The sequence below is a fragment of the Ammospiza caudacuta genome, chromosome 24, assembly GCF_027887145.1.
Source record: "Ammospiza caudacuta isolate bAmmCau1 chromosome 24, bAmmCau1.pri, whole genome shotgun sequence".
NCBI lineage: Eukaryota > Metazoa > Chordata > Aves > Passeriformes > Passerellidae > Ammospiza > Ammospiza caudacuta.
The window spans coordinates 8,227,794-8,369,950 of NC_080616.1; the positions used below are offsets into that span (position 1 = coordinate 8,227,794).

Here is a 142,157-nt window from a genome sequence, read left to right on the forward strand (position 1 = left end):
GAAAGTTGTTCTCAAATGAAGCTACCTGCAGTTGTGTCCAGTACATTTCGTATCTGTCCTCTGACATTTGTAAAGCAAAGCCCATTGAAAGTACGAAAATAGAAAAGAATTGGGTTGAGAGCTTCTTACAACATAGAACTCCTAAAGAAAACACCATTGCATTGGAATGCCGTACCGGTTTATCAAAAATAGCCCATCACACCGCTCGTAGAGACTCGCTTGGTCCGAGGAGCCCTGGAGCTCCCAGTGGTGGTTGGAGTGGGGAGAGCACTGGGGGCACCTTCCCCCAGCTGAGGCTCTGGAGCAGCACTGGTGAAACCCAGGGAGGGGAGGGACACACGGACACACGCAGAGGGACAGACCTGACTGGGAACAGGAGGGGGGACTGTCACAAGCTCTCTGTCACCTGCTCTTTGTTCCACCTGAAGCGTTTGTGGCACAGGTTCTGCCCCTGGACAGGAGCAGCAGCTCTGGCTCTGTCCAGAATTCCCTGTGGCATTTGGGGTGTCAGGAGCTGAGCTGCACTCGGTGCAAGAGGAGGGCTCGTTGCTCTACAGGATTGCCAGAGAGGTGAAATGACTTCTTCGAGGTCACTTAGTGATGGCTCAGGAGCTCAGGAGCAGGGCCCAGGTGCTGGTGCTCAGCTCCTGATGTTCACTGCCCTCCCTTTGCTCTGGCAGCCTTAGAAAGAGGAAATCACCATGGACAGCGTTTTTGGCAAATACAAAGCCTAAAAACTTGGGCTCTAAACCCATGGATCTGCTGCAGTTGGCTCCAAGTGCTGGAGAAAAACAAGTGTTCTAAACCAAAATATTGAGATGGGCTGGATGGGTGAGTGATGTGGGAAAGGTGTTTTATTCACCCAGCTTTAAAAGCAGAATTAAGTTTGTGGTTCAAAGCTGCTGATGTTCACCAGCTCTCCACGAGTGCTGACTGTAACTCTGCCTTAGTCCAACAGATTAAATATTACAAAGTCCAAGGGATGTAGCAACACAAATTAAATGTTGTTTTTAATTTCCTGGGTTTTCTTTACAATACATGTAAGATGCAACATGTTTGCAACCTCTTTACTTAAAAAGCAAATTCTTGAAGGAAATTTGCATTCTTTAGCTGGTATTAATCTGATTTTCATGCACACACCTTGAGCTGTCTAGACTAGAATGACAAATGCTGGGTTGCAGTACAGGTGCATTAGCAATAGGTTTAGGTTAAACAAGTGGCATTGAATAATTTGGTCTTTCTGGCCAATTAAAGACAGATGCATTTTGGATTATCCATGAGGTTTATTCTGCACTAAAGCCATGTGTTACTTAGGTTGTCCTTGTAAGGAAACTGAAAGCAAAAGGTGGCTTTTAGAAAGAGTTAATAGAAGTCAAAGCCTGTGTGTGAAAGGTATTTTTCATCATTTGCTGCCAGCTGGGTGTGAATCCTGTTAGCAGCTCAATGCCAGGTGAGAGGAGAGGAAATCTATTGATAGCATAGGCAGAAAATCGGTGCAAATAATTTTCCTTCAGAATAAAGCTTTGGAAAGGAAATGCTCAGAAAAGGGAGTTGCTCCTTTGATATTTTTATATTGCTTTAGGAAAATCTGAAAAAACAACGCCCTTCCACTTGCTTTTTGTACAAAGAATCCATTTTTACCTCTTTTAAAGGAGCATCTCTAAAACTGTAAAAAGTCGCGAGGAGTGAGAGGAGGGGAAAGGCTGTGAGCTGCAGTGCCAGCACAGCACTGGGGGTGTTCTGGGGCTCGTGGGGCTGTTCCAGAGCCTGCCCTGTCCCTGCAGGGATGGATCCTTGTGGGGATGGGTCCTTGGGATGGATCCCTGTCCCTGTGGGGATGGATCCTTGTGGGGATGGGTCCCTGTGGGGATGGATCCCTGTCCCTGTGGGGATGGATCCTGTGGGGATGGGTCCTTGGGATGGATCCCTGTCCCTGTGGGGATGGGTCCCTGTGGGGATGGGTCCTTGGGATGGATCCCTGTCCCTGTGGGGATGGATCCCTGTCCTTGCAGGACTGACTCCCTGTCCCTCCAGGGTGAATCCCTGTCCTTCCAGGGGTGGATCCCTGTCCCTGCAGCCCCCAGAGGTGCACAGTTCTCTCCTGGGGTAACCCCAGGTTTTCCACAAGGCAGTTCCAGCTGCTTTTGGACCCTTTATTGGGCGACCTCAGAGGATAAAAAGAGCTAATGCCTTCACTAAATATACTTTTAGCCTGTTCCTCTAGGCTCAGACTTCCTTAAATCTGAGTGTTTGCATCCCCTGAGAGCCTGTGCTGAGGAACTGGCAGCCTGGGCAGCCCTGTTCATGGCAGGGGCAGAGCCGTGGTTCCCAGCGAGGATAACAATTCCTGATTTGTGGAAGAAAACAGAGGCCGTGGCAATCAGAGCCCAAGCAGCCAGCCAGAAACTCCTGGAACTGGTTTTCCTCCTTCTTTTTAACCTTTAAAATTGAGTGTTATACTCCCAAAAGTTTGTCTGACAGTGATTAAAAGCCCCTTTGGGCGAGGGCTGCCACAGGGCTATTTACAGATACAGAGATGTGGAGTGCCAGGTCCAGCACTCCACGCTGAATCAGGAATAAGAAAGGCAGCACCAAGAATCCTTGGGAATCCCTGACTCTTTGTAATTTTTATTCCTGTCCCTGTCAGCACAGGGCATTTCACCCTCACTCTGTGCCAGTGGAGAGGAGGCTGCAAAGGTGGCGAGTGGTGGAGAGGCCTCTGATCTAGGAGGGCAGGGGTGCTCAGATGATGACACTTGATGAAAATAAAGCAAAACCTAAATTAAAACATCGAAAAAAACCTAATTAATGGTAAGATTAACTGCAGTATAACCTCCTACAGGAAGCAGCAAAAGGCAGAGCATTTTAATCTTTTAAAACAGGACTAAACATAGTTTTGGGTAACACATCACAGCCCTGGAATAAATGACTGAAGCTGGTGCAGCGACTGGAGGCTCAGCCATAGCCCTGGGGTTCCTGGGATGTTGGGGGACTCTACGGAGGGTTGGAGGGATTCTCACTGAGCTAATGCAGCAGCCATGGCTCAGGCACAGCAGGAGTGCTGCCAAAGCAGGGTGCAACTCCTATGTGTAATCAGCATTAATTATCTATACATGTATGTGTCTGTAATTAGCTATATGTGTGTGTATATGTGCAGATAAATATTACACCGGGAGAGGATATGACAGATGTTAAAAGAAAACATCATCCCTCTGCTGAGCCAGCCTCAATCACGCTTTGAGCCGTTCCTTCCACTCTGAAATTGGTAAAATCCCTGCTCAGGAGGGGACTGGGACGTTCCCCTGCTCCCTCCATGGTTTTGGGGACAGGGTTGGGAGGTTTGAGCATGAGCAGGGCTCAGCCAGGCTGGGGCAGGGCAGGGAGGGAGGGGATGCTCCTCACTCTGCCCTCCCTGGATCCCCAGGAAAGGGCATTAAGGAGGGCACAGGGGCAGGAAAGAGGGAGCAGTTGTGTTTCAGGCCGTGAATTTCCCTTGAGGAGTCCTCCCTAGGAAGGTGCCAGAGGAGGTGCCAGCGCTGAGCACGGCTCAGGCCCAGCTTGAGGTACCTGGGGTACCACACAGTGTTCTCAGTTTTTGGTTAGCTGTTAGTTCACGATGGGACTTTTCCCAAACCAAGTGTAGGACTGTGAGTAGAAAATGCTGTCTGTACCACACGTTAGCAAATGTTGCCGAGCTCCAGTCCTGCTGCCCCTTCCCAGGCAGGCCCTGTGCTGGCCTGGAGAACTGGAATTGCTGCCCTTGTCTATCCCCAAAATCAATGCAGCCCAGGAGCCATGGATGGGACAACTGGAGCCCTCAGCCTGTGAAAAAGCCAAACACCTCTCTGTCCATGCAAGATATTTGGCTCTGGGGTTAGTTGTTATCAAGTATAAATCCAGACATTATTTGGCTACTATTTACAACGGGTTACATGTCCAGTGCCAGCAAAGGAATTTCTCTATAGGAACCAAATTAAAAAGTAAAAAGCATGGGCATACATTACAAGGAACTTCTGGTAGACTCAGGAACGCTCGATGCAGTTGAGTTCAGTGCTTTCATTCTTTGCCATTTGTGTGCACAGTATTAAAAAAGAATCCTACCTTTTTTTTTTTCCTTTTAAAAATACAGAACTGTAGTCTAGTCACACTCTTACAAGTAAGTGATAACAAAAATAGAAAGCAGATACCCAGGTGGGACTAAAACTCTACTAGAGCCTGTCTTCTTTTTTTTGTTGTTGTTGTTTTTGTTTTTCTCCACAAATATGTTTCCACAGACAATAATTAGCAGACAAACACAGTTTGCAATTGCACTGTATTGACCTGAAAGGCGGGTACAAAATAGTCTAAATTGGGGATGGCATCCAGGGAGGGAGGTGTGTGTGTGTGGGTGTGTGTGTGCAGGGAGCTGGCACACCTGGCAGGGCCGTGCCCTCTGTGGCTCTGCCCACTCACACTCACACACACAGCCCTGCAGGGGGCTGCTGTGACAGGTGGCTTCTTTTCTCTAAATCTTTTCCTATAAAAGAAAAAAAAACCAGTGAAATTTTGGTTGGTTTAAAGGACCTGCTCCATGAAGGAAAAAAAAAAAAGAAAAAAGTCACAAAATCTATATTTTTCACCTTTTCAGTCATTTCCTCGTGAATAAATATTATCCATTAAAAACCTTTAAAAAGGTGCTGCGATACACAGTGTTAGATTCCGTTCTCTGCAGTGGCTCTGCCGCCGGGCCGGCTCCTGCTCCTGCTCCAGCTGTGCGGCGCTGTCGGGCCGTGCGGGGCACAGCTGGCAGGGCTGTGTGGGGCACAGCTGGCAGGGCACAGCTGGCAGGGGCACAGCTGGCAGGGTTGTGTGGGGCACAGCTGGCAGGGGCACAACTGGCTGGGGCACAGCTGGCCAGGCCATGCAGGGCACAGCTGTTGGGCCGTGCAGGGCACAGCTGGCGGGGCACAGCTGGCCGGGCACAGCTGGCCGTGGCAGAGCTGGCCGGGGCACAGCTGGCTGGGGCACAGCTGGCCAGGCCATGCAGGGCACAGCTGGCCGGGCACAGCTGGCTGGGCACAGCTGGCTCTGCCCGCAGCTCTCTGCTCCTGCTGCAGCCCTTCCTCTGTGCCCAGTGCCCAGTTCTGTCTGGTGCCCAGCTCTGCCCAGTGCCTGCTTCTGCCCGGTGCCCAGTCCTTCCCAGTGCCCAGTGCCCGGTCCTGCCCAGTGCCCGGTGCCCAGTCCTGCTCGGTGCGCGGTCCTACCCGGCGCTCAGTGCCCAGCGCTCAGTGCCCAGCGCTCGGTGCCCAGTGCCTGGTCCTGCCCGGCGCTCGGTGCCCGGCGCCCGGTGCCCGGCGGAACGCAGAGCTCGGGGGCTCCGCGGCTGCAGCGCCGGGCCGGGCTCACAAGGCCGAGACCTTGACGACGTTGGGAACGTTCGTGGCGGGCCCGGGGCTGCCCGGGCCGGGCCTGCTCTCGCCCTCGGGCGTCAGCGCGGGCGGCGTGGGGATGCTGATGATGGCCGTGGTGATCTGCCCGGCCTTGCAGTTCGGCCGCAGCCCGTCGTCCGACTTCATGTTGAGGCTGGAGCGGCTGCAAAACAAATTTAGCGCTTGGCTTGGTCCTCAGAATGAGGCACTAGGAAGGATGGGCACGGTCGTGGTTCTTAATCAGGATCTTATTCAGCTGAAATATTCAAAGGCTCCATTTAAACCTCCCCCCTTTCCTGCAAGGCACCATTTATGTCTACACAGATTACGCCGAGCTCTGGTAATGTTCCCCCTGGTTAGGAGACAGCTCCTCACAGGGCAAATTGCTCCGTTTCCATTTCCTTCTTGCATAATTCTAGTTTATTTAAAAGGACATCTAAATACACTGGCCTGGGTAGTGCATCTTTTCAGAGCACAGGTAGTTCTTTCTGAGAAAGATGTTGCCTTTCTTGCATTTCAAATACCTCTTTCATATTCACCGTCCCTTGATCCTTTCTATTTTATTTCTCTCTGCAGTAGTTTCAAGGATGTGACAGCTGGGAGCATTCTTATTAGATCTGCATCAATTGCATCCTATAATTAATTACAGGGGGAAAATGATAGGTTGATTTCTGTGCATCTGCACAGCTGCAGGAGTCTGCTATTAGCAGCCCAACGTGTTCATTTTCCACACAAGGCCTGTCCTTTCAGCATGGAAAGCTCCCAGTCGGGAGCTGCTGCTGTTCCCTTGAGTGACTCACCTGGGGATGGTTTCTGATCCCCCAAACATCCAGGAACAGATCCCACCCCAATGCCCCTAGTGGGCCTGGGTGCTGTGCCAGTGGTAACCAGCACACCCAGCTGGTCACATTCCACACAAAAAATAACTGAAAAGCTTTTTTTTCTCTCTCCATCCTTGCCCAGTTTGGTAAGCAAGTGAAATAAATGTTGACATTTAAAATATCACCAGCATCTGATTTAGCAGCCAGAACAGTTGACATTCCCCTGAATTACTGCTTCAGGTGCTGGTTTAAAATATTGTCATACTGAAACTGGAATAGCTGGAGGCTTGTTTTGTGCTTACTCATTCATAATTCATGCTCTGAAATGCCCTCCTGGCACCAAGTAATCACTTGCTGCCCTGAAGGCAGCTTTGTTTGGGTTTGTATGTCCCTTTGATAGGAGTGGGGAGAAGAGGAATGGGACATTCAAAATCAGCCCTGGTGCACAAAAAACTTAATGGGCTGAGGGGGATTTAGAAAGTAATTTAATATTTGCAGGAATTATATGGTGAATAAATGATTCTTCTTCAGCAATTTATGTATAAAATGAAATTTTAACCATTTTCTATTAAGGGGCACTTCACCTGTGTGCTTTATGGCTTTTTAGGTCACAGCTACTAAGGCACCACTGTGAAATTCCTCTGATTTGCTTCCCAGTGATGTTTGGAGTGGCAATTTTGGGTTTTGGACGGTGGAAATCAGTGGAGTGTCCCGTGGGACCACCTCAGCCCTCCAAGAGCTGTGGCCGACAGAGCTGCTGGCCCGATGATTTTGCCAAGTGTCCTCTGGGGGCAGAGCCTTTGCTGCCATCCACCCTCCAGGCTGCCCTGGGGCCTGGGGCAGCTTTCACCTGCTCCTTCCTTGCCAGGACAGCCGGGAGCCACCTCCCTTGGGTCACCGCTGGGGGGGAGACAAACAGGCTGCCACCAGCCCCTGCCCCTGGCTGGAGAACGGCCCCACAGCTGGGCACAGCTGGGTAGAGTCCTGCCAGCCCTGCAGCTGGGCACAGCTGGGCACAGCTGGGTACGGCCTGTCAGCCCTGCTAGCCCTACAGCTGGGTGCAGCTGGGCATGGTCTTTCCAGCCCCACAGCTGGGCACAGCTGGGCACAGCTGGGTAAAGTCCTGCCAGCCCTGCAGCTGGGCACAGCTGGGTACGGCCTGTCAGCCCTGCTAGCCCTACAGCTGGGTGCAGCTGGGCATGGTCTTTCCAGCCCCACAGCTGGGCACAGCTGGGCACAGCTGGGTAAAGTCCTGCCAGCCCTGCAGCTGGGCACAGCTGGGTACGGCCTGTCAGCCCTGCTAGCCCTACAGCTGGGCGCAGCTGGGCACGGTCTTTCCAGCCCCACAGCTGGGCACAGCTGGGCAAAGTCCTACCAGCCCTGCCAGCCCCACCCTGGGCACACCCCGGGCACAGTTCCATACCTGGCGGTGAGGGAGGGCTGCTCGCTGCCCGGGATGTGGATGGCGCTCGGCTCCTGCATGCTCCGCAGCCGGGCACAGCCGGGCACAGCCGGGCACAGCCGGACACAGCCCTGCCACCCTGCCAGCCCCACCCTGGGCACACCCCTGCCGTCCCCCGGTACCTGGCGGTGAGGGAGGGCTGCTCGCTGCCCGGGATGTGGATGGTGCTCAGCTCCTGCATGCTCCGCAGCCGGGTGGCGGGCACGCTGCAGTTGGGCAGCGCCGCGCTCCGCTTGTGCCGCCGGGAGCAGCAGGACGCGCCCAGCCCCGCCTGGCTGGACACGGACGGGCTGCGGGACGAGGGGTAGTTCTGCAGGGAGCTCTCCATGCAGTTCTGCTCGAACAGCTGCTCGTCGATGAACTCGTGGTTCTGCGGGGAGAGCGGAGCTGTCACTGACGGGCGGCGGCCCTGCCCTGCTCAGGGAGATGCTCAAGGCGCCGCCAGGGCTGCGCTGGGCAGGGCACTCCTGCCAGGGCTGCATTGGGCACTCCCCGAGGAGAGATCTGCCCTGCCCTGCCCTGCCCTGCCCTCTCTGCCAGCGGGGAAATGAGAGGAGCTGTGGCATGAGAAAGGCATGAGGCCATCGCTGCTCACACAGCCTCCGTGGGGTTTGGATTTCTCTTCATCTCTCACTGCATTCCAGAACGGCCTCAAAAAGTCTGGAGTGCCACGTGGTTATGAAAGCCAAAAGGAGCTGATGCTCCTCTTCTTCGTGCCTGGGGGCAGGACTGTATTTTATTTCACCTGGCCAGAGAACTTTATGCTTGCATTGGGTGGTGGGTTCAAAGCATCCCTGCAGCGCATGAGCTGGGGGCAAAAACACTGCAGTGAAGGGAGGGAAGGAAACTCAGGAAGCTGAATCTATAAAGAGCTTTTGTGGTAAGGAACCAGAAATCCTGAAAGAAAGAACTGCCATGTGTGGCTGAGGACACCCAGGTGGAGGGAACAGACCTCGTCCAGTCCCTGTCGGCTGCAGAAACGATGGGAGACAAAAGCAACCATGCTGAGGGCAGCCACCAGATCCCACTGGGACAAGGCACAATCCCACAGGGAACAGGAGCACGGGAAAGCCAAAGGGAGCCACGTGCACAAACCCCAGGACAGGAGCACGAGGAGAAGGAAGCAAACACCGTCCAGAGACACGTCACAGAGACCACAGAGAAAACAGAGTAAATACCTTGATGGTGGAAGTTCGTACAGATAACAGGGGATCATCCACAAGATAGGACAATCCCTACGGGACAACATGCCAACAGAAGATAGAAACACAGTTCATTGTCCATTCCAGCATCCACAAGTTCAGTCCCAGCACTGCATCTCTGGCCTCAGCATTCCTGCTCAGGTTTGAATGGGCAACAGAACCTCCTCTCAGGCCCCTCAGCCAGAACCCTTCTGCCAATTCAGCTTTTGAGGGCTCTGTCCATGGGAACAGAGCAGAACCAGAGCAGCTTTATTGCTGCGGTCCTTTGGGAGCCAAAGGCAAACAAGGTTCCAGCTCTGATGCACAGAGCACAGACTGGGATTGTTCTGCTGTCGTGTCACCAGTGGGGTTTGATCAAGCTCTGTGAAAGCACAGAAGAAGGGTTTGGGTTGAAGGGCTGGGCTCAGGGCACTCAGCACTCGGAGAAAACACAGCATGTGAATGTCCAGAGCTGGAATGGGAGAGAAAAACCTCCCTTTGTTTGAACCAGCTCTGTCTGCTGTGGGAATATGACAGAGTAATCTCTGTGGTGGCAGCTCCAAGCACTCCAGGGTCACTTTGTCATCTGACACAGCAGATCTGGGGCCACTCACAGCCACTCAGCTGGAAGGGTGTGCCAGCAGCAGCCCAGACACCAGGCCAATAAATAATGGACTCTGAGCATCCTCTGCCTGCCTTCAGAAGGGTGAATTGCCCATTGAAACAAGCTTGCAACCATGGTACATTCCTCATTCCATTCCTGCAACTCGCTCACAAAATGACTCTTCAGTGTTTAAAAATGCTTTTACTGCAATTCAAATTTCCTGCTGCACAATGTTCTAATAGATTATGTGGAGTACAGGATCTGCACACAAACCCATTGAACCTTCTGGCCCGATAATTCCAGAGCAGGATCCAAACCTGCTCTCTGATTTGGTGCTGCACTGTGGCAATAACTGGCTGAAAAGCATGAGGGAAAACCCCCTTTGTGCAGATTCTCCTTCTGAGCTTTAATCCAGATTCAAGCATCACTGTTATTGCCATTGTTTGCTGAAAATCTGGAACATTTTCAGTCCCTGCCACTCATTGTCTATTGTGTCTATTGTGGTACCACACCCACTAATTAGGGCACCACAGCACTAATTAGGGCACATTTTGGTTCCTTCAGTGATGCTCACCTGCCCCTGCACAGGTCAGAATTTCAGCTCCTTCTGCTGCAGCCCCTCTGCTCAAAGTGGGGCTGTGAAATGGGGGCACAGTTCTGAAGGGTTTGGGCAGAGAGTTTGAAACTGAAGAGTCAGGTTGTGAAATATCTGCTGGTAATGTAACATTGAAATAAAGCGTGAGCTGTGTAAAACAGATTCAGGAGCCATTGACACAGGAGGAATCAGTTCCTGCCCTTGCCCTGGGACCCTCAGAGCTCCTGTAATTATTCCTCAGCTTCCTCCCATGTCTCTCTGAGGCCCAAGTGCTGCACCAGCCAAACTATGGAAGTGAAGGTGATTTGTCTAAAAGAAACCCTTGCGAGGCAGAAATCAAAAGCACCCTCGGTGATGGATGCAGATAGGAAAAGGCATGAATATTTCAAATGTTAACCTCTCTCCATTCTCCCTAGAATGAATCATGGTACAGATAATGTGTTCCTTTACTGCAGAACCTTTTCTATAAACCTGGAAGCAAAACATCTGTGTCAAACAAATATCTGAAATGTTCCCAAAGACTTCTGCACACACAATTAGTCATTAATGCAAAATAAAACTCTCACTCCCAACACCTTGCAGGATGCAAACAGAACAGTCATGCTGTAAAACTGGCTGTGGGATAAATCAGCTGCAGCCAGAGATGAGCAGAGCTGTGTGCAGCCTTAAACCCTGGCACAGGCTCACCCTCTCTGGGCCATCCCAGGGCTAAATGTTCATTTTCCCAGAATAAATCAGCTGCCCTTAACCAGAGATGAGCAGAGCTGTGTGCAGCCTTAAACCCTGGCACAGGCTCACCCTCTCTGGGCCATCCCAGGGCTAAAGGTTCATTTTCCCAGCCCTGGGCAGTGGGGCCAGGCTGTGCCTGGGGGTCCCAGCAGCACCAGCAGCACCAGCAGCACCAGCAGCGCCTTTCTCGCAGGCAGCAGAGCTGCTCTGGTGCTGCTCAGCCCCACTGAGGGGCGTGGGATGTGTGGAAATGCACCCGGGTCTCTCAGGAGCACTGAAAAAATGAAATTTCTTATTCTGACATCTCCCTGAGCCCTGGCTGACATCCACGTGTGCTCAGAGGCTGGGAAGCTGCTGCTGGCTCTGTGCAGGGAGGGACTGAGGGCAGCAGGTGATCCCATCCCATCTTTGTCCCTCTGCACAGGAATTCCTGCTCTCATTGCACAGACAATGAGGTAAAAGTGCCTTTCACCCACTGCCGACGGTTCTGGGGAGCCCAGGGTGGGTGCCAGCCCCAGGGGATGTGCCAGGGGAGCCCAGGATGGGTGCCAGCCCCAGGGGATGTGCCAGGGGTACCCAGGGTGGATCCCAGCCCCATGGGAATGTGCCAGGGTGGATCCCAGCCCCAGGGGATGTGCCAGGGGTACCCAGGGTGGATCCCAGCCCCACAGGGATGTGCCAGGGATACCCAGGGTGGATCCCAGCCCCAGGGGATGTTCAGGGGTCCCTCGGAGCCCCCGGCGCAGCCCCCCAGCCCTGCAGGGCCGTGCCCTGTGCCGGCACTCACCGTTGTTTTTTCCAGGCAGTGCAGCAGATGGTGGTGTTGGCTCTCGATTAAGGAGGTGCCTTTCGTCATGTGCTGCTCCTCCTCGGTGGATCCCTGAGCAGCCGCGGAAAGAGGAGGGAACAAAACCCCAACAGGTGAAAATCCAGGAGAACAGCCAGAGCCTGCGGGGGCTGGCACGGGGGTGAGGAGGATTCCGGCGCTGCCAGCTCCCAGGATTGCTCAGGGTTTCATTGATGATTTCCCTTGTCCGCAAAGGGAAAGAGGTGCACAAAGCACAGGCAGGGGGTGTGAGGTGTCTGCAGTGCCTAAATCTGAGAGGAAATATCAATGTGCATGGCTTGAGTTGCTGCTCAGGAGAGGAAACGGGGGGCAGAACATCCTGCCAGGACATTGCCTGTGGCCCTCGAGGGGATCCAGTTCAGCCCTGGTGAAAGCATTGCAGTTAAACACAGCCCAGCATTAAACACTGTGGAATACTGTGAAATACCGTGAAATATTGTAAATACTGTTCAATACTGCTCAATACTGTTCAATACTGCTCCATACTGCTCAATACTGCTCAGTACTGTTCAATAGTGATCAATAGTGATCAATACTGCTCAATACTGTTCAATACTGTTCAAAGCTGTTCAATACTGTTCAATGCTGTTCAATACTGCTCAGTACTGCTCAATTCTGTTCAATACTGCTCAGTACTGCTCAATTCTGTTCAATACTGCTAAATACTGTTCAATACTGCTCAATGCTGTTCAATACTGCTCCATACTGTTCAATACTGTTCAATACTGTTCAGTACTGTTCAACAGTGATCAATACTGCTAAATACTGTTCAATACTGCTCAATGATGTTCAATACTCTTCAGTACTGTTCAACAGTGATCAATACTGCTAAATACTGTTCAATACTGCTCCATACTGTTCAATACTGTTCAATACTGTTCAGTACTGTTCAATAGTGATCAATACTGCTAAATACTGTTCAGTACTGTTCAATACTGTTCAATACTCTTCAGTACTGTTCAACAGTGATCAATACTGCTAAATACTGTTCAATACTGCTCAATGCTGTTCAATACTGCTAAATACTGTTCAATACTGCTCAATGCTGTTCAATACTGCTCAGTACTGTTCAATACTGTTCAATACTGATCACTACTGCTCAATGCTGTTCAATACTGTTCAATACTGCTCAATTCTGTTCAATACTGCTCCATACTGTTCAATACTGTTCAATACTGATCACTACTGCTCAGTTCTGTTCAATGCTGCTCAGTGCTGTGCCCACTGCTGCCCTGCCCTGGGTGCCACTCCCAGCTGGTGCTGTGGTCCCCAGGTGCAGGAATAACCGAGTGTGCCAGAGCCAGAGCACAGCTGGAGTGGCACACTGAGGAATCTGCCTTCCTGAACACAGAATTAACAGACTCCTGTGGGAATGCAGCTTAGGCAGGTTATGGATTTTTTGTGCCTGTTGTTTTGGAAGATGAACATTCTCAGATGTATTTTTAGAAGTGGCCTAAAAAAAAAATAAATAAATGAGTTCAGTTTTTCTTATTACCAATGCTACTGATGAGGTAACAGCTCCAGCAGGCCCTGCTGGCCCCTGCTGGGATGTCTGACTGCACTGGAGCCTGCCTGGAACGTTCCCCAGGGAGCTCCTCGGGAGCCCTAAAGCTGAGATGATGCTGCACTAAAGCTCTGGGAGCAGAGGGAGGAAGAGCACATATTGCAAACACTATTCTTCATATGAGGATTTGCCTGAGAGGAAATCAAAATGGGGCCTGAAAGCCAAGAGAGCAGGCCTGAGAGAAGAGAGGGGGAGAGAGGATGAGAGGGTGAGAGAGTAAAAGGGATAAGAGAGTAGAAGGGGTAAGAGAGCGAGGTTCCCGTTCCAAAACAATAAATCATCTTCTGTGTTGAATATTCTAATTCTCACTAACCAATCTAGTACAAAACACAAATCCTGCAGCATTTCCATACAGCCTATAAGAATCATTACATTACCATCCTGTGTTACATTTTAAACCCTAAAAACTCCTCTTTGGGCCCCTTCTGCCAAGCTGTAGGGTCTGCTCTGAGCCTTGGGCCTGTCTGCAAGCAGAGGGTGTTGTTCCATCAAAAGGGGATCACCTTCAGTGGCCACACCATTGTTTTCCTGTTGTTCAGTAACTGAGGGATCTCAAAGCTTGCTTTCATTCCAATCTCACTTATAGTTTCCATATTCCCAAAATCTTTTGCCAGGCAATCATATTGATAAGGCTTTCCTGTTCCATCTCCCCCAACAGGCTCGGGGGTGGCAGTGCCAGGAGGTGGCTGAGGCTCAGGAGATAGCGCCTCTCCCTCCTCATCCTCCTCCTGAGCAGGAGCCCCAGGGCAGCCCGGGTGGGAAATGGCCCCAGATGTGCAGAGCTGCTGGCCAGGGTTGGGCCAGCTCCCTGTTTGGGGTTTTGGGAGCAGGGCTGAGGGAAGGGATCCTCAGAGTGGGCCCTGCACCCTGGGCTGAGCAGGCAAACAGAATCTGGGTCTGCAGCAGAGGAGTTTGGCTGCAGTGAAGAGAGCTGAGCTCCCTGAGCAGGGATGCCAGGTTGGCAAGGCTTTGGTGCCAGCCACCATTCGGTTTGCTCTTGGAAGGCATTCAGGGAAGCTGCAGCACGCTGTGGTGTCAGCTCTGACACCCAAAATTCTTCCTTTTTACCTCAATGTTAGTGCTCACCAGTGGGCCCTGGTGAGCTGGCCCAGGGCTGCACTGGCCCTGCCCAGCCTTATCTGGGGCTTGAGAAAGGCCCCAGAGCTGCCAGCCTGCTGTTCCTGGGCATTCACCTCCTGGCACTGCAGCTCAAAGGGAATTTCAGCTCTACAAGGAGATTAGTGCTAAGAGGATATGTAGGCTGCTTCCATGGGAAGGATCTCACCATCCCTCGAGCACTTCTGACATAAAGCCCACTAAAAAAAACCCTCTAAACGAGAAGAAAACAGTCTGAGCACTTGGTGTCTGGATGGCAAATGCCACAAATCCACACGTTTGTGGAGCACGAGCCTCTGGGAGCTGATCTCCTTCTGCTGCTGTCCTTGGATGGATCCTTTCCTTCCTTTGCCATTCCCTCTGCTGGGGGCTCCGGGCTGGGGACCCCTGGGGACCCCTGGGACCCCCAGCTCCTCAGGGAACTCATCCTGCTCCTGTCCCAGCCCTGCTGCTCCTCCCAAAGCAGGGAGAGGAAATCCAGGATTGGATCCCGAGTGAGGCTGCACAGATGCATCCTGGCTGGCTCTGGGGCTCAGGCATCCTTCATCTCTCTGTGTCTTTGCTCCCCACGTGCACGACAGGCTGATTTATTGGAAATGGAATCCATGAAATGTGCTAATACCTGCTCTGGTGTTGATCAGGCTTAATGTAATCACCTCCTCTCGTGTCTTCTGCTTCTGCTGAGCAATCTGAGCGCTTAAAAACTTTCCTGAGCAGCCAGAGGCCTCTGGAGGCCTTTAAAAATAAACCCAGCACAGGCAGCCCGAGCCAGGAGCCAGGGAACATCTCCCTGTCCGGCTGGGGATGGGCAGAGAGGGCACAGCAGCCTGCTGAGGGAGACATGGAGGGCAGGGGGGTTTATAGTGAGGGCAGGGGTGCTTATAGTGAGGGCAGGGGGGTTTATAGTGAGGGCAGGGGTGTTTCCATAGAGGGCAGGGGTGTTTCTAGTGAGGGCAGTGTGACCCAGCCCAGCCCCAGCAGCTCTGGCACAGAGCAGAGGGAGCTGAGAAAGAACCTGCTCTGCCTGCAGGGCAGCTCCTGTCCTATCTCCCATCCCATCTCCTGTCCCATCTCCCATCCCATCTCCTGTCCCATCTCCCATCCCAGCTCCTGTCCCATCTCCCATCCCATCTCCTGTCCCAGCTCAGCCAGGAGGCTCGGGGAGCCTTTTCTGCCCTGTGGTGCAGCAGCTGGGCTCCAGATGTGCCCGCACCCCGAGTGGGACACTGAGTGTGACCCTGAGTGTGTGACCCTGCGTGCGTGACCCTGCGTGCGTGACCCTGCATGGGAGCCCGTGTGTGTCCCCACGTGTGACCTCTGTGTGTGATGCCAAGGGTGTCCCCCTGCGTGACCCCACGTGCCAAGGGGGACAAGGGGGAGCTGGGAGCCAGGGAGGGACGGGAGCAGGGTCAGGAGCCGGAGCAGCAGCAGCAGCAGGGCCCGGCTGTGGTCACTCACCGGCAGCTCGAGGGCCTCGTTGAGCAGCCCGTTGCGCTTGCTGTGCAGGTAGGCGTTGGAGCTGCCCGTCTTGGCCACGCGGATCCGCGCCAGGCGCGCCTTCTGCGGGGACACAGGGACAGGGACGTGGGGTTAGGGACTCTGGGGTCGGGGACAGTGGGCTTAGGGCTGGAGGACGCTGACGTTGGGGCTTTGCCCGTGCTCTGCACATGAGGTGCCTCCGTTTATCACATTACCCCCCGCCCCAGCCCCTCCAAACCTCTCAGTGTGTCCCAGCCCTGTCCTTGTCCCCTGCTCTGCTGGGGCTGCAGCAGCACAGGGACACAGAGCCCTGCAGCGGCACTGCTGCTCCATCGGCTGTGGCATCTGATAAAATAACTGTCCAAAAATACACACCTCCAGGGGGACAGCACAGGTGATAAAAGCGCTCCAGAAAAATGGCAACAAGAAAAACCAGACCTTACCTCTTCCTTTTAGATAATTCCATTTAGCATTTTCATTTTTTCTTTCAATGGCTGCCTGCTTCTCTGTAGAGTGATTTGCCTTTTTTCTTTTCTACTGTTAATTTATGACTCAAATGCCATTAAAAGTAAATACATTAAATAGCTGCAGCTATTAAAAAATAATTACATTGTGCTGTAGTTTAAAATGCTGCATAATCCCTTAAATAACATGGAGCTCGTGATTTTCCCCTCTAATTAGAGGTGCTAATGGGTAAACGCTGTAGGAAGAGGAAAGCAGGAGGCAAAAATCTGCAGTGGGTCCAGAGAGTGGAGCCATTTCAGAGCTCTGTCCCTGTCCAGGTGTGAGCCACTCTGGCCCTCAGTGCTGGCAATGTCTGCAGTATTTGTTTAACCTCACGCCCCTGTGGTGCCCCTGCAGACAATTCCTCAGGCAGAGACACCCGTGGGTAAAGTTGGCAGCTTTAATTGGGTGACACAGACTCTGACCAGGCTGAGAAATAGGTCTTCTTTTGACCCCCCAAAACGGGGACACCTGAAATTGGCTTTGTTTGCTATACCTCACCTAGATTTCCTTGTCCCATTTTAGTGCTGAGCCTCCTGATCAGTGTGAGATCAGTGAGATCTCTGTGCTGGGCCAAGGAGCTGCCTGGGACAGGGGCAAGGCACAGACTGAGAGCACAATGAGAAATGAACTGGATCTTCACTTTTTGTGAACCTTTCCCAAGCTATGGGCTGCTCCAGGCCCTGGAAAAGGACTGGCCCAAGGACTGGCCTTAGGCTGTGACCTGGCACAGGATCCATGGGGATTGCTGCTGTGGGAGAGAGCTGGGATAGGGGACTGAGCAATATTTCCATTTCCATGGCATTGTCCCTCTCTCCTGATCATTACGTTGCCATTGAATGGGTCCTTCTAAACACAAGCATGTGCCTTTGTGTGTCTGTTCCTTACATGTCACAGGGATCCCTCTCTCCTAATCAGGAGTGGATTTTGCGTGCAGTGCTGGTTTTTCCAGGGCTGCTCTCGTGGTCAGCACCATCAGAAGGTTCCCACTTCTCTCTGTGCCAGATAAAACATCAGCTCCTCTGCTGGAGGAATTGCCAGTGCCCACTCACCTCGCCTGTAGCAGGAAGGTTCATCCTCATCTCCAGTTCAGTCAGTTGGTAACGTGGACTCAGTCTCAGGCTGTTGTAATGAACATTATTCCCTTTGCCTCCAGGCTAGCAGGGGATCAAGTATTAATAGCTGTACTCCATGTGGAGTGGAGACGGTTCTGAGGTCTGCTCTCTTTTCCTTTTGAAACAGGGCCACTTGCTATCTAAATAATTAAGCCCCACAGCTTTTGTAGTTTGGAGCAGACGTTGTTATTTTAAAAATGTCAGTGGGGCAGGACAGAAGTTAATCCTGCTCTCCTGCACAAAGGATGGGCTGGGATTGTCTCAGCGCCCAGCTCCGGTCCCCATCGTGATTAAATTTGGTAGATATCTTGATTAACTCAGCTAGAGAAGTTAATTAAAATTGGTGCCTAAAATTGGTTTGGCCCTCCAGACATTTTCTTCCATTGCACTAGAAACAACTTTGAAACAAGAGCTCAGGTTTTTCTGTGAATGTGCAAATGTGAATTTTCTGCGAGTGTCTCTGCTGGGTGGCACAAGCTCTGCCTGGCTTTGGGTCCCTGTCCTGTGTCTCTGTGGGCTCTGACACTACAGAAGGGTTTCAGATCTTCCAAATTCTGCCAGTTTCTGCCACATGTGGGCAGGTTTTTGTCATCCCTGTCCCGCAGAGCTCCTGGCCCGGGCACTGAGCATGGGCAGGTGCAGGCCTGTGGTTCCCTGCTGCAAACATCATTTGGGGGGGATGGCTGTCTTTGCATCTTCCCCCCAAAAGTGACAGACTAAAGGTCACCAGGGCCGGGCCTGAGCTCACAGTTACTGAAATAACCCCTGCACAGGAGGCTAAAAAAGGAAAAGCAAACGGCACACTGTGTCTGCATGGAGATGGGAGAGGAGTTGCTAGGAAACCACAGGATCTCAAAATGCATATGACCTAATCTGGAAGATAATTTATATGATGAAAATAATAATACTAATGACAGCCACTTACAGGTTAGAATGATTAATTTGGTTATCTGGGAGCCCACGTGTTTCTCAGAGCAGGGTGGGAGGCAGGGCTCAGGAACTTGTGGGCTCTGCTGGTTTTCAGAGATTGGGGCTCAGGATCAGCACGAGGGCAGTGAAGCCCTGCACAGGTGGGGAGGTGCAGCATCCTGGGGCTCTGCACTGGCAGAGGATGGGGAAAAGAGCCTGAGCTCATCCTGTTGCTGTTTGCAGAAGTGCAGGGAGCAGGAGCTGCTGGCTGGGAGAAATGCTTACCAGATGGCAGGCTCAGGAAACAGCTAATTATTATTTATTAATGATTTTCATCCAGTTCTTATGGAGATAACACTCACTCGTGATTTATGTGGCATAAAAAACTATTAAGCTACAAGCCATGACATGATTCCACATCAGCCAGACAACTTCAGCTTTCCAGATCTCCTGTCCTTGAGCAGGCAGGGAGTGCAGGACCCGGAGCAGGAACCCTGCAGCTGTTTTGGCATCATCACTCTCAGGATGGGGCTGGAAAGCACCTCTGGACTCAAATCAGAGCTCACCTGGTCTGACTGTGCAGAGCCACCTCCACCCGTGTCCAGGTGGGTTTGGGTTCCTCCAAACTCTGAACACCTGAGGGTATTTATCCATTAACAAGGGCTCCAAACCCTGCACACCTGAGAGTATTTATACATTAATGAGGTCTCCAAACCTGCACACTTGAGGGTATTTATAGATTAACAAGGTCACCTGATCTACAGCCACCTCCACCCCAAGTTCAGGTGTTTTTGGGTAGCTCCAAACCTGCACACCTGAAGGTATTTATCCATTAACAAGGGCTCCAAACCCTGCACACCTGAAGGTATTTAGCCATTAACGAGGTCTCCACCCATGTCCAGGTGGTTTTTGGGTCTCTCCAAACCTGCACACCTGAAGGTATTTATACATTAATGAGATCTCCAAACCCTGCACACCTGAAGGTATTTAGCCATTAATGAGGTCTCCACCCATGTCCAGGTGGTTTTTGGGTCTCTCCAAACCTGCACACCTGAAGGTATTTATATATTAATGAGATCTCCACCCCATGTCCAGATGTTTTGAGTCTCTCCAGACCTGCACACCTGAAGGTATTTATACATTAATGAGATCTCCAAACCCTGCACACCTGAGGGTATTTAAATATTAATGAGATCTCCACCCATGTCAGGTGTTTTTGGGTCTCTCCAAACCCTGCACACCTGAAGGTATTTATATATTAATGAGATCTCCACCCCATGTCCAGGTGTTTTGAGTCTCTCCAGACCTGCACACCTGAAGGTATTTAAATATTAATGAGATCTCCACCCATGTCAGGTGTTTTGAGTCTCTCCAAACCCTGCACACCTGAGGGTATTTAGCCATTAACGAGGTCTCCACCCATGTCCAGGTGGTTTTTGGGGTCTCTCCAGACCTGCACACCTGAAGGTATTTATAAATTAATGAGGTCCCCAGCCAAGTTCAGGTGTTTTTGATCTCTCCAGACCTGCACACCTGAGGGTGCTCACACATTAATCAGCCCCCTCAGAGCTGTCCCTGTGAGGCCACAGTCCCTCCTCAGCCTCTCCTCAAGTGAGAGGGGCTCTGTCCCGTCTCCCTTTACTGCTAAAACCACACCACAAGGTTTCCTGGCAGAAAGTGCAGCTACTCAAGGTAATTAACCACGTTTTTCACGCTAATTCCTCAATAATTAATAGTTTGGATGTTGTTGGTGATTGGTGCAGTAGGTGAGCAGCACTGGGTGTTTAAGGCTAAGATGAAGCTGCTCTCCAAAGTCACCAGTGGAGTGCTTTGCATCTGGTTTTTGTTCTCAAGGTGAAATATGAAATATTGTTTCTGGTATATGTATTATTTTCTTGCTTTTTTTCTGCACCTGTTGGTTGTTTGGGGTTTGGATTTAAATCCTGGATGGAAAGGACTTGGTTGACTCTGGAAGGTGGAAAGGTGATGAGCAGATTGCAGAGTTAAACAGAGCTCAGACTGCTACAGGATCTAAGAGGAACTTTTCCTTCTCCTTTTCACTTCTCTAAGAAACAGAGTGTGCACATTTGGATTTTAGTTCCTCTCAAACCTTTACATTAAACAGCTTTTGAGCCAAGTTCAACTATTCTGTCACTTTTGCTTTGGGGGAGATGTCATAGAGCTGCATATGGAAATTAGGTAGTGCAGAACTCATTATATTCCTATACAATTTGACAGAAGCACTTGCAGTCAGACCTTGATCTTATTTTGGGCCTCTTCATTACTTTCCAGAGATGAAAGCTCCCCCTCTCCTCCTCTGTGCCTCTCCTTTTAATGCCACCTTACCCTTGGCACCATTAAAGCAACAGAACCTCATTTCCAATGAACTTTATCGTTTAATCTTCTCCAGCGCCGAGGAACATCGTGTCCGGGCTATTTATGGAACAATGCACAGAATCTGCAGTTTAATGGGTCTGGGCCTCTCCCAGCACAGATACCCTGAGTGAGAGGAGATTTCTGAGGGTCACAATGGGCAATGGTGGCAGGGGCTCAGGCAGCCCTGGGGCGCTGCTCCCCTCCTGATGGAAACTCCTTTTTGTGCATTTTGTGCATTCTCACCTTGAGCTCAACCAGCTCTGGCTCAGATTTAGTGAGGCTCTCACTCCTATGGGATATTTGTTTTGGGAATCCTTTATTCCGTTTAGGAATTCTTGATTCTGTTTATTCTGTTCCCTGTGATTTCCAGCCTGTGTTGTGTGTGTGTTCACCCACCCAGCCAGGCTCACAACCTTGATCTGTGTCAGGGCTGATTTAGGGACTGCTTTCCCCACCTAGGACTGATTTAGGGACTGCTTTCCCCACCCAGGACTGGTTTAGGGACTGCTTTCCCCACCCAGCCAGGCCACAGCCACACCTTGATCTGTGTCAGGGCTGATTTAGGGGCTGCTTTCCCCTGGCTGAATTCTGTTTGACACAGTTCCTGCAGCTTGGCTGCACCTCAAAGCTTCCTCTCTGCTGAGGCTCCCACAGCAGCAGCTGAGTGACAAAACCTTCTCTCCCTCCTTGAAATAGAACAAAAGAAATTCCTACACACGTTTTTTATAGTATGAGTGCTGGAACAGGTTTTTAGAGCTTGGGTCAGAATTGCTCCAAGGATGTTAAAGCGGTGCCCAATTGTACTTGGAATAACTGGAATTGTTGTGGGGTGTAAATCAGGGTGTCAGAATTTGTCTAGAAACTTATTATTTTTAAAAAAAATCTCAAGAAAAGTAATGTTTTTCTGCACGATGAATAGGGATGCTGCTGTTCTGCATCAGTCCAAACCAAGGCTCAGTGCCTCAGTGCAAGCCAGGCGTGATGAGCAGCTGTCTGCCTGTGATTTATCTGTCTGTCCTTCCCTATCTGTGTCTCCGGAGCTCCCTTTTATGACACCTTTCACACAGCTCACACCCCCAATTAATAGCTCTGAAGTGTTCAGGGCTGGAGGAATTAGCAGAGTTTGATCTGGTGTCACACGCCAGGTGCTGGCCCTGATGGATGAGCACTAATTAATTAATTAATTAATTAACTAACGGTGTGGAGCCCGTGGCAGCCCAGGGAGGGGGGAATGGCTCAGGTGGTGCTGACACCTGTGGGACAGGGCCCTGCTGGCAGCCTCTGGACACTGAGAATAAACGGGGAGCAGCCTCTGGGTACTGCAAATAAACGGGGAGCAGCCTCTGGGTACTGAGAATAAACGGGGAGCAGCCTCTGGATATTGAAAATAAACGGGGAGCAGCCTCTGGGTACTGAGAATAAACGGGGAGCAGCCTCTGGGTACTGAAAATAAATGGGGAGCAGCCTCTGGACACTGCAAATAAACGGGGAGCAGCTCCTGGATATTGAAAATAAACGGGGAGCAGTTCCTGGATATTGAAAATAAATGGGGAGCAGCCTCTGGACACTGCAAATAAACGGGGAGCAACTCCTGGATATTGAAAATAAACGGGGAGCAGCTTCTGGGTACGTGTGCAAGGATCCCAGCTGGGCACTGGGCCACTGCTGACAGCCTGGAATATTTGGATGTATGGGCTGGCTCTGGAGCTGAACCCATAAACTGGAGCTCACTGATTTATTTCATCTTTTCCTCCCAGAGCAGACAGCTCCTTGTCGCACACAATTTGGGACTCGGGGAATTTGGAATAGCTGAGCTGATGGAAAATGTTATTTTGCTTTCCTCGATGATATGAAAGGAAAGAGGCAGGATTCCTGGTTGGCTAATTTGTGTGTTTGGGTTTTTTTCCCCTGAACTCTATTAAGGGATGTGACAAGCAGAGAAAGAGGTACCTAGCCCAGCAAAAATGAAATATCTTCTAAAAAAATAATAAAAAAGCTTTTTTTCCCCTGTCAAAGACTGTTAAATATCAACAACAACAAAAACATATTCCGCACAGATTCGTTCTGGTTGGAAAAAACATGTTCCTGAAATGTCAGCCAGCTCCAGTTTTAACCTTATTGTTTCTCTCTCCCCCTAAGTTCCAGCCCCATCCCCTGCTGGCACTGAGTCATGTTCTGATGCTGAGCCCTCTTAGACAGCCCCACTCATCTTCCTGGCCACGCTCTCAGCTCAGTAACCCACCTCCAAAACTCAGGGTGTCAGCTGAGACACAGAACATTTCAGAGCTGACTCCCCTGCTCTGCAGCAAATCAATGATCACAATGGCCTGGTTATCGACAGCTGTGTGGGCAGCCTTCCTCACGGTGAGGGGATGACACAAACCCAGATTCAGCCTCTCCCAGCACCACTCCCCTCTCCGAGCCCTGCTGCAGCTCCCGAGGCTCTGGAACAGGCTGTTCCTGCATCCTCCTGAGGAACAAGCAGGCGTTTGTGTCCTGCTCGTCCTTCCTTTTGGCTGGGGCCCCTTGAAGCATCCCCATAGTTACCCCTTCCCTGGCTGCCCGTGAGCCACCATCGCCTGAGGAGATGGGAGAGCCTCCCTCCATGTCCATGGAAGAACTTCCCTCCATCCCCAGGGAAGAACTTTCCTCCATCCCCTTCCTCTCCTCTGTGGAAGAGTTTCCCTCCATCCTCTTCCTCTCTCTCCCATGGAAGAACTTCCCTCCATCCTCTTCTCCTCCCCCATGGAAGAACCTCTCTCCATTCCCTTTCCTCTCCCCCATGGAAGAGCCTCCGTCCCTCCATCCCTTTCTCTCCCCCATGCCCAGCATCCCTCCCTGCTGCTGGAGCTGCTCTGCGATGGATCCTTCCCTCCATGCCCAGACAAGGTGTCCCTCACCTGCCTCACCCTTTTATCCCCTCTGCTCTGCCCAGCCTGGCACTGTTCACCTTTCTGCTCCGTGTGGGAGCAGCTGGACAGAGCTGCTCTGTCCTGGCTGTCCCTGCCTCGCCCCAGCCTGTGCTTGGCTCTCTCCTGGAAGCTCACAGCCCCAGGGTGGAATGGGAACCTGCCTCCAGGCCTGTGCAGTGCACGGCTTGTTCTCAGGGAGCCAAGGGGCACCAGATAATAAATCAGATGAATTGAACGCCCTGCGAGGCTGCAGTCATCAAAAGCACATTTACTGCAGGCTTGAAACCAAGCCCTGTGATTTACCCAGGGCTGGGACTGCTGGCAGCCCCTGTGGCACTGAGGCCATGCCAATCCCCTGGGATTATCAGCTATTCCAGCAGCAAGGCTCATTTAGCAAATCTAACTCTTAGAGATAAATGCACTTCAGGCAGGGCTGGGCTTTTCTTTCCCCCACAGCATCTGAGCATTTCCATTTCCCTGCTGCTGCGGGCTCCCCATTTGGTGAGAGGTGCCCTTTGGACTTGGCTTTGCCCAGGCTGAGATCCAGAATAACCCTGCTCAGTTCTCACCTCGGGGCTCTCCTGTGCCACGCCCAGCCCTGCCTGTCCCAGTCCCTGTGCTGGGGACACCGAGCTGTGCCTGGCACTGTGCTCACCCCTCCTGCAGACCATGATCTGTGTCGGGGGACCGCTCACCCCTCCTGCAGCTTCCAAACTGTGTCTGGGACTGTGCCCACCCCTCCTGCAGACCATGATCTGTGTCTGGGGACCGCTCACCCCTTCTCCAGGCCATGATGTGCTCTCCTCCCCGCTGCTGCCAAAGGAGCAGCATCTCCGCGCTGCCAGCACCTGCCTCTGCCTCTCCTTGCCGGGTGGGCAGGTGGGAGGTGCTGCCCCCACCCAGCTCCTTCTCCTGCAAGCTGAGCACAGAGAGGGGCTCCTCCAGCATCATCTGAATTACAAAGTCATTCTATTGTCAGGCCTTTTAAGTGTCACATTCTCCGTTAGATCCCAGGCTGTGACATTCACTGAGGAGCAGCATCGTTTCAAAGTCAGGGATGTCTATTCTTAGCACATCAGTCAAAAAAAAAAGGGGGGGGGGAAAAGTCGTTGGGGAAGGAAAAAAACACAGCAGTTTTACCAAAATGAGCCTTGTCACAAGTGATCAATCCATCTCCCAGTCACACTGACCTGCTCCTTGCAGCATGCCAGAGGACAGAATTTGATACCACAGCACAATGAATTAAGATTTGCCAGATCTCCTGGTAATTAATTGTCTCACAGCACAGGTTTGGCAAAGAATAATTTATCTTTAAAGAGATTAGATCACTGGTAGCTGGGTTTTGTGTTTTACTGGGTTTTTTCTTTTTAAGGAACATTTCTCCTCAGTTAGTTGAAGAATAGATGCTGATGAGTAACAGCCACCTCCTGGTACTTTATTCACGTTATTTAAATTCCTCTTGCTGCTAGACCAGAGCCTCCTCAGCAGTGGAGAGGCAAAGCTGGGGCTGGGCTGGGCTCTGGGTTTTGGGGTGCAGCCCTGGGAATGTCAATCCAGCCACCCTGATGCTCATACAGGATTTCTGCCTTGGTTATTGGTCACTGGAAAATCTCAGTCTGAGTTCATATAAAAAGTTAATAATGTCTAGAGCCTTGTCTTGAAATCTACCTGTACATCATGAGAGTCATGATTCTCAAACTAAGCAGAACTTTCACAGCATTTATCCTGATACATGTCCAAGATCTGCTCCTCCCTTCAAAGAGAACAAAATCCACTAAATTCCTGGTGTGCTCCCAAATTCTGCTCTAAGGAGCTGCTGCTGATGGGTTCTTCATATTCAGGGAACGAGAGAGCAAAGAGATTTTCCCAAAAAACCTTCTTGCAAAAGCCATGCAAAATTCTTTGTAACTTCAATGAGATGGGGGCAGAGTTTTAACTGTTCCTGAAGGTGGGATTCAGTGCAGTGTGGGATGATGCTGGAACAAGTGTGGTATCAAAGCAGATCCTCAGTGTCCCCCTGCACACCCTGACCAGCTCCAGAGGCACTGTCACTAACGTGCTTCTCTCCCTTTCCTCCTTTTAGTATTCATGCAGTGCTGATCATGTGAAAATTACTCACTCTTCTGACTTGAGAAAAGTTTCTTAACTGAGAAATTCCACCAATATCAAGGGAATTAGAAATTCAAATGGGGAGAAATTATACACTGTGTGTGTCAATACAGCAAAGCTTTATAAAAGCTGCAATCAATCACACTGGCATCAAAGGTGCTGGGACTTTTCCCTGTTACCAAGTGGATCCCAGGCCAAAGGAAAAGCAGAATTGGAGGGAGAAATCTTGGTTTGCTCCTGGAGAAAGGGGCTGCCCTGTGCTGAGGCTGCAGCTCATTCCTGCACCTCCCTGCTGCTCCCCTCTTGTGTTGTGATTGCCAAACGTTGTGGTTTTGTAGGTCTTGTCTCTGAGCTCTCTGCTGTCACTCCCTGGGATGCAAGGAGAAGCAGGCACGGCCCAGATGCTTGCCTGGAGCACAAATAACACTTTTCTCTACTACTGTTCTCCACCAGGTCCCCTGAGTCTCGCATTTCTGGCAGGCAGCATCCCACGGGGAGAAAAAGAACCTCAGGCCTTTGGTTTGCAGTTGTTGTAAAAACCTGATTCTGGCTGTGGTGTAATTTAGCAGATTGAAATAGAGATATAGTAAATCTGTTATGCTCTCTCAGTGACTCAGGGAGCTTCCACTGGCAAGAACTGTTCAGAATTTGGAATATTCAATAATCCCTTCACATTTCCAGGGGCTTCTGTGTATTCCCAGTGTTCAGCCCCAGCTTTGAGGGGTCTGTGTGCTGCTAAGTGCATGTTCCTGGATGGGTGTGTTTGAAACCACAGAGGAGCGAAGCAGCCAGGAGGATAAAGAGCTCCTGGGGATGATTTAAGGGGTTTGTGCACACAGCCATCCATTTGCTGCAGACAGGCTCACCCACCTTCTGCGCCCGGCGCTTGTCAATGCACTGGTTCTGGCCCAGGATGGACAGACAGACAGACAGACAGGGTTCCCTCACTCACCTTCTGTGCCCGGCGCTTGTCAATGCACTGGTTCTGGTGATGCAGGATGGACAGACAGACAGACAGACAGGCTCTCTTACCTTCTGCGCCCGGCGCTTGTCGGCGCGCTGGTTCTGGTGGTAGATGCGGCTGAAGTTGGAGACGATGACGGGCACGGGCAGGGCGATCACCAGCACCCCGCTGAGCGAGCAGATGGAACCAAAGATCTTCCCCGCGATGGTCTTGGGCACCATGTCCCCGTAGCTGCGGGCAAAACACACGGGAGAGCCCTGCTGAGACCCCGAGAGCCCTGAGAGCCTCCTGAGAGCCCTGAGAGCCTCCTGAGAGCCCTGCCAGGGCCTGGGCAGCTCCAGGGTGGCACCGGAGCTCAGAGCCCCGTGCCAGGGACAGCCCCTGAAGCTGCCACCCTGGGCTGGTACTGCCACCACGTCCCCATAGCTGTGGGCACAAACAACAGGAGAACCCTGCTGAGCCCTCCTGAGACCCCTGAGAGTCCTCCTGAGACCCTGAGCCTCAGCAAGGCCTGGGCAGCTCTGGGGTGGCACCGGAGCTCAGAGCCCCATGCCAGGGACAGCCCCTGGAGCTGCCACCCTGCCCCTGGTGCTGCCACCCTGGGCTGGGCACAGCCACTCTGCCCCTGGAGCTGCCACTCTGCCCCTGGTGCTGCCACCCTGGGCTGGGCACAGCCACTCTGCCCCTGGAGCTGCCACTCTGGCACAGCCCCTGCCCTGCCTGGCAGCTCAGCTCAGCGCAGACAGCCCCTCTGCTGGGTGTTGGCACCCTGTGCCCCCCTCCCCATGCAGATGAGCCCCAGCCAAGCCCAAACTCTGCCCCTGCTGGGGAGCAGCTCGTGGGTTTCCATTCCTGGCACCCAGGTGCAAATGAGAGCTGATTTACACCTCCATTCCAAACCCCAGCGGTTTCCCTGCCAGCTGCACAGGCAGAAATCTGGGGCTTGTTCAAAGTCTGCATTCAGTAAAAGGTGAATTCTCAGGGACGTGAGACCAGCTGGAAAATATCCACACAAAGCTCTGCCCTGGGTTGGACCCAACAATCTTCTGCTGTGATTTGTGTTGCATAAAGAGACATGGAGCTGTGCAGGGGAGGCCACAGGGATGCTCTGAGGGCTGGAGCGCCTCTGCTCTGGAGAAAATCTGAAAACTGAAATCTAAACCAACCCCTGGTTGCTATCAGATGGTTTTAGGGATTTCTGTGGTTATCTTTGAGATGTTCTGGTGCTGGGTGCAGCAAATGTTGAAAGGAGAAATTATTTATTTAAATTGAGGCTTTATTTTTACATTTGATGTCAGTCTATGACCAACAAAGAGCTTTGAGGGGAATAGAGTTGAGCTAGGAATAATTTACATCCAGGAGGAAAAACAAACATTTCAAAACAGCTTTCTTCTCAGCTGCACTCCTGTCCCCGTGCAAGAACCTGTTGGAATGGGGGGCTCAGTAAGAGCAGGATTCCTTGCATGTTAAATGCTTCAGCCAAGGTTTATTTATCCCAAACAGAATCCTTCTCCTGCCTTCACCCACACCAAAACCCCTCCGAACACCTCAAATCAATAGATGCCTCTTCATGTCTATTAACTTCTTAGCTGCTGCTCTATGCAAAGATCATTTCAAAGCTCTGCTAAGTGACAAGTTCTTCTGCCTCATTTAACACTGCTCCAAAAACATCTCCCTCCTCTGCTGCTGGCCCTTAACACAATAAGGCTGGAAATTAATCATATGCCTCAAACATGATCTCAGTGACCTGGAGCATGCAGAAAAAGCCCTTCTGTGCATTTGCAGAGAGTACAATAATAAGTGTCTGGCTCACAGTCTGGCTCAGGGAGGTTTGTTCTTACACGCAGACTGAGAGTTACCTCATTATGGGGACTCGAGAGAAGTGCTTAAAACAGCAGCAAAGATCAAACCCAGGCAGCAGGAAGGGTTTGTGGGCAGATGGAGTTTCTCCTGTGACAGGAGGAGCCCTGAGAGCTCTGCAGGGCTGGGCTGGTGGCCCTGGTGGCACTGGCCACACTGGAGCTCTCTGTGGAGGACCCTCCTGCATTCTTGCCCTGGGATCTGCTCTGGGACACCTGGGGACATCACCCCAGTGAGGTGGCACCTGGGGACACGTCCTGTGCCCCACAGAGCTGACCTGAGGTGCAAATGCCAGCCCTGGGCCCTGGGCAGGTCTCAGCTTTGCTTCTCAGGGCCAGAGCCCCAAGCGCATCCCTGGCGCTGCCCGAGAGCCTCCCCTGCCTTTGCCAGGGCTCTGGGCTGCACTTGTTCTGCTGCTCTGTTGGCACCCCCGGCTCCTGCAATATTCATTGCTGAGAGATTATTTCTGTCCTGATGCTGCCACAAGGCACTAATGGCCCTGTGGCATATTTATATCAGCTACAGTGCCAATAAACTCAAATAAACTCAGCTGCTGGATTCCAGTCACTGCTAATTAGGCATTTCAACCCCAAAACTTCTTTTTCCCTGACTGGAATGGGAGAACACAACTTTCCCTTTAATTTATTTAGTAAAAGGCAAATTGTCATCTAAAAAACTTCTAGAGAAAGTGCATTCTAAGCAGTTGATCAATAATCTGATTAGAGCAGCTGGTAGAGGAGCTGGGTGGCGATTAACGTGCAGAGGGTCTGAGGGTGCTGGAGCTGCACAGCACAACAGGAGCTGCCAGCACTGCCAGGAATCCACCTGGATCACAACTGAGCCATTCCCAGCTGCTGGATTCAGCGCAGGGCTCACCTGGGGGAAGGAGGACGGGATGGGATTTAGGGCTGGACAAAGCTGGGGCAGACACAAGGCTCTCCCCTGGGCAGCATTTCTGCCCCACAGCTCTTGGGGAGCTGCTTCATTCTCCACCTTGTGCCCAGCACAGGAGAGGCAGAAGGAGATTTTGCTCCAGCCTGGAAGTGTCTGCTTTAGGACAACAGGGACAGAGTAATATCATTGTGTGCTGCACAATAGACTGTGACTCTGAAAGCCTCTTGCATGAAGAGCTGGAATGAAGCAGGGAATTAGCATGTGGCTCTCCAGGTGCCTAAGAGTCCTTTTTGTGCTCCAAGTGATTCACTGGGCAGTGCTGGGGCCCACACAGAGGAGGGGAAATGGCCAGAATTCAGCTGGAAGGGTCCAGGGGCATTGCCAGACTGAAATATTGCATGGGCAGCCCTGCCCCTCCATGTCACAGGTGCAGGTCCCAGGTAATCCTGCTGATGCTGCTGTGAGCCCCAGAGCAAAGATGACTGTGTCACCCCAATGGTCCAAAGTGTGGAGCAAACTCTGCTCGTCCTGTCCCGGTTTAGAGCAGGGAATCCACAGCTGGGCAGGCCTAGGGGCTGGATCTCTGCTTTAGAGCGGGGATGGGGGCTTGGATCTCTGCTTTAGATCACAGAATTCACAGCTGGGCAGGCCTAGGGGCTGGATCTCTGCTTTGGGGTTTAATTCATCTCTGCTCACCCACCCAGCTGGAATGAGCCCCAGAGCTCACCTGTGCCGCTCTGCCACATTGGGTTGGAAGGGACCTTCTAAAATCCATTTATTCCACATTTCCACTGCCTCAGGCTGCTCAGAGCCCCCTCCCCTCCACCTGGGGTGTCCCCAGGGGTGCCCAGCTGTGTTTTACAGACCCAGGAGCCCAGACTGGTTTGGGCTGGGCCCTGCAAGGCTGAGCTGTGAGAAGAGGCTCGGTGGCTCTGAGGCAGGAGAATCTGCAAACGGGCTGTCAAATGCCAGCCTCGAGCAGCAAATCAGCCGTGCCGGGGAAGCACAGCGCCTATTTCATGCTAGGATTCTTTTACATTAAATATCCTTATTTTCTGCCTTGTTTGGAGCTGGGCACTTCCCCAGCTGGGCATTCAGCTGTGAGATCTGGCATCCTCTCACACTCCTGTTTTCCTTTTCCCTGGCATCACTCACTCGGTGATGTTTTCATGGATGCTCTGGAAATTGTGCTGCAATTGCAGCCCTCAGCCAGGCAGGGAGGGATGGGGCTGGAGATGCTTATCAGCTCCAGCTCCAGCAGCTTATCTCCAGCGCTTGGATTCACTTGGATCCTTAGCAAAGCTGTGGTCAGCAGTTGCTCAGCAGGGATTTTCCAGGCGAAGCTGCCTTTTTGGTATTGTTCTGGTTTATAAATTCGTATTTCTGACTGGGTTTTGTGTGGCGAAGGGACAGAATGAATTCAGAATTGTCCTGCTCTGAGGAGAAGGAGGTTCTGTTTCTCCTGCAGTGAGGAGGAGCATCAGGAAGGGAGGAATCACTCCCTGATGGATTCCCTGAGGGCTGGACCAACCCTCAGCAGAGCCAGATCAGGGGATGAGCTGAGCTTGGAGCCAGTTCCAGGCTGGGCAGAAAAGGGGACCTGGGAGCAACTGGTGGCAGGAATGCTCCTCCAACAGCAGCAGGAATGGGAGTGTTTGTGAGGACTCAGGAACAAACTAAGTAGGTTATTTAATACACACAGGGCGGAGAATACTTCATGTATTACCGCTGGTTCCATTTATTCCTCCCGGCTTGGATCAGCTCCTCAGCCCGTAGGCAGTTAAAGCAGATGGTCTGAATTTGGGTAACATTCAGACCTTGAGTGGAAGCTAAAAATGGAATTTCATTGGCAGGAAAAGTAGGTCAGAAAGCTAAAGCCCCTAGTCCTAAAATGATGAAAGGCTCCTAATCAAGTGTTCCCCATTACCATTCATTAACCAGAGCAGCGGAAGGAATATCACAGAGAAGGGGATGGCAATGGGGTTCATTTCTGTTTTACCCATTCAGCGAGGGCTGATTTGGGGTTCATTTCTGTTTTACCCATTCAGCGAGGGCTGATTTGGGGTTCATTTCTGTTTTACCCATTCAGTGAGGGCTGATTTGGGGTTCATTTCTGTTTTACCCATTCAGTGAGGGCTGATTTGGGGTTCATTTCTGTTTTACCCATTCAGTGAGGGCTGATTTTCCCCTGTGACCCAAAGCGATGCTCTCAGCCTCCCTGCCTTCCACAGCCATCAAACATCAAGAACATGCTTGAAATCTGAGGAACAAGTCCTGAGCATTGCTGTCCACCTGATGCAGGCATCTGGCATGAGAGCACCGAGTGCTGCTCAGTAATGCCCACTTTTTAAAGTGTTTGTTTTAATGGAAAATAAAATGTCCCAGATTAAGGCATTATTTATTTCTGGCTGCACACACTAAAGGCCTTTTAAATTACTTCATTCATTATTAATTCAAGAAGAATCCTCATATTACTCAGAGTGAAAACCTTGCACAATTACCTGCTCAGAGAACCCTTTTTTCTGCATCTCAGCTCTCTGTAAAAGGAACTTTTTGGAGAACACAGAGGCAGGAGAGGGCAGGCAGTACATTGAGCAATTAGGCTGTTCTCCTAATAGCAGGACTGAAGGCTCCCTGCCCTGTCTTAAACCCTTAACTGTGGTGTCAGCTTAAAGGAAATGCTGCCTTTTTGCTTTCATTCCATCCTCATCTTTTTATTTTCTGTCTTTTTAAGCAGCTTGAGTGTCCATGCTGAGCCATGTCACATTCCAAATGATCCACATACTGTGCATTTTAATGAGCTGCTAACACTGATTATACAAAAAGCAATCTCAGAAATATTTACTGAGTCCAAAAAAGAAAAATAAAAGGAAAAAGCCTATGGGGAACTAATTAGCTTTTTAAGAATTGGCCTTTTGAAAGCTTCAGGCTCTGGGAAAGTTGAACTTGGAATTGGTTTCAAAGAAGTTGAAGGAGTGGCTGGAAGAAAGGGAGTGAGTTGTAATGGAGTGTTTGTAACAGGGCATTGCTCATGCCAGGCTCTGCACGGGACAGGACATGCACTGGGGGCTGAACACTGAATAAATAATAGAGACAGGAATTGTGATTGTTATGCAGAGAAAAGCCATGTAATGCCTGGGTCCTTTGTCAGGTTTCTGCAGCCATTCTGGGGTTGATCAGAGGGACAAAATCTCTGTCCCTGAGCAGGTCCCTCCCCCAGGGTTTCTCCAAACATGACCTTGGGAACTCACTGCACTCCAGAAAATGAGAAAATGAGAAAATTCCCGTTGGTTTGGCACACAGCTGGTTCACGTTTCCCTTTCCTGGATGTGAAATGCAATGCAAGGTGTTCATATTCCCTGAGTATTTGCTTCTGTCCCTTCCAAGGTGATCCCAAAAATGCCATTTGTCATCAGATGGTAAGAGATGAAAGGAATGCAGAATTCCCCTGGGCAGGCCTGCACCACAAACTTTTGAAGTGAAAGCAACAAAGGCCAATGGAGAATAGAGGCTGGTTTGTGAATAGTTCAATTTCCTTTGTCTGCATTTGATTAAAACCACCTCAGATTTAACGGGATTTTTCTTTCAAATAGAAAGAAAATCAAGAAGAAAAATAGCCCTGCCTGGAAGTCGCTGTTATTCCCTTCTCCCTCGCAGAGTTTTATCATTCTCAGCAGAACTGAGGCGGGGCTGGGGAGGTTTGCAGTGACGGATGGTGTCACCTCAGCCAGGAGCTGCTTTCTGCTCCTTCCCCTGCGGGATGCAGGATGCAGGATGCAGGATGCGTGCCAGGGTGTGAAATTCCCTCTGGGAGCCTCGGCAGCCCTGCCCTGCTCTCTGGAGTTGGGGTTTTATTGCCAGAGGTTCTCTGGTTTTTGGGGTTTATTGCCAAAGGTTTGTTCTCTGGGTTTTGGGATGTTTATTGCCAAAGGTTCTCTGGTTTTTGGGATGTTTATTGCCAGAGGTTCTCTGGTTTTTGGGAGGTTTATTGCCAAAGGTTTGTTCTCTGGTTTTTGGGGGTTTATTGCCCGAGGTTCTCTGGTTTTTGGGGGTTTATTGGCAGAGGCTCTCTGGTTTTTGGGAGGTTTATTGCCAGAGGTTTGTTCCCTGGTTTTTGGGGTGTTTATTGCCAAAGGTTTGTTCTCTGGTTTTTGGGGGTTTATTGGCAGATGTTCTCTGGTTTTTGGGGGGTTTATTGGCAGAGGTTCTCTGGTTTTTGGGAGGTTTATTGCCAGAGGTTTGTTCCCTGGTTTTTGGGGTTTATTGCCAGAGTTCCTCTGGTTTTTGGGTTTTTTTCGCACACTCCTGTCTGGTTCAGGCTGCAGAGACCCCAGGCAGGCAGCAGCAGCAGCACCCCCGTGTCCAGCACTGCCCCCCAGGTCACATCCACACACTTCCAGCCCTCCAGGGATGGTGACCCCACCCCTGCCCTGTGCCAGCCCCTTTCCTGAAGGAATTGTTCCTGAGATCCAGCCTGGCCTTCCCCTGGCTGAACTCGGGGCTGTTCCTCCTGTCCTGGGGCTTCTCCCTGGGAGAACGGACTGATGGCAACAAAGGGAACAGAGCAGATTCCAACAAAGGGAAACAGCAGATTCCAATAATGGGAAACAGAGCAGATTCCAATAAAGGGAAACAGAGCAGATTCCAACAAAGGGAAACAGCAGATTCCAATAATGTGAAACAGAGCAGATTCCAATAAAGGGAAACAGAGCAGATTCCAATGAATGGGAAACAGAGCAGATTCCAACAAAGGGAACAGAGCAGATTCCAATAAAGGGAAACAGAGCAGATTCCAATGAATGGGAAACAGAGCAGATTCCAACAAAGGGAACAGAGCAGATTCCAACAAAGGGAACAGAGCAGATTCCAAAGAATGGGAAACAGAGCAGATTCCAACAAAGGGAACAGAGCAGATTCCAATAATGGGAACAGAGCAGATTCCGATAAAGGGAACAGAGCAGATTCCAACAAAGGGAACAGAGCAGATTCCCACAAAGGGAAACAGAGCAGATTCCAATAAATGGGAACAGAGCAGATTCCAATAATGGGAAACAGAGCAGATTCCAATAATGGGAAACAGAGCAGATTCCAACAAAGGGAAACAGAGCAGATTCCAATAATGGGAAACAGAGCAGATTCCAATAATGGGAAACAGAGCAGATTCCAATAATGGGAAACAGAGCAGATTCCAACAAAGGGAAACAGAGCAGATTCCAATAATGGGAAACAGGGCAGATTCCAACAAAGGGAAACAGAGCAGATTTCTCACTGCTCTGGTTTAGGACAAGCAGTGGCTGAGCTCTAAGCTGCAGGATTCAGTTCACAGATTTCCTCTGATTTTTGGCACATTTTGTGCCTTTGGCATCCCGGGGGCAGTTAAGCCCCTGCAAGTCTAAACCCTCTTTTATCCAGTGCTAGATCAAAAATGCCTCTAAAAATATCTCCAGTTGAGCAGGTCTGAGGGCAATCACCTCTCCCTCCTTCTGAGGAGGACAGGAGGAGAACAGGAGCAGGATTTGTCCTTCCCCAAACTGAGGAGCTGCTGAAGCCCCAGACAGAACCCCAGAATGGTTTGGGCTGGAAGGGGCCTCAAAAATCATCCCATACAGGGGCTGGGATCCAACACTGGTGCAGCAACAGCTGTTTGTCCCTAGAAGGTTGGATTTTGGGCTCTTTTCCAGTCTTTATGATGCCCTGTGCTTGATTCTGGAGCTGCTGGAGGACCCCGGGCAGTGCATCCCAACTGCTGCTCTGCTGGGAGCGAAGTTTTCTTGCTGCTTTTGTTCTTAAAATGAAATAATTTCCTGTTAAAATGAATGGGTGGGTTCAGGCTTTAATGGAACCAGAGGTTTCCAGTAAAATGAGCCTCATTCCCATCACTGTGCTCAATAATTTTATTTTCTGTAGGAGGTCTGTCCCCTGAAAAGGGAGGCAGAGCTCCCCTGGCCATCAGTGGGAGAGGCAGGTTTGGTGTCCTGGCAGGTTTGGTGTTGTGGAAGGCTTTGGTGATGGGGCAGGTTTGGTATCATGGCAGGAAAATGAGGGTGGAACTGGGGCTGAAACTGGGGCTGACTTACAGAGCTCACATACCCCCAGCCTTGCTGGCACTTCTGAGGATGAGCTGGGAAGGTTTTGTGATTTTTATGTCATTTATTTGGTATAGTCGTTGTGCCTGAAGAGGAAAACAGCCTGATCCTTGTCTCTGCCCGGCCTCAATCTCATCTGCAACACAGAACAGCCAGAGTTCCTTGCCTTGCTGGGGAACAGAGTGCTTAAGCACTAAGCCCTGGTAATCCAGTTTGTTTTCCTCCCCGTAGCTGTAATGTGAAGATATGCACAGCCTGTGCCTGATGTAAGCACTGAGATCATGACAGCCTCCCAAATCCTTTTATTTTAATATTTACTCCATTGATAAACGTCACATTTTTGTCCTTCATCTGTCATTTGAGCAGGAGATTCAGCCCCACTCCTTCCCCTTCCCTCTGCCTGGGCATTTATTGGCACAGGGGCCCTGCAGGGTCACGGGTAAAGGGAGAGGCTCTGAGGGATGGGACTCAGCTCTTTGTGTCACCTTGGGCAGCCCCTTCCTCCTCAGCCTCGCCTGAAGGTGAGAGCAATCCTTTCCTGCCCTATCCCCGAGTCTCCTCCTGCTCTTTGTCCAAGGGACTCTGCTCTTTGCACTGACACTGCCCAGGCACTCTTTCCACAGTCATTATTTACACTTAGATTAAGCATTCATATTATCCAGAACATGGCATTAATAATATCAAAATGCCACTTTACACCACGCTTAAAATCAGAATTTCCTATTGGAAATCAATGAGAACATCTTCCTAAAAACTCAGTGACCCGCCCGTGCCTCCTTGTATAAGAAGTGTCTATATTTATCAGTGCTGATATCAGCTGCTGGGCTACCTGGCTGCCCATGGCTGGCTCAGAATCCTGACATCCTGTGTTTCTCATACATCTGCTCAAGAGATGAGGGTTTTACTCTGCACCAAGGTTTCAGCTCGCTCCTGTTTAAAGCAGAGGCTGCAGATGAGAAGCCCCAGGATTCTCTGGCAGCCCCTGGCCAGGACTCTCAGTCACAGCTGTGCATCCATCTCCTGCATCTGGTTTAGTCTGGAGTGTAATCACTAAAAAATTGCCGGACAACCTCATCACCTGTAAGCATTCTGTTGGGAAAATGTGCAGCACCAGCAAGAATTCAGATTAAAGATGTTAAAAAGAAATGCATCTTTTCATCAGTGCTTTCCTCCTCATTAAACACAAAGTTTGCTCATAAGCATTTCCCAAATAAAAAGGGAGAAATAGGTAAAAGCAAATACTCTGCAATTAAGCTCCCTTGAATTTCCCCAGAAGGTTCACCTGAGCTTAATTTAATATCCCCTCATTCCTCCCGAGCCACCTGTTTGGCTGGGCTGCAGAAAGAGGAGCGAGGAGAGGGGTCTGTCCTGCAGAGCTGGGACAGAGCCCCCAAACCCTGCAGGGCTGCAGAAAATGCAGGAGCAGAGTCCCCCAGCCCTGCAGGAGCTGCAGGTTTCCCTCTGGAACAGGAGCACTGCTGGATCCAGGTGCAGCCCAGGTCTCACCTGAGCGAGCTCCACTGAAGGGCAGGGCTGGGGGCAGCTCGGGCCAAGCTCAAATCTCTCTGAGACTTTTTCCTCTCTTTTCCTTTCCCTTTTTTTCCCCTTTTCCATGCCAGTGTAACGTTCTCTGCCTTCACACTTGCTGGTGTTTGAGCATTAGGTGCGGCTTAACAAAGATCAGGTTTTTAATCGAAGTAAAATGTCAACAGAATTCATTCCCCGGAGGCTGCTCTGAGGTTTCACTTCTCCAGTTCACACAAGGGCAGGAGGAGCTGTTTGGGGAGTGCTTTAATATTCATGAGTGTTGGTTCAGTGCTGTTTCAGACTCCTGTAAGGTGCTCTGGGCAGGTAAATGGACTGGTTTGACTTTCAGTGATTTTTCACACATAACCAACTCCTGGATCAGCAAGGGCTGGCCTTCAGCTGGGCAATTTTCAAAGTGCATTTCTATTCATGAGCTGTCTGGCAGTCACTATTTCACAGCCACAGGAGGTGTTTAGATTTACAAAGGTGTTTAGATTTACAGAGAGGGGATCTGGAGAGGCTCAGGCTCATCCCCCCTGCATCCCCCCTGCATCCCTCCTGCATCCCTCCTGCATCCCTCCTCCATCCCTCCTGCATCCCTCCTCCATCCCTCCTGCATCCCTCCTCCATCCCTCCTCCATCCCTCCTGCATCCCCCCTGCATCCCTCCTGCATCCCTCCTCCATCCCTCCTGCATCCCTCCTGCATCCCCCCTGCATCCCTCCTCCATCCCTCCTCCATCCCTCCTCCATCCCTCCTGCATCCCTCCTGCATCCCTCCTGCATCCCTCCTCCATCCCTCCTGCATCCCTCCTGCATCCCCCCTGCATCCCTCCTGCATCCCTCCTGCATCCCCCCTGCATCCCCCCTGCATCCCCCCTGCATCCCTCCTGCATCCCTCCTGCATCCCCCCTGCATCCCCCCTGCATCCCCCCTGCATCCCTCCTGCATCCCCCCTGCATCCCTCCTGCATCCCCCCTGCATCCCTCCTGCATCCCTCCTGCATCCCCCCTGCATCCCCCCTGCATCCCTCCTGCATCCCTCCTGCATCTCCCCTGCATCCCTCCCGGGCGCTGCCCATGGTGCTGCTTTGGAGTCTGAGTGCCTTGAAAAGAACTCGATGCTTGTGTGGTTTTATGCAAATCTGCTCCGTCTGTCACTGCCTATTGTACGTAGAGGGGCTGGAAAATGCTTTTTTAGCAATGCACGAGGCTATTTCTGCCGAAATAACCACCGTAAGCACTTCCATGACACAGTGTTGTTTTCCATAATCGTAGCACAATTACCCACGGATAGAAATCAAGGATGATTCTTACAGCTGGCCTAGAGACAGAATGGGAAGTTGGTATTTTGGAGTTCTGCAGATTCAGAATACTGAGCTGGGGCAGGGGTGCCAGCTCAGCCAAAGCCCTGGGGAGGGTGGCAAAGCCCAGGGAGGGGCTGGCACCACCCCGGTGCTGCTCCCAGGGACGGGTGGCACCTTCCCCACCTCAGGGAGGGCTCCAGGGCTGGAGATCATGCAGAGACCCCTCTGGGCTGGGCTGGTTGTGAAGCAGGGCTTTAAAACCCTGGCACAGCAGCCATCTCCCCGCTTCACTGTGGTTTGCAAATGGTTATTAATAAAACATAACCCTGCCTATGTCTTGATGCAGAGAGACCTTAGTCCTGCTACAAGCCCTCCTATCTATTATTTATACAAGCATTTAACAGCTCTGACATATTTCAGCAGTAACACCAGGCACTTGTTTGCAAAGCGGAATTAGTAACAAAATATGAGAGACTTCAAAAGGGTTTTTTACATGCATGTGACTGCATGGGAACCGTCCCTGGGTCACAGCAGGAATGATGGGGACTGTGCTGTTTTCCGAGATTTTCAGCAGTTGCAGCTCTCACCTTCCATCTCCAGGTTAGAAGAGACATTTCAGCCAGGGGTGTTTCATATACCTGTGTGTATATATGATATCTCTCTATATATATACCTATATATAATGTCTCTATATATATGGCTGCTAATTTAATTTATACATGCAGCAGGGATTGGGTGAGAAGAGATTAATTGTGCTGCCTTATTAGAATGAGGAAAGCTGATTGCATTTTCCTGCCTGCTCCCACTCCTGATGGATGGATGGATGGATGGATGGATGGATGGATGGATGGACAATGGATGGATGATGGATCAGTGGATGGATGGATCCATGGATGGATGGAACCATGGATGGATAGATGGATGGACAATGGATGGATGATGGATCAGTGGATGGATGGATGGATGGATGGATGGATGGATCCATGGATGGATGGAACCATGGATGGATGGATGGACAATGGATGGATGGATGGATCCATGGATCCATGGATAGATGGAACCATGGATGGATGGATGGATGGACAATGGATGGATGATGGATCAGTGGATGGATGGATGGATGGATGGATGGATGGATGGACAATGGATGGATGATGGATCAGTGGATGGATGGATCCATGGATGGATGGAACCATGGATGGATAGATGGATGGACAATGGATGGATGGATGGATCCATGGATCCATGGATAGATGGAACCATGGATGGATGGATGGATGGACAATGGATGGATGATGGATCAGTGGATGGATGGATGGATGGATGGATGGATGGATGGATGGATGGATGGATGGATCCATGGATCCATGGATCCATGGATGGATGGAACCATGGATGGATGGATGGACAATGGAGATGGATGGATGGGTGGATGCTCCCCCGAGTGGAGGACTCCCAGGCTGCTGCTGAGGGTTCAGAGAGGTTTCAGAGCACTCTCCAAAGCCAGAGAATGGCCACTGCAGTGCCAAAGGCTCCTCTGAGCAGTGCCCCTGAGCTGAGCTGTGGTGACCAGAAAGTCTGGCTGGGCAAGGTCAGGGCTCCAGCAATGCTGCTCCAAAGCAGGGAGGGAGGCACAGAGCTCCGGGCAATCACATCCTGCACTTACACCTCTGTACCCCTGAAAACAACAACAAATCTCCTGTAATCAGTAAAAATAAACAGGAGGACCCCAAGTCCCAAGAATAAAGGGAGGAAGCTCTGCCAAACATTTAGAGAAAAACTCATTGATCCTGCACTACTGAAGTAGAGGGAATTTTATGGTTGACTTTGAGGGAAGCAAAAACAAGTCTTTGAACTGGATTGCTTTTTATTTTCGTAGCACTGTAGAAAATATCTCCAGCTCATATGAAAACAAGTCAGTGTTATCTGCACTTCCAGGGCACTGAAGCTTGGGAGTGTGAGCTTTGGAAATCAAGCAGGAAATGGGTGACAGATCTAAATTTCTCCACCTTCAGTCCACTGAAAGGACCTTGCAGAAACAAAGTGACTTTTCCTTGCATTCTCCAAAGGCGAGAATTCACATGATGAGCCTGAACCTGCTTTTCCAGCTCCTGGCTGGTGGTGTAGGTTAAACACTCACAAGTAGGTTACAAAGGACTCCAGTGCTGAAGAACAAATATTCCTCTGGTGACTTCCTGGTGGCCTAGTTCTGGGCCAGCAAAGTCAGAGGAGACAGAACATTTAAATCCCACTGAACGTGTGCAGGAGGCACTTTCAGGAGAGGTCCAGGGAGATGTGCAAAGGGAAAAGGGTTAGGGTTAGGAAAAGGCACCACTGGCTCTGGGAGCTGCTGCTGGGCTGGTTTGCAGCTCCTGGGGATGCAGCAGGGTCAGGAGGGTCTGTCTGGGGCTGAGATCAGCACATTGCCCTTGGACCACCCCCAGGTGCCTCTTCTCCATCCCCTTCCCCTCTGAAACACGGAATTACTGCTGACCACAGCTCAGCCCAGTCCTTTAATTCATGATGTGTTTGGATGTGATTAGAAACTGCATTCAATTCTCAGCTGGATGAAAAGGGAAGAGCCCTTCAGCTGTCAAATGCTGTCTGTGGTCACTGGGAACAGATCCCAGGTGTTTCACAGGTGCTGCCCTTGGAATACCCTTCCCAGGGACCCACAGCCTGCTCTGTGCAGGGGACAGAGAGGATGCAGGCTCTGGTACTTAAAGGTTTTATGGGACATGAAATAATTTTGCTGGTTAAAAGCTAAACTTTATAGTGTTTCTATTTTTAATTAAATATTAATTGCAGAAGATGGCTCTGGAATTGACTGTTCAGATCATTTAATCCATATAAATGACCTTTAGGTTGAATTTATTCTCTCAAGCTTACACTGCCCTTCAACCCCATCTGGGCACCGACCTCATCTCCAGCTCCTCCACTCTTAATTAGAAAGATGCCAAGCCCACACTCCTCTTTAATGTTTATTAATGCTGCTGTGCTGAGGATGTTGCAGGAGCTGCTGATTGCTGCTGTGAACTGTCCCAGGCAGTGCTCAGTGTGCCAACAGCCCAGTGAGCCCCAGGTGCACTTCAAAGGGGGCAGGAAGGGGAGCAGTTTCTGCTGGAGCTGAGAGCAAACCCACCTCCTATGCTCTCCAGTGGAACAGAAGCATTACTGGAAAAATCTCTTCATTTTTTTTCTTCCCTCTCCCAACCATCTTAATTCAGTTCTTTTGATGCTGATAAGTAGCTTTGTGCAGCATGAAATTTCCTACCAGGATTCTGAGTTGCCTGAGAATTCAGGTATAAAACCAAAGCGCTGGCCAGCAAGGAAATGTGTGTCCGTGTGCTGAGAGCTCTGACAGGATTAGGTTCATCTGCAAATCTCTGTTTGCTGATGTAAGATGTGAGTCTGCTTCTGCCAGTGCACAATACAAGCACCAGGATGGTTAAAGGCTGAAAAGTTCATTAAAAAGGCAAGTTAATGATAAGGGTAAACCAGCCTGCTCTGCCTGCTTGTCTGTGGGACCCTGGGAGCAGAGCCCTGCCCCAGAGGGGAGGGTTCAGTTTGCACTTTAAATTTCTGGAGTTTAAATTCAGTTCAGTTTGCACTTCCAATTTCTGGAGTTCTGGCACACCGGGCTTGTGGTTGCTACTGCTCTGCTGCTGATGTGCACCGAATGATGCGAAAGCAAAGATAAAACCCAAAAATCCACCCCAAAACCCCAAAATCCAGCCCAGAGCCCCAGAGAGCTGCTCCAGAGCACAGGGACTGTGCAGGAGCCCAGAAAGGCTCTGGCTCCCAGCACACCCTGCCCACATCCCTGGGCCAGGGAGCAGCACTCGCTCCTGTGCTGCAGCGCCTGCTGTCATTGCACAGGGCAGGGGGGGAATGCAAAACAAGGGAAAACATTTAAATTATTATTCCTTCCAAATCTGCTTTTGCCCTCTGGGGTGACAGCAACCACCTTGTGTGCTGTTCAGGATAACTGAGGCCTCTCAGGGTGCTGCTCCAGCTGGGGGATTTGACACATGGATCAAGTCCCTTAAGCCTGCTCCTGAGGATTTGGAGATTTTTGTAAAGCTCAAATGCACAAAGCAGCCTCTGAGCTGCGGCTGCTGGATGGATCAATGCAACTGCATTTGACTTTTCAAACAAAAGCTTCCATGTTCCTTCTCTTCCCTCCTCCCCTGCAGTTTCCATTTAATGTTTGTAATGCTGCTGCTGAGCTCACGGTTGTTTTCCAACGAGAGCCCCTTAAAGCAGCCAAAAAACCCCTAAGAATAAAATCCATGAGCTCTTTGAGCACATTTCCTGAACCCCTCCCTTTCCCTGCCCTCCTTACAACAGCAAGGCTAATACAATTCCAATCTGGACATAAAGCAGCCAAGTTCTCCAGCTGGAAAGTTTGAAATGCCTGTGCCAAGGAGCACAGGAGGGCTGTGGCAGCAGCTGGTTCAAGGGGACCCCCAGTTCCACATCAGTTCCCCACCAGTTCCCCACCAGTTTTCCCCCAGTTCCCCCCAGTTCCCCCCAGCTCACCCCCAGTATCCCCAGTGTCCCAGATTCCCAGCCCTGGTGCCATTTGCACACCCGTGGCCAGGGGGAGCTGGCTTTGGTTGCCCCAGCTGCTGCTCCTGGGCCAGACAAAGCCCCAGGGTGTCTGTCTGTCTGTCTGTCTGTCCTGGCACAGGATGGCACTGGGGCACCATGGATCTGCTGTGAGCACCAACACCTTCCCCTCTGGGCACCTGCGGCAGGTGCTGGAGCCTCAGCACAGCCTGACCAGCCCTGCACAGCTCTGCTGGTGCTTTTCTGAATGGACAGCAGAAGTAAATCTGATTATTTCTCAGCCACGCGTTGCCGTCTGTAATTGCCCAGATTTGGACTTTAATTAGTCAGATTGCTGCCTCAGCACAGGGCTGGACAAGGCAAGAACATCACAGAAAATGCTGAATGTCCTCTCTTACCACATCCAGCCACACCTCTGGGTCCTTGTCCTTGTCTCCTGAGAGCTTGTGATTAGGCCCTGGATCTAAACATTGCCATAGGGTCACACCTGATTTGTGGATTATTTGTGTATTCGTGTATTTGTGTTTGCATTCCCTCTGCTCCTGTACCTTGCTGTATTTTTGGTGTTTTTCTGCAAGCTGCTTTTGTACAGCAGGAAAAGAGACCCTGGCAGAGAAACCTGACTGAAATCCATCTGTGCAATTTGCACCTTTACTCAGCTCCTACACCTGTAATGATTTTCACAGGCAGATGAGCTTTGAGCACAGGTGCTTCAGGAGCAGCACTCCAGACCAAGGCCTGCATTACACAAATCCAATTTTAAAATTAAATTTCCGATGCCTAGAGAAAAAGATTGCAGGGAGCTAAAAAAAGCCCAGAATCTGATGGTGAATATGAATACAGAAGCAAGTCACACTGCAATAAACCTGAGGGCAGGAGCAGTCCCTGGAAGGAGGGCTCAGCTTTAACTCTGGCTGCAGGCTGAGCCTGCCCGTGGCAGCCCCTCCAGCCCTCATCCCACTCCTCTGGCTCCCTGGCTGGATCATTTTCCTTGTGCAAAGCAATGCTGGGCTGCTTGATTGAGTATTTCCAGCCACCCAAACCCTGGGCAATGATTTCAATAAATACAAACTGTGGGACTCCTGCCTGGCTCTGCGATGGGGATCTGCTCCGTAATGCAGATGGAAGCAGTGCAGCTGCACCCTGTTAATTGAGTATACACCAAACATATGGCAGCACGCGTCCAGACCAACAGGCACACAGCTCTCTGGGATGCAATTAGCTCTTGTGCATGCACAAAGACTCCAAAAACGCACGAGTGCTGACCTCTGAGGGTGGAACTGCTGGTGTTAAACACTGCACCTCCATGGCAGGAGTGGCTTTGTCATCACTGAAATGCTGCTGAGGTTTGGGTGTTCAAAGAAAGAGAAACACCCAAATTTCTTCTATTTCTGATCTCCTTTGGTGCACAGCTCCTACCCTAGAGCTTTGTCTCTGAGGAACCAGAGCAGTGGCTCAGGGAAAGCAAGAGAGCCCCAGAGGGAATGATCTTCCACTCTCTGCAGTGTGTGCAGCTCTTTGAGAGGAGGAGGAGCAAGGAGCCCTCCAGGACAGCTGGGACCTGTTTCCCACAGATGTTTTGTACCCAATTCCAGAGGATCCTGCCAGGGATCCTGCCTGGGTGTGCAGCAGCTCCCTCCTCTCGCTCAAACTACTCCAAAGGCTCAAGGCTTCACATAAAATGGTTTGTGCCTCATATGGCCTGAAGAGTGGGGAACTTCGCCCTTGGTAGTGAATTGGTGAGGGTTGTTATTTAATATTTGGGCTTGAAGAGCATCAATTCACCCTTGGTACTGAATTGGTGGGGGTTGTTATTTATTAGTTGAGCTTAAACAGTATCAGTCCACCCTTGGTAGTGAATTGGTAAGGGGTTGTTATTTATTGTTTGGGCTCCCATTTCCAGCAGCTGGTGCTGCAGCTGGCTGCACATTTTGCCCCCAGAAAGGGCGACTTCAGGGCAGTGCGTTGATGGGAGTGAGCCCGTGTGAGCGCTGCTCAGTGCAGACACAGAGCCAGGCTCAGATGAGCTCCTGCAGATGAAACCAGCGCCAGCCCTGCCTTGTTCCTCCTGCTCTGGAGATGGATATCACCTCCTAGGACGGGCACTTAACACTGGCTCTCCTTATTGCCGGCCTGCTGCAGCAGCCTATAATTAGTTTTCACACCTTGGCCATGTTTAACTCCCCTCTGTCTCATCTGTTAATCTGCTAACAAGCAGCAAATGTGTTTTCGACTGGGCTCCGAATGGGAGGCCAAGACCTCATAGTTCACCTTCTGAGGGAGCTGCTCGGAGGGCACAGTTCTTAAATAATTTTCAAATATCTTGTATTCATGTAGTTTTTACAGCCTGAACAAAAGTGAGATTGTATATCTTAATATTAATGCAGAAAGTTGTGAACGGACCAAAAGCTAATAGCATAAAATAATCTTTAATTTCCTTTTGGTGCAGGGAAATGATTTAATATGAGCGAGGTACCAGTCTGACAGCCTGGAAAACCAAGCAGTTCCTGTTCTATCAGTGCTGTAGCAGTTTAGGGGGGCTGTTCTAAAAGAGGCCTTTAGTGGGCATTTGGGGAGTGAATTCCCACAGAATTCAGATGAGTGCAGGAGTTGCACTCTGCTAAACACAGGTTTAGGAGATGGCAGCCTGAACACGAATTTTAATTTTAATAGAGCTGAACTTCTCCCTCCCTCCAGTGCCGTGCTGGGAATGTCTGGCTGAAGTTCTGCCTTCATGGGTCACATCTCCCTTGTCTGGACACAAATGAAGAACAGCTCCTTTTTCATTTCCCCCCACATTTGTGCTCACTGTCACAGCAGCGGTTGCCTCTGTGCTGCTGTGTCTGGAATATCAAATCTGAGCTGGTCAGAGCAGGGGTGAGCCCTGTCCTGCTCATCTCCCAGCGCGGCCAGGCTCACACAGGCGTGTGCTGCTCCTGTGTGCCAGCCTGGCTTTATTCATTTGTTTCTTTATTTATCTGTCCATCACTCCCTGCAGTTGTTTGCATAAGAACGGAGATTAAAACTCCTGCAGTAATAGCTGGAGCTGGAATTGGATTCTGAGCCTGGGGCCCTGGCTGATGGGAGCTGGCAGGGGCTCTGCAGAGGGCTCCCCTCTTTGGGGTGATGTCCTGGCCTGCCCCCCCAGATCAGGGCAAGATTGTTCTTCCATTCTCGTGTTCTGCAGCTCTCACTGCCCAAGGCAACCCATGGGAGCCGCCTGTGCCATTTGTCCTAAGTCTCTTTTCCAAAGAGCTGCCGCTGATCGCCGACCTTTTTCATTCCCATTGTTAATCCTCCTCCCTCCTTCAGTGCTCTGGTCATTTACTAATCCCAGCTGCCGTGTGCGTGGATGTGGGGAGATGGAAACCTAATCTCAATGAGGTTTTCATTCTCTGGCTAATGTACTTAGAGAGATTCACGGGATTGAAGCTGTTTTTAGGGTTGGTAGCGCAGCAGATGCCCAAATGGCCACTGCTACCTGGCCTGGGGAAGGGAATCCACACGGCCATGGATTTGGCTGGGCTTTATTCAAATGCAGCCTGGTTTTGTAGTTATAAATTGCACTCTTATCCTTCCTGATGATTTCACTGAGACACAAGTGGTCTGTTAAGAGGTTTGGAGCCTTTCCCAAGCAAGGAGCTTCTTCAGACAGGAGATGGGCTGAGCCAGAGCCCCTCTGTGGAGCAGGGCAGGACCTCGAGCCTCAGGGTGCACCAGGGGAAGTTTGGGTTGGGTTTTAAGGAAAATTTCCTCCCAGAAGGGGCTGTCAGGCATTGGAGCAGCCTGCTCTGGGCAGTGCTGGGGTCCCCATCCCTGGAAGTGTTCAGGAAGGTGTGGATGTGGCACTCGAGGACACAGCTCAGTGGTGGCCGTGGTGGGGCTGGGCAGATGCTGGGACTGGGTGATCTCAAAGCTCTTTTCCAGCCTAACAATTCCACAATTCCTGACTCCCACCAGCAGGATCCTCAGCTGGGGGGATGCAGCATCTCCTGAGGCACTGCTGGGCAGAGCTGGAGCTGCACAGGCTGTCCCTGAGCAGAGCTGGGAGAGGTGGGGAGGATTGACAAGCTGAACGTCACAGGCGAGTTCCCAAACGAATCTGTTGTGATAGGTATTAGTCATAAGGATAAACTGCTAGGAGATTTGCATTTTATTCTCTTTATCCTCCTTCAATCCCAAACAGCCCCTTCTGCCCACCCTAATTTGGAACATTGAAGGGGATTTGCTGCATTTTTTAGTAATTAAAGGTCCTGGAGAACAGCGAGTTCCTCTGAAGGGAGTGATGTGTGTGCACAGCTCCTCGTGCCCACACACTCACAGAGCCATGGGCTCAGTGGGGTGGGAAATGCCTGTAAAACCATGAAATGCAGCCAGCACCCTGCACTGCCCTGCTCACCCTAAACCCTGGCCCCAGGGTGGTGCTGGGTGGCTCTCAGGAATCAGACTGATCCCTGGTTTGTGCTCATTCCCACTGGGAATCCTCACTTTGGTTCTCTGGGTTTCCTCTTCTCCCCTCTGCGTTATTTTGGGGGTTCTCAGCTCCTGGCTGAGCCCCCACCCCACTGCAGCCCTGCAGAGCTGCTCATACACCTCAAACACAGCAGGACTTCCACACCAAGAGCCTGAATTTATCTGAGCTCTGTCATATGCTGCTCTCATTGTGTTTTATGACCTTTAATTAATTAAGCTTCATAAAATTCTAATCATGCTGGAAATATTAATCCTGTTTTAAATTAACTGGCCAGAGAGAGGTGAAGTGTCTGAGCAGGCTGTGGGTACCTGGTTTGAACCCTGACGTCCTCCAGCCTTGATGTGACCCAGCAGGAAGATTCAGCTCCCTCAGGAATTCAGGGGGGCTTTGGCTCTAAAGCTCCTGTGCTGGATTCTTCCTATTGCACGTGGATGTGACCCTGAGCCATCCATGTTTTATCCCACATGGCTCCTGCTTTGGGAGCAGTTTCAGCAGGAGCAGGAGTGAGAATTCCCTCTCCTCCTGCCTGCCAAAAACTTCCACGACTCCTTCATTCCTTCCACACAAGTGCAGAAGGCAGTCCTATTTTATCAATCTTAGCCTGGGATTTCTTGGCATTAACTGAGTGGTTAATTTCTTTGCAAGGAGGGTCTGTGAGGGGTTATTTAAAGCTCTGCTGCACCTCCCTTGTGAGGTGTACCAAATCTCTGTCCTTCCGAGCAGGGAGGCACAATGTGAGTCCTGCCACGTCTCACTGAGCCTGCAGCCAGGCAGGGCTGGGGATTGTTGGGGTGGTGGAAACTCTGCATTTCTGTCTGTGTGTGTGTTTCCATCACTGTGTGACCGCTGCAGTTTGATTTGCCATGAGGGGCACACGGGGCAGCAGTACCTGTGACCAGGGGTGCTGCAGGAATGCAGTTACTCGGCCAGAGATGGATTGCAGAGAATTCACCTCCAGAGCACAGAATCACAGAATTCTGGCTGTTGGAAGGGACTCACACTGCTCTAGCTCCAATCCTGGGCAGGGATGCACTCTCAGAAAGCCCCAGCTCCTCCCTGCTGAGCCAGGCATCAGCACAAAGTGCTGACAGGACAGACTGACACAGCAGCCACCACTTCCTGCAGGAATTCACTGAGAGATGTGAAATCTTTTGGGCTCTCTCCAGCTCCCCCTTCCTCCATCCTTGTCTGTGCCACGGGAGCCTCCAGTGTCTGGCAGTGCTCAAAGCTCAGGGGCAAACATCTCCACAAACAGAGATGCCCGTGTCCCTGCTGCCCTGAGCAGGATTTCTGTGCTGGGGTGACCCTGGAGCTCTCAGTGAGCACAGAGGGCTCTGCCAGGAGCTCCTGAGGGGCCTTGGGGAGTGCTCTGAGCCCCAGGAGCTGCTGGCCCGGCACCCCTCCCTGCAGCCTGGCCCTGGGCATTCCCAGCACGGGACTGGGATCTGCTCCACGCTGTTCATGGAATTAAAGGGGTAAAAGGAGTAACAAGTTCTGCTGAGCTCTGTAATGCTTCTTCTGTGCCAGAACTTCTGAGCTGCGCTGAAACGGGTCATCAAAGGCTCCAGAGAGCAACATGGATGGCATGGGATGGGATGGGATGGGATGGGATGGGATCCATGGGATGGCATGGCATGGGATGGGATGGGATGGCATGGGATCCATGGATGGGATGGGATGGCATGGGATGGGATGGGATGGCATGGCATGGGATGGCATGGGATGGGATGGGATGGGATGGGATGGGATGGGATGGGATCCATGGCATGGCATGGCATGGCATGGCATGGCATGGCATGGGATCCATGGGATGGCATGGCATGGCATGGCATGGCATGGCATGGCATGGGATCCATGGGATGGCATGGCATGGCATGGCATGGCATGGCATGGCATGGCATGGCATGGGATCCATGGGATGGGATGGGATCCATGGGATGGCATGGGATCCATGGATGGGATGGGATGGGATGGGATGGGATAGGATCCATGGATGGGATGGGATGGGATGGGATGGGATCCATGGATGGGATCCATGGGATGGGATGGGATGGGATAATGGGATGGGATCCATGGGATGGGATGGGATGGGGGCAGCAGGGCAGCTCCGGGCTCTGGGGACACCCCTGTCCATTCTGGGCTCTCTGGAGGACTGGGCAGAGTTTGCAGGCTGGAAAGCCAAGGCTGAGCACGTTGGTTTCTCTCTCTGTTTCTCCACATCCACTCCAAAGAGTTTCCTGTCCCCCCCCCACCCCCGATCCACACCCCCAGCAGCAGAGCAGGTACTTGAGAGCAGAGGAGATGAAACATTTCATTATTTATTTCCCTGTGGTGATCTCTGTACACTCGAGTCAGGAGATTTGATTACATTTACATTAGCATGTTAATAATTCATCACATCATCCAGACTCTTAAATCCAGATGCAGGAGGTATTAGCAGTAAAAATACTCTTCATCTGTATTTATTTCTGGACATGTTTGAAACATATTTATTTTTCTTACTGCTTTGGGCTTAAGCAGGAGTCCTGTCACTGTCCCCAAGTACCTGCAGTTTAAGGAACTAGAGCTGGGGATGTGCTCCATGGCATTTTTAAATGAAATTTGCATTTACTGTCTATTCAGAAAGTGTTTCTGCTGTGGCAGGGGGTGGAATGAGATGAGCTTTAAGGTCCCTTCCAACCCAAACTGTTGCTTGATTCTGGATGTAAGCTTGCATACTTTCCTACAGACACAAATACATATATTTATATATATTTCTATGTATGTAGGTATATTGCTTAGGCATCTTTAGACACCCACAAATTTAGATTTTGTTTAGTCAGAAAGCTGCACAGACTGGAAATGGAAGGCTCTGAGCTAAATGATGTCACAGATTTTGGATCACAGTGAACACAGGCACTCACAAAATACAAAATTTTTGAGAAGATCTGGCAAGATCATACTGGATAACCTCAGATTTGGTTTGAAGAAGGAAGATTAACATCCTGATCACAAGGAATAATTGTTACAATATTTCACATTGCACTGGAGCTTATTGCTGAAATCCTCTGTTTGACACTGCTGAATATTCTGCTATTTTATCATTTGCTGACTTGCATAGCAAATGGAGAATTCTGTCAGGAATGAAAAGTAACAGTGCTTTTCTCTTTAAATAAAAAAATAAATACCAGTGGGTTTCTCAGGCTACCTGGGCTGTGCTGCAGTGAGGTTTTCCTTTGGAGCCCAGGGCAGCAGGACCTGGCACAGAACCATCACTGCCCTCCCCTCAACGTCCTGACCTTCCTCCTGATGAGATTCATCTGCTGCCACACAGAAAATGCCCCAAATTCTGCAGCACGAGAGGAAAGTGTGTTAAAGTGAAGGAAGTTGCTGACAAAGTGGGTCATTAATAATGCTGGGAGGCCTCTGTGCCTGGTGCTTGGGATGAATTGTCACTCACAAGTTTGTAATTTCCTGGCTTTTGTCATTTTAAAGCCAATTCTGAACCTGGCTGATTTTGTTTGTTGGCTTTAATTGCCTTCTTTTCTTTTATAAATCTGATCTGATAATGGGAGGTTTGGAGGCAAATTCATTTTGTGGAATAGATTTTCCTCTATCCTCTCCCATGGTGTTTGGATCCTGAGGGAGGGGATTGCACCGAGGTCCCAGGGAGGGTGCAGGAGCTGAGAGGAGAAAGTTCAGCTCTGGGTGGCACAGGGCAGGTTCCTGAACCCGTTCAGCTCTGGGTGGCACAGGGCAGGTTCCTGAACCCGTTCAGCTCTGGGTGGCACGGGGCAGGTTCCTGAATCCTCCCTGCTTCCTGCCAGCCCAGCTGTGGGTGCCACAGCTGGCACAAGGACAGAGCCAGTGCCAAGGGGCAGGGGCTGGCTGTGCACCCAGATCCCTCTGGAATTCTCTCCTGTTCTCTCAGGAAATTCAAACCACCCTGCTGGGCACAGGTGCCACTCTGGATGCCAGCACTGGCCCTGCTGAAGGGGGCACAGAGCAGCCCCAGAGCCCTCTGGCCTCTCTGGTACCTTCTCAGGCCACATCTGCCAAACACCTGACCAAGTTTCTCTCCTTTGAGACAATTGATTAAAAATAGTCTTTCTTTCTAAGCCATCATAACGGCCTTCTTTTTTTTTTTTTGAAATTGTCTTGATAAGGACACAGCGAGTTTGTAATGGAAAAGTTATTTGGGAAAATAAATGAGGTTTCTAATCTTTTCCTTTTTCCTTCAGCACATGTGCTCTCACATCAATGCATAAGTGCCTATTTTAATTTAACACCTGTTTTCTTTGAACCATTATTTTACTTTTCTCCACATTTTAATCCCCCTTGGATAGTAATTCTCATTTTTGGGAGCTGTGAGGTCTCAGAGAAATCTGGTGCTCCAAAGTGTGCTGGGGATGCTCAAGCTCCTGGTTCTTGTCCTTCCCCAGCTCATCTCTGCCTGTGGCTGTTTCTACACGAGTTTAGCAGCACCCAAACCCCTGCAGCAGCGTGTTGGTAGGGCTGTAATTCCAATCATCTCGGGGCTATTTCCCTCCAAGGAGGTTTGTTAGCAAGTGCTCAGTCCTGCTGCAGGAAATGGCTCTCTTAATACCTGGAGTGTGTCTCAGAAATTGTTCTGACATCAGATGTCTTTCAATTACAACTGTTCATCTTTATAAAAACAGTTCATTTTCGTAATTAGGAAATGATAACCACGGCGCTCTAATGAGAATGGCAGTGCTCTGAGACAGCTCAGTGTTTCAGACCCTGGGAAAGGCTGGGAGGCTTCCCGTGGCCAGGCTGTGCCAGCTGCAGTGCCCAGCCTGGCTGTGCCAAGGGACACCAGGAGGGGATCCTGGCTGGGGCTGCTCTGAGGGGCAGCTGAGAGCTGCTCCAGCCTGCCCTGAGCTGAGCTCAGCCCCAGCCTTGCCAAAGCTCACTTCTCCCGGGCCAGCAGGAGCAGGAAAGGGGAATTGGCTCCTGGGGCTCTGTGTCCCTTCCCTGCCCTGGGTGAAACTCCTGCAGCCACTGCAGGATCTTCCCTGCTCCTACAGCCACTGCAGGCACTGTCCCTGCTCCTGCAGCCACTGCAGGCTCTGTCACTACTCCTGCAGCCGCTGTCCCTGGTCCTGCAGCCACTGCAGCCGCTGTCCCTGGTCCTACAGCCACTGCAGGCACTGTCCCTGCTCCTGCAGCCACTGCAGGCTCTGTCACTGCTCCTGCAGCCGCTGTCCCTGGTCCTGCAGCCACTGCAGCCGCTGTCCCTGCTCCTGCAGCCGCTGCAGGCACTGTCACTGCTCCTGCAGCCGCTGTCCCTGGTCCTGCAGCCACTGCAGCCGCTGTCCCTGGTCCTGCAGCCACTGCAGGCACTGTCACTGCTCCTGCAGCCACTGCAGGCACTGTCCCCGGTCCTGGGCAGCGGCAGGAGGAGCTCCGGGGCTCTGTGTGAAGCAGAGGGTGAGGAGTGCCAGGAGTTTCCAGGTGTTCTTCACAGGAGCCCAGGACACTCTGCCAGCCCCCCCTGCCTTCCCTTCCCTGCCCAGAGAAAAGGGATGGCAAAACTCCTTCCCTGCCCACAGCTCCTTCCCCTGCTCAGCTCCTTCCCAGGATGTGATGGTACAAAGCTCACCTTCTGCTTTTTCAAACAAATCCCATTTTTTACTCCAAGGAAAGCCATTTGGAACGCACTTAGCAACCGTCAGAGGCTATTTTTAGCTGCCATCAGGGTGTAATGTACAAAATGTAGTAATCTCATGCTTGGAGCTTTTCCCCTTCTTCCCAGAGCCCTGAATTGCTGGCACTGAGCAGCAGTGGGAGAGCTGGGCTCAGGCTGTGTGCCCTCATCTCACACTGGCACCTGGGGCACTGCAGGGCAGCCCCAGCCTGGGCACTGTGCTGAACAAGGCCAGCCAGGGCAGGATTTTAACCCCTCTCTGACAACAAGCTCTGTGACCAAGGGGGTTTGTGGACAGGGATGCAAAGAGAGGACGGACAGAGAGTGATCCAACACCTCCATGACTTCAGGACTCACCCAGAGGGCCAGGAGAGCTGGGCTGCAGTGTTAACCTCGCTCCTGACATGCCCTCTCCATGTTGTGCAGGTGCTCTGCCTTCCCTCAGGTGCTGGGAATGGGCCCTGGCTGGGGCTGGCAGCTTTGGGAAGCTCGCAGGATGTGGGAGATGTTCCTTTCCTCCATTCCTCTGCCAGAGCTCACTGCAGCACAGCAAGGGAGGGAGGATGACCTCGGGGCTGTAGAGCTGCACTGGGACCCCAGTGCTCCCAAATTCCCCTGGAATTCTGAGTGGGACCGTGGCCCTGTGTGTCCTGGCTCTGCTCAGAGCTCTGGGTGCCAGAAGTGATGGGGCTCCCGTGCTGCCTTCCAGAGCGACCTCCTGGGCCAGATCAGAAATAGATTTTAAATAATTCATTGAATAAAGTCTAGGATTTCTGTAAATGTCTGTCTGATCCTCCTTGCTCTTTATTATTCCTGGCTTTTGTACCAGCCCATAGAGCACAGAGCCTCATCCCTCTTGTCACCACGTCTCCTCTGCCCTCCTTCACCCACTGATCGTGCCACTGCTTTGAACATCACTTTCATTTCTCTCTTTCTCTCTCGAATGAGGGAATGATGTTGGTTTGATAAATTCCTGGCTCTCCCTGTGCGGTGTGGGAGGTCCCCCTGTGTCCCCCCTGCCTGGCCAGGTGTGAGCCAGGTGTGAGCCAGATGTGAGCAGCTGGACCAGAGCTCCTGTGAGCTCCTGCCCCGGGGAGATGCAGAACCAGAACTTTTTCTGTCTTTTTTTAAAGACTGGTACAAGCTCGAAGTGATGTATTTCCATCACAGCTCTCCTGGCTGTATCACTTGTGGGGAAGTGAGGCTGGATTTATTCCAGGCTGAGCAGGAGTGAAATGTGCCTTCCTCCATCCCCAAACCGTGTGAGAGCTCCGCTTTCCCCCCTGGCTGAGCAGCTGCTGGGAGATGCTGTGGTGGATTTGCAGGCCATCAGCCGTTGCCTTTTCCCTTTAATGTGGAGATTTAACCCAAAGAGTTCATGCTTGATCAGCAGTGAAGTCCTGGGGAGGTACTGCCAGAGTGTTTCTTGTCCTGTGGCTTCAAAGCCTTGGTTTTTCTTTTGACAATTACATTTCTTTTGTAGTACAACCCCACTGTTCTGAGAGGATTATGGCAGTCCTGGTGGGTGTGTGTACACAGGGCAGAAAAGCTGCAGTCAAACCCAGAGCTCTTTAAGTAACAAAACAAAAACAGAAGCACAGAAGTGGAATTGCACTGGAGCTCGTTTAAGGCTCCCTGAAATTTCCATTGTGGAAGCGTTTGAATGTTGTAGTTACTGTGGCACATCACATTTTCCTTTATTCCCTGGTGGATGTTTCCCTGAGAATTTGCTTCAGATGCTGAACAATAAAGCCTGTTGCAAATTGCTTTCCAACTGCTAGGTAATTACAGCAGGTTTTATGCTAAATGTAAAGAATGTACTGCTATTTTTTAATAAAGGGAACATCTTTTCTTATCTGATGCCCTAACCCAGTCTCATTTGTCTTACTCTCCAGCTGCAGGGTGGCTCTCCCCAGCTGCTGGCATGGCTGCATTCCCAATCCTGCCCAGGACCTGCTCAGGTCGCAAGTTCAGAGCCCGTGTGTTCAGTAAGTGACTTTAAATATTTGATATACTACACAGAGGCCAGGGAGCGTGTTTCTATCTGTGCTTGTCACCAGATCTGAGTGTTTGGCTCCAGCAGCTCGGAGGATTAGCTCCTGGTTGTGTCGCATTTGTCAGTGTTTGCTAACGAGCAGTGACATTCTCATCCCTGAGCACCAGCCTGGGTAAACACGGAGCTCCTCATCCCTTCCTGGAGGGAGTGCTCCCTCTGTGCCTCTGTGCTGAGCTGGGCTCTGTGTCTGTGAATGGCCCAAAACCTCAATTTCACCTGGAGCTGCTGCTCTGGGCTGTCCTGGGCAGGCTGGCACTCACCTGCACCTGCAGATCTGTGCTCGGAGCTGCTGGAAATGTGCTGCTGAAATGTTATTTTTAGCTATGCCACTCATTGGGATCTAAAAAAGGATTGAGCCCACACATGGAGCAGGTGCATGGAGGGGATGGGAGTGAGGTGCTGATTGAACACACATTGGGAGTGGAGTTACTGTCCCTTAGATCCTGAGCTGATGGGACAGAAAGGGACAGGAGATCTGCCCCAGCACCCAGGAACCTGCATTTCCAACTCACGGGAATCAAGAAACCCTAATGTAAAGGTGTTTCTGTGCATTGCTTTGACATCTGGTGGCTCTGGGGTGTTTGCTGAGCTGCCCAGTGCTTTCTGCTGGTGTTTTCATCACCTGCTGCAAGCACCCTTCCAGTGGCTCCCCTCCAGAAGCAGGATGTGTTTGGGGTTTGCTCAGGAGCTGCTGGCTGTTCCTAGAAGGAGCTGTGTGCTGCTGGAGCACACAGCAGCAGCAGCAGCGGCAGCCCTTGGTGCCAGAACCTGCAATCAAAGCTGTGCTGGGGGAAAATTGCTCTCAGCTCCTTGTGGATATTGTAGTGAGGTTTGAAATGAATCTCTGCTGTTGCTGTTTATGACCTTCTTTATCTATTTCCCATTAACTTTTATTGGGCTGATTGATGGGAGCGCAGGAACAAAGAGGTGCAGGAACAAAGAGATGTGCTAATCGCAAAGGGTGATTAGCACAGAGCTCTCGGGCTCTGCTCATCTGCCTCTCACACCGAGCGGCACCACATCCTCCTCAGGGAGGGGAGGGGGCTCCTCCCGGGGGTCCCTGGGGGTCCCTGTGCTGCCAGCAGGTGTTGTACCTTCAGGGGCTCCCATCGTAGGCAGGAAAGTGTTGATGAATTTGACTCTATGTTTTTAGAAGGTTAATTTATTATTTTATGATCTGTATTATATTAAAGAATGCTATACTGAACTATACTAAAGAATACAGTAAGGACACTTACAGAAGGGTAAAAGATGCTAAAGAAAACTCGTGACTCTCTCCAGAGTCCGACACAGCTTGGCACTGATTGGCCAAGCAGTAAAAGCAATTCCCATGTTGGATAAACAATCTCCAACCACATCCAAAGCAGCAAAACACAGCAGAAGCAGAGATAATAATGTTTTCCTTTTTCTCTGAGGCTTCTCAGCTTCCCAGGAGAAGAATCCTGGGCAAAGGGATTTTCCAGAGAATGTGACAGTGCCAGCAGGGCCTCCAGAGCCTGGGGTGCCAGGGGCAGCCTGGGGTGACAAGTGGCTCTGGGAGCTGCTGCTGGCACCGGCAGGGGTGGGTAATCCATGGGATGGACCACAGGAGAGATGGGATCAGATGGCATCAGGTGGGGAGCGACAAGGGACAGAGCCCTGCCCTGCCCTGCCCTGCCCTGCTCAGGTGGCTTCACACCCACAGCAAAGCCCACATGGCTCCGAGACAGCAAAACCCCATTAGAGCCATCCTGACTTCCAGCAGCACTGCAGAGTGGCTGAAATGTGCAATTCAACATATGGCTAATAAACTACTAATTAAAACAAATAGGAAACAGTCAACTAATCAAATCTTGTTGCCATCTGGCAGAATTCCCTGGCAGGCTGGGAGAGAGGAGTCACCCAGCCCGGGTTCCAGCAGGGACCAGTGACTCAGCAGGGATTAGGGCAGAGCAGGGAACTGGGGATGATTATTCATTAGCTGGGAGCACAAAAACCTCCTCTCCTCTCTTGCTTTGGCTGCTGTGAGGCCTTTTTCCCTTCTTTCCCCATTTTCCCTCGTGTCACTGCTGGGGCAGGGCTGGCAGGTCCCAGCACCCCCTTGGCACTGGGGGCAGCAGGTAAAGCACCAGACACCCTGAGATAAAGGATTTGATACCCTGAGATAAAGCATTGATACCCTGAGATAAAGCATTTGATACCCTGAGATAAAGCATTTGATACCCTGAGATAAAAGCATTGATGCCCTGGGATGTTCTCCTTGACTGCAGCACCCCTGCAGGTGCTCCCACCTGCCCCAGGCTGCTGAGGGGGCTGTTTGAGGTGGATTTTGTCAATGCTGGCAGGGATTGTGGATTCTGGACAGGGATTGTGGACTCTGGACAGAGACTGTGGGCTCTGGGCAGAGTTTGGGCAGTATTGCCCATCCCTGCAGTGCCCGGGCCAGGCTGGGCAGGGCTGGAGCAGCCTGGCACAGTGAGGGCTGTCCCTGCTATGCCAGGGGGGCACTGCAGGGCCTTTGGGGTGCCAGCCAGCCCAGTGTGTGTCCCGCAGGTGTGTGGGCATCAGGGGGTGCTCAGAGGTGTCCCCTTGCCCCAGGGCAGGGCTGGCACCGGGCCCGGGCCCAGAGCGGGGCCCAGCCCAGAGCAAGGCCTGCAGCTCCACGTTGGGTGGGCAGTGCTGTGTGCCGATGGCAGCAGCAGCTGGGTGGAGATAACTCAGAGGCAGGAAAGGCCTGGCAATGATTCAGCAGGAATGAGCTGTGCTGCACACCCGGCCTGGGCACCACCAGGGCTCAGGGAGGCAGAGCTCAGGGGGGGATCAGGCTGTGCCCACCACAGCTGGGCCATTTGTGCCACACCACTGACAGCAGGGCGGCTCCTGAGGTGCCACTGTAAACATGGCACTGTAAGAGTGGCACTGTAACAATGTAAAAATGTCTGTTTAGCACAAAGAGCAGGGATTTATGGCCCTGGGGAAGCAGAGGGGCAGCTCTGATCTCCGGGACAGGGAACCCTGGGGCTGGACCAGGGCAGGGCCAGCTTGGATGTTTCTGGAAAGTTCTTCCCCCAGAGGTGCAGGGCACTGCCCAGGCTCCCAGGGAAGGGGCACAGCCCCAGGAGGTGCCAGAGCAGTCCCAGGGATGCCCAAGTGGATTTTGGGGGGTCTGTGCAGGGCCAGGGCTGCTCTGGGGGTGCCGGGGGTCCCTCCCAGCTCAGCACATTCTGTCATTCTGTGTTTTACACTGTCCCACAGGGACAGGGGCTGGTTAATTGGGCTGCACCTTAGCCCATGGCAGGAATTAAAGCAGGGTGTTTGCCCTCTCTCTGCTGTTTACGGACCCCAGCAGCCCTGGGTGACTCACAGCCCTCGTGAGCCCCTGGCCATGCAGGCTGAGAGCAGAGCCCGGGCTCACGCTCACCTCCTGCCTTGGCACTGGGGCACATTTCCTGCCCATCTGCACCCCGAAAATTGAATTTGGAACCATTAGCAATAGATGAGCCTTAAACTGGTGTGACAAGAGACCACAGGGATGGAAAATCCTCCTGTGAGTCAGGGAAAGTGTGTCCCCTTTCTAAATTTGCGTGTTCCCATGGAGGGGCTCTTTTATTCTCTCATGAATAGACTTTCTAGTTCTTAAATGGAATCATCATTACAAAGAGGCTCTAACTGGATTTTTTCAGACCTTTTGCCCTTGTCTTGGCTCAGCTCTAAGTCGTGTTCCAGGGAATAAGAATGCAGTGTAAAATTCAGTGTTACCAGAGCACAGCCGTGAGCTGCAGCAGGGACATTTTTATGGATATGTGAGGTCAGAGGTGCCCAAAACGTGGCACTGTGGGAAGGCTTCTGCACTGAGACCTCGTTAAGGAGTTTTATTTGGCTGCGTTTTGCAGACAGCCAGTAAGAGATAAAGCCTGATGTTCCTCATAAAGTGACAAAATGATGACAAAATGTAACAGAAGTGACTGAAATGCCACGGGGAGCTGCTGGGCTGGATCCATGCAGGCCCTCATGTGCAGCCATCATCCAGGAAAGCTCTGGAGCTTTCCTGTAAGCCCTGCCCAGGCAGGGCTGCTGTGCTGGGCTGCAGAGCTCAGTGGGTTCCTGCCACTCCTAAATGCTCTCCTCCTGCACCTCGGGCTCTTGAAGCAGAGAAAATCTCTTGGAAACCATGGAAAAGATCCCTGGAAACCTTGTATGGACAAAAGGAATCACCTGAGTGATGATGATTATGGTTGAAGGAGGCTGAGCTCCATAAAGAACATGACTGATTTCCAAAATCAGCAGAGGAATATGAGCTCATGCTGGGTGTGCCAGACCTGCAGCCCCTGGGTGTTTGACTCTGCTGCCAGCCCCAGGGTGAGCACAATTTCCCTTCTGGCCCTGAAAGCTGTTAACAAACACCTGGTCCCCCATGGGCACCCTCTATTTACATAAAAGCTGCATTATTCTGCCTTGCTGCTCCCAATGGGTGCCCAGGCTTTAGCCAGACATCCCAAAAGAATCTATTTCCCCCAGCTGCAAAGCCCAGTGCTGGGCTCTGAGGGATGGAGCATCCCAAAATGAATCCATTTCCTTTAGCCCCAGCTGCAAAGCCCAGTGCTGGGCTCATCTGCCATTGATCAGATTTGGGTTACAGGAACACTGTGCAGTCAGATGGACACAGATAGAGATAAACATCACACACAATCTCCTCCAATGAATGTGAAGCCAGGGAAAGGTAATTCAGTTACATTAAATAAGCCTTATTCCCCAGGAATGGATTTTCTGTGGCTGCACCTTGAGCTTTCCCTGGCATCCCAAGCTTCTCTGCTGTCTCCTCTTCCCAGGCTCAGCCAGAATTTCAGCCAAATGCTGAAATCTGCACCAGATGGTCCCTTTTAGCTGTGACTGCTGGACAGAGTCAGGTCCCCAGTGCCTCCCTCCTCAGTGGGCACACAAGCAGGGAGCCCCAGGAGCTGAGCAGCAGGGCTGTGCTCCAAAGGAGCTGTGCAGCAGGACTGTGCTCCCAAAGGGGCTGCAGGGAGTGCATTCTCCTCCCAGGGGTGTCCTGGCCCTCCGAGGGATGAGACAGCTCATTTCTCACTGAGAGCAGGGCCAGACCAGCCCTGCCACCTGTGACAGGAGGGGCAGAGCCCTGGGGGGCTCCTTGGGGGCTCAGCAATATCCCCTCCCATCATTTACAGGAGCTCACTGCTGGAAAGGGCTGAGCAATGTCAGAGGGGCTGAGGCCCCAGCCCTGGGACCAGGCTGGGCAGGGTTTGGGCAGCCTGGCACAGAGAGAGGGTCCCTGCAGGGTTTGGGCAGCCTGGCACAGAGGGAGGGTCCCTGCAGGGTTTGGGCAGCCTGGCACAGAGAGAGGGTCTCCCTGCTGGTGTCAGAGCCAGCACAGCCCCCAGGGAGAGCAGGATTTGCCTCTTTGCTCCCTTTCCTTGCCCAAACTGCCTGGGAGGGAGCCTGGGGAAGGGGCAGGGACTCTGCCACACCAAACCAGTGAGCTGGCACTGGAACCAGCTGGGAGAAGGGGCACACACAGGGCTCCAGGCTCCCCTGGTGCTCCTCTGCAAGCACCAGCAGCTGCCAGGCTCCAGGGGAAGGTTTGAAGAATGGCACTGAGGTCATTTTCACAGATATTCACAGACTGCTCTTCAATGTTTGATGAACAGCAGGGGCCTCTTGGTGGAAAATGACTGCAGGGTTCTCTGGGGGCTTTAGTTTGCCTTGGTTTGGTTTCTCCCAGACCCATCAGGTGTTTGGAGAGCTGCTCTGCTGGAGCTCCTTCAGCTCCTGGAGGGGCTCTGGGCTCTCCCTGGAGCTGCTCCTGTCCAGGTGAGCCCTCAGCCTGGGCTGGAGGGCCCTGGCAGCAGAAATCTGTGTTCTCCCTCTGGGACAAGCCCTGCTCCTGCCATTTGCTGTTCCCCAGCTGGGACAAGCCCTGCTCCTGCCATTTGCTGTTCTGCACCTGGGACAAGCCCTGCTCCTGCCATTTGCTGTTCCCCAGCTGGGACAAGCCCTGCTCCTGCCATTTGCTGTTCTGCACCTGGGACAAGCCCTGCTCCTGCCATTTGCCATTCCCCAGGTTCCTTTCACTCCACCTGAGTTTTATTCTGGCTGGCAAATGCTGCTCCCCACACAGTGCCACTCACTGCAGAGCCTTCCCTGCTCCCTGCCAGGCTCCAAACTGCCAAACCCTACCTGGCTGTTAGTGAGGGACACAACCACAGGTAAACACAGATTATAGACACAGCTCTCCGTGGAGCAGAGCCAGCCTGGCATCAGATCAGTGCCAGGGCTGACCTGGGCTGCCCCTCAGAGCCTCCTTCATCCCCAGGGCTGCCCAGAGTCCCCAGGGCTGCCCCCTCCCTGCTGGGCTCAGGTGTTACCCCGCAGGAGCCACAGGATTGAGATCTGCAGGGCTGCAGCTGGCCTTGCTATTTGCTATTAAATGATTTTGTTTCCTTGTGTACTCTCCAGTGAAGGTATTTGCTTCTCTCTGGAAAGGCGCAGTATCCTTTTGGCATTTCAGGAAAGGTGGGCAGGATGAATTATTCATTTTAAAAGTGTGTGACATTATGATGGAGCTTCAGCAAAGTACATTTAAACATTACAAAATAGGATGAATCAGTTTAAACTCATCTGAGCTTATCATATATCAGATAAAATGACTGATATAAAGGCTAAAAAGGAAAAAAAAAGCTCTTCTCAAACCATTTCTAAATTAGACTCCAAAACCACACCAAATAGAAAAGGGGGTTTATTTTCAGATCTTTTAATGCCAAGGGATTTAGGGAAAATTGATGAAAACACAGGGTTAAAGCCCTCTTTGCTAAGAAAGTGATGTAACTCTTAGAGCTGTGCTGAGGTTCATCCCTGGGGGCAGGAAAGGGACTGGTGGGTCACTGGGGACCCGGGGGCACAAATTCCCCGGGAGAACTTGTGTAAAGCAGCAAGAAAGGCTCTGGCCAGAGCCTGAAGGGTGACAGGCAGCAGAAAGGCCTCTGGAGGTGCCTCAGGAGCCTCCTCGGGCTCGGGCTCCTTCATTCTGAAGCGGTTTGTTTTGTTCTGGAAACACAAACGGGAATGTTTCTGTGTCCCCCTGCAAAACCTTTCATGTGCATCAAACACGAGCATCCTTTCCCCTGCAAAATGGACTCTTGAAGTGCAAAGGTTGGGAATGGGATGTTTATACTCAGAGTTTAAACAGCCCTCATTATTTTAATGAAAACCGCGTCTTTAAGAGTCACATTCTGGGGGAAAATCCTCTCTAAGCAGCCGTTCAAGCAGAGCTGTTGCTTATCTTTATGCTTTAAAGATTGCTCTTTCGGTGCTGATGGTTGTGCTGCTGCCAGGGCAGCAGGATGCTGGGGCTGTTCTGCGGCTCCCATCTGGCCTGGGCTCACAGGAGTTTCCCTGTGGGGGCTCCCGCTGGGCCCTGCCCGGTGGGGTGGTCTGTATCCCCATTCCTCCCCTTCCTGCGCCTTTCTGTGCCTTGATTTCCCGGGATGCTGACACCCCCAGGCTGCTGCGAGGCTGCTCCATCCTCTCTGCCCCAGCCCGTGTAGGTGAGGAGCAGCTGGAGCTGCCCTGCTGCCCTCCCCAGCCTGCTCCTGCACGCTTCCCTCCCTCCCTCCCTCCCTGCCTGCTGCTTTAGCCTGTCCAAACATTTATTCCGTGCCCACTGTTTTTACTCTTCCAACAAACAAGACCTTTCCAGCTTAAGGCTGACCTTCAGCTCCTTCCCCTGCAGCAGCTCCTGCAGGAATAGCACAGATGCTGTACAAGCTCTCAAACATGTGCTTTTGGTTTCCCAGACAATTAATGATGCTGTTCTGCTTTACCAAAATCCCCGGGAAAACTCCCTTAAAGCTTGTAAATCCAAGATCTGAGTCCTTGTGATCATGAGGATGGGGGCAATGTAAACACAGGCACGGCTCTGAGAGTCTGCCCAGTTCAGCATCCTGTCACTGCCCGTGACAAATGGGAATGGCTCCGAAAAAGAGACCCCAAGCAAGTGGAAAACCTGCCAGCAGGGCCATTTCTCTAGGAACTGGAAAGAATTATAACCTTTTCTAAATTCGTGTTGCCTTACTTTGACAGCAGCTCTGGTTTTGGGAGCAGGGTTGGTTCTCTGAGAACAGGCAGCTGAGCTCCTGCTCCCCGGGAGGGGCTGTGAATCCCCAGGACTGTCCTGTGGGGAGGCTCCCAGGGATCTGTTTGTGGAATTTGTCACTGAAGTTGTCTGTGGGGAGGCTCCCAGGGATCTGTTTGTGGAATTTGTCACTGAAGTTGTCTGTGGGGAGGCTCCCAGGGATCTGTTTGTGGAATTTGTCACTGAAGTTGTCTGTGGGGAGGCTCCCAGGGATCTGTTTGTGGAATTTGTCACTGGGATTGAAGCTCTCAGCCCCTCTCCTCTCGTGTCTTTAAGACCATGGGAATTACAGTTCCTCATCCCTTCCCCAGTCCCTCCAGATGCCCTTCCCAAGCACACAGCAGCCCAGCCAGCTCTGGAATTGGGTAATTGCCTTCTGCCAGGCTCAATTTCCCTGCAGTTCCAGTTGGATGCAGCGTTACTCATGAGGTCCTGGTGGCCTGTGCTGCGTTGCTGTGCAACAACTGCTGCAATTAATCCCCAGGGTCAGAGACTCAGACACTCCTCCTGCATATTTGTAATTTGTAAAGCTGTAATGGGTCTTTTTCAAGGAATATTACTTAATATTTAATAACAGTAATACTAATGGACTGTGCATTTGCTCCAATTAAACACTTGGAAGGGTGGATTGTGTAAACTCTGCCTTCAGCCTCCGGAGTGTGGCACGTTCTCAGAGACTTTGTACTTGAGGACGTGAGCAGGAAAGTAGGGTAATACAATTCCCAAGCAATTACACATTGCATCCACATACTGTAGCTGCTGAAAGCATTTATCATAATTAATGGAACCACACTGATTATCAAAGGGTGTTTGGGTAATGATTGATTTGTCACTTGTAAAGCCGTGCAGGACATCAGAGCACAAATTACACTGATTTACTGGAAGAGTTATAAGCTTTCAAGTGCAGCCATTCCTTGGGGGGAGTCTGGGGCTCTGCTGCTCGCTCCTTGCTCTCTGGGTCCCTTAGAATCATTTCGGTGTGATAGGATGGAATGAGGAGAATTACTGCTCGGAGGAGGGAATGGAGGGACAGAGCTGCCAGGGCTGCTCCAGCTCGGAGCAGGGAACACAGCTCCTGCCTCCTCTCGCCGGGCAAGGAGAAGCTGCAAATCGCACTTGGCTGCAGCAGGAGCCGCAGGGCTTTGGGCCCCGGGCACTTTTCCACCTTCACCTTCCGTTATTGCCGTTGCTATTTGTAGCTGAATTTGCAGGTTTTCCCCAGCCGGTTCTCTCCAGCGTTCCCATCTCTCCCTGTCGGAGGCAAGGATGGCTTTGCACGGCGTTGCCATGGGAACACCTGCCGGGGACGGGATGGAGATGGGGAGAGAGGGCAATGTGGGGGCTGCAAAGGCCCAGGGCAGGAGCACCCCAGCAGGGACCCCAGCAGGGACCCCAGCAGGGACCCCAGGGTTTGGGGTTCATTGCAAAGGCAGAGGGCAGGAGCAGCCCCAGCAGGGACCCCAGGGTTTGGGGTTCATTGCAAAGGCAGAGGGCAGGAACAGCCCCAGGAGGAGCCCCAGCAGGGACCCCAGCAGGGACCCCAGCAGGAACCCCAGGGTTTGGGGTTCATTGGAAAGGCACAGGGCAGCAGGGACCCCAGCAGGGACCCCAGCAGGGACCCCAGGGTTTGGGGTTCATTGCAAAGGCAGAGGGCAGGAGCAGCCCCAGCAGGGACCCCAGCAGGGACCCCAGCAGGGACCCCAGGGTTTGGGAGTTTATTGCGCAGAACTTTATGTCAGAGCCAGGGAGTGGCCACACTGCAGGGAGGGGGAAAAGGACAAATGCTATCCCTGGTAATGTCCCTGCCTCCTCCAGTCACTGGTTTTTTAATGGAAATCTGCTCCCAGCCCACTCCACCCTTGCCCTTTCCTCGGGCACTGGTGTTCTGTGCAGCCAGAGCAGGGCTCGTTCCTTGGGCATGGTCTCGGCCCCATGGGATGTCCAGAGGGGCCAGAGCCAGTGCAGGCGTTCCCCGGGGGTTCTCTGCTCCCAGCCCAGGGCCAGGGGGTGCTTTGGGGTGGAGAATTCACATCAGTTATCACAGTGACTGCACAGGAGGGACATTTTTAATTTGGAGCATGTACACCTGACATTCCTGGGCTCAAAGCCGTGCTCAGCTCCTCCAGCTGACAGCCTGACCCGGGATGGGGTTCCTGACTCCTCAGGACTCGGCTTTCCCAGCGAGCTTTGGCTCCAGCTTTGCCATAACAGCTTTGGATCAGAGCACTCGTTGTGCAGAGTCAGACAGGTACAAAGAGCATCTGTTGTGTTGAGTCATTTGAGTTTGTGCCATGCCTCAGACCACTTGTGGATAAGCTCTCAGCTTTCTGCTGTGCACTCACCACTTTAAACCCAGCCTAATGTCTGCCTCTCTCATTCTGAGCACAGGGAACAACGCTACTGGGCTTGTGCTTCAGCATCAGGGGCTGCACAGGGGCTGGGCAGTGTGAACAGGAGCAGGGCAGAGTTCAGGGGGGAATTTAAGATGAGAAACTCACTGCTCAGTGCTTCTGCAGCCTTGCAGGACTCACAGAGGCCAGTGAAGAGATCAAAAGGCATGGGATAACTGTGAGGGATCTGTCCATGGATGGTGCTTGGCCAGCTCCAGGGATGACTTCAAACAGCTGCAGGGCTTGGATGTTTCAGACCTGTCCTTTTAAGCTCATGCCTGGGTGGTTTTTCTCTTATCACACTCAGAAATTTCAGCCTGCAGTGCTGGGTAGAGGTCTGACCTGCTGTCAGTGCCCAGAGCAGAAGAGAGAATGGAGATTTCCCCAAGGATGGATGAGAGAGCAGCACTGGGGAGGGCAGCACTGACCTGGGAGCCAAAGCCTCTCCCATGCTTTTTTCCTGGCTGTGCTACACAGAACTGACCTGGTGGAATGGAGTTATCCACACCAGTTATCCACCACAGTTATCCACACCAGTTACCCACACCAGTTACCCACACCAGTTACCCACACCAGTTATCCATCACAGTTATCCACACCAGTTATCCACACCAGTTATCCACACCAGTTATCCACCACAGTTACCCACACCAGTTACCCACACCAGTTATCCACACCAGTTACCCACACCAGTTATCCACACCAGTTACCCACACCAGTTACCCACACCAGTTATCCACACCAGTTATCCACACCAGTTATCCACACCAGTTACCCACACCAGTTACCCACACCAGTTATCCACCACAGTTACCCACACCAGTTACCCACACCAGTTACCCACACCAGTTATCCACACCAGTTACCCACACCAGTTATCCACACCAGTTACCCACACCAGTTATCCACACCAGTTATCCACACCAGTTACCCACACCAGTTACCCACACCAGTTATCCACACCAGTTACCCACACCAGTTACCCACACCAGTTACCCACACCAGTTATCCACCACAGTTATCCACACCAGTTACCCACACCAGTTACCCACACCAGTTATCCACACCAGTTACCCACACCAGTTACCCATACCAGTTATCCACACCAGTTATCCACACCAGTTACCCACACCAGTTACCCACACCAGTTATCCACCACAGTTACCCACACCAGTTACCCATACCAGTTACCCACACCAGTTACCCACACCAGTTATCCACCACAGTTACCCACACCAGTTACCCACACCAGTTACCCACACCAGTTACCCACACCAGTTACCCACACCAGTTATCCACCACAGTTACCCACACCAGTTATCCACACCAGTTACCCACACCAGTTACCCACACCAGTTACCCACACCAGTTATCCACCACAGTTACCCACACCAGTTATCCACACCAGTTACCCACACCAGTTACCCACACCAGTTACCCACACCAGTTACCCACACCAGTTATCCACACCAGTTACCCACACCAGTTATCCACACCAGTTATCCACCACAGTTACCCACACCAGTTACCCACACCAGTTATCCACACCAGTTACCCACACCAGTTACCCACACCAGTTACCCACACCAGTTATCCACCACAGTTATCCACACCAGTTACCCACACCAGTTACCCACCACAGTTATCCACACCAGTTACCCACACCAGTTACCCATACCAGTTATCCACACCAGTTATCCACACCAGTTACCCACACCAGTTACCCACACCAGTTATCCACCACAGTTACCCACACCAGTTACCCACACCAGTTACCCACACCAGTTATCCACCACAGTTACCCACACCAGTTATCCACACCAGTTACCCACACCAGTTACCCACACCAGTTATCCACACCAGTTACCCACACCAGTTACCCACACCAGTTATCCACACCAGTTACCCACACCAGTTACCCACACCAGTTACCCACACCAGTTATCCACAAGGAACCAAATCCCTCTGGGAGCTGGGTTTGATCTGACTCTGTCACAAATCATCTGCTGAGTGTTCACAGGAGCCTTGCCAGAGTCTGGAGCTGAATCTGTTTCCTGATTTTCCCTCCCTTTTCTGGGCATCCTTTATCCTGCTTTGATCCCTTTGCTGTTGCATTTTCCCCGTCCCAGGTTTGCCTCTCTGCTCTCAGGGAACCTGAGATCGTGTGTTCAACTCCAGGGCTCAATTTGCCTTTTTTGCCTCCTGCAAAACTTATTAAGCTGCGTTGTATTAAATGGGAGAAACATGCAGTTAAGTCTATGGTTTTCAAAATGCATTAGACTTCTTTTCAAGTATGCAAAGTGTAAATGGATTTTGTGCTTTGGGAACGGAGCAGTGTGTTTACAATTTTGGTTAGATAAAAGGATGTTGAGATGGCCTTTAACATTGATTTCATGTTACGTTTTTCTCAGCTTTAATATAGCCTTAGAGGTTCTTTGAGTGTTTTGATTTACAGAATACATTGGAAAAAATGAGTTTTATTTTATTTATCAGTCAGTAATGGGCTTTTCTCTCTGTTCTTCCCAAGAGCAGTCAGCTCTGCAATAGTAACCTGGCTAATCTCATTAGGTCAGGCTTTCTGCTCTCAGCTTTTCTGGTGCAGGATGGGTGAAACTCTGGGAAATGAACTTCTTGCACTGCTTTGTTACTTTTATCTTGCAAAACCAACTGAAACCAAGCAATTTCGTGAGCCATGACAAATATACAGGAAACCTAAGGCTTTCTGAACCTGAGAGGGAAATACTCTGACTAATGAAGGTTTAAGCACCAGGAGAAGCTGAGCTTTCTCTGGGTTGTTGAGTCACCCTGGAGCAGAGCTGGGCACTTCTGTCCCTTCCAAGCTGCAGCAGCAGAGGCTGCTGGTGTTTGTTCATCTGCAGAGGCACTCTAAGGTTCTGTTTGCTATAAATAATCTGAAATTTGACAACGAAAGTTGCCATGAAAGTGCTCTACATAAGCACGGGACGATGTGTCCAGGGGAGCTGACACAAACACTGCACAAGCTAAAACTCCCCTGGGTGAGCTGGCACTATCTGCGCGCTCCTGCTCCTCAGAGGGGTCTCCAGGGCACAGGGGGCTCCTGCGGGAGGGAGGGGGACACAGAAACAGGCCTGGAGTTTTGACCTTTTCCAGCACCTTCATTATTGAAATCTAAATTTAATTCCAGTTCTGATTGCTCTGAGAGCGATGCCAAGTCCTACATTACCTGACCTACTTCGGAGCAGGATGGAGGAGCAGAGCCACCAGCCTGACCTTCCCTCTGCCTCCTCCCGGCTCAGATGTCACTGTGGGAACCTTGGCATTCATTTGTAATGGGGGAGAGGGGCTGGGTCGGGTGCGGCTTTGCAGGTGACAGGATTGCTGTTTGTGCTGCTCAGGGTTCCTGAAACAGGATTCCTGTTTGTGCTGATCAGCACAGAGATGCGGTGCCCAGGCTGCTGAACTCCTGCCTGCTCTCCCTGCCTGCCATGGAGCTGCTCTTGAAGGATTATTGCTGAAATGCCCTTAACTCCAGAGAATCCCAGGCTGGTTTGGGGCCGGTGGCACCCTAAAGCTCAGCTCACCCATCCCATGGCAGGGACACCTTCACTGTGCCAGGTGCTCTTCAATGTCCCTGCCTTGGGCAGGGATTCGGGGCTGCACTGTGCCAGGCTGCCCACCCTCCCAGGCAGGAATCCCTCCCTGATCTCTGATTTAATCTACACCAATGCAGTGTCTGCCAGGCCTGATGCTGCCTGACAAATGTGTTTGTTTCCTGTGAGGATTCCTCTCGGTCCAAGTCTCAAATCCCACTTTGTGTCTGGAGCACCAGGGGCTGCCTCAGCAGCTGAGTCTGATCACAGAGTGAAACATTAAATCCAAAGCAGCTCTTAGCTCCTGCAGCCAGGAAAATATCCATGTTTTATTCATGCTGAATACTAGTTAACATCCCCAGCTCCCTGGATAGGCCTGGCTCTATAAACACTATAAATAGCCCTGCAGTGACACAGCAAACTGGCCTGGGGACAGCCGGGGCTGGGGGAGCCCCAGGCAGAGCCCTCAGAGCATCCCTGGGTCCCTTTCTGGGGGGGACAGGGCTGGGGGAGCCCCCAGAGCATCCCTGGGTCCCCTCTGGGGCACAGGGCTGGGGGAGCCCCTAGAGCACCCCTGGGTCCCCTCCGGGGGTTGGGACAGGGCTGGGGGAGCCCCCAGAGCATCCCTGGGTCCCCTCTGGGGCACAGGGCTGGGGGAGCCCCTAGAGCATCCCTGGGTCCCTTTCTGGGGGTTGGGACAGGGCTGGGGGAGCCCCCAGAGCATCCCTGGGTCCCCTCTGGGGCACAGGGCTGGGGGAGCACCCAGAGCATCCCTGGGTCCCTTTCTGGGGGGCCAGGGCTGGGGGAGCCCCTAGAGCATCCCTGGGTCCCTTTCTGGGGGTTGGGACAGGGCTGGGGGAGCACCCAGAGCACCCCTGGGTCCCTTTCTGGGGGGGCACAGGGCTGGAGCTGCCCAGCGAGGCTGTGCCAGCCCTGGGGCTCCCAGGGTCCCAGCCTGCCCTGCTGTGCCCTCTGGGGCTGCTCCCCGCTCCTGCTGGTCCCCTCCAGCACCCCAGGAATCCTCCTGGGCTCCTCCTGCAGCCCAAGGCAGGGTGGGTGTGTTTGGGGAAGAAAGCTTGCGGCAGTGGATAAATTAGGGATGGAATGCAGCTGGGAAATGCAGAGTAACTGCGTGCCCAGTCCCTGATGATGCTGTGCCTGATGGATGCTCTGTAATAATTCTCTCTGTAGCTAAAACTGGCTGGACCCTAATTTAATGTAAACTTAGGTGAGTACAGCTGTAATAACTTACAGGGCTGAAGGCCTGGCAGACTTGCCCAGAGTTTCTCACATGTGCCTCAATCATATTTTAGCATTGCTTTAATAGCTCAACAGGCAGAGCTGGCATAACAAATTCATCGTGTGAGCCATGATTTATGGACCTGTGTTGATCTATATCCTCGCTCTCCTTATTTTCCAGCTCATTTATCATTCTCACACGGTCACTCCTTTCCCCTCTGCAGTTCTGAGTGGCTCCCAGCTCTCTGCTGCTCCTGAGGTTTCTCAGGAACTTTGTGTGGACCAGGAGAGCCTTCAGGCTGTGCTGCCCTGGCTCAGAGCGTGTGCCCCTGGGGCCGGGGTCTGTGCCCAGACCATCGGTGAGGTGCCAAAATGTGATCCCAAATCATCCCTGTGGGATCCTGCCCTCCTGGTGGGGGCTGGAGCTGGCTCTTACCTGCCTCTCTCTAATTGCTGTGATGCACACTGAGTACTAGAAAGTTGTACAAGTTATTTTTAAATTGTGGAGGAAGTTATGTAAGGCGGATCATGCTAAGGGTTTATTTTATTTTTAATGACTATATTTAAATATTCATGCAGAAGCATAGAGGGACTTTTAATTACTACATTTAAACCTTCAGGTGATACTTAAGTAAAGGGGGGAAAGGGCCTTTTCCATTATTTTTTTAATGTTCTCCCTTTCTTTGCGAAGCAAACGTAGGAGCAGACTGGGAGGTTACCCTGAGCTGAGAGGGAGCTTCAGCAGGGCAGGAGCTGCAAAAGCAGAGCCACGTTTGCCAGTCCCTCACACTGCACTGCCAATGCAGCATCTCCCACCCTCCAACAGGAGCACTTGGATTTCCTGGGGGAGGACAGGGAATTGCTCTGAGCAGCCTCCCCTGCCTGCCCCGGGGCAGAGCTGGAGGCAGAGCTGAGCAGGGCTGTGCCAGGGCTGTGCCAGGGCTGGGGACGGGCAGCAGGGTCAAACCCACCCAGCAGGGAGAGAGCTGGCACCCTGTTCTATTGGCAGAGCTGGCACCCTGTGCTCATGGCACAGCTGGCACCCTGTTCTATTGGCACAGCTGGCACCCTGTTGTATTGGCAGAGCTGTCACTCTGTTCCCATGGCACAGCTGGCACCCTGTTCCCATGGCACAGCTGGCACCCTGTGCTCATGGCACAGCTGGCACCCTGTTCTATTGGCACAGCTGGCACCCTGTGCTCATGGCACAGCTGGCACCCTGTTCCCATGGCACAGCTGGCACCCTGTGCTCATGGCACAGCTGGCACCCTGTGCTCATGGCACAGCTGGCACCCTGCTCCCATGGCAGAGCTGGCACCCTGTTCTATTGGCAGAGCTGGCACTCTGTTCCCATGGCACAGCTGGCACCCTGTTCCCATGGCACAGCTGGCACCCATTTCTCATAGCACAGCTGGCACCCTGTTCCCATGGCAGAGCTGGCACCCTGTTCCCATGGCACAGCAAGCACAGCTTCCAGCAGCCCAGGGTTCACCCCAGAGGAGCTCTCCCAGCTCCCCAGAGGGGTTGTAGGGCACCTCCTCCTGCCAGGGTTACAAATCCTCTCATGAGGACCTGCCCTGAGTCCTGCGGCCACTCTGGAATGTGTAGCAGAAGCACATTTCTATTTTTCCATGCCAGCAGTGACAGCACAAGGACACACACACTCACCCAGCAATGAAACCCATCAGCTCAGCTTTTGTGCTTGCTGTCTGAGGCTGTGAAGCATCTTTGGGAGAGCAGAGTGCCCAGAGCCTGCTCTTTGTGCTCCTCTGCCCTGTGTTTATCTGATTGACCAGCAGAGAGAAGAGGAAGAAAAAGAGCATTTTAATTAGTCCTGACAGCTTCATTTGTCTGGAGGTCATCCCTGAGCCTGGCTGGGTTTTGCAGAGTGATTGCTCTGGGAATGGCTCTGTCCTCTGGCCAGGGTGGGACTGGGGCACCTTCCTGCCCTCTGTGCCCCTGCCTGGCACAGCCAGAGAGCTTTGGGTCAGGGAATGGGCTGGGAGGGAGCCCAGAGCCCCCCAGTGCCATCCTACCCTCTGTGCCAGCCCTGCCCTCTGTGCCTGCCCTGCCCTGCCCTCTGTGCCAGCCCTGCCCTCTGTGCCAACCCTGCCCTGCCCTCTGTGCCAGCCCTGCCCTCTGTGCCTGCCCTGCCCTCTGTGCCTGCCCTGCCCTGCCCTCTGTGCCAGCCCTGCCCTCTGTGCCAACCCTGCCCTGCCCTCTGTGCCAGCCCTGCCCTCTGTGCCAACCCTGCCCTGCCCTCTGTGCCAGCCCTGCCCTGCCCTCTGTGCCTGCCCTGCCCTCTGTGCCTGCCCTGCCCTGCCCTCTGTGCCAGCCGTGCCCTCTGTGCCAGCCGTGCCCTCTGTGCCCCTGCCTGGCACGGCCAGACACAGCCTCATCTCAGGGAATGGGCTGGGAGGGAGCCCAGAGCCCCCCAGTGCCATCCTACCCTCTGTGCCAGCCCTGCCCTGCCCTCTGCTCACATGCCCTCTGTGCCACAGCTCAGAGAATGGGCTGGGAGGGACCCCAGAGCTAAAGCTCTCTCTTCCAAAGCAAATTTCTGCTCCATCCTTCTGACGGGGGTCATTTAACAGCGTGTGAAATGAAATGTCAACAAGAATTAGAGCAAATGGCACTGGGAGCCCCCAGAGACACCACCAGGCTTCTGCGGGGAGACGTTTCCAGCCAGGCCCTGCGGGGACAGCAGGGAGAGGGCTCAGGTGCTGCTGCTGCTCCTGGAGCCCCTTGGGCTGGGGAGGTTCACCTGGGGGCTCTGGGACCCCCAGCCCTGCTGAGGCCACCTGAGCCTGCTGCTGGGCACAGGACACAGGGGCTGTGTGCCCCTGCAGGGCTTGGGGGGCTATGTCCCCTCTGCAGGGCAGGGCTTGGGGGGCTGGCTGCCCCCAGACCCTGGGCTGGGCTGGGCTGGGGGTCCTCCCGAGGGGATCCCAGTCCCAAGGATATGCTGGTCCTGAGGGGATCCTGACACCAAGGAGATCCCAACACCAAGAGGATCCCAATCCCGGGGGGATCCCAACACCAAAGGGCTCCTGGTCCCGAGGGGATCCCAGTCCCAAGGATATCCCAGTCCCGAGGGGCTCCAGCAGCTGCTCCAGGGAGGCACAGGAAGGGCAGGATGAGATGGCCATGGGGAAGGGGAATTGTGTTCCCATAGCTGGGGTTCATGGAGCCAGAGTCACAGACTGAGCTGAAGGGATTCTCAGGGACCATCCAGGTCCCCCCTGTCCCTGCACAAAACCCCCCAACATTTCCACTGGCATCCCTGGAGCTCTGGCAGGTGAGCCCAGGCTGGACCAGGCCAGGCTGAGCTCCTCTCCTGCAGGATCAGCCCTGGGCAGCTGCAGCACAGCCCCGAGGCCATGCACGAATCCCTGCCCTTGGGATTATTGCTTTTATCACCACAGAGCTGTTGTTTATGGCAAGTTCAGAAACTACGTGAAAACATAAATGGGAGGGATGCAAATGAGTCTTTCTGACAAAATTGTTCACTAGACTCGTTATGATGGAAATAAATTTCAAATGTGACTTTTCAGAGCTGCTGAGAGCCATCACTCTGTGGAGCTGTTCTGTGCCTCTCCAAAGAGCAAATGCCAACATTTGTGCTGTGTGGGGAATGCTTCTCAGATGCTGCTTGTTCTGAAAGCAATTCCAGTGAAACAAAGGCCAGGGGATCATTAGGAAGTCTCTGCTGGGGTGCCTCAGGTGCCTCCCTCATTGTGGCCCATTTGCATTCTGCATGAGGCTGCAGACCTGCTATTGTGGTGCTGCTCACTGCAGAAAGCCCAATTAATGAAAGGTTAGGAGGCAATTAAAAATCCCAGTGTCCTTTATTCCAAAGTGAAGTTTAGAGTGCACTGCGAGTTCCTGGAATGCCACAGAGTCCTTCTGGAAGGCTGAGGCAGCTGCTGCTTGTGCATTCCTGTTTGTTTTGGCCCCTGTAGGATTTTGTGGGTTTCTCTAAAGGGGCAGAAGCAGCACACCAGTCTGTGCTGACCCCAGTAAAGAGCTCCTGAATGGGTTTGTGCCTCTGCTCTTCAGAGGGCTCTGAGCGGGGAGAACAGAACTGAGTGCCCCACCTGGGCAGCAGAACCTACAGATGTTCCAGAGATGGGCGAGGGAATTACAGCTGGAGAGGTGCCAGGCTGAGCCTCTGAGCACACATCAGAGGATCTCAGAGCCACCCTGGCCTGGCTGCAGGAGGTGACCTGCTCTGGCCACCCTCTGGGCACATCAAGGTGTTTCTGGAAGCAGGGATGCTTTGATCAAAGCTGCCTCAGGCTCTGAGGAGTGCACAGCTCCCCGCTCCACTGGGATGTGCAGGGAACTCTTTATTGTGTGGGCTGCGCAGGAGAATTCAGCCTTTCTCTGACTGGGATTTTGCACCTGCGGAATGGAGATGTCAGTGTTTATCTAGGGAGGCAGTGAACTCGAATAAGTGATTGTAGCGTGCTCTGACAGACTCGGCACAGAAATGTCATTAAAAATTCACTTCTCTGCAGTTATTTATTCCTTTTGTTATCAGTCCAGTGATACGTGGAGAGGTTCCTTGACTGCAAAGGAACCTGTTGCTCTTTTGTCTAGTGCAAAAGTGGGTGGCAGTGTGCAGGAGCCCACCTTGGGCGGCAAGTGGAGCTGATGTGTCCCACATCTGTAATTAAACGGATTGACCTGTCCATGTGCAGGCTGGAGGGGAGAAAAGCACTGCAGAAGATGGATTGAGAGGGAATGAGATGCCAGAGCCAATCTAATTTACCCAGCCCACGTGTCAATAGTGAGTTGGAGAACATCAATCCCTGTGGTCACCTCTGGCAGCTGGAGCTGTCCCAGGGCAGCCTTGGCAGCTGCTGGGGCCCTCCTGGGGTCACTTCCCTCCAAACAGCCCCAAACAGCACCACAAACCCCTGCGGGGCCTGGAGGAACAAAATGCCATCTTGGGAGGATGTTAGCATGAAGAGAGGCAGCAGCAATGACCAGCCCTTGGAAGCTTTTCCCTTTCTGTAGCAGCTCTTTCCTTCCCTGACTCCCTAAAAATGAGTCTGTTAGGATTTAACTCATTAGGAATTAACCCTGCCCTGCCCCTCCTGCTCCAAGCTGAGCACAGGATGGGTGAGCAGTGAGCAGAGAGATCTCACTGTGTACTGACAGGACCTGGGGAAGGAAAGGAGCAGTTTGTCCTTCACCTCCGTGCTCTGCCTGTGTCCTGTGTCCCTGCAGTGCTGATGGCAGCTGGCAATGTGCAGGAGACACCTCAGTCCGTGGCCACGAGCCCAGGGCAGCTCTGGTCCTACACACAGGTGGGAGCTCCGGCCCCACAGTGATGCCTCAGGAATGGCTGTGTCCGTCTGAAAGACACCCCTGGGCAGGGCTCAGTTTTCAGATAGATCATTCCTGACAAAGCCTGTCACTCACAGTGGGCAGAAATCCAATTTCCCTGTGGTTCAGAGCCCTCCTGGCACACTGCTGAGCGAGCTGTGAGCACGGGGGGCACGTGGGCAGGAGCAGGAAAAGGCCTCTCACTGACAGCCCAGTGCAATCTCTCCATCAGCAAAGCTCTGCAAACCAGGCTTCATTAAACCAGGCTTCATTCCCTGCTGCTCCTTGTGGGGTTTGATGGTTCCCAGTGCCTGCCCAGGGCAGGATCCTGGCCTGTCCATCCACAGAGCCCGGCCAGGCGCAGGCGCCTCCAAGGGGGCTCAATTCCCTTGAGGGCTTCCTGACCCTCTCACGTCAGACTTGGAGGGTGTCAGCACCCCAGGAGCAACTTTTTGTCTGTGTCCTAAGCACTGGTGATGATTTGGTTGTAAAGTTCCCAGAACCCCTGGAAGGACACACAGCCACAGCCTGGACACACAGCCCCTGGAAGGACACACAGCCACAGCCTGTTCCGAGTGCAGGAATTCTGCTGCAGGCACCCCTGGACGCGGCGCACGAGCAGCTCCAGGCACAGCCTTTGTTTCTCACAGAAAAGGAATCACAAAAGCTGCTGAAATTCATTTTCAGTTCACAGTACATGTGGTGCCAGACTTCCCTGCTGCACTCATGAGAATCTATCCTGACACGTCCTGCCTGGGTCTATTTACCCTGGGCTGCACTTCAGGGCATGCGTGCAGAGCTTGAAGATTTATATTCTTAAAGCCTGAACACCGATTTTCTACTCAAAATCTCTCTCTCCCACCAAACCAGCCATTCAGTTTACTGGAAAGGTCACTTATTTTCCTTCCCTTTTCTTCCTCCGACGTTTTTAGCCCTGCTCAGATGGAAGCAGACAAATGATGGGCAGTGCCAGGGTTTTGGAGTGGCACGACTATGGGAAATGAGTGCTTTAGACAGTATTTCAGTATGCGCTGAAAATCTAAGAAGAAATGGTAAAAAATAAATGTAAATGATGCTGTGTCAAATCAAATGAAGATTTCATCTGTAGATCTCTTCTCCTTTTCTGAAATCTCATTTTCCCTTTTCACTTCCAAGTAAAAGGTGGGGATGAGGGGATGAGGGGCCATTCCTTGCAGGCACTGCTGCCTTTCTGGGTAACAAACTGCGAGCCAGTGGGGATGTGAGATTTCCTCTGGGTCTTTTCCAAACCCTCGGAACTGGCATCTGCTCTGACAGATCTCCCCAGGCACCAAGGCAGGGCTGGGTTTTAGATGCAGACTCACAGAGATGAACCATTGGAACCATTTCAGGAGTGTTTTTGATAGAGTTTTGGTTCTCTGGAGGTTTCCCAGCCCAGCTCTGCAGAGCCTTAGGAGGAAGGCTCTGATGTAAATGCTGAAGGAGAGTTACCAGGACGTGTGAGAGGTACCGAGTCGTGTCGGTGCATCCTCGTCCAGATCCCGAACTGTGCGGAGAGGACAGAACTGGAAACGAGCCTGTGCTCTCTGCTGATCCTTCCTGACACCCACAGCTCGGGGAAAGGCTCTGCTGTGCCCCTGGGCCTCAGCAGGCTGTGTGTGCAAACTGATGGAGCTGTTTACCTATGCTGGAGCCACGGCAGGGCTTTCCCCAGGCAGGAATTCAAGCTTGTTCAATAGAGCTCATTAGGTAATGAGCTTATTCACTAAGCTCATTAGTGGTGGAATTCATCCTGCTCAGCCCTCTGCAGCCCAAAATCTTGTATCCCTTCAGCCCAGCTTACTGCTCGTGCTGACCCTTGGCTGGAGGAGACTTTTACCTCATTTCATGCATTCCCATGTTTTCATTCAACAGCTGCCTTGCTGAATGGCTGTTGCTATTATTTAATCTGTCCTGCTATTCCTCCCCAGCAGAAAAACATCTAAGAGGGCTGAAATCTTCTGTCTGGAGTGTGCCAAGGCTGGGGTGCCTTGCCAGCTCATTTCATGAACCGAAGCAGCGTCTGACTCAGTGGGACTCATCCTGGCTGCTCCAGGATTGGGGAACAGACGGTCGGGCAGATGCAGGTGGGCAGGAGAACCAAAGAGGCACCAAGGAGAAGTTGTGATTGCCTCCTGCCCGTGATTGCCCATCTGCACACAATCCTGAGCTCTGGGGGAAGGTCTGAGCACACCCAGGCACGGCAGGAGCGGGGATTTCATATTTTGGTTAATTATGCAGGGATAAGAGAGTGGGGTTGGCAGGAAGGGTACCTCAGGTGCAAAGCTGGGTGGGAGACAGGGTTTTAAATCTTCCCAAAGCAGCAGCACGAGTGAGATGTGTGACAGTGAGGAATGTGTGCTGGCAATAATGCTCCATTGATTCGTGCTCAACGTGGTAAATTTAGGAGCTGTTTCTACTCATTGCCGACACTGATTACTAGAAAAAGGCTCTGCTGCAGCGGAGTGAGGGAGCTGTCAGAGCCTGTTCCATCTCCCCTCACAGAGGCACAGAGAAGCCAGCAGAGCTTTTCTCACATTAATATTGATGACAAAGCCCAAGAAACGATGTAAACATCAGAAAAGCCCCACTGAAGCAGGACTGTGATTGAGAATGAGTTGTGAGCCCAATGGCAGGGAAGGATCAGTTTCTCCCTGCACTGCCAGGCCAGCAGGGGCTGGGGCAGAGGGGCAGAGGGGCAGGCACCCCCTGCCCACCCTGGCAGCACCCACTGGAACCAGTTTCCCCAGTCCCTGAGTGCCCAGCGGCACTGGGGGCACACTGGGGGCACACTGGGGCACACTGGGGGCACACTGGGGGCACACTGGGGCACACTGGGGCACACTGGGGCACACTGGGGGCATTTCACCCACAGGGCTCAGTCCTGGGGCTCTGCACTGAGAACCAAACTGCAGCAGGGACACAGGGCTGGCTTTGCTTGCACAGAGCATTCCTGATCCCAGCTCAGGCCCCAGAGTCTCAGGACTCAGGAGAAAGCAGCTCAGAGCAGCTTTCCCTCGCCTCAGCTTTCCCTTTGAAGGCAGCTTATTGCTGCCCAAGTTGTGAGAAGAGCTGGCTCGCTCAATCCTTTCCCATTGAAAAATCAAGTGCTATTTTTGTTCTCAGCACAGTGGCTGTAATTAATATTTGAGGAGGATGGCTCCCTTGTGCTCCAGATCATACAAATACAGAGGGAGATGTGCACATGTTGTGTGCAAATCACACCCCAACGGTGGACGTGGAGCATGCAGACATGGAATTGGGGATTGGGCCCCACTCCTGGAGGTGTGCATGGCTCTGAGAACCCTGGGACAGTGGAAGGTGTCCCTGCCCATGGCAGGGGTGGGAGCTGATGAGATCTTTCCAACCCAAACCGTTCTGGGATTCCATGATCCTAACTACATGAGAAAACAAGCAAAATTCAATAATAGTAAGAAATGTTTTCCTTGGTGTAAACAAGGGGGGGAAAGGGCTGCCTGGTGGTGGGGTGCAATCTCGTTATCAAGGCTGCACATTTGCATATTAAAGGCTGAAAATGACTCAAGGTTTTATCATCTGCTGTTTTCCCATCTGATGTGGAACCCTGTCCCCACAGGCAGGATGAGAAAAGCAGCAGCAGTTTGTGACTGTGGGGTGGCAAAGGGAGCCACTGAACACAGAGCCCAGGGCTGGGATGGGCATTGGGCTGCCAGGAGATGCTCAGAGTGCCCTGGGGCTGGGGGCACTGCCAGGGGTGCCAGGGGCACTGCCAGGGTGTCACTGCCAGGGGTGCCAGGCGTGCCAGGGTGTCACTGGCAGGGAGCGTTCAGCAAACCCAGCATGGAGCACATTCAGCAGCAGCAGCAGCTGCCTCCCCCCGTGTGTTCAGCATTTATAACTTGAATTATTTCACCTTTTTGTGAGGAGGCTGCAGAGCACAGACCCACTGACAGCTCAGAGCCCATCTCCAGCTCAGCGTTCAGGGCCTCACTGCTCAGGGCTGCAGGAGCCCTTCTCAAGGGCTTTCTGGGCAGGCACTTCAGCCAAATTTCACAGTGTCCTGAGGGCAGAAAGCTAGAGCTGATCTGTGTTTGGATTCTGCTGCAGATGGCAGCCTGAGATGGAGGCAGCAGATCCCGGGGCGGTGGAGCAGGGAGGGAGCTGGGCATGGCTCTGAGCCTGCCCAGGAACAGATCTGAGCCTGAGCTTACCCAGGAATGGATCTGAGCCTGCCCAGGAACGGATCTGAGCCTGCCTAGGAACGGATCTAAGCCTGAGCCTGCCTAGGAACAGATCTGAGCTTACCCAGGAACGGCTCTGAGCGTCATTCCTGAGGCAGGATGGAAGGGCAGTGCAAACTTGCCCCTTTGGTGGAAGGGCAGTGCAAATTTGCCCCTTTAGCAGCAGTAATGAATTGTTTCCTCCTCTGGCAGGCAGTGATTTGACTTGCCACACGCCTCATGGTAATTTCCCAGCAGGTTTAAATGTTGGAACAATGGCATTCTGTTGGATATTGATTTTAAAATAACTCTTCCACACTCAGCTGTAACTTTGGGAGGTGAATTATAGCCCTGGAGTGTGCTCTAATGGAGCAGTGGTAAATAGTTAAATAGACACGAGCAGTTTCTGCAGGTACTGTGTGTGCAGGAGAAGGCAGAGCTTGGCTGACGGTGCTTCCATCGCAGTGCTGGGACACGGCCTGAAGCAGCTGCGTTTGTCACAGCTATCCCCATACCCAGAAGCACAGATTGCTTTGGGGTGGAAAAGATTTTACAGATCATCTTGATTTAATCTCTGCCAGGGCAGGCCCACTTTCACTGTCCAGGCTGCTCCAAGCCATGTCCAGCCTGGCCTTGGGCACTGCCAGGGGTCCAGGGCAGCCACAGCTGCCAGGGCCTGCCCACCCTCCCAGGGAAGAATTTATTCCCAGTTCCAATCTAAACCTGCTCTCTTGCATTTTGGAGCCATTCCCCCATGTCCTGTCAGCCCATCCTTGGATGCACAGATCCCTTAAGAAATGGCAGTAAAAACCTCTCCTGTGATTTTCCTGGCATTAGAACAGGTGTGGGTTTATCCCTGGCTGGGGGCCGTGCGAATGCCATGCCAGTCCCGTGCCAGGGGAGCAGGGCTGCTGAGGATGGGTGCCCAGATGCCCCTGTGAGGATGAGGATGGTGTTGGCAGCCCCAAGCTCCTGCCAGAGGGGCTGCCAAGGCTCAGGCACTCAGCAGCTCCCTGTGCTCCTCTCCCTGCACACCCCACGGGCTGCAATTAGCTAAGGATCCTAATTAGTTTTGGCTAATTTGTTTCAGGGCCTTTCTTTCTCTTCCCCTCTCCTGCTCTGACTGGTAGTGGCTACTCTGTCCCTCATGTCCAGCTGATGGCTGTAAACTGATTACTTTTACTGGGTCAGCTCCGTTATGAAATTATCGTTTTATGAGACTAAAAATAGCCCCGATCCAGTCAGCACGCCAATCACTTCCCTTCATCTCCCATGAAAATGCAATGTTATCTTTAATCTGTATTTCTCAGGCACTCACTGGGAGGCAGGTTAGAAAGAAAAGAGGGGAAAAAAAGAAAGAGGAGATCAGAAAAAAAATCTGTAAATCAGTTGCTATAGATGCATCCCTGCCAAGGCTTCCACTGGTAAATTTAGCAGTCACGTTACAATTTTAGTCAGCACCATTTCTTAGCCTTATTCAAAATAATTCACTTCTCACACAATGAGTTACCCTAAAGGCAAGTTATTTTGTCTTGCACATTAAAAATGGTGCCTTTGCACATACGTGCAACTGTTACAAATATCCAAAGCCACAAAAAGTGTAAGAATGAATGATTTTTTTAAGATGGGAAAAAAAAATCCAGTGAATGCCACTTGCCCTAAGAATGAATAAAGGTATTTTAATACTTCTGGGGTTCTGGTGAATACAAATAGCTCAAAAATGAGATGCTTGCCTGAGATTTATATCAAGATAGAGAAGGGAAAGGTTCCATCTGTAGTTTCTGATACAAAGACATTTCGCACACAATATCTGTAAATCCATTAGGAGAAGAAAACTGATCCAGGTTTTGTATGAGATGAAGCTGCAGTTAAGAGAATGAAAGCTCAAGGAAATGGCCTCTTTGTGTAGCTCCATCAGCTCATGGCTTGATTGGACTTTCTGTGTATTAAATTCAAGCAGCTCTTTGGCCCGTGGACATGAGGAATTGTTGGCTGTATGGGAAGTGGTGAGAGCGGTGAAATTCCAGCCCTTCCTTCACAAAGGAAACTCCTCACACCCCATCCAGCCTCCCACTGGTGATGTTAAATATGCAAAGTGGTGTTTCTATCAGAAGTTTGTCCTGGTTCAGTGTAATGGCAGCTCCCAAAGCCCTGACACGCACGGCGTGACTCCTGGCCCAAGCAGCAATCTTCCCCGAGGAGCCGCCAATGGCAGCGCTCCAGAGATGAGTGATTATTTTCCTTGCCTTGCAAACTGCTCTTGGTGTGTGTGGAGAGGGTGAATGAAGGTTACTATCAGCCCCAGTGCTTGGCTGTGCAGAGATTCTGGTTGTGCAGAGATCAGCCCGAGTGTTTGGCTGTGCAGAGATCAGCCCCAGTGCTTTGCTGTGCAGGGATTCTGGCAGTGCAGGGATCAGCCCCAGTGCTCTGCTCTGGCTGTGCAGGGATCAGCCCCAGTGCTCTGCTGTGCAGGGATTCTGGCTGTGCACAGATCAGCCCCAGTGCTCTGCTGTGCAGGGATTCTGGCAGTGCAGGGATCAGCCCCATGCTCTGGTGTGCAGGGATCAGCCCCAGTGCTCTGCTGTGCAGGGATTCTGGCTGTGCACAGATCAGCCCCAGTGCTCTGCTGTGCAGGGATTCTGGCTGTGCACAGATCAGCCCCAGTGCTCTGCTGTGCAGGGATTCTGGCAGTGCAGGGATCAGCCCCATGCTCTGGTGTGCAGGGATCAGCCCCAGTGCTCTGCTGTGCAGGGATTCTGGCTGTGCACAGATCAGCCCCAGTGCTCTGCTGTGCAGGGATTCTGGCTGTGCACAGATCAGCCCCAGTGCTCTGCTGTGCAGGGATTCTGGCAGTGCAGGGATCAGCCCCAGTGCTCTGCTCTGGCTGTGCAGGGATCAGCCCCAGTGCTCTGCTGTGCAGGGATTCTGGCTGTGCACAGATCAGCCCCAGTGCTTTGCTGTGCAGGGATTCTGGCTGTGCACAGATCAGCCCCAGTGCTCTGCTGTGCAGGGATTCTGGCAGTGCAGGGATCAGCCCCAGTGCTCTGCTCTGGCTGTGCAGGGATCAGCCCCAGTGCTCTGCTGTGCAGGGATTCTGGCTGTGCACAGATCAGCCCCAGTGCTCTGCTGTGCAGGGATTCTGGCAGTGCAGGGATCAGCCCCATGCTCTGGTGTGCAGGGATCAGCCCCAGCGCTTTGCTGTGCAGGGATCAGCCCCAGTGCTCTGCTGTGCAGGGATCAGCCCCAGAGCTTTGCTGTGCAGGGATTCTGGCAGTGCAGGGATCAGCCCCAGTGCTTTGGCTGATCCCTTTGCTGTGCAGAGATCCGCATTGCTCTGGTGTGCTCAGGGCTCAGCCCGGCTGGCACCGCTCTGGCACCACGGCCCCCACGTGCCACAGCCCTGCTCACCCTCCATCCCCCCTCCTGGCCACCACTGAACACCAATAAAGAGAGAAAAACCCAGAAATAAGTGTTTAGAGCAGAACAGAGATGTCTGATGTCCTTTCAGTGTGGGTGCTCAGGCGCCCGTTCTCTCGTGTTCCCTCTGATCCGCATTGCCAAAGGCAAAGCTGAGCCAAGACAACCCAAACCAGACCCTACCCACAAACCCTGCTCCCTACACACTCAGCTAATAAACCCTGTAAGAAATTGCAGCTCTTCCAATCAGGCTGTTGACACAAGCAGGCCAGCAGGGCTGTTTCATCGACTTTCCCGTGTTAACCTGGTTCCTTAAATGGATTCTGCAGACGGGCCTGTGTTGTCCAAGTGCACTGAGCTGTGTCTGTCAGAGCACTGAGCAGAGCAGCCAGCCCTGAAAGGGAGAGAGTGCTCTCCAGGCCATTATGGTTGTGCAAATGGCGAGGGTGACAGGCAGCCAGAGAGCTTCTCCCAGAGCACCTGGGGCTGTGGAGCTGAGCTTTTCTGGGCAGAGGAACCTGCTCAGAGCATCCCTCAGGAGAACCAACCCCAACCCCAGCCCAGCCCCTGCTCCTCCCGCTGGGCACTGCTGCTCTCTGGGCAGAAATGGCCCAAAGGTCTCAGTGGCAATTCCTGCATGAGTATTCTCTCCTTACAGCACCTTCCAGTGCCTAAAGGAGCTCTGAGAGAGCTCCAATGGCCCAAAGGTCTCAGTGGCAATTCCTGCATGAGTATTCCCTCCTTACAGCACCTTCCAGTGCCTAAAGGAGCTCCGAGAGATCTCCTTGAAACCAGCTGAAATTGAAATGCAGGACACTTTTATGTTTACAATTTGCTGCCTCTGCTGCAGGTCATGGACGCTGCCTAGGAGTCTGAAACATACTGCTGCTGTCAGATTAAATGAAAACAGCTGTAAAAAGCGTGGAAAAACACTTTCTCTGGGCAAAACTGGTGTGGGGTTTAGTGGGGGGACAGAGGTTTCGTGTTTGTGCTGCGTGTGAGGGGAAGCAGCAGAACCTGAGGCTTCCCCTAAAAGTGAATACAACTGAATATTGTGTGGGGCTGAAGCAGTCTGGGCTCGTGGGAAGTGCCCTTGCCCATGGCTGGAGATGGAATGAGCTGGGTTTAATGTCCCTTCCCACCCCAGCCGTTCTGTGATTCCATGAAAACCAATGCACCAAGGAGCCAAATTCACTGTAATTCACCCATTTCTGCAGAGGAGTGAAGCCACTGCACACTGAATTAGCCAACAGCCAGGGCAGGGACGAGGTGCTGGGCTGGGCCGGCCCTGCTGCTCCTGGCAGCACCTGCACTGCTGAGCTGGGGCAGGACACAGGAGGGCTCTGGCACGGAGGAGATGGGGAGCTGCTGGCCTCCCGAGGAAAATGCTTCTGCATGAATTGGAGACCTGAGTTTGAATTAATTTTGAGTAGTTGTTTCAGTAATTCAGATTGATTTAAGATGCGCCCAAGAATAATGCTTTCATTATAAAGCCTCCTGAGCAAAATTTAAATTGTGTTGAATTAAAAACAGCCTCTGTTAAAGCAGGGCTGGTGAGCACAGCAGAGGGATGGGAGATGCAGGGTCAGGATAATTTAATTCTTTTGCTTTGTTTCCCGCTCCAGAAAAGCTGCTGCACCTGTCTCCCTGGGCTGTTAGCTGCCTAAGGAGCCTGCAAGGCATCCTGAATTTCTCTAAACTGATTTCATGGTAACCTCACCAAAACCAGTGCTTATTTATTGTGCTGGGCTTCACCTTCAGGAGGAAATGCATTTTTATTGCATTTTATTTATGGGTCAGTCTGGAAATGTGATTGTATCCCAAAGATACTTGGGAGTCTGGGAGAGCAGCTGGTGCACAGGACAGTGGAGGGTTAATGGTCTCCTGCTGTTGGCTTTGTTTGTTTGTTTGTCGTGAGTAAACCTTGGTTTGACACAAATGGAACTAATCCTATAACAGGGAAAAAGTTATCCTGCACCTTGCAGATCACTCCTCTAAGGCACTCTGTCACAGCAGTGCTGGGGTTCCAGCCTCAGGGAAAGCTGCACTTATCTGGGTTTAAATGTACTGGTGGTGAAAACAAGTTACTTATATATATATAGATTTGAGTTAAAAACTGTCATGCTTCATAGTTTCTTGTTCTAAATGCTGGCTGAATTATAAGGGAAAAGGCAGGGAATGTTTAAGATCTGGATAAGAGCTCTGAGTGCTGCTGAAAGCCAGCAGTGGAGTGGCCAGCACTGAGGAGGGCAGGGCTGATGGGCTGCGAGCACGCTGGAGACCTTGGCTGCATTCTGTGCAGCAGGAACTGCCAGCACTCTCATCAGCAACGAGATCCTTCCAAACAGACTGAAAAGACTTCTGAGGAGAGATGTGTATGAAATACTGTCTGAAAGTGCCAGTGTGTCAGAGCTGGAAGGATTTTTGGGGAGATGAAGGGGCCAGGAGGGTTAGCCCTGGATGGTGAGCCCCCACCCCACTCAGGGGGAGTCAGGAAGGTGGACACAGCCTGAAAGTCCCAAATCAGCAACACCCAAAGCCTCAGCCCTCAGACTTTACAGCATTTTCTAGGTCCCTTCCCAGTGAACCCTTACAAAGCCATGTTTAAATGTCTAATTTCTTAAATCCATGTCAGCTCATTTCCAGCACTTGTTCCTCTGTGATTTCTGTGATTACAACAAATTGAGAACGCCATGAGGTTCCTGGGAGCTCTGGGTTTGTCCCTGTGCTCAGAAAGGGAGGGAAGGGACCCAAACCCAGCCCAGCCCGGGGGGAGCAGAGCCCCAGCTGCTTTCCAGAACGTTCTGCACGTCCTGGGGCCCTTCCCAGCCCACCCAGGCCAGCTCTGACCCCAGCTCCTGTCACAAAGGTGTAACAGCACGAGTGTGAATGGGTGTGCAGGCTCTGAGCGTCAATGGGTGTGCAGGCTGTGTCTGAGTGTCAATGGGTGTGCAGGCTGTGTCTGAGTGTCAATGGGTGTGCAGGCTCTGAGCGTCAATGGGTGTGCAGGCTGTGTCTGAGTGTCAATGGGTGTGCAGGCTGTGTCTGAGTGTGAACAGGTGCACAGGCTCTGAGTGTGAACGGGTGTGCAGGCTGTGTCTGAATGTGAACGGGTGCACAGGCTCTGAGTGTGAATGGGTGTGCAGGCTCTGAGTGTGAATGGGTGTGCAGGCTGTGTCTGAGTGTCAATGAGTGTGCAGGCTCTGAGTGTGAACGGGTGTGCAGGCTGTGTCTGAATGTGAACGGGTGTGCAGGCTCTGAGTGTGAATGGGTGTGCAGGCTGTGTCGGAGTGTCAATGGGTGTGCAGGCTGTGTCTGAGTGTGAATGGGTGTGCAGGCTGTGTCTGAGTGTGAACGGGTGTGCAGGCTCTGAGTGTGAATGGGTGTGCAAGCTGTGTCTGAGTGTGAATGGGTGTGCAGGCTGTGTCTGAGTGTGAACAGGTGTGCAGGCTGTGTCTGAGTGTGAACGGGTGTGCAGGCTCTGAGTGTGAACGGGTGTGCAGGCTGTGTCCGTGCCAGGATGGTGTGATCATTATTAAAGGGAACCTGGAAATATTATATCCATATAATTATGGAATCTCCAAAGCTGGATTTTCCTGAAGGAGCCACCCAAGGCAGGTGTCCCTGCTCAGACCCTGTGGTGGGGACAGGAGGGGGGCACTGACCAGTATGGACCAGTCAGAGCATGGAGAGCTGAGCTGGGGCAGGGCTGGGATGCAAAGCCCAGCTTTGGTTTCTGAGTTTTACCTTCCCCAGGGGAAGGAACAGCATCTGCCATAAACCTGCAAACTTTGCTTCGTTATTAAAAAGGAAGAATAGGAGATCTTTAGGTGACTATGACAAACAGGTTCTACACTTGCACTTAATGAAGGAATTCAGACTTTCAGTTGTCATATGCCCAGATTCGGCGCCTTTCTGACAGCTGAATTATGATTTTAATAATTGAAAAGTGCTACTGTGAGCCTGTTCATGTATAATAGGCACAGAGAAGTGTTTAAAATCAAAAGCAGTTTAGAGAAAAAGTGGTCCCTGCATTACAAGGAGGAGAATTGTCTACATCTGAGTATTAAACCGTGTGAGCTCTCCAGTGGGAAAACTCTTTGCAAAGTAACTCTAGATTTCCTGCACTGTTTTGCTGTGTGGGATGGGGAGATTGCCCTCGATCCTGGTTCTGTGTGTGCCCCAAGAGCAGCCTGCAATGCCCCCTTTCCTCTGCACAGCCTTGTCAGGGTGAGGGTTTGGCCATTCTGCTCCCAGGGCTTTTGGTTCAGAGCAGCAGAAGCGCAAATCTATAATCTCAGTCGCAACATCTGTGAGACAGAAACGAAACACAAGGGGGAAAAGATCCCTCCAGGCTACATTGCCCTTGCTTTGATTTCATTATCTTTGTACCTGTCCCTGGGAATGTTTGAAATTCCACTGCAGCCACCACAACATGCTGGGTTCTCAGGCTCACAGCTAAACACAGACAAGAAGCCCCTCTCCTGCTCAGCTGAGTAAAAACCAGATCACATCCTGGCCATCACTGCACAGTGACCCACAACATCCACCTGGATTCAGCCAATCTGTGCTGCCTGGCAGGTCAAGGGGAGAAACAAGGACTGAGACACGAGAGACCCATCAGCAGCTTGGTGTGAGACGCGTGGCTGGAGCCAGTGTCAGAGCGAGCAGAGCTCCTCTCCAGCCCCTGCACTCGGGGCAGCTTCTCCCTCCTGCAGGGATGAATCAGATCCTGCTACTCCACCACTCTGCTCCTCCTGCACCCGCTTGCCGTGGTGCCGAGCATTTGTCAGGTGGGTGTGAGAGCTTTTTCTGGTTTACACAACCGCACGCAAACTGCAGGAGTTGTAAGGCAAGGAATAATCAAGCCCTGAACACTTCCAGCCCCTTCTTGAACATGCACCCGGGAAAACGCTGAGGAGGAGCTGAAGTCAAGCTCCCCGTACATGCTCGCCTGCTGCTCAGGAAAAGGAAAAGTAATACTCACCCCAGCGTTGTCATGGTTACAATAGTGTACCAAAAGGAAGCAGGAATACTGGTGAATTTGCTCGCCGAGGACCCTTTCTCCGCATAAAACATCACAGTTGCAAAGATGATGATTGCCATAGTGAGGGAAAAGAGGAGAAAGCCAAGCTCGGAGGCACAGCTCTTCAAAGTGTAGCCCAAGATTCTCAGGCCTTGGGAATGGCGGGAGAACTTGAAAATCCTGAAAACCCTGAAAACCCTCAGCGTGACGAAGGCCCCGCTGACGTCCTCGTTGTTGGTCATGACCAGGCCGATGTAGTAGGGCATGATGGCCACCACGTCGATGATGCTCATGACGCTGCGGATGAAGCGGTAGCGGCTGGGCGCCGCGAACAGCCGCAGCAGGTACTCGACGGTGAAGATCATCACGCACGCCGTGTCCAGGCAGAAGAAGGCCACGGCGTAGCGCTCCCCGCAGGGCAGCTCCTTGCTCCCCGGCACGGAGCCGCAGGGCACGGTCTCCACCACGTTGGTGATCACCGAGACGGCGATGAAGAACCCGGTGACGTAGTAAAAGACTAAGGCTAAGGTGCTGGTGTGGGGGTTCTCGAAGGCGCGCCACATGGTCTGCCGGAAGCTCAGCGAGGGCATGGAGCCCTCCTGGTTGTTCTCCGAGTCGTTGTCGTCCATCAGGCGCTCGGCGTTCTCCCGCTTCCTGTCCTTGTACTCTTCGTAGCAGCAGTCCCCGATGATCTCGGGCAGGATCCCGTAGAAGGCCAGCTCTTCGTCGTAGGCAGAGATGCACTCGTACCGGGGGTAGTGCAGCTTGCCAGTTCTGTAAAAATTGAGGATGCACCTGAAGACCTCGGGGTCCCGGTCAAAGAAGTACTCCTTGGTGTCTTCGTTGAAGAAGAACTCCTTCTCCGTGCTGCCCAGGAGAGTGTCCGGGTACCTCTCCAGTGTAGTCCTCCAGGTCTGGAAGCGCCTGCCGCTCACGTTGAGGATGATGAGCTCATCCTGCCTCTTGTTCTTCTCCGCGGGCGCCAGCGGCATGGGGCAGTTGGCCACCGGCATCCATCCTATGGCGGCCGCCCTGGCGAAGGGCAGCCAGGCTGCCACCCCTGCTGCCATGGTGAGCCCGGGCGCGTTAGTGCAGGCGGGGCTGGGGAGGCTGCTGGGGGCTGCCGCGGGTCACACCAGTTCCATCTGGAACACAGAGGAGAAGAGAACACAGCACACAGTCACGCCCTGCCCCGGTGGGTGGGAGAGCCCAGGACCAGCACAGACACCAGACGCTGGTGGAGGATGATGTTGAGCAAGGCATGTGATAATCAGCTCAGCGGGGCTATGGCATTCTTATAGATGGAAAGTTTGAATAGCAAATGATTCCTCATTAAAAGCATTTTAAAAGTAGCATAAACACAGTAATTTATATTTGCTTCCTCACAAACAAGACTAATCCATAATTCCCCAGGTGTAAGCCTCCTGTGCTCATCAGTTTAACTACAGCTGTCAAGAAAGAGCTGGGAACTCCAGTGGAATCAGCCTGCAGTGGAATCACACACCACGAGAGCCCACGACTGGGCTTAACTGCATTTCCATTTCTAGCCATGAGTTTGTTTTATCTTTTTGATCTTTGGTCAGAGTTCTTACAGTCTTTAACTTTTGTTTTAACTTGCTTTTACTTCCATATCCCTAGTGCTTTTCTAATTCTGCCATGAAATTATCTGAAGAAAGGTGCCATTATCATATAAAATGCATTAGGAGCCCTATCAAAAGTCAATTTATCAATGGAAATTCCATTGATTCCAATGACTCAGGCCCTCAAAGCCTAATTGTCTATTTGTAGGCAGTTTTACTCTAAAGTTTTCAACTTACATGAAAGCTGCCATTCCAGCCAGTACGGCTGCAGCATTATTGATTCCAATGGGCCATCAAAATACTGAATAAAAAATGATGGAATGAGTCTGTGGTGAAAATGCCTGAAGTGCTTGCAGAAATGCTCTCCCTCTTCAGGGCAAATTAACATTCATCACCTCAATGTGGAGCATCTTCCCATGCAATTTTACTGTCTAAAGGACAATTGAGATCCCTCGTGCGAGCATCTCGCCGCCGCTGAAGAGCTTTGGTAATTACAGAACATGTAATAACCCACAGTGCTGCTCATCCCAAGGAGACACTTTGCTTATCAGCACGGCACTGGAGCAAATATCTCCCAGGATTTCCCTCCCAGGAACTGCTCAGTGGTACAGAGCACCACCACTTTTCTGTCCCCCCAGAGAGGGAATTTACTGCCTGGCTGCCCTGGGGAGCAGAGGCAGAGCTCAGCACTGGAGCCTTCTCTGCTGGCTCAAAGGGCATCTCCAGGGGCTCTCACTGCACCTTCTACCACCAGTGTGGATCTTGTCACTTTCATGGAACACTTAACAACAGGAGGCAGCAAAATAGGAATTATGTCATCCATTAATCACCAAATATATACAAATACATATATACACTCAAGAAACCAAAAAAAGGAATCTTGTTCCCGCTTTCCCTGCTGGCAAACTGTCTTCTCTGTTTTTTAGTTTCACTTAGCACCACCACCAGCGTCCTTCTCCAGGACTGACTGGTGACCTGACCACTTTCAGCACACTGGATCCTCATCTCCCCTGATTTCTCAGGGGAACCACATCAGAAATCTCTTCTGTACTTTCATAACTTTGGTTGTGGATTCCAGGTTACCTACATTAGCAGCTGAGGCACTATAAATACTTCACATATAATTGTTCCAATAAAGCACTGGTAACTCATAAGTGACTTACACATTTTTAAATCAATTTTTGAAAGATAAAATGGGTCCTTCCATGCTGGCAGTATATGTGGGGAAGCTATAAATACCTCAGCAATGAAAGGGACAGGAGATTAAAGCAAAAGAGAAAGAAAGGGGAATTCTTCTGTGGAAGTTCAGTTCCTGTTTCTCTGTGTCCAAGAGATGCAGCGGGTTAGAACAATGGAGCGCATGCAGCTTCATTCTCAGAGCTACTGAACCTGCCCCATCTGATCCTCAAAATACACACAAGAGAACAAGAGGAGTCTTTTTCTGTAAATTATCTGGAGGACCACGAGTGAGAAATTAAATCCCCTTTAGTAGAGGTTTTGCTTTTTCTTGTCCACGAGTCCTTGGAACCCTACCACTCCCTCAAGGAAGGGAAAGAAAACTGGGAGAGAGAGAGGACTGGATTTATAATTCTGACCTGCACAACCTAAGCTGAGCCAAAAAAAGATGAAGCAGTTCCTCTAGAATGTAGAATTCCAGAATGTAGAAAGAATCCCCCTTTTCTGCCTGCTTGGATTTTGGTAACTGCCAACCAGTCTGTTTAGGCTGGAAAGCAATTGGCTGGACTCAAAATCTAATGTACTGTTGACAGTGTCTGGAGCTCTCATAGAAAACAGACACACTCTAATTCTAACAAGCATATATTTAGCTATATCCATATTTCTAATTTTAATTACCATAATTTCTGCATGTAATTTAAAAGGAACTGGTTCACAGCAGACCGGCACCCTGCTGATGACATTTAGAAGACCTGGTACACAAAATAGAATCATTTGCCTCCTGGTTTAAAAAAGTATCTGCAGAGAGAAGAATCTGTTTTCTTCAGATAACTGTGGGGACAAGGAAATAGCCAAGGAAATCTGGAGAAAAGGCTGAGAGGAGTCCCCTGTCCCTGCCAGCACTCCTGACCCCACTGCGTCCCTCCTGAGCAGCGCTGGCTCCGCTGCAGCCACTCCAAAAAACCCCAAAAAACCCAAAAACACCCAGAAAACCCCCCAAAACCCTGACAGCCAAATTCTGACCCAGCCTGGGTCAGAACAGCTCAGGAGGAAAATCTGGCAGAGAACAGAAATTACTGTTCACCCAAAGGGTCCAGAAATAAAGGATGGATTCTTACCACTGTAGTTCCACACTGATCAATGTCTCTTCATCATCTCAAGAGAGCAGAGACAAACCAAAAATTTCAGTTTCCCTTTCTAGTAGCAGACAGGGCTGTTCTGAAATCGGACTGATAAGCACACTGCAAGTTTCTTGATGAGACAGTGCTAATGGGAGTGAGGAGCCTGGAGATCATTCCTTCTTCCCTCTCCTGTCCTTGTTGGGTCAGGCTCAGGCAGCAAAGAGACCTTTGCTTCACAGCAAAATATGTGAGCCGAAGGCTCGGTGTCTTCTGTCAGCCACACATTCCTTCCCCTTCGCAGCAGCACCAGAAAACAAAACTTTCTGCACAACGCTCCCTCCCTCAGTCTGCTGGGGAGATTCGGGAGCAAAAGCAACAGGCTCAGGATAAATGCACACAAACTTTCCCCTCCCTCCGCCCCGAGAGCCCCATCCTGCAGCGCTGCCTTACCTGGAGGGAAGGACACTGGGCGCCCACAGTGGGGCTGGACGTGGGGAACGGGAGAAGGGGAGCAGGCACTCCTGGAGCTGTGCCGCCTGCTCGTCCTCCCTCTCCGAACGCCGTCAGCAGCAATCAGTAAATGTGCTCATCATTGTGAAAGTATATATAGAGAGATGACTAAACAGCTTCTCCCTCATCGCTGCCGAGGCTCTCGCTGCCTCTCCCGAGCTGGCAGGCGCTGCCCCCTCCCCTGGCAGCGCTCGCCGTGCCCTCGCTGCCCAGCCCAGCCCAGACGGGCACGGACCCGGGGCAGGGGAGGCAGAGCCGCGCCAAGGGCGCTGTGCGCTGGCACAGCAAACGGAGCCGTTAAATAAATACCCGGCAGAGCCTACCCTGCATGCTAATGTGCCAGGGGGAGATGCAGGGGGGACGGCAGGGGATGAACTTCAGGGCTCCATCGCGGAGCTCCTGCGTGTGTGTCCCTGCTGGCTGCCGCTCAGGCGGGACAGGGCAGAGGGATCCCTTCTGCACAGGAACACGAGCTGTTCCTCCAGCACCGCGAACCCACACCCAGCGCCTCGGCCAGGGCGGGCGGCTACATTCGGGAACAAAAAGAAATCACTGGGATTTAAACCGATCTTTCCCTATCTTCTCCTTTCCTCCTTCTCACCAGCCTTCTCTTTTCCCCTCGTCCTGCCGTTCTGGCTCGCCCTGCTCCTTGGCAGCCCTTCCCAGTCCTGTCTGCACGCCGCCTCAGCATCCCTTCCATCCCCGCTCAGAAGTTGGGCTCGGCCCGCTCCGAGACCCGGCGGCCTCGCTCATTTATCCATCTGCTGTCGCATCTCCGTTAAGTGAATAGCCACAAGCCCGGATCGGAGCGAGCCAGCCTCGCCCTGCCGCGCCGGGCAGCTCCGGGCGGTGACGGACGCGCCGCAGCGATACTTGATGACTTCCATAAAGTCACAGCGATCCGTGCGGGAGCGAGCGGGGCTCGGCCGCCTCTCCATCGCCGCCTGGGCGGCTGGGCACGGGCTTAGCGCCGGCAGCACGGGCCGTGCGGGGCTGGCACCGGCTGTGCGGGGCCGTGCGGGGCTGTGCGGGGCCGGCACCGGCTGTGCGGGACTGTTCGGGGCTGGCACCGGCTGTGCGGGGCCGTGCGGGGCTGGCACCGGCTGTGCGGGGCTGTGCGGGGCCGGCACCGGCTGTGCGGGGCTGTGCGGGGCCGGCACCGGCTGTGCGGGGCTGGCACCGGCTGTGCGGCCACGGGCCGGCATCGGCAGCGCCGAGGGGCGGGAGGGGAGCGGGGCACAGGGTGGGAGCGGCCGGGGGCACCCGCTGGCCCCGCTGCCCCCGCCCCGCCCGCAGGTGAACCCGGGCTCGGCGTGCCCGCACCCCCGCCCGGTGTCCCCGCACCCGGGGCCGCTCCCCTCCCGTCCCTCCCTCCCGGCGGGCCCCCTCACCTCCGCAGGGCGCTCCCGGCCGCGGCCGCCCGCCCGGAGCCTCCGCGGCCATGCGGCTGCCGGCAGCGGAGCGCGGGGCTGGCGGAGTGCGCGGGCGCGGGGCGGCGGCGGCGAGCGGCGGGGAGCGGTGGCAGCGATGGCAGAGACGGCAGAGATGGCACAGACGGCAGTGGTGGCAGCGACAGTCGCAGAGCGGCGGTGGCGGGGCCGGGCGCAGCCCCGCACGGAGGGGCGGCGGCGCGGGGCGGGGGGCGGCGGGGGCTCCCCGAGCTCGGCCGCGTCCCCGCCCGCCCGCACAGCCGCCGGCAGGTGTCACCCGGAGCGAGCGGCACCGGCAGCGAGCGGGGAGACGGGAGGGAACGGGAGCAGGGAACCGGGCACGGGGAACCGGGAGGGAGCGGGCACCGGGCACCGGGCACGGGGAACCGGGAGGGAGCGGGCACCGGGCACCGGGAGACGGTGCGGGATCCCCGGGCAGAGGGCAGCACCCCCGCAGCCCCCGCAGACCCCCCGAGCCGTGTGGGTGCTGGGGTGTGTGAGGAGGGGTCCGGGGTGTGCAAGGAGGGGGCTGCAGCGGTTGCATTGTTAGGGGCAGGAGTTGCGCCTCCAGATGCATTACTGTGAGCAAGGTGTGTGTGTTGGGGGAACTGATGTGCCTCAAAATAAGGGAAACAGGGACTTGGTACAGCCGGCAATGACCAGGGGCCGTTTTCCAGGCGCCTTTGTACCCAGAGCTCTAAACTCGAGACCTTTTTAAAGACAAAAACCAAATAACAATAGGGAAAGACCTCCAAATCCTCAACATTTCAACAAATCAGTCATCTGGTTCTAGAAGCTCTGAAACCAGGACCCTGATCATGGTCCAAGACCACAAGTCCAGCCTGTGACTGAGCCCTACCATGCTCACCAAACCATATCACAAAGTGCCCCATCCTCTCCTGTTTGGAGCACTTCCAGGGATGGTGACTCCACCACTTCCCCGGGCAGCCTGTTCCAATGCTCAACCACACTTTCAGTGCTGACATTTTTCTTAAGATACAACTGAACCTCAATCTGATCCATCCAATTCAGGGTGTCAATAATGCAATCATTAAAAAATAATGCTAATTTCTGAATGTCAGGTCCTGAGTTACCCTCCCCAAACCCGATCTCCCCCAAAAGCATTTGTAATCTGCATTGGTGTAGCAGAGCAGATAATGAGTTCAGGCACACACAGTGTATCATAATCCTCAGGGTTTGGATATTAAGAGTTGTATGCTGGACACGGGAATAGTTTTGTACAAAGTGAATACTAAAACTTCAGTGAGAAACTTTCAATGGCTGTAAGAATTTGAACATATCAAAGCATCCTGAATCCATCTTCATTAGATGTCTTCAGAGCTGCTTTCCACTTTTAAACCCTCCCTATATCTCCGCTTGCTCTTTCCCTCTGCTGATGCTGAGAAGAAAGCAGAACCAGAAATGTCATTTGGCTTTTGCTGGTATAAGAGATTTTTCTGTGATTTACAGTGTCACCACTTCATAAAACTTCCTGACTCCTCTCTGGGCGTGCTCTGGCCTCACTCTCTGCTGCTGCTGCCCTGGCTGTGATTCTGAATCGCTTTTCCCCCATGACTCGGCCCCTTTTAACTTCCCATCTCTATTAAAAAGCTAATTTGGGAACTCTTTTTCAAGGCTCCCAATTTTGTATTTTTAAATAGAATATGAAAGTCAAAAGCAAGCTTGCTGCAGATAGTCTGGAGTGAAAATATTCCTTCTTCTGTCTTGTTTTTTTCATCGATATATTTTCTCTGTTTCTTTCTCTCTCTTCTCTCTTTAACTCTCTCTTCTTTCCCCTTTTCTGTTTTTCTCTCTCTCATTCTGCCTTTTCCCTTCTCTCTCTTTTCTAGGAAAAACTCCTTCGGTTCTACCGCCCCACTTAAGGCTTTTATTACAACTTTTTGAACAACTTTTTTTTTTTTTAATTCTACTACTGAGAAGTAGAACCTGCTGGTATAAAAACACCAGAGAAATTATGGAATGAACTATCACGGTTAAATATCAGTATTAAATATAGTTCACTTAATTTTTTCCCCTTACATTCTCTTCTGTGTTTATGCCTCTGCAGTGTATTTTGTTTAATTTATTGTGTTTGTTCTCTGCACTGGGTGCTATTCTGCATAAATTCTACATCCAAATGCCCCATTCCCTGCATGGCTGTGCTGCAGCAGTTCTGCAGTGCCAGTTGCAGGAGCACAGCCTGCCACAGCACCAGAGCTCTGTAATCTGATTGTGGGCTGTGGGTTGTGCCAACAGCTCCCTTGCTTTGGCTCCAGGCTGCTGAAAACACCTGCATAGATTAAAGAAAGGTCATTAATGTGATTATGAGGAGGAGTGGCTCTTTGTAACCTTAGAATTAAATATGTGGTGTAATGCCTTCATGTCAGGTCTGGCAAAATCAGGAGTTCAAGCCCCTTCCTCGAGTGTGTCCTGTGCAGGAAATACAGTGTCTGCTCTAGGGTGGAAATGGTCTTCACTAGGACAAATCTGAATTTTCTTTGAGACAGGAGAAAACTGCCAAAAGTTGGATTTGGATCAGAATTTTCTTGGCTTTCTTAAAAGGAAAACCAGAACATTGAATTGTGAAAGTGTCCTTAAGAAATGATCTTTCATAATAAGGTTCTGCTTTAGTTTTCTTGCAAGACTGGTATTGGGAATATTTTGTAGAGGTGAACAATTAAATCCCAAATTCTCTCAGCATCCCTCAGGAGTTTTCAAGGGGACCTTGTTGGCTCCAGAAGCCCTGGCAGGGAAAGGTGGCTCCTTGTGCAGCCCCTTGTGAGGCAGGACCCAGACAGGGAGCCCGAAGGGTCAGGGGACATGTTTGGGGTCCTGGGAGCAGTGCAGGATGCCAGGGGTGCTGTTTGTGTTCCTGGGGGGTCCCCAGACCCTCCCTCAGCCCAGGGTGCTGGTTCCATGGACAGACAGACAGACAGACAGCCCAGGGTGCTGGTTCCATGGACAGACAGCCAGCCCAGGGTGCTGGTTCCATGGACAGACAGACAGACAGCCCAGGGTGCTGGTGCTGGTTCCATGGACAGACAGACAGCCCAGGGTGCTGGTGCTGGTTCCATGGACAGACAGACAGCCCAGGGTGCTGGTTCCATGGACAGACAGACAGACAGCCCAGGGTGCTGGTGCTGGTTCCATGGACAGACAGACAGCCCAGGGTGCTGGGACAGCCCACCCCAGCTGGGCTCTGCAGCCCTGCCCTGCCCTGCCCTGCCCTGCTGGAAACCCAGGGTCTGAGGCCATCTCTGATTTTTTGAGGCCATCTCTGATTTATTGAGGCCATCTCCAATTCACGCCCAGCTCAGCCGTCCCCCCCGGCTCTGGAGACCTTCCAGCCCACAGTGAAGGCTCCCAGGCAGCTGCATTCTGCCATCGCTCCCCAAAAGGAGAGGAAGGAGCCGTGGCTGGGCTCCAGCAGCACTGAGAGTCCCCAGCAGCTGCAGCTGCAGCATTTTCTGCTCTGCCCTGTCAGTGAATCAGGGACAGTCACACGTGGCAGGAGAGCAGCAGAGCCTTGAGGGCAGCAGTGACACCGAGCCAGGGCTGTGAGGATTGTCCCCTGTCCCTGTCCCTTCCCAGGGCACCCCGGGCCCTTTCCTGGGCAGTTTTGGTGTCTGGGCAGGATTTACACATTGCTCTTCATCCCCCTGCTCTGCAGCGAGCTCCTCTGCAGGATCTGCTCCCAGCCTGTTGGGAATTCTGGTAATTACGAGGCAGCCCAGGCTGGAGAGTGAGCAGAGCACCAGGCAAGAGCTGTGCTTGGATCTCAGAGCCTGGGTTAACCCCTCACCATCAAAGCAGCCATCCTCTGCTGCCAGGGCAGAGCCCAATTGAAGAACAAACCCTCCACAAAAACCCAACCAGCCCCAATAATGATCAATGGAAATGATCCATGGGAAATGATCAATGGGAAATGATCCATGGGAAATGATCAGCTTTGGAACAACCACCAGAGCTGGAGAGATGCTGAGGGTTTTAAAGAACAAACCCCCCCAACAAAACCCCAACCAGCCCCAAATAATGATCAGTGGGAAATGATCAATGGAAATGATCAATGGAAATGATCAGCTTTGGAATGACCACCAGAGTTCGACTGATGCCGAGGGTTTTGCTGCCACAGTCAACAACACAGTAAATTGGAATTGCAGTTTTTTGGTGGCTCATAACCAGTAAATCAGGTCTGGGGAACTATACATTTACTGCAAATTTGAGGAGTTGTTCTTTCACTTTTAAGAGTGCATTTTAAATCAAGTCAACAGCCATAAAGCAATATACAGCCTGCCTAGCTATTGTCTGGGGAATGAGTCCTGCACTATCATCATTCCTTTTTATGATTATTACACAGGGGGAAGGGAGAAGAAATTTGGGAGTGAGATTGTCCATGTTCATCCAGCAGGTGAGCCAGACACAGACAGGCTTTTCCCAATATTTTCTAATGCTCAGGAGTGGATGGTCCCCCCTCATTGCTGAGGAAAAAACCCCAAGAGGTGATTTTAGCCCCAAACCAATTTATCATACCAAACTCCTCTCTATATGAGAATTCTAACAGGCAGAAATAAATTTATTCCTTTATCTTGGAACAGATTAAAAATAACTTCACCTGCAGACAATTCTGTAACTAGAATTCAAGCTTAATCTGATTTCTTTTTTAATATTGAATCTAGTAAGATCATTATTTCTGCCTTGCTCTAGCAGGATGTAGTCTCCCATCTAAAGGGAAGGTGCATCTGAGTGTCATTAAGGGCTAGCCTGGAATTCAGATCTTAATCCTCAGTACAAACCTTTGAGAGAGAAAGGGAGCTTTTGTTAATGCATTAATTTAAACTTGCTCACAGCAGCACCAGTGGCTGATAGCTTGAAAGTAAATTCAGTTAGTATTTTTGGATAGTCTAGGGCTAAAGGAAGCTCTTCGTGAATGGAAAATCTCTCATCTAAGGCTCTCAAGGAGCTCAAAAGGGATATTTATGCAAACATCTATCTGAGCAGGAGGTGCTCCTGCTCTCCATGTAAAAGACACAGCTGTCAGGCTTGTTAGGAAATGTGTCACATCACCCAAAGTGCAAGATTTCTGTGTTGGATGATGTTACCTTTATTGCAGGCTAATCAGGACATATTGGCACGTTTTGAAAAATACAGCTGGGTTTGCTCAATGATTGGGAATTCTGGGTTTGTGCTGGGGGAGAAGCTGGCCAATAAACAGAATGGGATTTTCCCAAATCTCTGTGCTCATGTCTCTGACCAGGAAATCCTCTGTAATGAAAACTCATATTGCTCACCCAGGAATGAGCTACAGCAGCTCCTTTTCCCAATTAGAGGAGCTAGCCTTCATTGTTGTGGCTGGATGCTCAGACAATGCATTTCTCACCCCTGTGTGGGAGCAGGAGCGTGCAGGGCCAGCCCAGCCTGGGTGACAGAGCAGGACAATAAACCAGCCCCAACAGGAGCCCTGCACGTCCTGGAATGGCCAGCAATAATCCTGTAACAGCATCTGAATGGAGCCCCATCCAAATGATGGCTTTGCTCCTGGTGAAATGGCTCCATTTGTGCCACTTCTTGTTTGGGGATCTCTGAGTTTGCAGTCATTGTTCAGCTTCTCAGACCCAGAGGAGCAGCTCTTTATTCCCATTGATGGCAGAAATGGAGGCAGATAAAATTCCTCTTTTTCTCGGTGTTCAAAGAGTGTAAGAACCTTTCCCCACAGTTTATGTGCTGCAAAGGCTCATTGCCTGGGATACAGCCTTCATCTGCATGAGGAAGCTGAGGCACAGGGTTAAACCACGCTGGAGGAATGGCACAGGAGCTGACAATCCCTTTATTGCTATTGCAGACAGCAGCAGAAAGAAAGGCAGTAATTTATTATCCGTTGTCCCTGTACTAGAGATCCCAATGAGCCTGTGGCTCACAGCCTGGCTGTGCTGGGGTGGGAGCAGCAGCTCTCTGTGCAGGCACCCAGAGGGCTCAGACCAGACCCTCAGGTGCAAAGCTTAACGAAAAGCAGGATAAATATTCATGAAAGGTCTGATTTTATGTGACCTGCTTTCCACCTGCGCCGTGATCCAGGCTGCTGATCCAAAGAATGGATTCTGATTTCCATCTGATAAGGCTTACGTTTTCTGGCAGAGGGAGGCTCAAAAATAATCCTCCTCTGAGCAGATAAATCATCTAAAGCACTCAGACATGCCGGCCAAGGCAGGGGGATCTGCTGGGCTCCTGCTGATTCCCAGGGCTGCTTTGGGCAGGGGCTGGGGCACGGAGCTGGCACAGGGCTGGGGCTCTGAGCTGGCACAGGCCTGTGCCCAGGGCTGGGCAGGGGCTCTGAGTTGGCACAGGGCTGGGGCACGGAGCTGGCACAGGGCTGTGCCCAGGGCTGGGGCATGGAGCTGGCACAGGGCTGTGCCCAGGGCTGGGCAGGGGCTCTGAGCTGGCACAGGGCTGCTTTGGGCAGGGGCACGGAGCTGGCACAGGGCTGTGCCCAGGGCAGGGGCTCTGAGCTGGCACAGGGCTGTGCCCAGGGCTGGGCAGGGGCTCTGAGCTGGCACAGGGCTGGGGCACGGAGCTGGCACAGGGCTGTGCCCAGGGCAGGGCTGGGCAGGGGCTCTGAGCTGGCACAGGGCTGCTTTGGGCAGGGGCTCTGAGATGGCACAGGGCTGTGCCCAGGGCTGGGCAGGGGCTCTGAGCTGGCACAGGGCTGTGCCCAGGGCAGGGCTGGGCAGGGGCTCTGAGCTGGCACAGGGCTGTGCCCAGGGCTGGGCAGGGGCTCTGAGATGGCACAGGGCTGTGCCCAGGTGGGCACAGCTGGGCTGGGCACTCAGCCCTGCCAGCTCCTGGCTCTTTGCAGCACCCTGGGATCCTTGAGGAGGGTCTGGAAGGGAGATCCCCCAGCCCAGGCAGCCCAGGGGCTGCTGATGCACACAGGGAACAGGGAGCAGTGAGTGGGCACTGAGTGCCAGGCTGGGCTGCAGCCAGGGCATCCAGCCCCTGCTGAAATGGGCCCTTTACACCCAGCTGATGGTGAAAGTCATCATCAGCTGCTGCTGCTGAGGGGTTTTGTGCCAGGGGCTCCTCGGGCAGCCTGGCCTGGGCACCCACTGAGGAGCAGAGAGGGGTCAGGACTGCTCACTAATTAATCCAGGGCAAGCAGACACACCACAAATGTTCATTTCAGACTGCTGGTGGCTCACAGAGCACGGGAGGCCAGAGCCTTGCTTGGCCTTGAGACATTTCCCTTGGCTCCCCACGAGGGACCCTGCAGGAGAACAGCTCTGGAAAACAAATTCTGCTGGCAGGGAAAACAAACATTTGCGATTCCGAACAACAAAATGAAACCGGGCAATGAGCAGGACTTTAGGTTGTAATTAGTGCTGGAATGTTGTCCAAAGCATCACTTCTCCGAGCCCTGGCTGCTGCAGGGACTGGGATCACATTCAGCACGTTTGTGTGAGCACAGGGCATGCGGGGCTGGGTGCTGCTATGGCACCAGAACCCACACTGGAAAGAGCAGCCCCTGCTGTGAATCACCTTTATAGAAACCCAGATGTGGGCACAGCACCAAAACCCCCTGCACAGAGCAGCCCCTGCCCTGACTCTGGTTTTCCATGGAAACCCAGATGTGGCACCAGCAGCTCGTGCAGGGCAGCCTCAGAGCACAAGGGAAGAGAACTTGGCTCAGTCCTGCCCAGGGCTGCTAAATGAGCCTTTTTCTCTGCACCAACTTAAATTCCAGGAGCTTTCACAAGTGCTTCAGTAACAAAACATGCTGTTCAGAATAAGAAATTATGATTAGCACTTCCCGACTTCTACTCATTGCTTCTCTTCAGGAGCAAAAGTAGGGGTGGAGAATTCTTATGTGACCTTCAGACAGAAGGATAAGGTGCCCAGCCACAAAAAATTGCAAGCAGGACCTGGGATAATTTCACCTAATCCTGAGAATACAGCAACAGGCTGCCCAGGAGGATGATGACATTCAGAGCATGAGCTGTTGCTAAGCTTTAGAAAAACATTTATTCTCTGGCCACAAGCTACTCCTGGTCTTTGTCATTAGCAGAGACATTTATGTCAGAAAATGTTGTTCCTTCCACAATACTCTGTGATAGAAGGCACTGAGGTGTCCAGTGTGAGCTTTAAGTGCAGGCTGGAGTGGGGCTGTGCTGCAGGAGCTGCTGCCTCCCCCACGCTCCCATTCCCTCTCAGGTTATTGCTGAGCTTGGGGCACAGACACCCGAGGATTTTCCTGACAAGGACACACTTGGCTCAAACCATTTCCCTCCCAATCTCTTGGATCAGTGTCTGGTCTCCTTCCCTGGCAGTAAACAAGCGTAAACTCCAACAAACCACAAATTGGCTGTTGCCATCCCTGCTGCTCTCCTGGCTCCAGAAATGTCACTGCTGATGGTGTCACTGGAACTCTGGGGCTCTCAGCAGCCCTGGACCCAAACACGTTTGTTTTAGATGTGATTCTTTTCTATTTGTTCTCAGAAAACCTTTCCTTTGGCAGAGTGTTTAATTCAACAGCACTGAGTGCTGTTTAAACAGAGGAGCTTTATCTCCCTAAGTTTTGCAGAATTAAAGCCTGCTTATGTTATTTTGTTCTACCTTGTAGTTGTTTTGCTCTATTTCTTATGAGGCCAAGCAAACAACATTCTCCCAAGTTACGAAAATTACAGAAATTATTTGTAAACCTGACATGGAAATATTTGGCTGCAAGCCATTTGCACTGGAGGATTAAACCTTAGATAATACAGAAAAAAAAATAATTTGGAGAAGTTCAGAAAAGCACAGGGAGATCAGAGGAACCTTTTCTTCCTCTACTTCTCGGTGTGTCTGCACTAATATTGGGTGTCTTCTTGGAAAAGGGTTTTTAGGAGGTAACTTATGCCTGCACAATAGAGGTAAAGAAAGGGTATTCAGCAAGGTGGAAGAGGTTTTGTTAATTATTCTTGGCACAGCAACACCTCAGGAAAGGCTTTCGGTGGGGTCAGGGCCTTGAGGTGCTTTCAGTGCTGTGGGAGGGAAAAGCCAGTGCAGGAGGAGCTGCAGTTTGTCCCCAGCCCTTGCTCCAGCCTTGTCCAGTGCAGCCCTAAATCTTCCTGGAGTCTGAGTTAAAAATACCTGAGGCAGAGCTGTGTGTGCCTCACCCAGAGCTGCTCTGATTTATCTCATTGCCCCTCATTTCCTGCATGCAACGAGCCCAGCGAAAATCTGCCAAGGGCTGCACTTCCTGGGAAGGACAGTGCCTGGCAATTACTTGGGCAGAAGCTGAGTGTGTTCAATTTGGAGATAATTATAAATCTATTTAGGAAATCAAAGGAGCCACAATGTATTTTTAAAGCAGAGTATTTTCTACTCGACACGGATGAAACCAGATAAACAGGGCAATAAAAGAAATGCTCAGCCTTGGCATGTGGGCAGCCCTCAGCAGCACGTACAAGCATTTCCCTTGGCATGATTTACAGATAAGGCTCCCTCATTAGATGCTGGTAATTAGTCATCAGCTGCAGAAGGAGCACGTACCAGAGCGACCCCACAATTATCTCACTCCAGAGGCTCCATCTCTGCTCTCAGAGCACCCAAACACTTCTGTGCCGTGGCCAGGGCCTTACGAGCTGCTCAGAATCCTCCAACAGCATTGCATCATCCTGAAATCTTCCTGCGGTGAGGCAGAAATTGGTGTTTGGCATCTCCTCCTCCTCAGGCCCATGCTGATGATTTATTGGGCATGGTGGGGTTTTTGTAGCCCTTTCCAACCTCTCTGATTCCATAATTCTGGGAAGCTGCTGCCATTGCAGTCACAGCACTGGGAACGCGTCCCCAGTGCCACCAGCACCTCCCTGCTGGGCTCAGCCCCACCAGGCACGGCCATAAATCACTTTCTGACCCGGTTACTGTTATTCCCCCTCGCAGCTGCTCCTTCTGAGGTGTTCTCCACATGAGACATGCCAAATCCACCGATTTATGAAATCCCTGTGGAGTTCATGTCCAGAGAAATAAACCAGGGATTGCTTTGGGTACGAGGGCAGCAGAGGAACGAGGTGCAAGAAAGGAGCAAGGTGCTCACAAAGGGTTGGTGTGACCCTTCCTGGGGTTGGTGTGACCCTTCCTGCTGTGGCAAAGGGGCAGGGGGTGTTTGGGGGAGGATTTGGGGATCTTTTCCAGCCTCAATGGTTCCGTGCTCCTGGGGCAGGAGGATCTGCAGTGCCCTGGTGCCATCCCCAGCTGGGTGTCCCATCCCTGGCACAGGGACAGCTGTCCCCAGGTGGGTGTCCTGTCCCCATCACAGTGTCCTGTCCCCAGCTCAGTCCTGTCCCCAGTTCATTGTCCTGTCCCTTTTCCAGTGTCCCTGTCCCTGTCCCAGTGTCACCGCAGGCACGCTGGCAGTGCCCGTGCTGGTGCCACAGCTGTGCCCAGAACACTGAGGCAAATGAAATATGAGATTTATTGATCTTGTCTGTGCCGCATTGTTATTCACACCGAGCGAAATTCACCCCCAGGCACAGGACAGACATTAGAGTTGGGGAAAACATTGCAGCTGAATGTTTTATTTGGTGGAAAAAAATGCAGGTTTGGATCGGTTGCGAGCGCTTGCGAATTCACGTCGCATTTGTCAAAGGGTTTCAGTACATGAAACATTTCTCAGGAAATCAAAACATTTGCTATTGATGTTTATTAAATGAAACATCTACATTTTAAGGTCTGAAATAGCTTTTCATTTTAAATATTAATAAGATTTGCTTTGAAACTAATACTAAGCCCCGAAAAACAAACCAGTACTTTGCTTAGGTTAAAAATCAACAAAATGCATAAATTATAAACAAATATTAGGTGCCTTCAGTTTGGAAAGGAATCACAGCACTTTCCTGGTAGGTTCAGAGACTTTGCCTGTTCTTGTGGCTCAGCCAGGACAGCTCCATCCCCTCTGGGGTTTGTGCCCCCTCCCTGCAGCCTCGCTGTCCCTGGGCTTTCTGGGCTCCTTTTCCCCAGAGTTGCAGTAACAGAGGTGAATATCAGGGTGTTGGGGTGCTGTGGCACCAAACTGCCTTTGCTCAGTGCCTCGAGGCTGCAGAGAAGTGTGTGAGAAGAACAAAACCATTTTTAAGACGTGTTGAAGGATTATCTGCACTGGCAATAGATTTACATCGGTGCTGCACGGAGCAGAGTCAGCTTTTAGAGAAGTCTGTAAGAATTTAATGTGCATTATTAAACAATATAGATCCTGCTGCAGCTGCTGGGGCTCCTGCTGCACCCGCAGCATCTCCAACCTTTATTTTTAATCGCTGCCCATGTTCCCCCCTGGTCATTAATCTTTCATGGAGGTGTTGTTCTGCAGAGGGCTGGTGAGGCTGCAGCACCAGCACCAGCACTGGCAGGAAAACCTCCTCAGGCACTGGCTGGGGGTCTGTGCCCCAGTTTGGGGGTCTGTGCACTGGTTTGGGGGGCCTACACACCAGTTTGGGGGTTCTGTGCACCAGTTTGGGAATCTGTGCACCAGTTTGGGGGTTCTGTGCACCAGTTTGGGAATCTGTGCACCAGTTTGGGGGGTCTGTGCACCAGTTTGGGAATCTGTGCACCAGTTTGGGGGGTCTGTGCACCAGTCTGGGGGTCTGTGCCCCAGTTTGGGGGTCTGTGCACTGGTTTGGGGTGTTACGTAACCCTAAAGGACAGAAAGTGGAGAAGTTGGAGACAACCCCAGAGGTTTATTCCAAGGATTTATTCCATGAAACCCATCCCATGTCGGGACCTGCTGAGCAGGAGCCTCCCAGCTGCTGCTCCAGCACATCCTCCATCACCTGCTTCGCTCATTTCCCCATCAACCACGTATGGCCCCCGTGTCAAAACATCATTTCACCATTATTGTCTATTTCCAGGATGTCTTTTATTATCCTGATTTCACTTTGCAGCCCAGAAAGCGGCACAGGGTTGGCTCCATTCCCTCGGGGTTATGAAAGACTGCGGCAGGAGGGAAGAGCCCTGCTCAGCACCAGCCCAAGCCAGGCTCCCACAAACCCCGCAGGGATCCAGCCTGGCCAGGGCTCCCTGGCAGCTGCACACAGCTGGGACAGAGGCTCTAAAAACAAAAATTAATGATAAACAATAATTAGAAAAACCTGGATCACACACAAAGTAGATGGGATGAAATTTACTTGTGGAAGAAAAGAATCACAGAAGCATTAATGCTGGAAATCGCCTCCGAGTCCAGCCTCCAAGTAATACATGAGTAATTACGTAAGTAATTATAAATTGCACATTTTTCAGCTAAACAAGATAAAGCTGGGTGTGCTAACACAGCCTTTCCCAGCTTTATTAAATATTTTGCAGTTTAGGCCATTAAAATTTTAAAAACAGCCACAGCCAAACAGAAGGGGAGGAAAACATTTGAAGGGTATCCTGACTTTTCCAAGCATTAGCAGAAAAATGTGCCCCTGCATTGCTACACGTGTGATTGTTTTAGGTTCTAATCTATCAAAGAGATGCAATTCTTGAGGTCTGGACAAATGCAGTTCTTAAGGTCTGGGCAGCTAATTCTGTGCCCTGGAATTTACAGATCATCATAAAAAACGCCGAAGCCTTTGGGGAAATGAGTTCAGCTCGGTGAGCTGCTGAGTGATTGGGGTGAGCCCCGTCCCAGCCTCTGCAGGCACTTCTCAGCTCCTATTGTGTGTTGGGGTTCATTCAGGTGCAATTCCCTCCGTAATGAGGCAGAACCGATGCTCCAGCCCCTGCAGGTGCCTCTGTCAGCGCTCAGACCGAGCATGGAGAGGCAGGAGGATCCCGCTGATCTCTCAATTAGGGCTGTGCTGGGGTTGGGTAAATGGGGGCTCACCTGCCTCAGACACAGCCTGCTCTGGATGGGGCAGGAGTGCTCAGGAAACACAGGGGAAAGGGAAACAGGGGAAAGGAAACGCAAAAATTGAACAGGGGAAAGGAAACGGGGGCAAATTAAACAGGGTAAAAAGGAAACAGGGTAGAAAGGAAACAGGGGGTTTGGGTGCTGTTTCCACCCTTGGCTGTACAGGCTGGTTCATGGGCTGCTGGTTTGGGGCTGGAGCTTGGGGTGGGCTCCAGTGTTGGCCACAGCTTGGGTCTGGCTGCACCTCTGAGAGAAATGCACCTCTGAGAGAAATGCACCTTTGGCTGCACCTCTGAGAGAAATGCACCTCTGAGAGAAATGCGCCTATGGCTGCAGCTTTGAGAGAAATGCACCTCTGAGAGAAATGCATCATTGGCTGCACCTCTGAGAGAAATGCACCTATGGCTGCACCTCTGAGAGAAATGCACCTCTGAGAGAAATGCACCTTTGGCTGCAGCTTTGAGAGAAATGCACCTCTGAGAGAAATGCATCATTGGCTGCACCTCTGAGAGAAATGCACCTTTGAGAGAAATGCACCTTTGGCTGCAGCTTTGAGAGAAATGCAGGCAGCACTTGCAGCAGAGCTGAGGCCCAGCAGCACAGCAGCATGATCTGGTTAGGCAGGTAATTAACTCAGCCTTATTGACCACAGCCCAAACGCCTAATGGAAGGAGTCTGGAAAGTGCTCCAAAAATTATTTCCTGCTAAATCAAAAGCTGAGATGAAAGAGAGGTTAATTTACAAAGATGGGCAGAAAGTTTAATAGCAATTTAATTTTTGTGAAAGATGTGTGTGTTGCTATGGCCTGACATTATGGAGGAAATTGCAACAGTCCTGGAATCCAGCTGCTGTCTGATTTTCTCCTGACATTGGTTGGGGTTTATGTGTAACAGTTCCTTTGATGGCAGACTCTGAGTATTATATTTACAGTGAAAATCAAAGTGAGGCTGAGTTTGTGTCACTTTGAGACCACAAAAGAGTGAAACCTGCTCCATTATCTGTGCAGGGATGGGATGGGGTAATGGGATGGGATGATGGGATGGGATCCATGGGATGGGATGGAGCTGTCTCTGAGACCCCAGCACAAACAGTTTTTCTTTGTGCTGGGATTTCCCAGCAGCTGCTGTCCCCCCCAGCCCTCTGGTGCAGGGTTGACCTTTTCTGGCTCCTTTAGCCTCCTGCAGAACTTTCAGCAGCAGCTGCTCTGGAGCAGCTCTCACCTCTCCTAAACTGATGGAAAAGTTTGTTTGCTGATGCGAACACATGACCAGAGAAATTAAATCTCTGCAATTAATCGTGTGGAAAGGATAGGAAGATGTTGGATGAATTCCTTAATTTCTCTCATACACGAAATCTTCCTTTCCATTGGTTTTCCACTGTGAGCTTCAATTCCTTCATTTCTCACAGCATCGCCCTGTATTAAAAATCTTTAGATTTATTTTCACTGCCTTAAATGTTAAAGGCAGCACTTATTGCTGCTCTTGGGCTGTGCTACTTGTGCTTTACAAAGCATTTTTCTCCAAAGGACAGTTCTGTGCGTGTCAGATGTGTCCCTGCCATTGATCCCAGGGAGCAGGCACAAATCCATGCATTTTTGGAGGTGCGCTGTCTAATATCAAGATGTTGGAATTAGCTTGTTACACGACACTGCCAATGGACTGGCATCTCTCTTAATAATATTATGAGCTTTCCTAGGGAGCTGCAACTCGTTGGTATACATGAATTCAGTAATAACTGTAATTATTATGAAGTTAATATAAAACATGATGCCTTCCTCTGCCAATTCAAGGGCAATAAGTGTGAAAAACAGCTTTTCCCCTGATTGCACGTGGCTGGCTCTGGAGGAGCAGCTCCCTTTGCCTTCCTGGCCCTGGCGGTGTGGGGAGCACACAGGGACCCCCTGGCTGTGCCCTGGGGGCTCCTAACAGCCCAGGAGATGCTGTCCGTCTGCAGCCCGTCCCTTGGCTCTTTGGGAGGTTTCTGGCCTGGCTGTTCCTCTGCAGCCCGTCCCTTGGCTCTTTGGGAGGTTTCTGGCCTGGCTGTTCCTCTGTAGCCCATCTCTTGGCTCTTTGGGAGGTTTCTGGCCTGGCTGTTCCTCTGCAGCCCATCTCTTGGCTCTTTGGGAGGTTTCCAGCCTGGCTGTTCCCTCTGCAGCCCGTCCCTTTGCTTTGGGAGGTTTCTGGTTGCTCTCGGTGCCCAGGGATGCTCCACTCCTGATCCTGCCCTGCCGGAGCCCCTGCTCTGCTCCCAGCCCCAAATCTGAGCACAAACCTTCCGCTCATCTCATCCCTTCAAGGCACAGCTAAAAGCAGCCATTCCGAGCCCTCAGTCATGCACAATTAGCCGTGCGTTCATTTCCCAGCAGATGCTGTCTCTGTTGATCGGACGGGAGCGGTGCCTGCGTCTGGCTCTGCCCCCAGCCCAGAGTGGGATTTATCCCCCAGGACTGTGGGAATGCTCTGGGATCCCTGCAGAGCCTCCCACAGCCCCCTTGGACAGCACTGAGCTCCGCAGAGATTCACTCGGGGCTTTGGAGGCACCAGGGCTCCGTCTGAGCAAATCCATTCCTCCCGCCTGCAGGCACCAAGGGAATTAAGCCTGCCACGAGATGATGGATCAGCAAAATTTTCCCTGGGAGATCAGATTAATAGGGATTATAGGAAAGTTGCAGTATATTTATCAAAAGAGAAAAAAAAGAATTAAATTCCTCCTCCCACCATCAGAACTGATTGTAAATTAGGTAAATCTATTTTCCTTTAGAAGAATAATAACCATAGATCAGACTCCCTGAATCTATATCCCCGAGGGCTCTGAAAATGTATTGAATTAATCTTGGCCTAGAGGAGCAGCCCAGATCTTCTGTGTTAATTATTGTGCATCTTATTTGCCTTTTCTATCGGCTCTGATAAGGCACAGGAGCTCGTCAGATGGAGGAGCAGGGAGGGGGAGCAGGGGCTTTGGGTGATTCAGCCCTGGATCAGCTGCAGGGAAAAATCCTGAGCACAGACAGAGCTTGAGGAGTGTCAGGAAGGGCTTAAGGAGCCCTAAACCCCCTTAGCACTGAGAGTCTGGCAGGGAGGGAAGGGAGCTGCTCAAAGCTGTTGTCATTTCCTCCCCTTCACTGCTGCTGTGGATTTTCCTGAATGAATTAGAGGCTGCCAGCAGACACTGTCACAGCAGAATGGCAGAACAAAAACACTCCTGAACCTGGACTTGTAATTTGCCTGCGAAAACAAAGATGCTGTTGAAAGAGAGTTGTGACATTTCCTTTGCCTTCAAAGAGACTGCCAGGATTTCCAGGCTTTTGTTTCATCTTTTCCTTTCCTAGTGCTAAATTATTCCTAGTTTTTGTACTGTAAATTTACATTAGGATGGCAAATGAAAGGAATTAAAGTGTCTGAGCTCACGAAGTTGTGGAGGCCTGGCAGCAGCAGGGGAAGAGGAGCTGGGGCTGGGTTCCCTCTGCCCCTTTCAGCTCCCTGTGCCTGCACATCCCTCCTGCACAGAGAGCTGGGGCTGAGCAGTGCTGCCTTCACTTCATCCTGGCACCCACAGCTGAGCTGCTCTCCCAGGGCTCTGCTAAAATCAGCCTCTCCCTGAAAAACCTGCACTTTCCTCCTAATTCCAGTGCAATTATCCTGAAGTGAGGGGTGGTTCTTCCATTTTGTCTTTTTCTGCGCAGCTCTTTTATAATGAAAAGTTGGATTTTCCTAAAAGCAGAGGCATTTTGCACAGAAGCTCTGCCACCAAGGTCTGAAATGTTTAAATCTGATTGCTCAGTGATGGTTCCAGCAAAAATGACAGAGGGCTGAATGTACAAAACACCAACGTAAGCCTCACTTGATTCCAGTGCCCACGAATGCTTTAACCTCATTTATCCTCTCAGTACTTACAGAACCATTTCACATTTGTGCACTTAAAAGATTAAATAAAATAAATGGAGATGATTATGGCTGCCCTGCGAAGCCAATGTGCAGAGGCACGGCGTTTCCTTGCTGGTGGGATTGTGCTGGTGCTCTCTCTGTACTCTGCTCTCTCCAGCAAGGATGATGAATCATGCACTCTCAGCCCTGCTCTGCTGACAGAAAGCTCTCAGCAATTGCTCCTGTGCCCCTCTGGGTGCTGACAGGAGGTGCCACAGGAGGTGCCAGCCGGAGGACACAGCCAGCCCTGGTGCACTGCTGGCCCAGGGCCCCACAGAGCCTGCAGGGATGGGCAGGAGCCTGGCTGGGACCCTGTGCCCCAGCTCTGGGTGGGCACCACGGGACGGTTCAGCTCGGGACACTCTGTGAGATCCAGAACAGTCCAACCAGCGGCAGCCCTGCTGCACAGCTGGCCCAGGGCCCCTCAGACCCTCAGAGTGCTGCTCCTCTGCTGGGGCTGCGCTCAGCCCTGGCTCAGGGGCACCAGTGCAGCTCCATCCTGGCCATGTTAACGCAGCTCCATCCTGGCCATGTTAATGCAGCTCCATCCTGGCCATGTTAATGCAGCTCCATCCTGGCCATGCTAATGCAGCTCCATCCTGGCCATGTTAATGCAGCTCCATCCTGGCTGCACCAATGCAGCTCCATCCTGGCCATGTTAATGCAGCTCCATCCTGGCTGCACCAATGCAGCTCCATCCTGGCCATGTTAATGCAGCTCCATCCTGGCTGCACCAGTGCAGCTCCATCCTGGCCATGTTAACGCAGCTCCATCCTGGCTGCACCGGTGCAGCTCCATCCTGGCCATGTTAATGCAGCTCCATCCTGGCTGCACCGGTGCAGCTCCATCCTGGCCATGTTAATGCAGCTCCATCCTGGCTGCACCAGTGCAGCTCCATCCTGGCTGTGTTTGTGCCATTCCTTTCCTCAGGCTGGAGCTGCCCAGGGCTCTGTTGTGGCAGATGCAGTGCTCAGCTGTCAGTCTGTCCATCAGCTGCTGGATCCCAGCTGTCTGTCTCTCTGTCAGTCTGTCTGCCAGCTGCATGTCTGTGTTTGGAGTCTGCTTTGCAGCCTCAGGGCAGGGGAAGGAGATTTTCCCAAGGCAGGCAAGCACATCAGCCCCTGCCCTGCCCAAATCCCCTTCTGGGAGCTCCACAGGGCTGGGACCTCTCAGGACTCCTCTGCAAGTTTGTCCCTCCCCACCAAACTCCATCGCTGCAGCAACTAAAGTCAGATCAAGATCAAGCAGCAGCCTGCTCTCAGCTTTCTGCCTTTCCTGTAATAATTGCTGTTCAGCTCAGAGCTTCAGAGAGGCCTTTGGCTTTACTTTGACACAGGCACTGCTGCCTGGTGCCAAAGGCACTGACTGAAATGAAAGATCTTTGATCTAACTCAGTATCACAACTCTTTTTTGTGTATTAACATAATCTCTGTGCTGAAATTAATCTGTGGTGTGGCTGCGGTCAGCTGAAGATTATGTGTATTAGCATTCGAGAGGATGACTTTATAAAGCATAGCAGTTCTTACTTTCCGAGCAGCTCCTATTTTAGGAGTGTGTCTGTTTCGCCCTACAAAACAACCTCAGGAGAAGTTCAGGAGATTTTGGAGAGAAACTGGGTTTGTTCCTTTGGGTTTGTTCCTTTGGCTGAAAGCAGCTGTGGGTGTGATGTGCAGCCGCTGGACTGTGCCATCCTCGTCCTCAGCAGGATCTGCTGCCAGCCTGGTGGTGCTGCAGGCTCAGCCCCAGGTGGGCAGGCACACCTGCAGCCCAGGTGTTTCTTTCCAAGGGGTTTCAGCTGGAAAAGCATCTCTGATTTATCCTGTGAAGATCAAACCTCTCATGGGGCTCCCACTGCTCTGCTTTTCCTTCGTGGTGTCACTCCTGTCAGGAGCATTCAGCTGCTTTTGCAATGAGAAATTGAATTATTAGGAGGGAAAATATCAGCTATACATAAAACATAGGAACACAATTAATTTTGAGCCTTTTGTTGCCTCTTTAGCTAACAAAACAAGAAAAATCTGTATTCAAAAGGACAGGACTTTCCAACAGATTCATTAAATGAGATTGTAAGTGACAACTGATGCCATTAGCAAGAATATATATATCTTATTTAACGTATTTCCATCTTGAAAGTAAAATCTCTGTTCTATAAGTCAATTAATACACAGTTCATTAAACTAGAAACAACTATATAATTAGGAAACAACAACAATTCATTAGTCTTAATGGGATTTAATAAAGTTCCTAAGCAAGGATTCTTCTGCGAATTAATTGCAATGTATTAGTCAGGGAGAAGTCCTGTTCCTCACTCTGTGTCTGTGTTATAAATGTGAGAGTCATTGGAGAATGAGGATGGGAATCCCATCCCATGGCCTGGCTGGGCCTTTACCTCCATCCCCAGGAAGGGCCAGATCTCAGTGCAGCAGAGTGAAAATGAGAATATCTGAGTTTCATGGTCCTTACCAAGATCTATTTCTCACCAGGGATGTTCATCCAGACCCATGGTTTCATCCTTTATTAGCCATTTTCTTATTAATTAAACAGCAACTTTTGGCTGGCACCAATTGGATTTTTCAGCAATACCTGCCACAATACGGGGAATAAAAGGAGAAGGATGTGTTATTTTTAATGCAAATGGTTTCAATTCAGACATATTTGATCAAATGGATGTGACAATTTAATTATAAATGAATCAAGTGACAGGGTCAGCGGTGTGACAAATGGCACTGTCATTGTCACTGTCACATGTAAGTGAGCCAGTTCTTAAAAATGAAATGAGAATTTCAAGCATTAGCTGGTGCTGGCTATCAGAAATCAGGGGCAAGGATTTTTAGGAGATGGGAATTGCTCTGGCCATATTTCCCACACAAGAGCAGGAAGGAGCACTGATGTCAGTGCTGCGGCAGAGGAGCTGTGACACCTGGGGACAGGAGCCGCTGCTGTCCCTGCTGCGTGACCGTGCTCACAGGGGTTTTCCAATGAAGGAAGAGACAAGGATCTGACTCCCTATCTCAGAAGGCTTGATTTATTATTTTAATATATATATTACATTAAAACCACACTAAAAGAAAGAAGAAAAGGTTTCATCTCAGAAGGCTGGTTAAGAATAGAATAGCAAAGAATGAATCAACAAAGGTTTGTGGCTCGGACAGAGTCCAAGCCAGCTGTGCCGTGATTGGCCATTAATTAGAAACAACCATGAGACCAATCCCAGATGCACCTGTTGCATCCCACAGCAGCAGATAACCATTGTTTGCATTTTGTTCCTGAGGCCTCCCAGCTTCTCAGGAGGAACAATCCCAAGGAAAGGATTTCCATGAAAAGATTTGTGTGACACTGCGGGCCTGGGCTGCTCTGGCTCTGTGTCCTCTGCCTCCCCCCTGGAGCCCGATTGCATCTGAGGGCTCTGCAGGAACATGTGCTGGGTCCATGCTGACATCCCTGGCTGAAAGCACGGCCCCGTTATCAGCCCCTGTGCAGGGCTGCCGCAGCCTCTGCAGGCAGGGCAGGGCACACCGGGGATGTTCATTTATCTCAGCCTGGCAGCAGCAGCTCCCCCAGCCCCCTGCGCCTCTCCCCACTCAGTGCAGCACCTCGGGAAGGTCTCTGGAATCAATTTCTGGTGCAGCTGTATCACGATTTCAACATGCTTTGTGAAATCCTGGGAGATCACATGTATCTGTATATCCAGTCTCTTCTCCTTCTTGCTTCGGGATTTATTTATTTATTTTACCTTTCTGCTGCCATGTCACTGAGCTGAAAAGATTAATAAAGAATGATTAAGGGCTACAGAGAATATTTTACAGTGATAGACTTAAGGAGCTCAGTCTGTTTATCTTATCAAAAAGAACCTTGTAACTTAATTTCTATGGATAAGTGCCTGCACAGGGAGGGAGCTCCAGGTCCTTTTTTCTTCAGAGAAAGGCACAAAAAGACCTAATAGATTTAAGTTGAAGTCAGAAAAATCCAATTAACAAGGTGGAAATGTTGAACTTTGAGGATCATTAGCTGCTGGGAGAATGTGGCCGCGCACTCCCAGCTGGGGATGTCCTCAGATCCAGATCTGATCATGGCCCAAGTGACCTGCTCTGATGTCACAGGCAGTGAGTGCTCTGATGTCACAGGCAGGGATTGCCTCTGATGTCACAGGGCTCTCTCTGATGTCACAGTGATCCCTCTGATGCCACAGGACTCCATGTGATGTCACAGAACTCCATGTGATGTCATAGGACCCTCTCTGATGTCACAGGCACTGAGTGCTCTGATGTCACAGAACTCCCTCTGATGTCATAGCACCCTCTCTGATGTCACAGGCACTGAGTGCTCTGATGTCACAGGACTCCATGTGATGTCACAGAACTCCCTCTGATGTCACAGGACTCTCTCTGATGTCATAGGACCCCCTCTGATGTCACAGGCACTGAGTGCTCTGATGTCACAGGACTCTCTCTGATGTTACAGGACCCCCTCTGATGTCACAGGACTCCCTCTGATGTCACAGGACTGCCTCTGATGTCACAGGCAGTGATTCCTGCACTCCCTGTCTGTGCCTGCATAGCTCAGCCCTGCAGGAGGGTGTGCCTGGCAGCTGTTGGCCAGATGTGCAGCAGCAGCAGCAGAACAGCCCTTTCCCTGCCTGGGGCTGCAGGGGGATCCTGTTCTCCCCTCTCCTGAAGCCATCCAGGGGTTGTGACCCTTAACAAAACCCTGCCAGGTTGTGCACAGGAACGGAGCGAGCTGTGTCTGCAATCACTGCCTGGAACAGCAGGATAAAGGAGGGATGCTCAGGGGTGCAAGGGCCAAACCAGGCTGTGCTGTCCACCAGGGAACGTGCTAAACACCACACACTTGTTTGTGGGTGATAACGCATCATTTTTGCAACAGCCAGCCTGCAGTAACAGGCTTGGCACGGTATTTATCAATTGGAGCCAGAGCAGGAGGTTGCCATGGAGATGGGAAGCAGCTGGGGGAGATTTTTCAGTTCTGCAAATGTATTGGTGCAAAACACAAGTGGGGAAGGCAGGGGAGCCACGTTGTCTTTGAAGGAGCACAACATTTGGGTTTAGGCTGTCACACAGAGGGGAAATTGTTCCCTTGGACTGTGGGAATGAATCCCATTAAATGTGAGCCCCAAGCTGAGCTCTGCAGAGCAGGATGGAAACCCGGGGGGGACCTGGGATCCTGCAACTCCCACTGAAGTCACTGAGTCAGAAATAAAAGCTGTGAATTTCCTGTGGCTGCAGACCTATGTAAATCCAAGGTCACCAGAACCTCTTCTCTGGCTGCTCCTTATCGTTTCAGGGAGATAAAAAAGAGCAATTAAGTTTGCGCTGGCAATTTGGCACATGAGCATTAATCTCCAATGAAATCAGGAGGTGTTTGTTTTTGTGTAAGCTCAGCTAACGTTTCACTTTATTGGTAACCAGCAGAAGCCATAATTACTCTTCTGTTTGACAGAATTTCAGGGTGATTTTATTGACAGCTCCCATGTTATTTATGCACTGAAGTCATTTACTTAAGTGAAACTTTAGGATCAAGTATTTGCTCAACTTTCCTAATTCCCATCCCTTCCTACCCAGCAAATTTCTTTGGGTGATCTCCTGTAAAAGTTTGAGTATTAATTCAAAAATTGTACTTAAAACATCTGTGATTTTGTGTGAAAAATATAAAAATAATTAATTCAAATATTTTCACCCCAACATGGACACAACAGGGACTGCAGCAGGGGCTGCTGCATCACTGCACACCCCGTGTCCCCCCCAAATGCCATCACTTTGGCACTGCAACTCCTCAGGAAGATCTCAGGACTTAATGTTCTAAGAAAAAAAATCCATTTTTGGCTTGTTATGTGACTGTAATGGATGTAGCTACAAAATACTGCCATTTTCAAATATTAATTTCGTTAATAACTTTATAAACTTTGAAAGGATTTGAAAAGATTTTTGGGAAATAAGGCCAGAATTCCTCCTTTTTTTGAACTGCATTGGGATGAGCTGGGGAGTGTCTCCTGAGCCTGGGGAAGGAGAGGTTGGATGTGCTGTTCCTGGGCTGGTTTGGGTCCTGCACTTGTCTGGAGCCTGGCACTGATTTATTATTCTGTTCACTGAAGTGCTGGTGCTGTGCTAGAGTGACCTGCACTTGCTGTTTATTCAGCAATACAAAGGACATTTTATGGTTTATCATACAAAAGGAATAAATTTGAGATCCATGAGGAGGGCCCAGATTAGGGCTGGATAAAGGGATGGGCTGCACAGATTGCATTTGGCATTCAGGGCTACTCCACCACTTAATGGCTCAGCTTTAATGCTTCTGATTTCTTTTTATTAAAAACTATCCCACAAGACCATGGCATTTATTACAGGGCCGTGTTGGGGGCATGCAAGGCATTTCTAAGCTCGTGGCAACACTCAGTGTTAAATATTCATAACTGCAGCCAGCATTTGCTGTTGATAAGGACATTGATTTTCTTGGGAAGCACCGGAATTATTTGTGGCCCCCGGTGTCTGCTGTGATGGTTATGCATAAACTTTGGGGGAATATTGAACACCCTGCATGCTTTTGGGTTTACGTCCTGCTGCAGCAGGAAAATGAAGCCCCAAGGGTGGTGAAATGCAGCTTTCAGGCTGGGGCACAGCAGCAGGGGCAACTCTGGGTTTGCGCCTCTCCTTGTGCCCATAAATCCATAAAGGATTTATTTATCAGGTCTGGAGCATCTTCCCCTGGCATGGGGAGCACTTTGAGACAGAGCAGGGCCCACAGAGCCGTGTCCTGCGCAGGATGGAGCTCCCTTCTCCCTGTGGCTGCTGAGGAATTGGGGAACTGGGGCTCCTGTGGGCTTGGAGCTGTGTGGTGCAGTGACAAACGGCGTGAGCGGATCACTGCGTGCTTCTGTGGGTGTTTCTCACTCAGGGTTCAATGTGTGGAAGTGGGTGCTCAGCTCAGGGTGCGTGGACAGAAATACTCCACAACAGTCCAACAATAACTCACTCCCCTTGTGCCGTTTCCCTCCTGATGCTGCAGCTGTTCCAGATGTGCAGGAGCTTTCCATGGAAGTTCTTTCTCCCTGGTTGTTTCAGGTTCCAGCAGGGACAGACGCTCCTCACTGTGGGAAACGCCATCTCTGCTTTGCTGTGCTCGTTCTGCTCTCAGGACAGGATCTGCCTGAGTTCCCCCTCCTGGTTCCATTGTCAGAACTGCTGGGTTCACACATTGCATGGGAAAATGCATGGGAGAATTTCTGTCCTATTGCTCAAACAAGCTTAAGATTTAGTTCAATCAATTTGTGGTGGTTTTTTCTTACTTGCATTGAACATTTTGTCCCAACTCAGCTCGTAGAAAATGTCATTTTCAAGGTGGTTTCTAAAGCAGAGAAGGTGTTGAATTCCATTTTAAAGAAAAAACATCTGACACTAAAGAAACAATTGAAAAACTCACATTTGCTTTGTACAGAATATAATTAGGCATATCCTGGAAAAATCTAACAGCAATTTCTTTCAAAATTGGCAGAGTAATTTGAGTCTTTCTATTATAGACTGCATTTCTAATATTGTCAGTATATCTGAGTTTGTGTTGCAACTGGCAAAACAAGCAGGGGATGTGTAACAGAAAAATGACTGATCTTATTCCTAAATTAACACTGGCACTTCTCCTTGATGTTTGTGTGTGAGCTGTGCAGGCTGGGGATGATGTGCAGGGTTTCAGTGTGATCACAGCCCTTTCCCAGAGACAGGAACCCAGTGTGCTCCAAGGAACCCTAAACAGAAACTGAAAAATGAAGCAGTGGGTGTTTAAAGTATATACTGTGCATAGTCTGACCCACCTGAGGTGTGGTGTGAAGCTCTGGTTGCACCGAATGTGCAGAGCTTTTTGTGTCTTGTACCTACAGAGGTTTGAAATTCCATTGGAAGATTATTGGTTTGTTGTAGATATATTTTTTTTAAATAGGACTTTTGTGTAACGGCTGATCTTTGGACACCCATGGGACCAGTACATAGAATTTACACAAATATTTTCATCCCTAAACCTGGCAATGCTTTAATGTGTAGAATCCTTGCTCTCCTGGGCACTGCCGTGCAATGTTTGTGCTGTTGCCTGTGTTATTTACAATGTTATAATCTCTCAGTTCCGACTGTTTTCAACGAATTTTGCTTAAATGCCAGCTAATTAATAATTTCAGGTGCACCATAGAGAAAAATTTAATGACTTTTTTCCTTGATGTTGAGCTGGTTTTCTGGAACCACAATCTCTAATACATTTTGTAAATCTCTCATATCTAATCAGCTCGTTGGTAAATTAATACAGAATTACAACTCATTAGCAAATGATGCATTGATGTCTGGTAATTCCCTGCTTTCTTATTTGGAAGGAAGTAGGTTATGCTGTTATTGAGGCAATGCACTCAGTTTCAAGGCTTTTCTATCACAGGCATTAAGTGCTTTTTAGAAGATGCGTTAATTAGGAGATTACCCCCATCAGCCCTGGAGCTGCTGGAATTATGGCCCCGTTCTGCCTCCCCAGCCCTGGCAGGAGGCTTTTCCCTGGGATGGGATGAGGTTTTTCCCTGGAATGGATGGAGGTTTTTCCCTGGGATGGGATGAGGTTTTTCCCTGGGATGGAATGAGGATTTTCCCTGGAATGGATGGAGGTTTTTCCCTGGGATGGGATGAGGATTTTCCCTGGAATGGAATGAGGATTTTCCCTGGAATGGAATGAGGTTTTTCCCTGGAATGGATGGAGGTTTTTCCCTGGGATGGGATGAGGTTTTTCCCTGGAATGGATGGAGGTTTTTCCCTGGGATGGGATGAGGTTTTTCCCTGGGATGGAATGAGGATTTTCCCAGGGATGGATGGAGGTTTTTCCCACTGATGGGATGAGGTTTTTCCCTGGGATGGAATGAGGATTTTCCCTGGAATGGGATAGGGTTTTTTCCCTGGAATGGAATGAGGATTTTCCCTGGGATGGGATGAGGTTTTTCCCAGGGATGGATGGAGGTTTTTCCCACTGATGGAATGAGGTTTTTCCCTGGGATGGGATGAGGTTTTTCCCAGTGATGGGATGAGGATTTTCCCTGGAATGGAATGAGGTTTTTCCCAGGGATGGGCTGAGCCTTTTCCCTGTCTGGGAGCATTTCCAGCCCCACAGAGCAGAGGGCACAAGCAGAGAGATCTCAGGAGGCTCTGGAGTCACTGCAGGTGCAGGACACAGGGACTCTTGTAAACCTCAGAAATATCAGTACAGAGATGAGCTTTTGTCACCCTGATTTTTTAAGATTTTCTGAGCCTTCTGATGTTTACATTCTTGTAGCAAACTTTCTCACACACCTTCTGTAAATAACTCATTGTTTTGCATTCTTTTATAGAGGAGGAGAGATTTGATGGACTGTTGGTTTGTCCAGTGTCGTTGGAGGGGTGGCACTGTCACCCTCCAATCCAGGGTCACTTTTGGAAATCTATAAATGTTGGAGTCAGAAAGAAAACTTCCCTTTTTTCACCTTGAGAGCAGCAGTGTGTGCTTGTGTTGTTTTGCATCCTGTAGTGACAAGCTTTGAGGTTCCTTCCTGCCCAACCCCACTCTGTGAATAAACCTGGGGAGCTTGGTTTTGATCTACCAGAAAAGATTAAATTTTGAATCTGATCACATCGGCACATCAATATTACATGCACACATCAAAGGGGTAAAAGTCTATTCTTAAGTGTTCCAGTTTGCCTCCTTTTGTTTCTCTAAGTTGAGCAGCATTTCCCAATCTCTGCTCAGCCAGATGGATGCAGCTCAGCCAGCAAAGAGACGCCCATTTTTATTTCGTGCCAACTCAGTACAGAGATAAACAACAGAAAAACCTCCTGTCTGGTGCTAGTTATCACCACAAGTTCAAAGCCAGCTCCGTTTGTGTAGGATCAACTTATCCCATCAGGCAATTTATCCCTGACAGGAGAGAGGCTGATTATGGAAGGTGGAAATGCCCTTGAGGCAAGTAAATTTAATGAACTTTGTAACAGACTGCAGGAATAGCAACCAAATTACTAAGGATATGACACAAGAAACAGTTAATTAAGGCTGTCCATCCATCTCCCCCTGCTCAGATGATCTTTGCTCTGTGGATTTGTGTCCGTCCAGGCAGAGCTGCCTTCAGCAGAGCCCAGAGCCCTGGCAGCCCCTGGGCACGGGTGTGAGGGTGTTCACACTCAGGGGGTTTTCAGATGAGGGGAGAGATGAGGGTCTGACTCCATGTTTCAGAAGGCTGATTTATTATTTCATGGTATATATTACATTAAAACTATACTAAAAGAATAGAAGGAAAGGTTCTCAGAAGGCTGGCTAAGCTAAGAATAGAAAAGAATGAATAACAAAGGTTTGTGACTTGGACAGAGAGAGAGCCAGCTGACTGTGATTGGCCATTAATTAGAAACAACCACACGAGACCAATCCCAGATGCACCTGTTGCATTCCACAGCAGCAGATAACCATTGTTTGCATTTTGTTCCTGAGGCCTCCCAGCTTCTCAGGAGAAAAAACCCCAAGGAAAGGATTTTCCATAAAAGATGTGTGACAGACCCACACCCGGGGCAGCCCCCATCCCTGCAGGGCTCACAGAGGTTTGGATGTGCCCCTTTGGGACAGGTTTAGTGGTGAACAGGGTGCTGGGGCTGTGCTCACAGTTGATGACCTGAAAGGTCGTTCCCAACCTCAGCAGTTCCATGATCCTCCATAAAAGAAGCTCCAGTTTGCAGATGATGATTAACGAGGCCCATCAGCCATCCCACTTCAAAGCCCTTTCTGTCAAACCAAGCCCCTGCTGTCCCCTCACTCCTCGTTCCATTTCAATCCTTTTCCCCTCGTATTTCTCTGATGTGAGCTGTCAGAAGCGCTCTCTGCTGCTCTGTGCCTGATGTCACATCTGCTGACAGCCCCGAGAGAAGGGTCCGGGACTGGCACCGCAGGAACTGTCACGGGAGGCGCCTGTGTCACCTGGTGGCACCGGGGTGGCAGGGCTGGGGGCAGCGGGGCAGCACGTGTCCCTGGCACGGGGGCAGCTGCTGGCCCTGCTCCTGCTGCTGGAACAGCTCCCAGCAGAGCTGGGCATCGAACCAAAGCAGGCACACCAAACCAGGCAGAGCCATGCCAGGGAAAGGTGCTGCACCCAGCAGCTGCCACGGGGCCGTTTCATCATGGAGGAACCAAGGCTGCTCCCCAAGGGTCACACAAAATAAAAGAGATTTTCAAAATGTGAGCACTTCCCAGGCCAGCTCAGCCATTCCCTGCTCTGCCCAGGCAGCTCCTGCATCTCTGTGCCAGAGCCCCTCCTTTGCTCCTGCAAAGGGATGGCACAGCCAGGTGTGAGCAGCCCTGGGCACAGGAGCAGGTGTGGCACAGACAGGTGTGAGCTCTGGGCACAGCCCGGTGTGGCACAGACAGGTGTGAGCAGCCCTGGGCACAGCCAGGTGTGGCACAGACAGGTGTGAGCAGGCCTGGGCACAGCCAGGTGTGGCACAGACAGGTGTGGCACAGACAGGTGTGAGCCCTGGGCACAGGAGCAGGTGTGGCACAGACAGGTGTGAGCTCTGGGCACAGCCAGGTGTGGCACAGACAGGTGTGAGCAGCCCTGGGCACAGCCAGGTGTGGCACAGACAGGTGTGAGCAGGCCTGGGCACACCCCAGGTGTGGCACAGCCAGGTGTGGCACAGACAGGTGATTTTGCATTCCCAGGGCTCAGGATCAGCAGAAAGCCAAGGAGAGCAGGCACGATCCCTCTGAAATCTCCTCTTGGTCTGAATGACTGCTCAGACACCTCTCTCTGAGCCCCAACTGCCCAATTTTAACTGGTTTTGTTTTGCTGGTTGGAGGCTGTTTAGGTGCAGCAGGCAAACTCCTGACCTGCAAAACAGCCCAGAGTGGGGAAATTAAACAGATTCATGTGCCTGCTATTTTAGCCTGGTGGTGGGTGGGATTTTTGGCTGCCAAAGCCCTTCTCTGTGAATGTGAGACATCAAGGCCGTGGATATTTCAACACACATTTTATCAGCAGTGCAAACAGAGACTTAGCACGAGGTGTTTTGCATAAAGAACTTTAATGCATTCACTCCTGCAGTTATTTTTAGCTCCAAGCGCAGTCATGCGGACGCTGATCCTCCTGTGCTGCCCCAGCAGATTGCAGACACATGCTGGAGTGAATGTGGCAGGGAAAGCACGGCTGAGACAGGCAGAAATCCCCCCAAAATCAATTATTGGCAGCTCCTTACAAACCTGAGCTCACGGGGCGGGGAAGGAGGAGCGTGGAGGGGTTTCCATCCTGCCAGAGCAGGATTTGGTTTGTGGGATGGGGTTAACATTCCGGCAGCTGCATGGAATGGGGGGAAAAACAAGCAAAAAAAGCAAAAACCCTGACATAGTAAAGGCAAGGAGAGGGAGACACAAATCCACTCAAATCCACAGCAACAAACTCATTCCCAGTGCTTGTACTGAACCGCAAGGAAGAAATTATCCAGATTAGGCTGCTGTTGTAATGGCCATAAAACAGGGTGAATGAGGTCAGCTTTCATTTTAATGTAAATTGGTTTCAACTCTGTAATAAATCTGATCTCAAAGCCCAGTCATAAATACATACACTTGTACAGTACCTTTGGCAATATAAAACAAATAACTTTAATCTCTGTGTGTGTTTGAAAGCAGAGCAGCTGGGAGAGAAAAACCCTTGCACTGAGGGGAACGCTTGTTCCAACCAACATTTCCTTTTCTAATTCTGTGCCTAGATAAGAAATTACTTTGAAATGCCCCATATCAACTCAGCCATGTTCAAAAGGGGTAGGAGATGTGAGAAAACTAAAGATCCTTATAAATGGTTTTTGTCTCACAAGCAGTTCTGGTTTTTTATCCTTGATAAAACAGGCTTTTATTATGGTTTTTTATCCTTGATAAAACAGGGTTTTATTGTGGTTTTTTATCCTTGATAAAACAGGGAGAGTTGGTACAGGAAGGGTCCTGCTCTCCTGAGCAAGGACCAGCATTTCACAGGGCAGGTCTGATAAATCTTAATTATCCATTTCCTATTCGTGCTTTGATGAACTCTGTTTATTGAAACTCTGTTTATTGAGCTCCGTTTATTGACACCAGCACTCCTCTTCAAAGAGGAGCCGGGATCTGCTCATCAGCTGAGCAAATCAAAGGCTCCTGGTTGTGCTCCTGCAGCAAAGCAGACTCCAGGCTGCAGGGATGGGAATGGGGAGAGAACCCCTGGGGAACCCAGAGACACAAAAAGACAGCTGGATTCAGGAGGAAAGCTCAAGTAGAAAAAAATCTATATTTTTATAGAGATAAATATTATAAAATTAATATATATACATTAATAAAGTTATTTTATATTAATAAAATACATTTTATATTAATAAAATTAATATAAATGAAATATATTTTAGAGATAAATATAAATATAAATATAAATATAAATATAAATATAAATATAAATATAAATATAAATATAAATATAAATATAAATATATTGGATATTATATCTATTGGACATTATATCTATTGGATATTACACATATTGGATATTATAATATCCCATCCCCTGAGCCCTCCCCTGTCCCTCTGCCCTGGGCCAGGAGCAATTCCTGGCAGGGAGAGCCCTGCAGAGCAGAGCAGGAAATGGGAAATTTCTCTGTTTTATCACCTACAGCTCCAACAGCCCAGAGCAGCCACTGGGCACTCCAAGCTTCCATGGTTTTACTGCTGAGCAGGGAGAGTATTTATTTTTAATGGATTTTTACTCCATGTTCTCTAGGAAGGAGTATTGATTTGGCACAAGAGACACCAATAGATTCAAGTGACTGAATAAAGATTCTGAAGCCAGTCTAATAATAATAATAATAATAATAATAATAATAATAATAATAATGATGATGATGATGATGATGATGATGAAAAGGGCAGCTGATAAGTGAAATGGGCCATTTATTATCCTGAAAGTCATTGGTTGCACCATTTGAATTCTTTGCTGAATGTTGACTTTTCCAATTGCCTTCCCTACAGTTTTCTTTTCCTCTCTCCATGAGAAATAAAACAGACAAGGGAAGGAAGGGTAAAAGCTGTCTTTGTTATCTGCCTGTGTTTCTGGAGACTTCCCAATGCATTTCTTTCTTAATCTGTATTTGGGTTCAGAAATGCCAATGGTGTGTTCTGGAGAATGCATGGTTTCTTTGAAACAGAAAGAACATTTTCCTTTTCATACGGTTTTGTTTCTTGTTTTCATCAAAGTTTCGTCCTTTGGAGGTTTCAGTTCATGCCCAGAGCCTGCGGACAGCCCTGGCTGCAGCTCTGCTGCTCAGCTCTGCGCTGCACGGGGCAGGTGTGCCGGAGGCAGCCGGGCAGGTGCGTGCGCGTTGGCACCGTTGCCCCCTGAGCTCCTGTGGGCAGCCCCTGCGTGCCCTCAGTCACCCAGAGCCCAGCTCGGTGCCAGTTGTGGGCTGGGCTGCGAACCAGGCGTGTGAAATCAGCTCCAAATGCATCAATCGCTACGGGGATAATCTGCTGTAATCTGTGAAATGCCGAGGCTTTGGGCAGTTCTGCTCTGCGCTGTGCTCCCTGCCCGAGCTGGGGCAGCAGCCGCTCCATCGAATCCATTTCTGCCCCTTCCACTCTTCATTTCTGCATTTCCAGCTCCCCTGAGCTCTGAGTGCATTCTGAGTGCTTCCACCAGGAGGGGAGGCAGGATCCAGTGGGGATAACACCGGGGGAAATGGGCTGAGGAATGTGGGAGCACCCTGCTTGCCCCCAGCGCCAGGGCCGGGCTGGGCACTGCTCTGGGCAATGCTCTGCTGGGCTGGGCAGTGCCATCCTGGGCTGGGCAGTGCCATCCTGGGCTGGGCAGTGCCATCCTGGGCTGGGCAATGCTCTGCTGGGCTGGGCAGTGCCCTCCTGGGCTGGGCAGTGCCATCCTGGGCTGGGCAGTGCCATTCTGGGCTGGGCAGTGCCCTCCTGGGCTGGGCAATGCCATTCTGGGCTGGGCAGTGCCCTCCTGGGTTGGGCATTTCCATCCTGGGCTGGGCATTTCCATCCTGGGCTGGGCAGTGCCATCCTGGGCTGGGCAATGCCATTCTGGGCTGGGCAGTGCCATCCTGGGCTGGGCAGTGCCCTCCTGGTCTGGGCAATGCCCTCCTGGGCTGGGCAGTGCCATCCTGGGCTGGGCAGTGCCATCCTGGGCTGGGCAGTGCCCTCCTGGTCTCACCCTGGGCAGCTGCCCTGGCACAGCCTTGGCAGTGCCCTCCAGCAGGCCCTGGCTGCAGGCAGACTGTGATAGAAGTTCATTCTCTGCCGTTTCACGCTCACGGAGCTGCAGCGGTGCCCAGGCAGGGCTGGCCCTCTGTCCCTGGGCTGTGCCGGCCCTGGTGGCTCCTGCCAGGCTCTCCTGGCTCTCACCTGGCAGCACCAGGCAGGCGTTGCTGAAATCTCTGCTCGCTCTGGGGGCAGAATTTTTCCATCCCTCTCCAGGGCTACCAAGGGCTTTTGAAATCCAAACATCTTCATTAATGCCTGCTCTAGCCCTTTATAAACATGCTAAATATAAAGGGGGGAGACAAAAGGAATATAGGCTGGGGGGAAAAAAGGCTGTAATTAAGCAATGTCAGATGCCTGCAGTGTAAGTGGGAAATGTGAATAAAGACAATGGCATGCGTGAGTTAAGGGTGTGAGTCAGCCTGGAGTCAGCAAGGATTGTAAGGCTGCCTCTGGATTGTCTCCAAGACCTAAAGCTGTACAAAAATAGGCTTCTATTGGTGGTACAGTAGAGAGGGACGTCCTACACAGGCAATTTGGCTCAGAGAGAGTTGTGCACTCAATGAGGATGGGACACTTTCTCTGTCCTTGTGATATTCATGAGCTTCAAGGCTTGGGGTTTGACTTTGAGCACTGAGATCTGAATTTCAGCAGGGATGTGTTTTTGTACCATGAAAGGTCGCAGCTGCAGTACCAAAACAAACAGAACAGAAACCTGGATGCTTGTTGTGCCTGTGGAATAATTTTCCACTGGGTACAATCAATCATTGAGCCAACAGGAGAAATGTCCCAGCCTTGCTCCAGCTGCAACCTGCTGGAACATCCAGGTTCAGCAAGGAGGGACTTTCACTGAGAACTCCCAGAAACGTGGAGAGGGAGGCTGGGGTGACAATGTGAGCTCTGCAGGGAGCGGAGCACAGGTGGGGATTTTCAGAAGAAATGCCTGAATTTCTGCTGCTGTGCTTGGAAATGTCCCTTGTGCCAAAGGTCGGGCTTGGCTGGGGGAAGGAGCCACGCAGGGGAATGTCCTGCACTCACACGCAGGGGATGCAGGAATCTACACACACACACACACAGGGGATGCAGGAATGTCCTGCACACACACACAGGGGATGCAGGAATGTCCTGCACACACACACAGGGGATGCAGGAATGTCCTGCACTCACACACAGGGGATGCAGGAATGTCCTGCACTCACACAGAGGGGATGCAGGAATCTACACACACACACACACAGGGGATGCAGGAATCTCCTGCACACACACACAGGGGATGCAGGAATCTCCTGCACACACACACAGAGCAAGGCAACCCCTGCTCGGGGCACCTGGAATGAGCCAGGCACGCTGGAGGGCACCTAGAGCTAATCACAATCAATTACAGTTGATTAAAAGCCTTGAGAAGCCAATATATTGCAAAGAAAAACAAATAGCAACTCTGCAAAAATAAAAAAGCTAATCAATAACTAGCCAAGCAGTAAACAATTAACAGGGGGAAATATCCTTATTGTCCCTGAAGTGTGCAATGTTCCTTCTTCAGCCTCTGGGAATGTGCTGTTCCCAGGGCCCTGGGGTTTTGCAGTTCCCTTTCTCTCTCAGAGCAATGAAAACACTGAAATCCCTCTCTGCCAGGCCAGCCCCAGGATCCCGACTGCAATCTCTGATTTTGGGCACTTTTGGGCCGTGGTTTCTGAGGCTGGGATTGCCACGGTTGCCCTGCCCAGCCTGCGGCTCAGGGGAAGGGATGGATGCTGAGTTCTGAGCGCTCACAAAACTCCCACAGAGCTTCCGCCAACAGCCGGGGCTGCCTCGCCCAATTAATGTGACAGAGGAGTTTACTCTCTGGCAGGGAGTGACAAAGGGAATTGTCTATGAAGAAAACCGAAAGTGAACAAGACATTATACAAACCATTAAAAATTTGCCTTTTTTTTTTTCTTTTATTTTTCTTTTTATTTTTTTTTGTTAGCAGCAGCTTCTGGCAAGATGAATAATTTGGAAGTGAGAGTCGTATTCTGAGACAGAGCAGGAGCCCTTGATCTGAAACTAATTTGTTGTCAAAAAGAGTTAAGGGATTTAAAGCTGGGCTTTATCTCGAGCAGAATAAGGCAATGTAAATACCTTATTATTCACTCTGCTCCTCCACTACCACAAGAACTTTATGCTACTTTGGATCCCCTTTGAAATGGTGTGAAGCAGTGAGGTCCAGGGTGGGATTTTGGGGTGTCCTGTACTGGATTTGGATGATCTTTGGTGTCCCTTCCAGCTCAGGATATTCTGTGGTTTGTGAAATGAGCAAAGGAGTTCATAGTGGCTGGTCAAATTATTTATTGCAAATAATTCACACAAATAACTTTGACATTTTTGGTCAATACATTATTTGTGGCTGTTTTCCTATCGTTAATTGTTCAGGCATTGAGGCACTGGTGTAATGCTCAATTAGTGATTAACTCCCTGATTGGGAATTAATCTCCTCTCACCCCCTGTGGGATGTGAGTGACTGCAGCCCTTGCTCCCTTCTGGGATGGAGATTGCTGGTCCAGTGCATCACCCACACCTTCATCCACTGGTCTCGACTCAAAACTCCTTTTTGGCTCCGATTTGCATGGAGGAAAATCTGTTTGCAGGGCTGGGGGAGAGGCTGGAATGTGAGTTTTGTCTGGCTGGGGAGAGGCTGGAATGTGAGTTTTGTATGGCTGGGGAGAGGCTGGAATGTGAGTTTTGTACGGCTGGGCGCAGCCAGCAGCCATAGCCCTGCACTGACCCCAGTGCAGCAGCACCAATGCAGCAGAGCTGCAGCAGCACCAATGCAGCAGAGCTGCAGCAGCACCAGTGCAGCAGAGCTGCAGGGGCAGCACACAGGGGAGGGTCCCAGTGCCAGGGCAGGGCTGGGGGGGATCCCTGGCGCTGTCAGGGGAGCTCAGCGTCATCCCCGTGACACAAATCACTCCTGGCCACGGGCTGTCAGAGCCCAGCGTGTGCTGAGCAAACAGCATCACAGAATAAAGACTTAATTATAAAGCTAATGGTTAAAGCTATGATGGTTTGTGGAAGATTGGTCATTAACTGCAGGAGTATGGAAACCAAACATTTTTTCCTGACATTTCCTCTCAGCCGCACTGAGCAAACACAAGTTTGAGGATGTAGAGACACCGCACGTGGCTCAGAGGGGTTGAACAGGATTGGATTGGAATGGATTGCATTTCCCTGGGTGGTTTCTGGTTTCTGGGTGGATTTTGGCTGCCACATCTGCAGGGTCACACCAAGTTACAACCACCCATCCTCAGCGCAAACCACAGCTGCTGGGCAGGGATGGCCCTGCCCTGGGACAGCTGGAAAATGATTTATTGAGGAGGCAGAGCCTCACCTGTGTGACCCACAGCACCTTCCCCTGCCATGAGAGGGGACAGGAGCATCTCTGCTCCCTGAGACACAGCAGAAACCTTCCCAGCTGCCTCAGCTGGGGTGGCATGCGAGCATGGTCCCAATTACCCTCCCAGATTCAAGCTTGTATCCAATCAAAAAGATTATTAATGAGAATTAGGTCACTTTTAATTAGCTGCTGTTAACATAGCAGCTTCCCCTCTCCCAAAGACATCAGTGTTTCTGATATTCACCATCAAGTATTCTTTCTCAGAGCAATTATCCCATCCAAACTGGTTGCTCTCACAGTTAACAATTTTCATACTAATGCATTAATTGCCCCTGGCTTAGCCACTGTCTAATCAGCAAGGTGGGTATTGGTTTCTGGAAGTGATTGATTTCAAGGGACTTTGTGCTTAATTACATTTTAGCAAACTCTGTTTTGAATCCTTAGAGAAGAGAGGCATTTTCTGTTTGGCTTTGAACTGGCTGTGTTGGAGGGATCCAAGTATCTGAATTATTCCATTCATCCTTAAGTGTGCTCCTCATGAGATGGTGCAGTTTTGTCACTTCTGATTCATCTTTGCCCAGAAGAGCTCACCCCAATTGTAGGGTTTGCATTAATAAGTAAGTTTGCTTTAAAAAATAATGATTACATTTTATATATATCTGCACGTCAGGCATGGAGAGAGCAGAGTGATCTCTCAAAAAGTAATTTGTATATCAATCACTTAACTCGATGGTTTGGGATGGAATGTGCTATATAAATGCACGACCACAATTTATCTTCTTTCCTCTTGTGTCTCCATTTAATTGCACCTTTATTGGCCACTCTGAAGCGCAGAGCTGGGGCAGAGCCAGGGCCAGCTCAGGCAGGGCTGGGGGCTGAGAGATCCCTGGGCGTGGCGGAGCCCTCCTGAGCCAGCCTGGAGCCAGGGCTGCTCATGGGATCTCAGAATCACAGAGTGCTTTGGGTGGGGAGGGAGCTCGGAGCCCACCCGGTGTCCCCCTGCCATGGCAGGGACCCCTCCCACTGTCCCAGGTGGGTCCAAGCCCTGTCCAGCCCTGTCCAGCCTGGCTCTGGGCACTGCAGGGACCCAGGGCAGCCCCAGCTGCTCTGGGCACCTGTGCCAGGGCTGCCCACCCTGCCAGGGAAGGATTTATGTGACCGTGCCCACAGGGCTCTTGGATGCGGGAAGAGACGAGGATCTGACTCCATGTTTCACAAGGCTTGGTTATTTTTATGATATATATGACATTGAAACTATACTAAAAGAATAGAAGGAAAGGTTTTCTCAGAAGGCCGGCTCTCTGCATGGATGGGGCTGCGCAGGAGCTCTCCTGTGACAGGAGCTCTGTGGATTGGGCTGTGCAGGAGCTCTGCATGGATGGGGCTGTGTCAGTTCTCTGCATGGATTGGGCTGTGCAGGAGCTCTCTGGAGCTCTCTGCATGGATGGGGCTGCGCAGGAGCTCTCCTGTGACAGGAGCTCTCTGCATGGATGGGGCTGTGTCTGGGTTCTCTGCATGGATTGGGGCTGTGTCAGGATCTCCCTGTGCAGCAGCTCTGTGGATGCTGGGGCTGTGTCAGGAGCTCTGGATGGATGGGGCTGTGTCAGGAGCTCTCTGGAGCTCTCTGCATGGATGGGGCTGTGTCTGGGGTTCTCTGCATGGATTGGGCTGCGCAGGAGCTCTCCTGTGACAGGAGCTCTCTGCATGGATGGGGCTGTGTCTGGAGCCCTGTGGATGCTGGGGCTGTGTCAGGATCTCCCTGTGCAGGATCTCCCTGCTCTGTGGACGGGGCTGTGCAGGATCTCATACCACCATCACTGCCTCCCTCTCCCATCCGAGCCCTCCCCAGCTGGGGCAGAGGCAGGAGCTGATCCCGGGCAAACAGCCCTGAACCAGCACGGGTGGGAGCTGGGCCCTGCAGCCTGGGGGGAAACTGCGGGAGAGGGGGGCTGGAGAAAAGTGTTTTTCTGCTCAAAAAATGATAAAATTTTGATAACTTCAAGCCAGCTCAACCGGCAGACAGGCAGCTCAGACAAATGTATAAAACATCAAAAGGCCCAGGATGGAGAGCTCCAAATATAGCTCCCTGCAATGCAATTCATTCCTGAAGCAGAAAGGGGAAACTTTGCCACAACGTGTTGTGTTGAGGCCCCATTTCCACGTGTGCAATGAGCCAGGATGGAAAGGATTGCAGAGACCTGTGCATCAGTCCCAGAGGCTGAATGACACCCCACAAAAATTAAATGTGTGCATGAGAAGTTAACAGGGGGATGTGCCCAAAGTGTGCTGAGACATTTTGCAGCTTGCTAAAGAGAGAAAAAATTCCCCACAGTCAATCCACAGCAGAAAATCTCTGGGTGAGCAAGGGGGTGCCGGGAGAATCTCATGATGACTCAATGCTAATTAATGTCCACTCAGAGCAATTATTAGCAGGGTTTAGTAATTTGTAAATCTGATCTCACTAAATGACCAGAAATTATTACAGGGGATGCTCAGCTGAGAACTTCATTAACCCTTGGTGGCACAGATCTTGTTTGGGAAGGTCGTGTGACTGACAGAGCCCTGAATGCTGCAAACAGCCCCTCTTGGCTCATTCCCTCTATCTACAGACAGAAAGGTCACTAATCTGTTATTAGCTGTAAATTAAAGGTTTAATGGGGCTGTGTGTTTCACAGGATCCCAGTTTGAATGTGCTGGTTTGGCTGGTGCAGCTCCTGGGCTGTGACCTTGCTGGGTAAGCCCAAGGTAAACCCTGGAGCTGCCTTTTACAGAGCAGGTGAAGCTGCTGCCTGGGCTTTGATGGCACAGCACCCGCGTTTTACCCCCCAAAATGAAGGGAAACCTGGGAGGAGCCCAGAGGTTACCCCAGGAGAGCAGGAGGGCTGCAGGAAAGCAATAATTTGATAAATTAGAGGTCCTTTGATGACAGCCCAGCGATGGAGAGATATGTGAGGTCTGGGAGGAAGATCTGGGGAGAAGATCCATCAGTTATGTGCCCAGCACTCCCTTCAGTGGGGGCAGCAGTTATTTTGCCTCTGTTCCCTTTGGTGTTTATTAATCACTAATTTAATAACCCATTAGGATTAGTGAATTCAGCTGGAGGTTACTTCCTGGTTATACTCATGACAAAATAAATGGCATTGGAAATCCAATTAGACACAACCATACAATAATTGTGTAAGAACATAATCCCCTCTCTGCCAGAGCAGGACAGGTGCAGCATCTCAGACCTTTTTCCCATGGAAAACCAGTGGATTACATGCAGAGAAATGGGATTTGCAGCTGTAAATTCATGCACTCCTGCTTATCCTGAGGTGGTGGTGGAGCAGTGATTGCTGAGACAAGCCCAAAGATAAACACAGTTCCAGGGTCACAGCCAGGAGACCTGAGCTTATTAAAGTGTGTTCTAATACTTTTCAAGATATTTTCCTTCCCCTGGTGTGCTGTGCGGGCCACGAGCACCAAGGCTCAGAAATTCCCTGTTATTTTTATAGAGATACACTAAATCTGTTGACCCTGAGCAGGTCCTGCAAACACAGAGGTTTTTATAAAAGGCAAGAGAAAAAAAAAAAAAAAAAAAAAAAAAAAAAAAGAGGTTTCAAATCTTTGAAAATAGACCATGGAAAAGCTTCTAAGGGCTGAGCATCGTCCCTGTTAATAAAGCCCAGTGCTGCAGACATGGGGTTGCTGGTGGATGCACTGAGGGAGCTGGGATGGAGCTGCCAGGGAGGGGTGGGCAAGGGGGTTTAAATGCTCTGAATACCAGGAACTCATTGCCCTGCACTGGCAGGATGTCCCATATTTTTTTAGTGTTTTTAGGCACGAAATTATTGCACCTTTCCCCCAGCTTTGCCTCTGTTCCCCCAGGGCTGGAGGGAAGGCGATGGAAGGTTCTGCTGTGGGGCACAATAACAGTGACAGGGAGAGACAGGAGCAGCTGAGCTCTGCCAGGGCAGTGCCTTGCCTGGAAGGAGCTGCAGATCAGGTCCCAAGGAGTAATTAGCACTGCCTGCAGCCATGAACAGCAGCTCCACCAGAAAGGAGTGGGCACGCTGTGCTGTTATTGCCTCCTGGCCCTCCGTGCCAACTTTCTGATTAATAACATCCCAAGCCACTTGATGCACTATTGATTCTAAATTCAATAAGAAGAACTGGCAGCTTCTGGCAAGATCACATCATTTTTCCTCAAAAATTTTTCTCAGTTATTCACCCTGAGCTGCCCTGGCCCAGCCTGGGGCTGTTCCCTCTGCTCCTGTCCCTGTTCCCTGGAGCAGAGCCCACCCTGGGGCTGTCCCCTCTGTCAGGAGCTGTGCAGAGCCACCAGGGCCCCCCGAGCCCCCTTTGCTCCAGGCTGAGCCCCTCAGCTCCCCCAGCCCCTTCCCAGCTCTGCTGCCCTTCTCCGGGAAGAGAAGCCCAAGCAATAAACAAAAGCTGTTCACATCCATTAACAACCGAGGAGAGAAAGGCAAATGCATAACAGCGAGCAGAAGGCGGCTCAGAAAGTGTGGGGAAGCCAAGAAATATTGAGCTTTGATCCAGAGAGAGTATTCCAACAAATGCTGAATGCTGTGCAAATATTCCATGCTTGCAGGAGCCAAAACATGGCAAGGGAGGAGCAATGGTGCCCGAGGCTCCTGGGTGGGCACAGGGAGGGCTCCTGCACACATCTGCTGCCCCTGGCACTGGGAATTATCCTTCACCCAAACCTGCACCCACAGGGAGGGGCTCTAGCACACATCTGCTGCCTCTGGTGCTGGAATCAGCATCCTTCACCTGAACCTTTATAAACCTTTATCAGTTTCCACAGGAAAGGGCTCCAGCACACATCTGCTGTTCCTGGTGCTGGGAACAGCATCCTTCACCTGAACCTTCATAAACCTTTATCAGTTTCCACAGGAAAGGGCTCCAGCACACATCTGCTGCTCCTGGCACTGAGCACAGCATCCTTCACCTGAACCTTTATCACCCTCGACAGGAGCTGCCCCAGTGCCAGCCCTGCCCTGGGAGAAGGCAGCTCCCTCTCCAGGCTGCCCCTCCGTGCTGTGTTTGTGAGCAGGCAAGGCAGGGCTCGTGGCCCAGGAGCTGGACCTGGCTGGAGGAAGGGCTGGAAACGCTGGGAGGCTGCGGCAGGGAGGTGCAGGGGCAGAGGATGGGGATGGGGCTGCAGGGAGCTCGACGCATTTCTGCCCCTGCTGCCCCAGGGGGGGCTCAGAACAGGCAGAGTGCCCCCCAGGGCACAGACCCCTTTCATCCCTTCTCCCCATCAGTCCTAGGTTTCTGAGCACTAAAACCACATGGATTCTTCCAATTGGAAAGGGAAAAGGCATTTGTGTCCTACTGGGCTGCCCGTGGTTAGGTTTTGGCCAAATTCAGCAGAGGGAGACCATGGTTTTCTTTGAGATGTGTTCTGCCGTGTAAGAGCCAGCCCAAAAATTCTAATTTTGCTGCTTTATTCATTTATTGTGCCTGATTTTCAGCAGTCTGTGGGCAATGAATTATGCAGAAGATGCATAGCAAATGAACTGAGGCTCTGGCAGGTTTAGAACAGCTCCAGAGCCAGGCATCCAGCTCCACCTGTCTGCAGCAGCTCCTGCAGCATCTCCTGCATCTCCTGCAACAGCTCCTGCAGCAGCTCCTGCAGTTCCTGCAGCAGTGTGTGTCTGTGCTTCCTTTGCCACTTGGATCACACATCCACGCCCTGTCCACACCAACCAAATACATCAACCCACTCATATAAATCTGACCACCAAATCAAGGCCATGATTTCTCTCCTCAAAAATCAATTCTCATTTGTGCCTTGGAGCCTGGGAGCTGCACTGGCTTCCTCCTCTCTGAGTAGCTGGCACTTAGCACTTGCTTTTTGTTTTTAAACCCAAAGTTCTACCTTTTTTTTTTTTTTTTTTTTTTTTTTTTTTGTTAAATCCACATTTAATCTTGTGTTTGTGTGCACCAGGCAATAAGAGAAAGGTTTTATTACTTGCATTATTTATGAATGGTATAATTTCAGGGCATCTTATTAAACCAAAGTTCTGAGCGGAAAATAATATTAAACAAGACAAGTGTGTATATTTGTTTCATAAATCCATAAAACCTGATTAACAATGATGCTCCTAATGCTGGGCTGATCATTAGGAGACTTCCTGTATCTGGACCAGGGTGCTGCACTGGAGGCTTTGATGCATGAGGACAGGGCCCTGCAAAGCTCTGTGAACTGAGATTCGTGGTGCAGCAGGCTGTGATTGAACCAAGGCTTTGCTGTTGGGTTTTTAATTATTTTTATTGCTTTTTCTTTCCCTGAGAATCTCAGGGCTGATTAACAATACAGGAGGAGATGGGAGCCTTGATGCACTCTGCCAAAGCAGCTGCTGGCTCCCAAAGCAGGGCTGGGGCTTTGTGCTGCCCCTTCAGCTTTTCTCACTGGAACTGAGGCTGTTCCTTCCTCTGCTCCCTTGGAATGGGGTCCAGCATTTCTGTGGCTGTTCCTTTCCTCTGCACCCTGAGAACGGTGTCCAGCATTTCTGTTCCATCCTTCTTCTCCCTCGGAATGATTTCCAGCATTTCTGTGGCTGTTCCTTCCCTCTGCTCCCTGGAATTGGGGTCCAGCATTTCTGTTCCATCCTTCTTCTCCCTCGGAATGATTTCCAGCATTTTTGTGGCTGTTCCTTCCCTCTGCTCCCTGGAATTGGAGTCCAGCAGACATCACCCCTTCCCCTGCCACCAGGGGCATTTTCCATCAGAAAATGCAGTTTCCCATTTTATTAGGTGGCAGAGCTCCAAAGTGAAGCCTGAAGAGGAAAGGGCAGATGAGGACATGTTCCTGGGCACAGTTAATGAGCTGTGAGCCCCCTTTGGGCCTCCTCCCAGTGCTCAGTGCTGGTGATTTCCTTCCTTGAGAACTGTCAGTCTGGAGGGAGCACACTGTGAGCTCCAAAAGGCTCCCAGAGCCTGTGTGACAGCAGGTGACAGGGATGGTGGCATTCTGCCTGTCCCCAAAGCCCCCTCCAGAGCCAGGGCCGGGCAGGATGGGGATGTTCTGTCACAAATCCTCCCCTCCAGAGCTCTCACTGCTGCTGCTCCACGGAGTCACTGGAGCCTGAGTGGAGCTGGGCAAGAGCCAGAGGGGAAGGAGCACTCCCAGGGGGCTGCAATAGAGAAAGAAGAAATATTTTTGCTAAGAAAAGGAAGAGGATCTCAGGAAATTCACATGCAGCTCAGTGGCACAGCAGCTCCCTTGCACTGAGACGCTCCGTGTGACTCCTCCACAAGTGGTGATAGAGAAAATTCTCTGCCGAAAAAAATTAGCCTGAAGGTGAAAACTTCAAAGGGGCTGAACTGTGAATCCAGCCAGAGCCTTCTGCACACGGTGGAGCTGAGAGGAGCAGGGCTTGATAAAGCACTTCAAAACCCTGCCAAGCCTGGGCTCAGCTCCTCCTGCAGCAGAGCCGGGCTCTGGCCAGCCCTGAGCACCTCTGGGACCAAACGCTGAGGAAATGCTCTGAAATGCCCCAAAAAAGAGAGAGGAAGGGGAGGGTGGGAGGAGAGCAGCGTGCACAGGGCAGGGAGGGCTGGGCAGGTGAGGGGAACACCTGGGGAAAGCCAGAGCCATGGGCAGGGCTGGGCACAAGGGCAGAGCCATGGGCAGGGCTGGGCAGGTGAAGGGAACACCTGGGGAGCACCTGAGCCATGGGCAGGGCTGGGCACAAGGGCAGAGCCATGGGGAAGGCTGGGCAGGTGAGGAGAACACCTGGGGAGCACCTGAGCACGGGCAGGGCTGGGCACAAGGGCAGAGCCATGGGCAGGGCTGGGCAAGTGAGGGGAATACCTGGGGAGCACCTGAGCACGGGCAGGGCTGGGCACACGGTACCCAGAGCCCCCCTCACCTGTCCAGGGGAATTTCACCCTGCACCAAATCCCCAAGCTGGGGAATTGCTGAGCTCCCCTGTAACACAGACCCCATTAAACCCAAATACTTGGGTGCTTAAAGAAAGAAGTAACTCCATCCACTCCTTGTTCTGACTGGAGATGATCCCCAGGGGTTTTGGGTTTGTTCTTTTTGGTTGCTGGTTTTTCTTTTAAAGCAGATCCTGCTTGAACAAGGGCAATGAGCCTCTTCACGCTTGCCCTCTTGTAGATTGATTCAGCAGCAGCTGAAAGAGCCCAAGCACTCCTGTATTCCTAGGTTATTCACTGCCCCGATGAGAAACTGTATTTCTCACAGCAGTTGCAGTAAAACGGGAGGTTTTGATCGCCTGCAAGCAGTTGCCAAGCTCTCCTTGGGGATAAGGGGTGAAGCTGGGGGCGATGGAGGGGAAAGCAGACAAGGCACGAGCTGAGCTCTGTGGGACCTGCGAGGGTCCTGGGCTCCCTGCTGGAGCTGCAGGGGCACTGAGGGCACCGAGCCCAGCCCCACACGGCTCAGAGCCGCCCACAGCCTGGGGTCACCCTGCTCCCCATCCTTCCCCCTCGGGAAAATGGAATTTCTGTACTGCTGGCACATGAAAGGAATAGGAGCTTTCTCGCTGCAAGCCATAGAAAGCAGGCTTCATTCAGTTCCTGAATAATTTAGAGTACAAGCCTTTGATTAATTTCATGAGAAAAAGGAAACAAAGTTAGCTATAACTATAGGCCATTCAAAGTATGGATTGCCAGAAAAATGTGCAAAGCGCTGTCATGAGAGGATTAATTACACAGATTAAATATTTTATAAGTTAAATAATGTGTATTTTTTGGAGACAAAATGGAATGTCATTTTTTCCCCCAAGACAGGGAAAGTAACTGTATTCACTTCCATTTAGCCCACAGAGCAACACAGACTCCAGTGACAGAGGAGGATGGATCAGGGCTGTAATTCCCAGCTGGCACCAAAATCCATATTCTGAGCAGCATTTCATCTTCTCCCTGAGAGCCAGCTCTGAGCTTTCAAGTCCCTGTCACTTGTGAGGATCTTCTGGGGAGAAGAAAAGGGGCCTGGCAGTTGTTATTCCCACTATTATAGTCTCCCACATCTGGAAGGAAAATGGGCTGTGTAAAGTGATTTTAATTATTGTGTTACTGTCCTGGAGGATAATGGCAGAGCCTTTCAAACTCTCTTCCCTTTTCCTTCACAGAAAAGAGGCCCTGGAGCCAATTCCTGGCTGAATCCCTGTGCAGGAGAGTTTGGTCCACGGCACTCAGGGCGGGCGCAGCTGCTCTGCCACAGGAATGGATGCAGGGCAGGCCCTGCCATCTCTCAGGTTTGGCCTAAGATTCCATGGTTCTGTGATTCCATCAATCTTTGTGCTGGTTTTTATTGCCTGACTCAAGTCCAGAACACCTGACAGCTGTTACATTTTCTTCCTATTGAAATTGGTTTGTTTCCTAAAAGTTAAAAATGCACAGAGCCCCCCATGAATGTGCAATCCTCTCCATGGGAGCTGATGTGCATGCTAATAAAGGTGTGGAGGAAATCACCCCTGTGAGGGGCAGAGGGACAGAGCCAGCAATGAGCCCAGGCTGAGCTCACTGCTGACGCTCTGTGCTCTAATCTGCTCAGTTAAATTGTCTGCTGAGCATTGAGCATTGAGCATTGAGCATTGAGCATTGAGCATTGAGCAATGAGGAATGGCCGTGCACTCAGAGATGCCCCTGCCAGCCTTTCATCTCTGTTTCTTCTGAATTTTGGAAAACAAATTCTGCTGATGCTCTCTGAGCATTGAAACAGAGGGTGGGTCTCAGCTCCATGGAGGGAGTGGAATAATGATTAATTTGGTTTCAGTGTGATGCCCTGGAACTTCTGGAGATGGGACTCACAGTGTAACTCAGGCTTCCATAAGGTTTAGATTGGATATCAGGGAAAATTTGTTCCCTGAAAGGTGGCCAGGGATGAGAGCAGGCTGCCCAGGGCAGGGGGGAGTCAACAGGGGTGGGGATGTGGCCCCTGGGGACCCTGGCTCGTGGGGAATGGTGTAAAGGCTGCTGTAAGGGCTGGAATCATTCTCAGAGATCTTCTCCAGCCCTGATCATCCCATGGCTCTGTTACTGGGCAGATCCAGGAACCACAATTAGTGGGAAGCCTTCTCAGATAGAAATAACTCCCTGCTCTTATCTGCATTTTGAATCTGTGATTTTCCTGTCCTGCCACTGCCTGGGGGAGGCTCTGGCACCTCGTGCCACCTCCCCCTGGAGCCCTGCAGCCTCCTCCACACCCTGCTGCATCCCAAACCCCGCTGCACTCCTGCTCCTGTCCCTGCACACCTTCCCTGCTGGGCCCTCTCCTCTCCTCTCCTCTCCTCTCCTCTCCTCTCCTCTCCTCTCCTCTCCTCTCCTCTCCTCTCCTCTCCTCTCCTCTCCTCTCCTCTCCTCTCCTCTCCTCTCCTCTCCTCTCCTCTCCTCTCCTCTCCTCTCCTCTCCTCTCCTCTCCTCTCCTCTCCTCTCCTCTCCTCTCCTCTCCTCTCCTCTCCTCTCCTCTCCTCTCCTCTCCTCTCCTCTCCTCTCCTCTCCTCTCCTCTCCTCTCCTCTCCTCTCCCCCAGCCTGGGCAGGGTCTCCCCACACCTGTGCCCAGCTCCATTGCATCCATTTCCCATCCTTGTCCCATTTGTGCCACTCTTTCCTAGAGAAAAGGGACTTTGGAGGCAATTTGCCTTGGAAAATGACTGTTACGTTATTGACTGGGTAGAAAGGAACTGTTTTATTAGAGCTTAGAATTCTGCATGTTTCTTTCCCTTACAAATATCCTATTACATGCTCAGAGACCACCCACACGCTTTGCTGCTTTTACATTTGCCCAGCAATCTTTCATGCCAGTTGACTTTTCATTTTCAAATCCCTTTCTGCATTAAGCACAGACCCACACACTCCGACCCATTTTGCTTTGAAATAAATCATAACTCTGTGCCAGGAATGACTCGGGGTGTTCTTCGGAATTTGTAAACAGCACTAAAGTCTTGTGGGAAATGTCACAAAGCGTTGCTCTGAATTTATTAAGTAGTTTCTAATCTCGAATGTCTGTATTCCTGTACAGAGCCTGACAGTGTTTCCACCTGCAATGGCATCTGATGGCTGGGGGGATTCTGGGGCTCCTGGAAAACCCCACAGACCCAGGAAGGGGAAGGAGCTTTGGGGCTGTGCAGGCTGCTTGGACAAAAGGACAAAGAATCCATTTTGCAGCCTGCCATTAACATTTCATTTGATAAAGGAGAGGAAAAAATGCAATTTCTTTGGCCGCGGTCAGGATGTGCTGGGTCCTGCCCTGGCTCAGAAGGTGAAGCAGCCACAAGGGATCCCAAAGGAGCCCCCAAACCCCTGCTGGCTCTCCATGAGGGCAGGGGGACAATGGGACCGTGTTCACAGGGGTCTTCAGACTGGGGAAGAGACGAGGATCTGACTGAGGCGTTTCCAGTGCCACGGAACGAGCTGAGGGTGGCACAAGGCAGTGAGATACCCTTGGGGATGGATCCCGTGCAGGGATCAATCCTGTACCTGAGACATTTCCAGTGCCATGGAATGGATTGCAGGTGGCACAAGGCAGTGAGATACCCTTGGGGATGGATCCCATGCAGGGATCAATCCTGTATCTGATCAATCCTGTATCTGATCAATCCTGTATCTGATCAATCCTGTATCTGAGGCGTTTCCAGTGCCACGGAACGAGCTGAGGGTGGCACAAGGCAGTGAGATACCCTTGGGGATGGATCCCGTGCAGGGATCAATCCTGTATCTGATCAATCCTGTATCTGATCAATCCTGTATCTGTTCAATCCTGTATCTGAGGCGTTTCCAGTGCCATGGAATGGATTGCAGGTGGCACAAGGCAGTGAGATACCCTTGGGGGGATGGATCCCGTGCAGGGATCAATCCTGTATCTGATCAATCCTGTATCTGAGGCATTTCCAGTGCCATGGAATGGATTGAGGTGGCACAAGGCAGCGAGCTGCCCATGAGGAGCTGCCTGGGAAGGTTTCAGCACTCTCCCCTGATCCCCAGCCTTGTTTCCCGGGCTGTCAGCTGGAATCCAGCCACGGCTGTAATTGGCAGCCCAGGCAGAGATGCAGAGGGGTTTGTGGCCACACCAGGCGGTTTCCATCCAGCTCCTGCTCTAATTCCAGGGCTGCCTTCCACCAGCTGCTGGGAGGGTGTCAGAAATTCCAGGCAGGCAATTCCAGCATCAAAAAGATGTATTGCCACTTGAAGCATGTTGGACATAAAAGCAGAGCAGCTTTTAATTAAATTTTTTCCACCAGCCACGGAGGGCCTAAAAAAGGAGCAGGAGTGTTTTACAGGAGTGAAAACTCTCAGTACTTCAGTGCAGCAAGAGAAAAGCAGCTTTGAAATCAGGAGGAGGAAAGCTGATGGAGAGAGGCTGTGCCTGGGGAGCAGTGTGTGGGATGGCACGTGTTCCATGGGGCTTTTTGTCAGGATTTCCCTGAAACATCTGCAGAAACCTTTCCCTGAGCCTTGTGGCCATCAGCTGCCAATTTCCTTCCACACAGCATCACAGTGGGATGCA

At 51.3% G+C, this 142,157-nt stretch overlaps 1 protein-coding gene across 2 annotated transcripts; it reads right to left on the bottom strand.

Annotated features, from left to right (window-relative positions):
- Positions 1 to 5,381: 5,381 nt before the first annotated feature.
- KCND3 (potassium voltage-gated channel subfamily D member 3) lies at positions 5,382 to 89,508 on the bottom strand. Of its 2 annotated transcripts, XM_058819429.1 has the most exons (7): positions 88,400 to 89,508; positions 26,764 to 26,926; positions 15,786 to 15,887; positions 11,588 to 11,680; positions 8,870 to 8,926; positions 7,814 to 8,061; positions 5,382 to 5,571 (listed from the first exon to the last, which is right to left on the bottom strand). In XM_058819429.1, exons 1-7 carry the CDS (start codon positions 89,506 to 89,508, stop codon positions 5,382 to 5,384), a joined length of 1,962 nt encoding a protein of 653 aa, XP_058675412.1. The 2 variants fall into 2 exon arrangements, with proteins under 2 accessions (XP_058675412.1, XP_058675413.1); XM_058819430.1 differs by lacking the exon at positions 8,870 to 8,926.
- Positions 89,509 to 142,157: the final 52,649 nt, after the last annotated feature.

Coding starts and splice junctions, on each gene's coding strand:
- KCND3 (XM_058819429.1), bottom strand. CDS start 89,508: ATGGCAGCAGGGGTGGCAGCCTGGCTGCCCTTCGCCAGGGCGGCCGCC. Junction 26,927..88,399: donor GTAACCATGACAACGCTGGG/GTGAGTATTACT, acceptor TTTTGCCCGCAG/CTACGGGGACATGGTGCCCA. Junction 8,927..11,587: donor ACTGCCTGGAAAAAACAACG/GTGAGTGCCGGC, acceptor GTTGTCCCGTAG/GGATTGTCCTATCTTGTGGA.